The 137,883-nt window shown below is 42.0% G+C and overlaps 1 protein-coding gene across 10 annotated transcripts; it reads right to left on the bottom strand.

Moving 5' to 3' along the window:
• Positions 1 to 30,384: 30,384 nt before the first annotated feature.
• Positions 30,385 to 134,003, bottom strand: add3a (adducin 3 (gamma) a). 10 transcript variants are annotated; one of them, XM_034598656.1, is made up of 17 exons: positions 133,841 to 133,918; positions 116,477 to 116,514; positions 67,504 to 67,741; positions 55,092 to 55,230; positions 54,211 to 54,362; positions 53,394 to 53,474; positions 48,178 to 48,327; positions 47,477 to 47,620; positions 46,571 to 46,669; positions 45,114 to 45,290; positions 42,784 to 43,041; positions 41,620 to 41,724; positions 41,349 to 41,435; positions 40,306 to 40,329; positions 39,489 to 39,612; positions 36,133 to 36,225; positions 30,385 to 33,405 (listed from the first exon to the last, which is right to left on the bottom strand). In XM_034598656.1, the coding sequence occupies exons 3-17, from the start codon at positions 67,696 to 67,698 to the stop codon at positions 33,155 to 33,157; spliced, it is 2,079 nt and encodes a 692-aa protein (XP_034454547.1). In that variant the 5' UTR covers positions 67,699 to 67,741; positions 116,477 to 116,514; positions 133,841 to 133,918; the 3' UTR covers positions 30,385 to 33,154. The 10 variants fall into 10 exon arrangements, with proteins under 10 accessions (XP_034454547.1, XP_034454557.1, XP_034454577.1 ...); XM_034598666.1 differs by lacking the exon at positions 116,477 to 116,514 and having other exon boundaries at positions 133,841 to 133,920; XM_034598686.1 differs by lacking the exon at positions 40,306 to 40,329 and having other exon boundaries at positions 133,841 to 133,917.
• Between the last annotated feature and the right edge of the window lie 3,880 nt (positions 134,004 to 137,883).

Genomic DNA, 137,883 nt, shown 5'->3' with positions numbered 1-137,883 from the left:
CAGGGCGTCACAAGCCCAACAGGTCACAAGTCACAGTTGGACCTGTCAGGTCACGTGCAGCAAAGAGAGAGAATAGAGGAATGCTGGAAAGCAGGAGGGAGTCATGTGTCCCAGTGGGGATCTGTGGTCCCAGTGTGAAGGTAAAGATTTAAGAGGGACTATATAGCTTAGGGGTATGGATGTCCTACAGACACATTTTTTCGGGCCTCCCCCCTACACAGACAGGTCAAATCATTCCTCTTCACGCTATCATTCCGATTGAAGGCAGCCTCGTGCTCTTTTAATTAAAAGGCAAAACCGGAGTCAAAGCAACGAGGTAGGATTAGTCATGAAGCCACACCACCAGAGGAGAAACAGGGAGAGAGGTCAAACATGTTCAGTGAGATGAGTTCATTTTTCCAAGCCTCGGGGGCAAACCACAACAACCACCATCTCATCTGTGGGTTAAAAGAGGGGAAAGCAGCTAAATGGCAAAACAAATGCTAATGTATGCTAAATGAAATGGAGTGCAACAATGTTAGTCCATTACCTGTAATGGCCTTTGATCATCAATTAAAAATGGCCTGCAATTGATTCAATAATGAAATCATTCTTTATGGAATAATTTAGTCTGTAAATGTGATGTCTTCAAATTGCTTTTTTTCTCCGACCAATTGTCTAAAACCCAGAAATCTGTAATCAAAATAGAGAAAAGCAGTAAATTACATTGGATAAGTTCACACCAGGGAATATTTGGTGTTTTTACGCATGTTACATGGATGGTAATTCAACAGAATATCTCAACATCTATGGGATGTTTTGCTGTCAAAGTTCGTACTGATGTCAAAGTTCGTTCCTTTGACCTTTCATTTAACACCAAACAGTCAAACAGACGCCAGTGTTGATGTGCTGTAAACAAAAACACGTCATTTCCGCAGCCGAATAGTACGTTATGTCCCTCCTCCTGCATCCTCTACCGAGATGCCACCACTTGCCTGAAGGCTCTGAACATTTTCCTGTTGTTGCGAACACGTCTGACCGGGACAATCTTCTGCTATGTTCTTCATATGTGAAATGTCCAGACACAATTTTCTGAACATTTCCAGAGTTGATTTCTGGAAATGACTAAAGTCTTGTCAAAAACTATATTAAAGTCTTTTGTTAGTCATCTGATCATTTCAGTACTAGTAAAAGTTATTCTGGAGAGTTTATATGAAGAACAGTAGAACAATTTCAAAGCCGTTGATGCTACTTACAATTATACAATGATAATGTGATGCTTACGACAATGTGCGCCCACAACTCTGTTTTCAGAGGATTTAAAAAACACTCAGAGGCATATTGAACATTCATATAATAGAATTTTGCCCGGGAGAAATTGCACACTTTGGTTTACAGGAACTGTTTTGCATCATTCTTGAGTCAACACCATCTATTCAGCCTCTGTGGATTTAGGCCATATTACAGTACCCAGCAAAATGAAAGTCAAATCTTCTGAAGGCGGTAACGTTGGGATGGAAGACGCATCGACAATAAAAACACTCAGCTATAATGGGGTCTCTGTCGTCCGTTATGGCTTCCTCTGAAAACTCATTGACATTTTCGTAAATGCCACCGATTTACATCATTCTCGGAGGACCACTTTAGCTGTTGGTGTTCATGGGTAATTAGACAACATCCACCATGTAAAACTCTGCAACACAGGCAGGAAGAGCTGGTGGAAGGGATAGAAACAAAGTGGAAATGAGTGATATGAGGAGGAGGAAAGAGAGGAAGAGGCATGGAAGGATGGTTGGAGAATATCTTTACGATAAACACGACCAGCTCTCCAAAGCGAAACCCTTTGTCCTGGCAGCGGGCGTAGAGAACGAAGAGTGGCCATTCATGCTGCTGACCTTTTTACAGCCTTGTATTTCTGTCTGTTTAGCTTTCCAAAACACCAGAAGCACCCTCCTGCTTCCCATTCACACAAGTGGCCTTTTGACCTCAGCCTACACTATGTCCACGAGGTGAATGAGTTTGAGTATGAACTTTATTTATGACCAAGGAAATTACAGTTAAAACACAGCAACAGGAGCATTTCTAAAATACGAAAATACGGTAAGCACATCACATTAAATGATGCATATCAAAGTACATTAGTTATTTCCCAAGTGAGGAGATAGAGAACGTGAGCATCAGCTGAAGGGTCGCACCATCCTAAATCAACCTCTGTCTTTTGTTTTGGCCCCTGTCAACTGATGTGGTTAACTAGGCCTCTGAAAGAGACCCTCATCCTAAACCTTTATGTCCTCTTCTCATCAGCCACAATAGGTATTTGTTCTCCATGGGAGGTCAGGCCTGATCACACAAACACTGAATACGTGTCCTGCCTGCTGTTTTCTCTCCAGCAGATCAATTACTGTAATTGTTGGCTTACATGTGAACCAGCCATGGTGGCACACACTTGACACACACACACTTGACACACACACACTCTCACACACAGACACACACACACTCACACACACACACACACACACACACACCCACACACACACACACACACACACACACTAATGCACACACTAATGCACACACAAACACACCTACACAAATCTGCAAATCCCAGGTTGAATTGACCCAGCTACACAATGAAAAGCTACCACTGTTTTTCAGTTGAATCTTATTTACAAAACTCGCTGTGCAAACTGTCGGCGAGCTAGCACAGGTGTCTGTGCGTAATCGCTGCCTGCTCAAAACACCGTCCATCAGATAGAGGGAATACTAGCTCCAGGGAAATGACTGGGTGGGGGTGACAAAGCATTTTTTCATGGGAGCCTCTTCCACTGACCTCATGTTGACACCACCAGGCTATGCTACTGTCAGTGCGCTTATTTTCCCAAGGGTCTCCAGGCTGTGTGGTGGTCTGCTTTGTCAGGACTTTCTAGCCAAGATACTAATCTGTCTTCCATCAAGATTGCAGTCAGGCTTTTCTTTTGTTTGGCTCAAACCGTGCGGCCACTGGGGAAAGGCTTCCTGGGTATTATCCCCATTCCAGGATATTCTCAGCCCTTCCTTGTGATACAGTATCAAAACAACACATTACACAGCTGCACCCCACCCTCTTCCTTAAATCAGTGCTGCTGATTCGGCTGCTACTGCACCTCTCAATCTCAATTCTCACTTCCTGTCTCAACACTCTCCCAGGTGCATATTTTCATCATTTCTTTCTACAAAATTTCACTTCAGTATCCTGGGGTGAGAAGAGACACCCGCACCACTCACAGCACCCACTCGCTCGCAAGCATGCTGATGAAACGACAGGGTGGATGAAACATAAACCTGTTAGACGACAGACTGGTGTCGCCCCTCCCCAGGCGATTGGCCTTTGGCTCTTGGTGACCATTGTTTGCCTCTGTTCCCAGGCACTGACATCTGGTGACAATAGCCAGCGCGGGAAAAAGGAAAGCGAGCGCACACATGCACAAATTCATACATACAAACACATAGGCATACATTTGCAGCCTTAGAGAAACAAACAAACTTGGGTGCACACAGATCCAAAACATGTACACATATGTCCACACATTTTGCACACAGAAGTTAACTCAAAGGCAAGAGCAAAACCTAAAATGAACACAAACAAACACACTCACATTTGCAGATTACACGCACTGCCCGAGGCATGGGAGGGGCGAGATACAGAGTGACTGAGGGTGACACGTACACAAACATGTACACAAACACACACAGGGGTAGAACGAGAGCCTTACAAAGTGATGTACACATAAGTCAGATGTTTAGATGCTTATTAAGAGTTTAGAGGATCACGCAAAATCAGCACACAGAAATACGCAGAGTCATGCATGTTAAAGGGGAAAGTTAGACAAAATAGGCAGAGAAGAGGAATCACATATTCAGCTCGGCCCTTTCTCTCTTCTCAGTGGCTCCAGCGTCAACACACCAGTCAGAACATTGTTTGCTTCAGGTGCCGTGCAAACTTGTCATTTATCCACGGGGGCCTCAGACTGCTGTCTCTATACGTCTTCGCAGCACCACACTCCCAACAAAAAACATCAAAACAAACCCCTAGCAGCCACCCAACTCTACCACTATGTCTCTGATGTGGGGAGCTGCCAAATTAGCTAGGGGGGCCTTGAGGCAATGTGTCTCGTTTGCAAATTAAAGAGGAGAGCAAAGGCAGACCCCAGAGAGAGAGACAGGGTGTGCACAGGACAGGGAGAAAGAAAGACAATGACAAGAGGTAGAGAGGTTACAGGTTCAAAGAACCAATGACCTGCATAGGCGGGGAGCTGTAATGGGAGTTGTGTAGACAAATACAACAAGAAAGAGACGTGACCTCATCCCTCTCGATTGTTTAGCCTGATCAGACCAGGAAGTGCCACAATGACATTCAATTTCACATTCTTACAGCATACAGGGTCCTGGAAACGTATCGATATTGTGACAACAAGCTCCTGGTCATTGTTCATTTGAGAAAATGTATTTGCATCATCTGCTCCTGACTCACATAAACCACTGTATCTCTTCATGGAGCTGCTCATACTTCAGCAGAGTAAGCCTATATTACTTTGAATGATGTGACACAGCCACTATCATACCCTCCTCCACTATCGCACACTTGGATTCTGTCCGACTGTGTGTGCGGCGCTCAACCCCAAATCTATTCAGTCCATCTGAAGAAGTAAATCTTTAAAACACCAACATGTACTTTCATTTGTTTTTTCAAAGGCCAGATATTTTTCAGCTAATGTTACTCAAATAGAAATAGAGCGTTTGTTGGGTACTACTTTCAGCTGTGGATCAATACACAATTTGGTGCCCTAGCAAGTGGGATTGGATCTTAATGAATTAAGGTGCATGTACATGGAACACGTTACCCAGTGCAATGATATGTCAAATATAGTTTTTGGAGACATGGCACAGAGGAAATCAAATGTGTCAGGCTTCAGCTGTACTCATCATTTTTAATATGAATTGATAATAATTGATGAGAAAACTAAAGAATGTCACCTGACTTATCCTTAAAGTATTGCAGATTTTTTTCTCCCTGATGAAACCATAATGCCATAAATAGCGTTGGAGTGGCTTTTGGACAGTAAATACTCATGCAGGTTTGGCATGACCTGCAGGAAAAATAGTTCTATGTCTTTGTTCTGAAGTCGATTTGTTGGAAGACTGTCTGAAAAATGTCTGTCAGCCAGAAATGTGAGAAGTTTCAAGTATAACCTGCTGGCTGTGGTTGCATGGTCATTAGTTTGTATGTTAAAACACAGCATGAGTATATTTCTTTGTTCTCCCTTTTCAAATGAAAGAATTGAGCATGGCCAACACTAACACACAAACCACAAGCACGGCTTTCATCCTCAGCTGACACACACACACACACACACACACACACACACACACACACACACACACACACACACACACACACACACATACACACACACGTACACACGTACACACGTACACACAAATGCAGACAGTTACAGACACTCCTGCTCTTATTTTCTTGTAGCTGTAGACAAGATGCCTCAGACCCTGGAGACACCACAGCACGATGACTGTGTGCATCCAGAGAGGCTGATGGACAGGTGTGAAGAGGAGCCAGAGGAGATGAAGAAAGCAACAAGGAAATGGAGGAGAGGAGAAGACAGGGGAGGAGATGCTGTGGGAATCCTCCCGCTGTTGTTTTCACGCTGGCTTCCTGTTGTCACTGCTCCCATTTCCTGTCCCAGAGGAACTCTGCTCGCACATCCCATAATTCTCCTCTTAGCTTGTGTTTATCTCGCAGCCTTGTCTTGTAAACACATTTTTTATTTTGGGGAGTGACTACCTGTGGTACTTCAGTCTGAATTCATGTGTAGAAACTAGACGATTCTCAGTTTCTTTGTCAGGAAACTGTGTCCTGGAGAAGTAAACACGGACCACTCGATACATACGGACAAATTGAAGTGCAAACCTGAAAAATGAGTGTATAAACAGGATGACAGTGACTTCATCCATAGGGCACGAGGGGTCATGAATGGTTTGCTGGGTATAGAAATGGTGCGAGTCATATGAAGTGATCTTCACAGTCACCAGATCTCAACCCATTTAATCACTTATGGATGATTTTGGACCGATTCGTTTGAAAGCATCTCCACTACCATCATCATGACACCAAATGGAAATGAAAATCTTTAAGAAGGATTCATTGTGGAATCAATGCAAGGGTGCAATGTAGCTGCTCTGGTGGCATGCGGTTGCCCAACACCTTACTTAGGCCTTGATCAGCCCTGGTATTAACATTGGTCCTGAATGTGTCTCCTATGACCAGGTGTGATGGGATGTCACTTCCCAGCTCTATATGCAAATAAACATGCCTGTAAGATTACAATGAAACAAGATGTTACCCATTTGTAAACAATAGAAAATCAGCATGTAGTAGTCAGTGTTAATATTGGGGCTCTGGGAAACACTGAGGTGAAGTGTAAAAATACTTGGGTTCATTGGGAAATTGTGGTGGATCAGATGATGTCAGTTGAGTAGGCCGCTATTATGTGGTCTGGACCACCGTCAAATGTGGTCTGAGTGATCAGATCTTAGACCCGGTACACATCTGGTATTAACATGTGGTTTTTGTGATCCTATCACAAGTGGACAGCTCTAAGTACAGGTGTGAACGAACTCAGATCAGATAGTGATCCGATCACACCAGACCACATTCAGAGGTGGTCTGGTGTGATCGGATCTACTCAGCTGATGTCCTATGACCAACAGTTTCACTATAAACTGAACCTATTTTCACTCTTATCTGTGCCCGTACACTGATTTGTTTGTGACCATCACCAAAATATCAACACTGACCACGACATCATGAGATTCATCCAGCGCCTCCTGACTCCTATCGCATGCCGACATACAGACACACACAAACATTGTCATCTGACACATCTGTAAACTCAGGCTGGGTCAAAACAACATAATTAGGTCTCAAGTAACACAAATGAAATACGTGTTAAATTGCATCTAATTGAAGGAAGTGAGATCCGATCTGACACGTACTTAGTGCTGACCACTTGTGATCGGATCTCTCAAGACGGAATTTAATACCATGGGTCTGAACAGGGTTAAAAAAGCGTCCTTATTGCATCTTGGGTTTGTTAACACATGCTTAGAGCTGACCACTTGTGATTGAATCACTTAGGACAAATATTACTACCAGGTCTGAATAGAGTCTATGTTGTTTTTTCCTTTATTTCCCTGCTGTCTGGCAGGCTAATTCCTTTCATGTTTACTGGTCAAATGGCCACATCATTCAGATGACTGATCTGATGAGATCAACACACATTCCCCCTTCCATTGTATCTTCACCACAAAAACCTGCCTCTCTCTCTTTGTTTTTCTTTTTAATTTTCCCAGTCACTTCTCTCTTCTGCACTCCACCTTCCTCTACCAGACTGTCTGCATATCTCCTACTCCTCCCCTCCTCCTCCTCTCTGTGGTTTTCTGTCTGTTTACTGTGGCAGGGAGGGAAGCAGACCGGCTGGGGATTCGCCTGCTAGAGGAGCAGTAACCTTTCTTTGGGTCCTTGCTGATTTCATTATTTTCATTATTGGGCGACTTCCACCATGGCAATCCCATTAGTATAAGACGGGGCCCAGTAGGGTAGGGCGCGCTGTCTGTGGGAGGGGGTCGAGAGTGTATGTGTGTGTGTACGTGAGTTCATGGCGTGGGTGTCCCGCAGGATAAGAGACTAAACTTAAGGCTTATGGCTGCATTTACCCGGATTGTCAGGGGGTCTAAATTCTTAATGTCTCAGTTGTGATATTTGCCTCCATGTTCAACTTTAACAGCTGGAAAAATAGGGTTTTCACACTGATTGGTTAATAGGGTTCTAAGATGCAAAAGAACGATTAGGAAATCTAAATAAAACAAAAATAATTAAACATGAAGCCACTGCAGTATATGCAGGTGTTACATATGACTAGATTTCAAGCTTTATTTGTCCTTGAGCAAATACAACTTCACTCCAGCTGTGATGCCTGTCAACACATTGATGTTCCAGCCCATGAGTTCCCACTAGTACTACAATAGTTTCAACTCAAGCAAAGATGTCATCATTCTGGGGTTTGTTTGCATTGTAACAGGCCTTGTCTACACTACTGTGGATATTCTTTGAACAGATTTTTTCCCGTCTATTGAAAAACATATCTCCCTCCACCTTGACCTTCATTTTACAAAATAGCTCTGCTCAGACTAGAACCCAAAAACTACTACAAAGTGCTCAAACAAACAAGTTGGTGGCGATAATGTCTATCCCAACAATCCTTCAAATATCAGCAAAGAATATTGTGAGTTTGCTCGAGCTTATTCTCTTTTGGTGGTGTGGTCCAAGTAACATTGGATGGGGCATATGTGTGTTAATGCCGGTAATGTGGTGCAGTAATGCTACATTTAGCTGCACACTTGTAACTAGACCTTGCTAACCAGATGTAGAGAAACTGGTACATAGTTTCACAACAACAATTGTTTCTTGCGCATGCTAGTTACACAAAGCAAGACTGGGCATGCGCGAAGTATAGCTCTGACGACATTGTTTCCCAAATGCTCAGTGTTACATGTACAAACAAATATGTTCATGAGAGGCCTAAATGCAGACAGAAAAAAATTGTTTTGCAAAATATCCGCACTTGTGTGGATAGGGCCTGAGTGCTAACTTGACCCTGAAAACACAACAGAGTTTCTTTCTGTCACCTTTCAGCTCCTCTGTGCGTCAGCTGAAACCCTTTTAGAGCTGTGAGGATCAGGTTTGCTTTCAAGTATGAGACACTGCAGGCGGCTTCAGTGGCTGAAGTATAACTTGATGTTTGCAGAGGCTTGGATTACAGCACGGACACTGGTACATCCTCTATATAAGCTGTCCATCTGCGTCAAAGCATCTCTATGTGGTGAACAAAAAGGAGCAGAAAAGGAGATGTCAGAAACATGCACAGACGGTTCATATATACTAATATCCCGGTAAGAAGCATTTTAGTAAAGTGGATAAGACTGGTCTTAATGTATGTAACCAGGTGTCAAGTCTAATCCAGTTAACACAGATGAACTTTCACCTGGAGACATACGATTACGTGTATGTTCCTTGTTTTCGTGCTCAGGAAGTCCTGTTCATTTAATTACATCTTTTCCGATAGATTCTCCTGTTGGTTCATGTTCCTCTTCTATTTCTCAGAGCTGTGTTTTCGTATGATAACTGCAGTGCTCTAAATGAATCTAGCAGCTAGCCGTTTATTATTATTTTCATGCTAATACCTCACTTAGCTATCATTTACAGCCACATCCCTTCGCTCACTTGCATCTCTGATGAGGCTCAGAGGGAGCAGAGGAGTGTAGCTGCCAATGAATCATCATGAAACTGAGGGGGTGTGACCCTCTGTGGCCTCCTTATAACATCATCATTTGGAGCCGTACTCCATGTGCGCTCACCATTTAAATGCCCCATTTAACATCCTTTCTGTGTGTGTGTGTGTGTGTGTGTGTGTGTGTGTGTGTGTGTGTGTGTGTGTAGGAGGGCAGCAGGAGTGGGTGAATAGCTGAGGGGCCTCGTTTCTACCTAAGGGAGTGCAGACACATACAGACATATGTATATACATACATTCAAACAGACAAGAAACATCCACATACTACTGGCCATACTACTACAAATGCATACACACACAGCCACACCACCCTATAATGGCCTTTGGCACAAACAAACCCATGTCCCCTAAACACATGACTGGAGCTGCTTAATCCTTATAAATCTAATACTTCAATGGTGCTGTCAGCAAAATAAATGACTTTCGTGCCACGACTTTGGAATTACAGGATGCCTGGGTCACGCAAGTGATGACCACAGGAATGTACAGTGTTTTTGTTGACGAGATTGTGATCAATAGAACACATATCTAACCCCCTTCCTATGGCCTATCCATCACTGTTACTTGTTTTGCTATTTTGAACCAGTTAGAACCTTTTCTTCTAAAGGAAATTAGTGTGCCTATTGTGAAATCTCCACTTTGTCTCACAGATTTTTTCCTCCTTCACCCTTTAAAGATGTTTTCCAGACTGTTGGACCAAACATTCTAATAAGTATGAAAATGGTCTTGCACTGGCAAATTCTAGCATGAATTAGTACAACCACTCATCAGTTGTCTGCAATTTCCAAACTCCAAACAATTTCAATATAATTACAATCACTTTTGACAATTACCACTGAATCTAAATTTAACAATTTGAACAATCTTTGTGAGGTACTGACTCCAGGGATTCCAACAGTCTTATGGATTTAGATATCTCACAGCTGTATTCAACACCGTAGTATCCTCATTGCTCACCTGGATCATTGAGGGTAGGCTACTGCTGTGGAATGGATTTGGTCTTACTTGTCTAACAGATGTATTTTCTGTCAGTCTTGGCGACCTTGAACCCTCATATGCACCTCTCCAACCCTGAGTCCCTCAGGGCTCTGTTCTCGCACCAATCCTATTTTCATTTACACACGCTCCCCATATGGTCCAGTCTTAAAAAATATTGCATTTTGTTCCACTGTTTTGAAGATGACGTACCTGCCTTTGAAACAGAAAGATGCACATTCTTTAAAATCATTGTTGGACCTTCTCAAGTACAACAAAGATGTGATGGCCTTATTCTTTCTTTAAACTTTAATGAGAATAAACTATAGTCCTTATATTTGGACCCAGTTTTGCCTGTGATATCAATCATGAGGAACTATGTGCTCTTGAACCATGTCTAGAACCCTGTGAAAAATAATCTGGATAGGACGAGGGACAGTGATTTCATATTGGACAAACAGATAAATTCAGCCTTTTCCAGATGAGGATCTAAGTTCAAATCCCTTTATTGTTTAATGATTTTAAAAAGGTTTTACAGGATTTTATCAGGTCTTGACTTGACTGCTGTTATGCCCTTTATATCGTTGTTAACCAGGCCTCCAGTCTAGCAGTTGTCCAAAATGCAATGCTGCTACTCATCTTCTAACAGGAACACAGTACTGAGAATATATTTCCCCCTAAATGACCTCCCCTTACCGGCTCCCTGAACGATTTAGGATTGATTGTTTGATTGTATTGTTTGCCTACAATCATTAAATGGGCCAGCCCCAACCTATATCTCTGACCTTTAGAACCACGTGTCCCAGCACGGCCACTCAGGTCTGCTGACCAGTTTTTTTAAGTTTGTTTTTAAATGTCTTTATTACAACAAATGACCCGACTCAACTTCCAATATAATATTTGAAAAATGTTCAAATAGGATTGAAAAGCTGAGGGGTGGTTGCACGCAGATGAAAGCTTAATGGAGGGTTGAGACTGCAACGCGCTGTTTATTATCCTCTTGGTAACCATGATGATAAAGATCAGGTGTCACCACTACACACACACACACAAACACACACACCCACTCTTGGACACTATATTCATGAGGATTTCTGACTTTAAACTTAGTCGTAAACATAAATCCTAAATGCAGATAAACTGCTGAAGAGGTGAGTCATAGCAATAACCAGAATCATGTCTCTTCACACAAAATTGCACGCTGAAGACTTAAATAACCAATAGATCCTCACAACGGTGGAAAAACCAGCTCACCATTGCTAGGTGACTCAACCTGTTTTTTCTAAACGAACAAACAATTGAAAGTCTACAGTGCAGTTAAGGGTTGCTCTTCAAAAGCTGAATGTGACTCAGGAAAAACAATGTTTATTATTGCGTGTTGTACAGTCCTTGGATTTGGTATAATGAAGCAACACTAACCAATCCAATACATGAACAAAGTCAACTAATTACACCTCAGTCCAATTAAAAATGCACATTGCTATAGCGCGACTGTTGAAGCAGGGAAATGACTAATTGTGTTCGTCGGTTGGTGACGTCAAGTCTAGGTCATGTCAAAGCCTCTCCTCTGTGTGAACCACCACGTTCCGCACACAGAGACAAAGAGCACATTTGATGTGCAGAAGTGAATGAAGGAAATGCCATCCGCTGCAATACCTATTTTATTGCAGTTATACTAATGCTTGATATATTTGCAAAACAAAATCACTGATGTGAAAGTTCTGTCATAAACTAAATCGTAGCATATCCTTGTGCATTCATATACGGTGTAAGGCAAAGAAGAAGAAGAAACGCAAACACAATGGTTCCCCAAGAGCAATGCTGTTGGCTTGCTTCTTTGCTGTGACAGAGCGTTTGTGAAGGTTGTTCCTTAGTTTCCATGAGAATGACTCGTCTTCTCCCTTCACGAGCCATCTGTGGATCTGTACATCTCCTTCAATAATGACATTAATGAGGGCGCTTAGAGATGTCTGTAGAGACAGACTCTTGGCTTCAGCTCAATTCATCCACCAAGTCCAAAAAAAAATGGGAGATGTGCGACCTGCCGAAACGACGCTGCTCGCAAGGACAAATATGACGCGCATAAACTAGGCTTAATGGAGCCAATGAATGAGCCACTAAAATGGCTGCAGCCAGTCTCATGTATTGAGATGAGAGCCCTTACATACTATATTCATTAGTTCTTTACTAATTAAAATATGTACTTTTTTGTGTTCTGGTGTAAAGTAAATTAACTTGCATTTTGTAAAACACTGTGCCACTGCTTTCAGCACACCAAGTTCTTAACATTTGTTGTAATAGCCATAAGTTAGATCAACTCAACAGCAGTTTTTACATAAAAATACAAGATGGACTTCATCAATAAGGTAGTGTGTTGGGGCCTCCAGTGAGGCAGAGGCCTGGCCAAACAATAGGAGCCAAAGAGAAAGAGTGGTAGTGAGGGTCCTCCAGCCTCTACGACCAAAACTAGGTCTTCTATTCACTGAGCTGTTCTCCACAGACAATGGGACTGACTGAGTGAGTGAGTCAGCACGTTGAAATTGACAATGGCAAGTATACACGTGTACTTCGCTTTTTTTTCTGGATCTACATAAGCTATATACACACTCATGCACACAAACACAGATAGAAGAAGCCCCTATAGCCGCGCCTTGCAACCCGGTCACGGCTTCTCCGCAGTCTAAATATGTCTCCCTATTGAACATCTGTGCTTTATCCAAAGTGAAAGGCTCTCCTTTATTAATCTCACACTCTCATAGCTTGTGAATGGGGATTTGATGTGTCTTGTTCGTCCCTCTGGTCATGAACCCTGCTCTGTGATATTTTACTCCCAGGGAGATTGTGGAAGTGGAATGGTCCTTTATTTTCCAATTTCCATGGCTGATTACGTGTCAGATGTGACTTTCTTCACTCTTTTATCCATTTGGATTCTCACCGCACATTAAAATGAGTTATGAGTCTTTTCTGTTTTTCCTTTGCATCATGTTAGATATTCAAATGTGCAAATCTTAACCCACTGTTTAGTGAAAATGACTTTGGTGTGAAGTTATTTCTCTGTTGAATAATTCATACATAATCTTTCAGAAGGGGGGTGCCTGGTTTTTATTTCCCCAAAAAGTCTGGGCAGAAACAATGAGCTATGGGAACAAATTTGGCGAGTCAATCGGCAACTCCCATGCAAACACAGCCGGTCATTGTGTGGTAGTGAGATGGGACAAGAGACGGAGGAGTAGAAAGAAGAGGGAAAAGTTGATATTTCATACTGAATAGGTGAGAGGAGGAGCAGAGCAGAACTAAGGCACCTGTCTCAATAGGAATCATTTTTCTTTCTTTCTTTCTTTCTTTCTTTCTTTCTTTCTTCCTCAAGATGGAGAAAGATTGGGGGAAACAAGTACTTATAGGGGTGAGGTCTCTTCAAGCTTGAAGAAAATCTTTAATTCTGTCCCTCTCTTGCAGGGTTTCCTTCGTGTGTGTGTGTGGGTGTGTGTTTGTGTGTGTAGGGGTGCGTAGAAAAGAAACGAGGTGGCTATATCCCCCTCCTTAGACAAAGGGCGCAGATGGCTAGCCCTCCTCAGCTTTGGGGTGGGGCGGTGTGGGCAGACGCCTGCGACGGAGCGCCGTGCCCTCCCATGGAGTTCATTTCAGTTCCCCACTGAAAGAGACGGCAGACAGGGGGGGCCCTGCTTATAACAAGACAGACTTCGAAACCCCCTTCAACACCCCGAAGCACCCTCACCACTGGCCCGTGACCCTTGCTCCTCACCAGGTCACATACACAGTTACGAAGGTGGGAGGAATGCCAAAGCAGAGGAGGGAGAGAGTCAGACAGAGACACAGCCGAGTAATACAAACTGGACAGTTTAAGAAGAAACAGGAACACATTTTACTGTACTGTAAGAGAGATGAGAGCCTGACAGAAGGAGTAAAACATACTATATGTTTCAAGTTATTTAACGTGGCAACATTAGGTGAAACGTAAATTTAGCTGCAAACTTTGACAATGTAGTTCCACTTCAATGTAAATGTATGTATGTAAGTATTAGGCATTAAACTTCAATGCAAAAATGCTTTCAATTCTGAAATAACCGGATTGGAACAGTTGAGTCAATTTTTCTCAGCTTAGTATAGTTCACATACGAGATAAATAGCAAAGCTAAAAGAAGCTAAATAGCAAGTGTCCATATTACAAGTGTGTTATTTGGAAGGAACAGTTTGAGGTTTTTGCTTGTTTTCTTGCCAATAGCTAAAGGAGCGTGGTGTTGTTAGCTTAGCTTAGCTGCACTGCAATAGTTTCCTCAAAAAATACTCTTTTGTATTGTATTAAATAAAATCGAGTGAGCTTTATAGGTGATTTATTTCTTCTTTTACCTTTACACTGAGTCTAGCTAGCTACAGTATTTAATACTAGTCTTTATACTCAGCTAAGCTAACTCCCTGCTGGCTCTCGCTTCATTTACAAAGTGATATTCTTCTAACTAACTCTCGGCAAATATCAAAAATTAGGGATTTTTATTATTGCCAAATAATTTTATGTGTCAAGGTTAAAAACTCAACCATATTGACGATCAGACCACAAACATACAGCCTCAACACAGGGCAACATAAGGTGACAGAGACAGAGAAGCTGTTTTCAGACAGAAACTCCAGAAAATAGGGTCCAGACATTTTCACATATGAAGAATGCAGCAGGAGATAGTCCAGGTCAGACATGTTCACAACAACAGGAAAATATCTGGAAAATTCAGGCGATGGTGGAAGCGAAAGCCGGAAGCAGGACATACAACGTATAAATTCTGTTTTGCGGAAACCACAGTGTTTTTGTTTCAAAACCAGCCTCATCTCTTCGAACCAAGCGCTCTCAGATCTCATTGTCTTTCCGAGTTGACATCCTTGTCAACATCTTCTGCGTGAAGAGATATTTGTATTATTTTGGCTTTTTTCCCCCCAGTTTTGAATCCGTTGAATGTTAGAAACATCATCAACAGTTGCTGGCTGTGATATTTTCCTGCTGTATTCTCACATGGGCTCAATTGGAAATTTTACTAGGGGTACCTAGAAAAGAAAAAGTTCTGGAAAATATCTGGAACAACCGACTCGGACATTTGCATGTCCAGACTTCAGTTTATGTCCGGAAGAAACTAGAGACTGTAAAGAAAGACACATCAGGGAGAAAACAGGGAGGACAATGATGAGAAGACTGACACTGACCCAGAATTATCAGTCCCCTCCACCTATCTGAAATACTTTTTAAAATCTTTTGAGGAGTTTGTTTGCTAGTGTGTTATGTTCATGTCCCAACCCTCCCTAACTTCTGTTCTGACAGTGTAACCTTCTTCGGATAGCTCATTCTTGTTTCAGAAGATCTCTCAGCTCCACGGCGACAACATGATCTTACTGTTCCAACTTGCCTGATTAGCGGTGAGCCAATCCCGTGCATGTTTAGCCGACGCCAAAACAAGTCAGCACACCCTGTCGACTTTCTCTAAGCGGAGTTTGATTAAGGGCAGCATTCGGCCAGGGATAATCTGCAGGTGATTATCTGTGGTAGACAGGGAAGAGGAGCCGGGATGCACATTCATAATTCCTATGTAATACACAGCACTTAGTCCCTTTGACCCAATGACCCATATCCTGTCTTGTAGAAGGGGGAGCCTATATTGTGATACTGAAAGGCTTACAATGGCTTATCTGGAGGGACCTCAGGCACAGTGAGGCGCTTGTCAACCCACTCCTGATCCAGGGGGATTTGACCACAATGTGTGCATTATAATGGGCAGTGGGATGTATGTAGGCACTAGCAGCTGCCCCATACACTGTACAGAAAGTATTGCTGGGTGTGTGTGTGTGTTAATGGAGGAAGAAGGGAGGGGGGGTGTTTTCAAGTAAAGACGGAAAAGACAGGAGAATATTGTTTGCCATGTTGAAGGGGCAAGTGTGATATTTATTGTGTTAGCGTGTGCCTATGTGGGCATCAGTGTGTGTGTGTGTGTGTGTGTGTGTGTGTGTGTGTGTGTGTGTGTGTGTGTGTGTGTGTGTGTGTGTTGTACAAACCAATTCCTGCTGGGGTGAGAAGAGGACATGCACATACATATTAAACATTTATGAATATGTACACCCAGATGAAGATTGTTTGCAATTCTGAGTATGTAGTATTCAGTGTGTGTGGCGTGTGTGTGTGTGTGTGTGTGTGTGTGTGTGTGTGTGTGTGGGTTGGTGTGAGTATGTGTTGGGTTTGAGAGAGATAAAGGACAGATTGTTGTCAAGGCTGTGAGCATGAAAACACTGTGTGTAACTGGAATGAGGGAGATGAAGTGAGTAAGAAAAGGTTTTGTGTTACTGTCGCACAGTAAATGTGAGTGTGTGTGTGTGTGTGTGTGTGTGTGTGTGTGTAGAGTCCCAGAGTGTAGCGTTACAGTGCATAGGGGTGGAGCCCTTGTTAGTATCTCGTGAATGGAGGTCAGTGTGACTCCTGGATAGCAGGGATGAGAAAGGAAAACATGACAGATAGAGGATTAATCAACAACTTCTCCTCGTCTCTCTCTCTCTCTTTCCCTCTGCCTTTCCACTTCTCTTCTCCTTTGGCCAGTTTGACTCCCTCCTCCCTTCATCCCCTGTCTCAGTCATGTTCAAAGCAGGGGAAATGCCCTGTAACCCAATTACTGTGTAGCTACCACATATGACTGTGTGTAACTTTACAAACGTAAAGCAGAAAATTGCTTTCCACCTCTTCAACACAATCTGTAAGTGAAAGAGACCAAACACTATTCAGATAATAGAGAGACTGTGGTTCAGGGTGTAAAGAGATAAAATGTAGCCACCACAGGGTCAGGATATTCTTTTTTTTTTTTTTTTAAACTCTGTTCAAACAAATCTTGACTACAACTTTCGGGTCAGTCAACACAGACGTAATCGACTCTTTCCGGCCCCTGCAGTGACCCTGCATGTTTGACGCTGGTGTGAACGGGTCAACAACTGAACTGACCCATGACCCTGCTTCACACCTGTGTTTGATGTGGGTCACAAGCTGCTCAGCCCTGGGATGACTGGGCAAACAGACATAGGTTGGATGCTTGTGCAGAATCCCAGTTCAGACGCGACGTGTTTTTGGGTGAAAGTGGTGTTAGTCTCATCAGCCAAGTAGGATGATTTCCCCTGTGGGGAGCATGAAATTGGGCAAATTCTGCAACCAAATGTGATTATTATATTTTACCCCTGTTTTTATATAATCCACAATAGATGTTACCTATATTATTCTTATAATATGTTAATATTACATTAATACATGGTCCACTTTTTGCTTAAACTAAATTTTTGTCACACAAAAAATACGACCTTTATATCTTATAGTCATTGGGACGTCGGCCTGTATATTTATTCATATATTTCTTATGTCATGAGTCTCTCCACATCAGCCAGAGATACGTGTATATAATATACATGCAAATGTAGCAGGGAGGAAAATTGAAGGCAGTAATATTCATTTTTGTTCGGCTTTCAAAAGAGAGATCCACAATTTTAAAAGTGAGAATTGCGAAACACGTTTTTGTAAATTATTATTATCTGTATTTTCATTGGATGGCTGTCAACCTCTTTGATTTAAAAGTGCATTTTTCTTTTCAGGAAAATGCTAAAGCCTATTTTTCATTGTGGCGTCTCTGCTCTGATCCCATCTCTTCTATTGCTCTGTTACGATGCCACTCACATGCAAGCAGCAGCTCAATTTCCTCAAAAGCACCAAGATAGCCCCGGCAGAAAGTTTATCCTGATCCATACTCTCCCCCCCCTCTCTGCCGTCTTCTAGCTCTTCTCCGCCTCTCACATCTCTCCTCTGTGTGCTACACCTTCACTCCTCTGTGCCCTTCATCCCCTCCATCCACCTCTCCCTCTTTTTTTCTTCCTTTTCTCACCTCAGCACTGAGATAGAGAGAAAGAGAGAGAGAGAGAGAGAGAGAGAGGGGGGGGGGGGGGCACTAGTGTTGCCCTCCAAATCTCTGCTGGCAGACTATCTAGAGAGAGAGAGAGAGAGAGAGAGAGAGAGAGAGAGAGAGAGAGAGAGAGGAGGAGAGGCAGACAGGAAGAAATAGACTTCAGCCACCCCCCTCCCCTCACCATCCCCCACTGTTGCTACTGTTGTCGTCCCCTTCAAATGTCTGCAGGCGGGCTATAGAGAGCCAGAGAGAGAGACAGCGAGAGAAGGTGGAGGTTTGGGAGTCTTCGCAACAGGGGGATAGTTCTCAGGACGGCAGGAAATAACCCATGTTGTTTTTTTTTTTTGGGTAATCCTTTTTTAATATCAGGTTTTGAGACCGTGGGGGTGGGAGAGGATAAGAAGGCAGGAGTGGGGAGAGAGACAAAAGAGGGATCCAGGCCAGACAAAACGATTGGCGGCTCCCAGGGGGACGATATGGTGTCTGTGTGTACATAACACACATCTCAAGTGTTGGAAATGAATAGCATTATGGGATTCACACAGTATGTCTTTGCTGCTCAGTAATATAACTGCAATGAATAACAACAATGACCTTTTAAGTTTTTCTCTTTTGATTATTTTTTTTCCTTTTACATCCACAAAGCTCTTTTTCCAAAAAGACAAATAAATTATTGAATGACATACAGACGACTACGTCGTCCACATAATTCAGAGTGATACTCAATGCAACGGCTTTAAAGTTGCTTTCCTCGTTTGACAATAATATTTGAGACATAATTTTGCCATATTATTTTTGGTATTTCACAATTTAACTAAGGCACAAAAGTTTGACTTTGCATCAATCAATGGTTTATATCACTAATAAAACCATTATGTATTATTTCAAAGGTGTCACATAGAATTATCACTTGTGTCCCCATCCACCTTGTTCATATACCCGCACAGTAGACAACTGTTTTCAGCAAAAAAGCTGAGGCAGCTGTCGCCTTTCTGGTCAGAATCATAAGGCAGATAAACTTATTATCAGCTGACTGGTCTAAAGATTTTAACTTTTGTAGCTAAAGATCCTAATAATTTTAGTTCAAATAGAAAATAGTGACCAAAACAGAGTTATACTAAGATAAAAGTACTAAATACTTGAAACATGACATGACTTTAAATGAATGCTGTTGTTGCTCTGTCCCTGCTGGATGGTTAAATAGGGAGACTAAAGAGGGAACTTGCCAAAGCATCTTTGTAATACGACAATATGTCAAAGTGTCTTCAGCTTCGGGATTCCTCTTCCTCCAAGTGACTTAATATGTCTTAAAACAAGCAAAAAGCTATGAAATGAATCTGTATGAAAAACAAATATAAACAAACCGATGAGAATTTTAAAATTCACTCATCAGTAACTGTTCTGCTTTTGATGAGCTTATGAACATTCACTGTATCTGCTAAAGAGCAAGATATTGACCCGACCAAACGGAAGTTAAAAGGAGGATGAACATTTGGACCTGTGACCAGAGAAATGTCTCCAAATGGATGCTACTGTTGCTCCATGTCTGCTAGATGTGTAAACAGGCAGCTGTTTGCTCTCACTTTTGCCTGAATAACTTAACATGAAGTGGTGAAACATGATATAATAATCATATAAATACTTTGTAGATTCTGCTGGACTGTCATTTAAGATACGTGTTCAACATTTGACTCAAATATTTAAACTGAGTTTCCTGTATGAAAGGAAACGTCCGTACTGTCATACTGTTCAGTACTGCAGCAGCTAAATCATATTTATCACAGTGTTTATGCTATAATGACAAATGTTGTACTCATCAGTGTTCTCCGTATTAACTCGGGTGAATGTACGCCCTTACAGACACAAAAAAGTAATGATCTCATGATGTTAAGAAGCTTAACTACCTCACATTTCTTTTAACATTTAAATCTCATAAGTGCAGACCATGATCCAATAACCACTTAACCTTATATATCCCTTATATCCCCACTAATCTTGGCTGAAGTGGTCTCAGGTACTTTGTACCATTCAATTCAATTAATTCTAAAACTTCATTATCTGCTGGCTTTTTTTCCAACTCTCATTTCTACTAGTTGTTCCTTAGTTGTGTTATGTTTGTTTCCCTGTGAACAAGACTTCTCATTCTCAATGAGACGACCGATTTAAATAAAGCTTAAAATAAGGAACATGTTGTGTTTGCAGCTTGTTGTGCTCCCACAACAGGCTTCAAACTAGGGAAGACTCTTTGAATACACTTTATTCCACTTCCAAAAAGTCGAGACCTTCCTTCAAAGGCACACTTCTCTTTATACTTAGGGCCAGGTCAGTGCAGGCTCACACTGATAAGGGAGAGAAGGACCTGCCTTCTTTCTCAGTCATTAATCAGTGTCACTTAGGGAAATCTAAGTCTCCCATTAGCGTTCCATTGTAGAGATAGTGGCTGACACAAAAGAGGAGGATCATCCCACAAGACAAGGCTCACAGTAGCCTGGTTGTACCTTATTGACCCCCTTTATGGCAGATGCACCCCTTTCGTAAAGGAGTTAGGCATCTGTCTTGGCTGTCTTCCTCTCCTCCCCCACCGCCTTTCTTATACAGGGTGTGGTGGATAGAGAGAAAGGAACAAAAAAAAAGGAGGGAAAGAGGCAAAAAGGAAACGATACAGTGTCTCTATTAAGTCATTGTCAGTAAACATGTACATCACCCTCTTTTCAGGATGCCTCGTGACCCGAGCATTTAGCACAGCAGTGGTATATACACACACTCACCACATATGTGCGCAGTATTTGTCCAGCAGCAGTCGGACAATTGCTGAAATTCCTGGTGGTCAGGGAAGAGGAGCGGTTCACTCAGCTCAGTGCAACATACGTCCCATGACATAAAGCCTGTGAGCCGAGTTAGTTTGAAAAATCTGCAATGGAACAACAAAGTGCAGTGATGACGTTTTTTGCATTATGTGACGTTTCCAGCTTTCCTTAAGTTACATTTTACTTCGGATCAGATGTAAAAGTCCTGGTTTAAGAGGTAGTACAGAGAGTAACAGTGATGTTAAGATTCATTTTCTCAATCGACGTTTCAGGAAGTCCTCATAGAAAGAGCTTCAAGTCTGGAAAAAGGTCGACTCGCTACGAGATAATCGTGAACCTTTGATTCAGAGCAAAAAAAACGACTTCAAAACAGAAAAATGACTGTATACATAACTATTTCAATAGTGAAGCAATAAACCATTGTGAATTATCCTTTTCCAATGACTTCCAGTGCGGTACTTCTTGTTGTTAATATGTTGAATACGTGTTGCATATATTGTAGTTTGTCTCCTTTATGTGTGTAAACAATTGTAACAATGAATGATTCTGATCGCAGCCAATCGTAGCCATGTTCGCGATTGTGGTTAACATTTCCATGGTATCAGCAATCCACCAATCAGAGACACTATTACACCTGAGGATTGTGGGCAGTGTAGTACAAACAATGTAAAATAAATAAAATATTATAAAACAGTTTTTGTTTAAAACGCAGTTGATATCATAAAGACTTGTAGTTTCTACAGGAGCATATAATATTGTTTCATGATCTTATATCTTGTGGTGAGTTCATGGCTGATAATCAAAATCTCTATTCAGAAAATGAATGGTATTTTTCCTTCCATCACTGTTGAGCTCTTTTAGAGGCATTACGGCATCAATATCTGGTATATTACATCTAAATACTTCTAGTCTGAGTCTCGATCTATAGTCTAGATGACTTACAGTAAACCTGAGCATCTTGACTTTCTGTCATTTCTATAGATTTTACAAATTTTAAATCCATTTTAAAAACTTGTATGCTATGTGCTGCCATTATTAAATAATAACAATGAACCATCTGATCCCCCCATCCTGTCTTTGTGAAGGTATTCTATTCTATCGATTTGTATTTTAATGTTTGTAGCCTGGTGTCCCCTCTATATAGAGAGATAATTACAAAACATAATTAGGGAAAAAATAGCGACCATGAAGTCAAACAATGGTCCGATTTAATGAAAATTCTATACGGATTATAAATTTAACATGCTGATATCCAACCATAGCTGTGGAGGGATGTTAAAAATTAAATCTAGCTAATCCTAAATGAACACAAGTTGAATTATTTCTGTGTTTAATTCCAGTCAAGTACATTTCATCTTAATCACACTCATTTTAGACGAGATTAGTCCTGTTAATTCACTCCAGTCCAATCCAGTGCAACGACTCAGTTCAGTTTCACCGAGTGGAGTCATCCCCAGGGCATCAAATCCTGCTCAATTTAGTCCACCATAGCATAACCTACTTCAGTCCAGCCCAACAGTCTGACCAAGTTAAGCCTTGTTCTTTTCGCCAGTTCACGCCTGTCTTCTTAACCTTCGTGACTGAACAGTGTAACGCTGTGCATCGGACCCAGCTCGGATCAGCACACTTCAGCCTCTTCTCTGTCTCTTCCTTCCTGGATCCCTGGTTTCTGGTGATAAGGAGGTTAAAGGGCGGTGTGTGGGGGGAAGACTGTAGATCATAGTGATGGGCCATAGTTCTTCCTTTTTCTGCTGAGGATGCACATAAAAACACTACCATCATCCACTTTGTGAAACTACATTGATCCCTACAACAGTTTACAGCGATATTAACAGATAATCAGGTCAGGTTGATTTAGGTGACATGATCCGGTGTACTAAACATAAGAACATAATGTCACTTACACACAATATATAGAGCTAATCCATTCTATTGTAAGAAAGCTTTTAATCAATGAAAAAAAAAATTCATATACTGTTATGTATATTAAAATGTACACATATATACAGTCTACACTAGTACTATGCTGAATTCTTGACAAGTGAAAAGGGAAATTGGATGCTATTGATCTCCAATGGAGGATTAGATTTCCAATAGCAAAGGGATACATGTCTCATTGTACAGTGGGAGGAGCATATGAGAGAGTGGCCTATATATAACCCATAGCAGGGAGTCAATAGCCAGGGAAACAAATAACTCTGTGGCCGAAGGCAATCTATGCCACTAGTTCCTCTCAGCAGTTGCAGCATTTGTCACATGGATCTCTTAATTGTAAGAGTGCAAATCAGGTTCCCATCTGTTCACAGAGCTGAAGTCAGTGGGATCTCCTGTGTGGTTTTTGTTTAAGGCCACTTCATGGCCATCACTGTTGATTATAGCTCCTTTTTGTGAGCTAACTGGATAATATCATGAACATACTTTATATTCCCAATGCTTTATAGCACTGTTAAATTGTTGCTCTGTTACATGTACTGGATTTATGTTTTTCTATGTTGTAAACCTGTCTACTTTGAGCACCAACAGTATTTCACGTTTTCATGTTTTTCTGTCCAGTTGGTTTCTGCCATTTCCCCCCTAATTGGTAGAGCCTATATACTGTGGGTGTTGTATGCTGTAGACACTGCACCAGGTTCTGAAAAATAAGTTATAAAGTTGTACAAAATGTGACTATGATTTTCAACTAAATATGATACACGGTCTTATTTTATCAGCTCAAAAGCTGTGTATAAGTTAAAACACATATATAATCCGAATCCAAACATGTATGTCACCATTCTCCGGGACATATACTGTTCACATTCATTGTCGATAACTTATTTTCACATGTGTCCTGCAAGTAGTATCAGTGACTGGCCTTAATTCTGGGTAAATGTAGGTGTACAGTGGTGGATCTTTCTAAATCAGGGGCTATAAAGGGGCCACAGCTCACACAGTGGGGCTAGTTATATGTCCAACATCCATCCACATTTCCTGATTCAGTAAGGTGCATATTTAAGTCATCTCTTGTTTACTGTTAGGTCTGTAGCTTTGATTAAAAAGACTACTGACAGGACAGGGCACTTCAGGGGCCAATCAGATTTCAGCTGGGGCCAGTGCCCCCTGGCCCCAACCCTTGATCCGCCCCTGGTATGTAATGCACAATAATATTGTTTATGAAACTAAATCATATCAGAAAGTCAGAAATATAGCGATGTTTGTGAAAAGTTAGGCTTGTAGACAACTTACTGACAGTAAACAAGTCAGTCAGCTCAATACAAAATGAATCAGTTCTATTTTGCCCATTGTGTTGCTCAGGCTGAATGCAGAGTCTGACTTTCACAGACCACTGACGAATAAATCACAAACTTCCATCTCTAACCATCAGACCATGGTTGAGGGCTCCATTGTGTCCCCTGCCCTTGAATGTCTATGCTTAAAAAATGGCACTGGGCTCCATACTGGGAGAGGAATGATAAAACACTGAGATAATGCTGCTCAGCGCACTTCCCTGTCTTGGTTTCCACAAACAACATCTATTATCTCTGTCCAACAGCCTTCAAGGAATTAAAGATTAAAGGGCAATAAGTGAGATCCTTACTGCCCCATAGCACCAAATGAACTCCATACATCTTCAAGGATTTGATAAAGCAGTTGATCAATAACTGTGACTCCACAAAATAATCTAACACACACACACACAGACACACACACTGACTTGCACTTTCTCCTCCTCCTCCTCACTGATGGAGCACAGAGTTATGAGGAGACCATTATGTTCTCAGGCCAACAAAGCCAATAACAGCTGCATTAAAATCCCAGTGTAATGCATTCTATTATCTGTTGCCCCATCACAAAACGCTGCTGCTGGAGTTTTAATTAGTTATCTATCCCGTCTCTGCTGTGTAAATTTGACTTCATTAGTTCTGTTGCTTACAGGACACTGGGACCTTTTACAGCGTGTGTAGAGTGTAGAGTGTGATGCAGAAGGAGGTGATTTGAGATCATACATACACTTAGCATTATGTCAGTTTAACTCTGTGATGGGTCAGCAGCTGGGTAGATTGCATATATATATATATATATGGCTAGCACATCTCAAGAACTGTTCATCTTATCGTCTTCTCATAAGAAGAAGAATTTGGTATGATTTGGACATGTGATACATTTAACACTAAGTTTTGAATAAACAGGCGAGCAGCGCAACTTCTGTAGCAGCAGCATCGTGAGTGACAGAGACAACCACATTCACAACAAGGGGTGTGTTCATGGCAAAGGCGACAGATTCCGTAGATCAGATTCTGTGAGTCAAGCATAATGGCACTTTGAATAAACAGGTGAACAGCTCTTTGAGCAGCAGCGGCTTCCGGGTTCCGCAGACTGAGTCCTGCAGCCGGTCTTTACTTGCTGCAGGTCACTTTCTCAGTGTCAGAAATAAAGCACCAAGCAGCGTTACCACAGGAACAAGCAAACAGCCCATTCCAAACAGACAGGTTTAGAATTGACACTGTACAGGTTGCAATAATGAGTGGAAACAGAGGAGAAGGTAAACAACTAACTAATTCACCAGCTGTAGCCTGTTTGTTCAGTTTTTCAGACACATGTACTAAGGTGATAAACTGACGACTTTTAATTTATTCGTTGGCATTTGAGGTCGGGCCTTTACTCGTCACCCATCATGCTCTCTCTCACACAGGAGGCAGTTTGGATTAACAACATGTACCAGCACAAGCTTGTGTGCGTGGGTGTGTGTGGGTGTGTGTGTGTGTGGGTGGTCCCATGGGGTGTGCGTTTGGGCTCAGACCTAACTGACCCCTTATGTTGTTTATCAGTCCCTAATTCAGCCCAGTGGCATCTGGGCATCACTGCAGTCTCTGGGAGCTGTGAAGCACAGTAGCGGGGTGTCTAGCCGGCTGTGTTCGGGTGGGGCACGGACATATGCATGTGTGTGTATGTGTGTGTCTGTGTTTACAGGGGTTGTCCCCACCCCAAAATGGCCTATCATGATTTTCCCCACTCCCCTAACAGAGCATCCATCTGGACACAAGTAGGCTCATTGTTTTGACACTCACAGTGTGGTGCTGTCTGGAGATCACCTCCATAATTGTGCTGAACATGATGCAATGGGACGGATGTGTGTATAATGTATGAGTGTATGTATCTGCGTCGCTTTGTGGTCAATTTGAAGTGTTTCAATCAATCAAGTTGTAATAAACCTTGTGTTTTTGACTAAGGTGAACGATGAACCTCATTTGTTTTGGTGTATCAACAGAAATGAGGTGATACCAATGCGAAGGCCCTGCTCACCATTCCTACAGTCCCAGCGGAGGACCAGAGGGGACCGGGCCTTTTCGGTCGGGGTCCCCACTCTGTGGAACAATCTCCCAGAGGAGACCCGTCTGACAAACAGACAAACTCCTTCTCCTCTTTCACATCTCTTTTAAAGACACATTTTTGTCCTTTCTCTGATCATTTTATGATGTTTTGTTTGATCTTGTTTTTACAATTTTCTCATTTGCAACATTTTTATTTCTGTATGTGTGCTCTAATGCGCAGTGATCTTCTCATTGCTTTTAATTGTTTCCAATTGTTTGCTTTAAAAAAAAGTTTCCTCTTGAGGTAGCACCTTGTAACTGTGGTTTGAAAGGTGCTTATATAAAAAGGATTTATACAATTATTATTATTAATATTAGGCTTAATTATTGTACATGTTCCATTTTTCTTAAATTCTTCTTGTCTGCTAAAACAGAAGAGTATTACATGATGAGCAGACCCAAACTTAATCTGAAGTATTTCTTTTACTTTTCAGAATTTGAACAAAAGGAAAATCTGTGATTTTTTTTTCATACAATCTGCTAGACAATACTCATTAAAGATAACAAAGATTGTTCATGCAACTGATCCCTCGGTTATTTGCATGGTCCGCACCGCACCAATAAATTTGATCTTAAAGTCCCAATGAAATAATATAAATGAAGTTAGTGTCTTTAACTTCTGCGCATTTTCCAATGAAACGGTTAATTTGGGTGATATACAGTTACAAGAGGGATTTAAATCGAATCCATTCCTATTGCAGGACCACTAACAACGAACAGAGTTTACTTACAGATTCATTCTTTTTTTAATTTCACTGTGTCTTAGATGGTAGCTGCACACAACTGTCCCACACGTGCAGAAGAGAGTGGAGATGTGTCACCATTATGAGTTTTACAAGCAATATCTCGTTTTGTTTCAAATCTGCAGAGGTGTAGTCAGAATTCCACGGCTGTAGATTCCGGGCAGACCTGAATGATGACAGAAGAAGCAGTTTCATATCCTGTGTAGTCATTTGTGTTTTAATATACTACAGTTAAACAATGAACAACAAGTCCAACTACCTCAGAATCATCATCTGTAGCAAAGGTTTCTGGAGCCAGTTGGAGGCTTCCTCACTTCACCAGAAGTCATGACAACCACAAAAAGCACTGAGTCACAGGATCGCTCATGGGCTTTTATTGTTTATATATCAGGAACGTTGCCAAATAAAGTACTGTATCACATTCACTGACGCCAGGACAGGATTACAACGCTGTAAATACTTTATATGGAAGCTTCCCCTAGCGATGTGTAAAACTTAAATGATCCTAGACACAGACAGAGGAACAGTCCAGTTTTCATTCTCTCCACACAGCAACACAACCCCCTCTCATTGGGCCTCAGTCAAATGGAAGATGATGGTGATTGATTGATTTTTGCTGTAGTTATCATTCTCCTTCGACCACCACAGGGATGTCAGAAGTTTCCTTTAGCTAAAATGACATTTAGATTCTTTTCTCTACAACTATTCAAACATTCCTTCAAATCTCAAACTAAATCATCGGTGTATAAATTCTTGAATTTTCCCCAGAGAGTACATGTTGCCAATAGCGACTAAACAAATAGACCAAAGCAAGAAAAGAAAAGCATCATCACTGTTAAAGTGTCTCATCTCATCTAAAAAGTGAATCATAATGATCTAGACAGCGGACGTATTTATCAGTAATATCTGCAGCAGCGTAGCATCACAAAGATATTGTTGAGGCTACATCAAAAGGGGAAGAAAGGGAGCAAGAAAATAATTAGAACCATTAGTTCGTGGTCAAAACGTAAAGATTCCCTCAACTGGCAGATAGTGACATCTTACATGGAGGTTAGCACACTCTGTTCTGATGTGTGTTTTGCATATTTTGTTATGTATCTTCGGATATAAATGCAGTCAAGGCACGTTGGCTGCTCTCCTGCACACAAAGGTTGCCTGGATACTCTACTGTACAGTCCACGCTCACTGTGCAACACAGATGCCATGTTGTGTCGAGCCGTGTTCTACTTTTAACAACACAAGACACAGATGTGGCGGCAAATATGTTTGTCCCGTTGATTTAAGAGTGAAGACGATCCTTTGGCGGTGAAGTGAGCAGATGCAGTCACAACCAAACTAAGTAAAAACTAGAACACAACCATTCTTTGTAGCAGCTATCCCAACCTGTCTTGGTTTTTACCCGTTAAAAGGGAACTCCACCAATTTATTCAAGTCTCTTTACAGATTGTTTAAGTGTAAAACACAAGTCGTGCAAAGTATTCTGTGGCTTCTGTGCGAAACCTGATAAGTGTCCTCATGAGGCCACTTAATGTCACTGTGGGTGTGGAAACAGGAAGAGATGAGTTAACCAGTAACCTGCTTCTCATCTCTGCTCCAGGCTACATCGGCCTCTGACACAACCGATTCTCTGACTGAACTATCTGCTGCTGAGATGCATTGTGGGTAATGGAGGCCACAAGAGGACTGTATTGAATAAAGCTGACTTCAAACAGAACTTGTGAGCTTGGAGTTGTGATACACATGGTGTGCCACAGTCAACACAATGCAGGAGATGCAATAACAAAAGAGAGAAAAGATGAGTCAGGAATATCCACATTTCCCTCACGTTTTTGAAAAACTATACAATGCAAAATGTTCCTGTCTATCAACATAAAAGCAATTTTCTGTTTGTTTGTAATTTAAAAAATTGTCATCTTTCCGTATTTGAAGATATTTTGTCACTTAAATTTTGCTCCTAAAATCAAGAATCTCAAAAATCCTATTTCAAGTAATTTGATGGTTTAATTTAGCACCCACTTACTTCAGTGGCAGCCAAATTAAATGACATAATATGAATTTATCATCCAATGAAAATGAACTTCCTCTTCGGCCCCTGCCATTTCTGAAAATGTTTGCAAACACATTCCAGCTTGTGAGCCATTTGAAATCTGAGAGATCCAAAGTTATAAATACCACAAGAGAAGGAGGGTTCATGTGGACACGGTTAACACGACCCAATTTACGGGCATTAAAAAGAAAACTCTGGTTTGTGTCATTTTGTTAAATGGTGCAGTGCTATGATAAATTGGTGGAGTACACGTTTAAGATAAACTAGCTGTTGACATCCCACATGTCATCTATGAATTGTGAGCAGAGTATTTTTCTCTTGACAGATTGTTTGACTTTTTTAAGAGGCAACACTTATACAGTAACAAGCAACAGTTAGAGAACAGTTAGAACAATACAAATAATTTGGGGGAGCAGAATTTTGTTTTTTTCTTGTTTCCTGTGAGTCATTATTTCACAGGACACTTGTGGAACTCTGGAAACCGGCTTAACCACGAGTTCACATGTAAACAAAATGACAAACTGTATTTATAGCGTGTGAATAACAAAATACATCTTTTTTTTAAGATATTGAGGAGAAACACTGTCGTCATGTGTGTATTTTCGAAATGAAAATGCAAACAAAGATCTTCTCCTCTATGTCTCTATATTCCACAGACCAAACCCTCCCTTGTTATGGCCTTAAAAGGTACAATTTGCTCAAACAGAGCGATGCATAACTTTTGTGTCAAAGGAGTCATTGTGCTCCCTCTCCACTTGACATTTCTGTCCAGTGCTTCCACATTTCCTGTGCTTTCTCATTTGCATTCACGCCCTCTGTGTCACAGCTTCCTGATTGAACTATTCACACATACAGTACACTCACTATTATCTTTCATCGTCACGAAAAAAAGACAAAAAAAAAAGGCACCAGTCACTGTTTTTCCTGCTCAGTCAAAACTAAAGTACTGTAGCATAGGTTCTTCTATATGAAACTGTTCCACAATACTGGGAAATTATCAGCAGCATAAAGCTCTTTGCATTTAAATGCTCAAGTCATGATCATGGTATAAAGTGAAATGAGTGTGTATGAATTATCCGGAACTGAAAGACAACTTGAAGAATGACGTGGATTGTCATGCACAAACATGAAAAAAAAATGAGCTTCCGTTTCTTAAAATACAGTTTTATTTGTGAATGTACACTGATTAGCAATACATCTAAAAGCAACTCCATTAGATAACCATGTATATAGGATTTTTCACAGGTCACAAAGTAGCTTGGCTCATTCTGGCATGCCAAAGCAAAACTCGATCTTTTCTTTTTTTCTTTTCTTTTTTTTAAACATAACAAAAAAGGTGTAAGTTAGTAAAGCAAGGTGCAAACAGCTGGAAACAAGAGGAGAAAACAAAAAGGATGCAATGCACATTCAGTTCATCCGGGAGCAACGTATGCTCATAAAATGGCTGATTAAAAAAAAAGCCATGTGCTCTTTGCAAACTAAAAGAGGAGAAAGAAAGCGTACTGCGATACAAATGGAGGATGAAAAAAACATTTTCAGGAGAGATGGTATGAAAGAAAAAAAAAAAAGAGACAAGTCTGCGTGATGAAAACATGGTGCGTTAGTGTCAGGTTGTCTTTACCCCCCCGCCCCGTCTCACATGCGCACACACACACACACACACACCAACACACGCAGACGTATGCACTTTCATTTCCAAACCCACACCTCCCTTCTCCGTCACTCACTTGTGTGACCTCAGCTCTCCGCCTGGAGCCGAAAGCCTCTAACATGGCTAAAGATGTGTCCCCAAACCCTCCCTCCCTCCCTCCCTCCAAATCCAATACTTCACATTGCTAACTGGGATATTGGTATATCTGGTTAAACTCCGGGGGGGGGGGGGGGATGTGTGGCAACCCATCACACTTTGGCTTTTGCAGAGTTCAACTGTGGGTCATCTGACGGTTACACCACAATCGTGTTTGCTGGGGAAATTACACGAGGGGAGGCTTTAGAAACTGAAATGACGACCGGGCTTGCAGAGTGATAAAAAAAAAAAGAATAAAATAACTGTCCATACGACCTCCCTCAAATGGTTCCAGTACCAGTAGGAAGTAACTGACAAAATTCAGCGAGGAAGCGTAGCTACTGTGAATGTAGCTACTGAGATTAGGAGGTTTTTGGGGGAGGAAGCCTGAGAGGTGTCGATGCAGTCACTGGGGTGATTTAATATAAGTCTTATGAGGGTCCTTGACGGCTGCGCAGGCAGACGAGAATCGCAACCCTTGTCTCATCATTAAAAACAATTTTTATGGAGGAAAATAATTACAATATGGCTTTAAAAACAAACACACAAACACACCAAAAACAATTATGTCACCGCTCCACACTCCAAGATTCTCATAACAGCAAACGACTGCGGATAGTTCAATGCAGTATTTCAATGCTACACTTCCTGTTTTCTGTTGACTTGAGACGTGATGATCACTTCTCATGTGCGACACCAATGAACGATTTTTCTTTCTGTCTTCATGCGACTCACTTTCTGGGCCCCGGACTATTTTGTATTTCTCCCAACACCATGCCTTGCTTTGCTACTTTTACCAAATACTTCACAATCTCCTTCAATGGTGAAACCACCTGCAACTAAAATGTGTTATATACCACGAGAAAAGTGCAGCACAATAAAATAAAAAATATATAGTTAAAAATCTATAGCCAACATATCCAGTTTTCATGTTATATAGTAAATTTGTGTACTCTGAAGACTAAAATATAATTTGAGCAATCAGGCATCACTACAGAACATAGTCAGCCGTAGAAATTCAGCTCTCGCAAAAGAGAAAACATGCGTAACGTCCGTATTCTCTGTAAAAGCTTAGAAACGAGTACAAAACATAGTCGACTAATACCAAATTTGTTTCAATAAAAAAGTTTAAATTTCATGAGATGACAAACTAGACACGGACAGTGACGCTTTGCTAAAATGAGATCGTTTTTTTTCCATTCTTTCATTTAGTTTGGCAAAAAACACTGAGATGAAGAAAAAGACATGAAAATGCTACATAAATATATTTAATATGTCGGCAGCTCTCATGAGATAACGTGGACTTGGCTGTGACGGACCACCAGCCTTCATCCTGACCCTCTAGTCCAGTTTGTTAACCCGATAACTCGTCTAACACAATCGGCCGCGGAGAAGGTTTGTATCGGATGCCTGCGCCGAAAAGAAGCCTGAAGAGTGTGAAGCGACGCGGAGAGAGAAACGTCCCTCACAGCAAAGGAATCAACACAAACTCATTCCAGTGTGACCTCAAATTTCATGTGGCCTCTCGGTTCCCAATGTGTCAGGTGACCAGAATGTGAGCAGAAAAACGAAACCTGAAAAGACCCGGAAGTCTCGACAGATTAAATTATAAACAAGAGGTTTTAGTTTCGACTTGTGCAGTTTTACAACATTCAGGTTGCAATCCAATCATTTCATAAAATTGGATTTTGAAGCAAGAAATACGCTCTGTGGTTTCAAGTTCGGATTTTCAGACTCAGGGAGACGACTCAGGAGGAGCCAGATAACTCAGGATCTAAATGGCCTCAAATGGCACTTGCTGGCTTCTGTGGAGCCCTGTTACAGAACTGCATGGGTGATCAGGTGTGTGGACACCAGACACCTACCCACTGCAGTTTGAAGATGTGGACCCCCACACCCATCCCAAACTCCACAAACATACTTTTGTTGTTACAAACCAATTCTTTTTTTTCTGTAATCCTTTCTTTTGCCATTTGCACATAAAACCTTTTGTTAAAAAAATCTAATAAAATTAAAAACATAAAAGGACATTAAACACAGAGACAAAATAAAAACACAGACGCTTTAACAGAAACGGTGACTGCCGCCCCTCACTCTTCTGCACAGAAGGGATTTCCCCGCCCGCCTAATCTCAGGCCTCTGTCTTCTCCTTCTTTTTGTTCTTCTTCAGGAAGGAAGGGGTGCGGAACTTCTTCTTCTTCTTGGTGTTGGGGGACTTGGAGGGCGAGCTCTCGGGAGACAGCGCCTCCTCGATCTTCTCGCCGGAGCGCACCGTTATTTCCACGCTCTCCACGCTGGTGGTCAGCTGGCTGACGCGCTTGGACAGCTCCTCGTCCACGTCCCTGTGGTTGTCTTTGCCGTTCATCAGGCCCCCGTGGTTGTCTGAGGGAGGAGCACGACACAGGTTAGGTGAGGGCGAGAGGCAAGAAAACGGCTGATCCCTTCATTCTGCAAACCACACCCTGTTAACTGACAGCAAGCACAATCATACGAGAATCTTCTGACTGACTGATTAACAAGATCAAAAGGGCTGATCACTTATTACTGTGGAAAACAGCGAGACATTACAGTCTGGAGCTTACAGGACACAAATCAAGAGCATTTTCTAATCAAATAGTTTAATAAATTCAGAATTTTGTTGGTTTTTATCATAGAAGTGGTTTTAATTTAAAGGAGAGATGTACTTTTACAATAAATGAACGTGTAAATGGACAGTGGAAGCGTACACGGTTTTAAAATGTTTGACGGTGCCTAAGGCTTGGCATGTGTGTTGTTAAGGACCCAAGGAAGTGCAGTGTTGAACTTTGTGCGATTGTGCCGTGCAAAACTTTTAATCATTAATATCATTGAGAGAATGTAACGTAACTGCGCGTTCATGACAACAGGAACTTTTCACTGAACTTTGAAAAACAGGTGAACAGCAGCGGTGGTGCAGCTTCAGGGCTCTGTGGACCGAGTCCTGCAGCTGGTCTTTACTCGCTGCAGGTCACTTTTACAGTTTCAGAAAGAAAAGCTGCAACCAGCATCACCACAGGCCAAACAAACCATTCCAAACCGACAGGTTGAGAACAAGCACAGGACTAGTTTTTCATAAAATCCTATACCACTTAAAAATGCATTAAACTTAAAGAATGTTACAACATTCAAATATCTAACAAATCATTTCTGTAAACTTCTTAATATTTACACTCCTAGTAAATCCTTAACATATATTGGGTTCATGTCTTGTGTCAACACCTGTAAGACTGTTTTTAATAGAGCAGAGCATTACAAGCTTCAGCAGAGCAATACAATTTGGATTTACTGCAGGACCATTGCATTGGGCTCTATTAAATCCTACAAGTGTTGAAGTGGTTGAATGTCTCCCAGCCTCCTGATGTGAGGCCCCTCTGTCCCTGTCACACTAATTCTATTCGAAATGCGTTTTCAGCTTCCGCTCACACGGAGACGTGCAGTCCCCGTGCTCTACATATTTCGTAACATGCCTGCGTAAAGGCCCCAGTGACCTAATAGCCCAGAGCCTGTCCTCCTTTCACCTCAAATAGGCTTTGAACAGTGGACTACACCCACACTGCCTTAACGGCTCCTCACGAAACAGGCTGACTGGTGGGGCATCCTTTTCTCTGGGTTGCGAATGGGAGTAACATGGGGAATGCAGGCGTCGTGTTACTACACTGAAACTCAAAGCTGCTGACGACTTCGTGGCTTGTTTTCATCTCAGCACCAAAAAGGAAAAAAAAGAAAAAGAAGCGAAGCAAAAATAAAGAAAAGAAAAAAAAAGAAGCCTTTTACAATAATTGACCTGGATTCAAACACAACGACTCACTGACCTCACAGCGGCGGTGTCATGAAAATATGGGTCCCCAGAGCCAGTGTGCTGTCCTGGGTTAATTGATCCTCATTGTGTGGTTTTTTGCGTGTTTGTGCTGGAGGGAAGCTGACGGGAAGTCAATCCCATAGTGTCATAGTTATTTACAACCTGCACTGGGGCCGCTGTGATCTCTGTCTTTCTTGGAGGATCGTATGTCAGACACACAAATTTCTGTGTAATAGATGAAAGTTCTAGTCTATGTTTTTAGATATATGTTCTTCCAGAGTCATAGTTTGATATATTAGGGAAAACATTTTTCAATTAGCGATGTGTTTAGCACCTTGATTTCATCTGTTATGTGATATTTAAATCCTATTGATGTCTATGATGTTTCACATTTTATTGCTTTTTGTATTTTCTGATTATTCCTAGATTTTGTATATATTTATATATATTCTTTCATATGTTTGGCTTGTTTAGCACTTTAGTCAAATGTGGTTGTTTTAAACAAGTAAATAAACTTTGAATTGACTTTTTTTGGTTTCTTGGCGAGAGCTGGGAGAGAAGATCGATCCCATTTTCATGTCTGAGCCTCAGGTGTAGAACTGGAGCCAGGAGGGACTTAGCTTAGCTTAGCATTAAGACTGGAAAACTGCTGTTTGTCATTAAAAAGTTGGAACATGTGTCTGACATTGGAACGACAAATTGATGTTTTGACATCCTGGTTTGTGTATAGCCTGATTTTGAATGCTCTCTGAGTTGCCTGACTCATTAAGGACTTAGACTGACATGTCCGAAATTTGACCCATATGATCAAGGCAGATCGAATCTCCCTTGTTAGCATTGTTGGGGAAACAAACTTCAACTTCTTCTTTGACAAAAAACACCAGCCTGAAACTGGTCCGGAGGAGGTGACGTCAATGTGCTGTGTGAGTGGCTAGATTGTGTCAGACGATCTGAGTGTAGTCTGAGCTCATCAACATTTCTACAGTCCCCCTGGGCGGACGGGTTTTCATCATCAACAACAGAAATGTGAAAAAAGGACAAAGGAGGTATTAATAGTGGAGACGGGGCACTGTTCTCTGAATTTTTTGTCATGACAAATCATTAATGCAGAACAAACCTATAGCGCAGATCAGTGTGTAGCGTAGTGCATTAGGTTCTGAGCTTTTAGTTCATTTCATTCAGTTAAACGTACACTTCTCATGCACACACGTCAGATCTTAAAGACAAACACAACATGACAGTGAGGATCATTCTGACAAGTGTCTCTCAGTCTCTCTGTGAGTGAGCGATACCTTCTTTAGCCGGAGTGCTTTGCGGGGACTTGGTGAGAGACAGAGACTGAGAGAGAGTGGAGCCGTCGTCGGAGGTTAGCTCGTGCTCGCCATCTGCGGGGGGTGGGAGGGTGGGGGGGTTGAGGGAAGGTGCAGGGGATTGAAGCGGAGGGACGACAGCACGGGTGAGTGGGACGAGAGGTTGGGGAGGGGTGGTGGTGGTTATGGAAGGATTTGGGATGATGGGTCAGAGGGGGGTGAGGGAGTGGGTGGGAGGGGGGGGGGGGGGGGGGGGGGGGGGGGGGTTGAGAGATTAGTGGTAACACACATGTTAGAATCAGGCCATGCACAGCTGCTTTTCCACAAAATGTTCCCAAATCCCTCTGATGACGGTCAGGGCCTCTGAGGGCCATCACTCGTCTGTGTGCTGCAACATTTTGTTGAGCTGTAATAACCCGGAGATGGGACAGATGTCCTGAAAAGTAACTTAAGCACCGTAGGTTCGATCCCCTGAGCAGCAAATATATCCTTGTGCTACATGCTAACACACATGTAAAACATTTAACAATTTATTGGCTTTTGGTGATAGAGTTTTAAAATAATACTGAATCAAGACTAAAGAATAACTTGAGACAAAAATGCAAAAATCATCACTGTCACATAAAGAAGATTAAAACTGATCAAAAGCGAGTGCTGGGCAGTATTTACGCATATCAACTTTTAGTGGAATGGTGTCATTGTGACATTCTAAACCACATTATGTTGTCCACATTGCTATTTCTAAATGTTTTTGAGTAGTTTGTCGATTTTATCTTTAATCCAAAGGGACAACACTTAATCTAAGTACAGTAGGAGACCTTGTAAGTGCTAAATCTGTTCCACATGACAAAGTGTGGTAGATAAGATAAAGAAGCGCACCACAAAGTCTGAATACACATCATGATGCCATGACTGTTATCAGATGGTCTTCTCATAAAATTGTCATTGAGATAATCAATATTATCATGAGGCTGTGGCAATTCCAATTTTGTTAATGCCCTCCTTCTCCTTTCTCTATGTAAGATGAGTATTCTTTATTATTTTTTTCCTTCCTGTCACAATTTTTTCATCTTCAAGAGAACCATCACATTGTGGTTCCTGAGGAAAAACTCATTGAGCATCTCTAGCTTATTAAAAACCAGTTTGCAGCAACTTTAAAACAACATTTGTAAGTGCAGTGAATGTTATAGACCAGTCCAGCGTTAGCAGCTCCATTAGTTAAACACTGAACAGTGTGAGTGAATGGCATTCCCATTTCACTTTGACAAATTCATGAGCACATTCAGGGTTACACATCGGTTCCACACTGGCTGAGATGTCACAAGTCACAACTCCTTCATGGAGTGTGTGTCGCACACGATTACATAAGATTCTGTGCTGTCAATGTCTTTAAATGTTGTGGACATAAAAAGTGTGCACGTAAAAAGACGTGGCATTCAAAATTATGAGATTTTAGAGAATTTAATTTACAGTTGTGCTTTTTAAGGTGTAGAGTTGGAAACATTACTCAACCCAATACACACAACTATTTAACACCGTGCGCATGTGTGTGTGTGTGTGTGTGTGTGTGTTTGTATGTGTAGCCCAGGCATCTATCAGGCCATTCCAGACGGTCTCCAGCTTGCATCCAGATTGGTCACCGGGGATTCATGGGGCTGTGGGGACATCAGTGTCATAGCAACGGGCTGCGCTCATGTGGCGGGTGTTAAGACCTGCGGTCTGCTCGATCTGCCATCTTAGTCATACCGGCCTCTGACTCACACACATTTACACTTTGCACCGTGTTTCACAAACATTTGGACGGTTCCATAAAAATGCATGAACACGTGTGCATGCTGATGTATATATATCAGTGTGTGTGTGTGTGTGTACGTACGTACACACACACAATGATATCTATACAAATACACACATTAATCTGGTTGAGCGTGGCAGCAGCTCTGCACAATGAGGACTGGTGGGTAACCCCATTTACTATCTGTTCTATTGATTTTTCCCTTGTCTCTCTGAAAGGCAGTGGGACAGAGGGCTAATATGATTAGCAGTGACTGAGTGTGTGTGTGTGTGTGTGTGTGTGTGTGTGTGTGTGTGTGTGTGTGTGTGTGTGTGTGTGTGTGTGTGTATACACAACGTTAACGCAGCAGATGAAGGCATCGGTAGAGCCCGTGGGGACAAACCCTTGTGTTAAAAGGTATGTGTGTGTGTGTGTGTGATACACCAGGCAGTGTGTGAGTATGGGACTGTCCACTGGGACTGCTGCTAAGGCAACTGTGCTATAGACCCTGGATTATATGGATGTTTTTTAAAAACAAAACTGCTGACAGAGAGAACACAGCAAACTGGGGATGTGCAGTAATAAATCTGCAAGTCATGGTTTGAGGAGGTGGTGGCACAGATGTGTGAATATAGAATACCTTTTTTTTAAAATCCTGATTTAGTTTAAGTTCATTTCGAAATCTGCTCTGGCCATTTTAGCTGACTTTCCCTTAACAGGCTTCTGTAGGACACTGCAAATATCTGCCTGTTAGGGTTGTGTCTTTTCTCACAGTTAAAAGTCTAGTGGTGCACACCAGGAAGTGTATTGAGTCTCATCAGTATTCAATTTGACTAATAAGATATCCATTAGTGAGGGGTTGCGATGCACATATTGTAGAATAGGAACTGAAATGTCTACATATTTAAATTAAATTATGATTTTAAAGATGACAGTCATAACAATCAGCTTTCTAATTTGACATCTATTTAAACAGCAAAAATATAACTATTATTAATAACTATAAATCTAAAACCCAATATATTAAACTATGTAAAACTGCACTAAAATTGCTTTCTGCTGACATACACACAGATAAAGTATTGGCTGGTTACAGTGGCCCTGCTGATGCATCAGTTGTGCTCTAATACAAACTGCCAAGACTGAAAGTACACATTTTATTTGAAGATCTGCTACTCAATCAAATCTAGTGACACAATTCATCCTGATGGCTCAAGTTCATCTCATGTGTGCTTCAAATTGAGCCTTACAGATTGATTATTGATCCGATATTAAGCCTGGTCAATAGTTTGTTGTGAAATGAAGAGTCAGATTGATAGGGCTGCTTGTTGCTGACACAGAGGGATATGTTTTTGGCACAGAGTCCAGGTCATTGAGTGTGACACTGTGTGTGTTTGTGTGAGCATGTGCAGTCCATATGTCTCTTGCTGTATTTGCAGGTGGAACATGAATGAATTCATGATGCCCACACACCCATGAACGTTCATGCAGTTATGGACTGGTTGGTATGCCTTTGCATGTCAGTTTAAGTGTGTGTGCTTTTCTGTACGTGTGTGTGTCGTACCACTGAGTCCCAGTTGCCCTCGCTCGGCTTTTTTGCGGGACTCGTCTTGGTCCTTCTCCAACAGCTCACTGAAGGGGTTTGGAGGCAGGGGAGCCATCTGCTCCTCCTCTGTGGGCACGTATGGCTGGGGAGGAGACAGGGAGAAGGGTAAGCATGGGATCACACACACCCGCACGCAAGCAAGCACGCACGCAAGCATGCACACACTAACAATAAGTAAAATACACAACCTTAAAAACCACACACACACACACACACACACACACACACACACACACACACACACACACACACACACACACACACACACACACACACACACACACACACACACACACACACACACACACACCATTACAGGCTTCTCATATAAAGATAAAACATGGGTGTTGACCACATCACACAGAACTCATGTAATCACCCGCTCTGCACTGAGTTTTTTCATCCCATTACTGCAGACCCAGACATCTTTACAACAGACACATGAAGACAATCGTAGCCACAACACAAGTCACACACATGCAAACGAAACACGCACTCTATTGCAACATGTCAGCTCAGGCTTTCGAGTAACAATATGTCCTAAAAACCGCAATTGCCCAACACACATGGGAACAAAAAAGAAGTGCAAATTCATCTTAAGCAAAAACAACACTTGTACAAATCAATTGAAATCGGTGTCAGTCTAAATAACACGACTCACACATGCAGTAATTTAACTGTGAGCAGGCAAACAGTGTCAAATAATTACAAGAGAGAGTGAAATGAAAATGTCACAGCAAACATGAACAATTACAAAACTCTTGCAGATATTTACCAGAATGTTAATCTGCACCAGATCCTTCAGGACAAGATACCAACCACAAAACCATCAACATCAACATGAGAACATTTGACTTTATTCTATCTATTATTTACCCTACGTGTTATTTTCTTTTGATATGTGGAGCCAAGTAGTTGCTACTATCAGCATAAGTGAGTCCCTTCGTCTTTGCATAATGTGCTCACTTGACTCCCCCTAGTGGTCAGGAGGTGTCATTATACTGGCAGTGCTATCTGGTGAGTTCCTGAAGTACCTGAGCACAATGATGTAACCTCTGTTTTCACTTGTTTGACTGATTACATCTCTTCTCATGACTGTAGCAGCTCTTGTATGACTCTTTCTTGACCTGGGAAAACCGTTATGATTCTTATCTCGAACCTCAGGTCATTTCCAGCACAACTCTACCAAAATGCAGCCTGAGCAGATTTTCAATCATCAGTTAACACATCTAGGTTACTGCTCAGTATGGAAGTAAATAGGAACATCTGTTATTATTGCTTCAGCGCAGCAGGACAGCTGTTAATCCTGCATAAACCACTGCATGTCCATAAACTGACATACTGATGTTTCTATAAAAAGCTGGTACATCAATATGAAGTAAAAGTCTCTGACTCTGCTCATTAACAAAAAAAATACAGGAAAGCAATTTAAAAAATAAATTTAAAACGGGTAAAAATGCATAAAAAACTCTGGATGAAAATCTGATTTTTGTAGTTTCTCAGTTTATTTGAAAATCCAGAAGTGACAGATCAATATTATAATCAGCAGCTCTTTTGCGTTTTCGTCAAACTTCTGTCATCAAATAAAACATTGTTAAAAGCAGCCTCTAATGTCACTGCTAGTTTCCCTTTCTACTTATGTAAATGACCAATAGCAGACATTAGATAATTTGTGGCAAAACCACAGTTAAGTTGAAAGTCAATCTAAAACCAACAGGCTTTGGTATCAGACACTCACGATTTTAGAAATTAAGTTATAAGGGTGGAGATTGTTAGGATTGTTCCCTTAATACATAACCTCACAAAGCTCATCCTCACCTGTCGTGGTGCGTCGACAGGGATTCCTGCGAGGTGTTGAGAGCGTGGACCTGACGTCATCACATCAAACCGGTTCTGCTCTCTGATCTGCAGCAGGACAAAACACACCAGGATGTTACCGGGAAGCAGGAAGCACCACAAGTGACTGGGAATCATTAAAACTGTGGTCACAGAAAAAAAAATTGAGCGATCAACCATTTTAAATGTTAAATGGCAGCTAACTACAACTGTACGTGTAAAATGTCATCGAGAGGAAAGAGTTAAAACTCACTTTGTTCCTCTTCTGCAGAACCTCAGTGGGGTCTGTGTTGAGAGGGACAAACTGATTGGGGTCCTCGATCCTGATCGGGGTTCCTGTCTCCTCCGCCTTCATCCACTGTAAAAGGTCAAAACAGGTCAGAACAGGTCAGATCAGAACATACAAACTGCAACCAAGCACTTGCATAAACACTCTATAATAACTATTGTATATAACCTAATTTATATAGCCCTTTTAATTACAACAGTCTGGCAACTGGATATAACATATCTATTCTGTAATCTGTCTAGTCAACATATTCTTATCATGGAGAGTTTCTCAAATGAAAGAGGCAATTAAGATGAATTATGTGAATTGTAGTAGTCACTGTCACTACTGATGAAAGATATGGACTTTTCGTCCATATCTTTCATCATATTTTGCTTTGATTTTGATATTTAGTTTTAAATATATCTCACGTGAGCTTGCTAACATTGTAGAAGTGTAAAAATATATTAATAAAGCCTCCTTTTAAAGTCTGATTCATTGTTGTGCAGCAAGCTGACTGCTTCAAAGGTGACACCAATCAGTGCAACTGATTCACTGTAGGTCTCTGTTCCGCCAGTAGGTGGCGATCTAGTATCAAGTTTAAAACACTGGGGAGATGACAAGTGTCAAAACTCAGGTCTGTGAATTAGACTGAAATGAATGATCTTTCAGTCCATGACTTGCTCTTTGCAGTTTCATGTTTAGACTTATTACACCAATTCACATGTAAACACACAAAAACACATGCAGTCTATGAAAAACACAGGAACAACTGTCACGTCCTCCTATATTTTCAAAACTTGTTTTGGTGGAACATTTGCACGAGGGGAGGCGACCACTGTAAACAGTACAAGACATATGTTGATTTTCCACATGTAGGTTGCGAACATGGAGGTCGTTGTTTCCCGTTGTGAGGGGAATTTTGAGTACGGGCAGGAAGCAGAAGTGGAGGAGAGCCCCGCCTGAGATACGCACCGATGACAGGATTATACCCACAGTGTACATCTGATGAGTCAGACAAGCTTAACCCTGTTTTTACCTTAAAAACATATGTTTTATGTTACAGGCACTTGCTCTTTGTCCCCATAAGGTGAGTGTGTAAGCAGATTTATGTCCCCACAAAACACCTTAACACCACAAACAGCTCACCGTGGTTGTCCGGCTATTGTAGCGTTCATCGCCGCCCTCCACGTTGACCTTGGTGTAGCTGTTCGGCGAGTTGAGCCAGCGCGTCTTCTCCCTCTGCTGCCGCTGCTGCAAAAACTTGTAGGGCAGGCGCGTGGCACTGCAGTCCTCATCCTCCTCGAACAAAAACGCGGTGACAGTGGCGGGGATCTCCACATCGCTCTTGTGCCTCGGCTTCTCCCGGACGATGGGGTGTCTGTAGGTGTAACCGGTCCGGTAGCCCTATGGCAGGAAACAAGATCAATCCTTCAGTGGGTTTTCTTTGTTCTGAAATGATTTGGTCTGTTTGGGTTCACCACGAGCAACGACAAGGGAACAAAACCGCAAGGCCTCAGAGGAAGCTAATTCATTTATTTGTACATGGTGTATGTTTATGTAGACCCCCCGCTCTATTCCAGCTTCTACACACTGCTGCAGCACAACAGAAATGAGCTCTTATTATTCTGTGACGTTTCCTTCCTGAAACGCTGGCCGAGCTGCCAGTTTCACAGTTAGTAAATGGAAAAGAAAGACAGAAACAGCACTGTGACCGCAGGGTTTCTGGCAGCGCAGTGAACAGAGTCACAGTGTCATTTCCTGTCTGACCCTTTTCTCTGATGCAATTCTCCCTCCATCCCCCTTCTCCCCCTTTTATCCTCATTGTCCCTTTTTCTCTTCTCTTCTCTGTCTGTCGCCATCCTCTCACATGGTCCCACTGGTTTTCAGATGTTTTTCCACACTGGGCTGACAGCTAAGATCCGTTCTTTTCTCTTTGGTCCTCTTCCTCTTCGTCTCAGCTGCATGGTCAAAACTGACCTTTATTCATCAGTTTTTATCTGGAAACAGTCAACTGAGGCGGCCTAATCCTTTCCTGCAAAAATCCTGATATTCAGAGATTTATACACAATCACAGCTGGAAGCTTGCTGCACATCCTTGCGGCACTATTCTGGTTGTTAAAGGAGATTTCAGTTTGTGGATCCTTTTTTTTCCTCCCACGTCTTTCTCATCACTGTATCCGGGTTTTGTGAAACTGAGAGCTTATCTGAGGCAAATGTTGTGTTTATGAAGTGTGTGAGAAGAGTGGGATGGTTGGAAAGGTCCGGAGACACAGAGGCGAGCTGTTCTGAGGCTTGACGGGCTGATTTGTCGAGAAGGGGAAGAGCAAAGAGAGAAGGAAGAGAGGGAAATAGGCAGACGAATGAAGTGCGGTGTGAAAGAGGTGACACTGGCCATGAAACGCAGCCTCCAAGGAGTAACACAGATGCTCTTTGTGGTGACACACTTTTTATGCCTCATTCCAGCATCTCTTCAAAATTCCTTTCCCTTTTCCTTCATCCCCAAATTACTAATTGTGTCTTTTAAAATTAACTTTTTAATTTCCTTGGATTTTTACCTCCACCAAGGAGATTTGGTTTTGTCTCGGATTGTTTGTTTGTCTTTCTGTCTGTTCCTTTGCAGGATTACCCAAAAACTTCTGGATGGATTACCAGGAAACTTGGTGGAAGGATGCGCTATGAGGCAGAGAAGAACTTATAAAATTTTGATGCGGATCAAGGAATTCTGTTTCACTTTCTTTAACATTTCATGGTAGGGCATTTTCAACATTTTTGAGGATTTCTCAAAAAATGATTCATGAATCGCGATGAAAAAACATCTGACATGTTTAGGAGACTGATATTTATGAGTGTGTCCAATTTGGTGCGGATTTAAATGTAAATCTGGATCTAGTGAAGAAATGTGGTTTCATAAGGGAACTGTTGGTCCTTGGCGGATGTATGCGCTCTAGTGAATTGCCTTCTAGACTTTTGAGGCATCTTAGCTTTCTGTAGAAGGAATTCTAATCTAATTTTGTTCATTTACGGAGGCCAGTGCTTCTGAGTAGATACCATGAGCAGTGTGACTTCATTCTTAACAAAGAAATGGAAACAGACAGAACTGTAGAGCTGACCACAGAGGATTTCATCAAATGTAACATGTCTCTATTGTATTTTATCAACCAGCGACAAAGTAAAATCAAACAGATATTCAGTTATGTGAAAATGGCCCAATGACTGATGTATAGAAAAAAACTTCACTTAAACACAATGATTGAGGAACTAAAAGAAATCTTCAGAGTAGCCTTAACTTTATGTAATTCTTTTGTACAAAAACAAGACACAGTAGCGAAATTAAAAGTTCAGGTTAAATGTGTATATAATCTGTAATTATCCAGTGAGCCTTAGGCCTTAAGATACACAGTATATTTATGTATTTTCCTAACGATGCATTTGTGCAAAACGGACAGAAAGTCTCACGCTGACGTCTGTGGACTCACCAGGTTATCCAGCATCCTCATCAGAGACTCGAACTCCAGCTCCCCGGCCTTCCACTTGATCTGGCTGGCCATGTTGATGTGACCTGCTGTGGCAATGTTGGCCGTTCGCGATTTGTACTTCTCCCGGTCCAGCACGATCAGGTTGTCCACGCTGCCGGCACACGAGATGGCCTTCACCTAAACCCACACAGTAAGGAGGATGGGACAGAGCATGTGAACCTCTGATGGAGACTGGTGACATATGTAGCATGAATTAAATAAAAAAGTAATTTTTTTTTAGGAATAGCCAAGCCTATTTGGTATCAGATCATCCACCTCTATGAACAACACAAAGGGACAAACCGCCATGCACACACAAGAAAGATGTAATTTTGCACAATGGAAATGAGACCCCCCCCCCCCCCCCCCCCCCCCCCCCCAATCTGAACCCACCACAGCATCAAGGAATATACAGTTCATGGCATGCAACACCCATGGTTGGGGGATTTATTTATAGAAATTAAGCTGGGCTTTGCAGGATGGATTAATGTTTTCCTTTGCTTGACCGTCTGTGGACAGTCAATCAGGAGATTTGGTTTTGCCTGTTACAGCTGAGTGAGGGGAGGGGGGGCAGCACAACAATATCCCTAAAACCCAACACATCTACAAGTGAACACAAAGACGCACAAGAATCCGACGCAGAGGGATCTAAAGCTAACTTTAAGAGTTTATGCGTCTATGGAGGCCGCCATGTTTCTTGTAGTAGCCCAGACTGGACAAACTAAACACCCTTTGTGTTTTTCTGAAAACTGAAGGTTACCACAGGTTCTCTTTCATGTTTGGAAGGGGCGGATGAGGCGAGGGGTACTCAGCTGCAACATGACACTTCACCACTTTATGTCACTAAATTCTACACACTGCAACTTTAATACTAACAAATAATTAATTCGGAATAATTAACCGGTCTCATTTTTATTTCTCCCCCCTGATCCAGGCCTCTTGAAATGCCCTCCATCATCAGGAGTAAATGATAGAACAGCATCCTTCTCTTCTCTAAATGTTGCTTTGGATCGTCAACAACAACATCAGCTTCTTACTCCCCTCTCCAGCCTCCTAATAGCCTGTTTATAAGACTGTGTTTAGCCAACATTTTCTACATGACAAGAGATTATGACTATTGGAGCATTGTTAAAAAAAAAAAAAGTGTGACAGCGGCTGTGGGGTGATTTTTCAATTTTGGAGGGCAAGCTGCCACCCTGCCAGTCTAATTCATGTGTAGGGGAAACTGAGAGGTGCTGGAATGTGCTTGGTGCCCAAAAACAGCAGCATGCAGTTAGCTTCTGTGTGTGTGTGTGTGTGTGTGTGTGTGTGTGTGTGTGTGTGTGTGTGTGTGTGTGTGTGTGTGTGTGTGTGTGTGTGTGTGTGTGTGTGTGTGTGTGTGTGTGTGTGTGTGTGTCTGTGTGTGTGTGTGTGTGTACCTGGATTTCACAGGCATACTGGACATTGTAGATGACCTGAAAGGCCTCTTCAACGGTTTCCCCAAGCGCAACCGCGCCATGATTCCTCAGCACCAACACCTGCAACACACACACAGAAACAGTGATATACATGCAACAGCAGATCAAACTGAATTGTGAGACGTCCATCTGCCAAACCTGAGTTTAATGTGACTGAACAACTTTGCCCCAAGCCTTTTAATTTATTAGTAACCAAAACAACTGTTCTGTTCTATCCACACGGGCTGGGCGACTGGATGACGGAGGCAGGACCTGGCAACAGGCCGGTGATGGAAATTCCCTTCAATTCCCTGAATTCTTGCCAATCAAAATCGCTGAATAATCATTGATTATTTTAAAAGAAGCCAAACGCTGAGACACTCGCCCAGTGAAGCACAGGCAGGGACAAAACATAAGGAGGTAACATTTCAACAGGACGTGCTGGTTTGACTGTCTTCCTACTGTTGCCTTCCAAATACACCACAACCTGATAAGATCATTACTCTTATTCTTGACTGCAAGGACAAGATAAAAAAAAAAACTTTCCTTGATTATTTTTAAAACTACGAGCCCATAGTTTTTAAATTTTCTGAAATGTTCACTCCTTCTCATAATTTTTCCTGCAGTGAGAGTGAGTGTAAGGTTTTAGTATAAATTAAAGAAATGACATAAGTTGTTAATAGAAGTTTTTAGGTACTGGAGGTTTTAGAGGTACTGATATGCAGACCTTGTTACATTAAAGCTAGGGTTGGTAATCCTTGAAAAGCTAGCAAGAGCAGGCTACACTTTGAAAAAAATGCAACCAATCTTCTGCTCCTTTTAGAATGATAAACAGGGCGACTTTCCTCAGAGTTAGAAAAAAACGGTAATTTTTCTAGGTTTTCCTACCTTTGTTGTCGGCCCCAGGGCCTTCTGCAGGTCTCGGCGCTCCTCCGGGTCGTCCAGGCTGCCCTGGTAGTTGTAGTACGCGATGTCACCCAGGAGCAATGCCTCCTGGGAAATGGGCAGGATTCCACACTTCATAGATGAAACCTAAATGATCAGAAAAGTGAGGAAAAAGGGAAAAGAGACATCGGAGGGTTTAGAGGCTTTGTAGCTGTTTCAATCCTCCAGGTTTGTAGCCCTGCATTTTCAGGGGGTGGATCAGTGGGTGGATCCAGGAAATGTTTCACTTTCCTTCATATTGTGGTAGGACATTGTTCAACATGTATGTGAAATTCTCAAGATATAATGCAGAGGTTGGTCATATGAATAGTGCTAATATCTATGAACTGGTGAAAATTGGAGCCTATATGGACATTGATCCAGATGTATCTTATCTCAACACATGACGAAGTGGCCAATCAGTCTTAGCAGCGGTAAGGCACCCGTCGAGTATCCTTCTAGTTCAGTAATATGATTTCACAAATCTAATTTCTACATTTCCTGAAGTGAAATGCAGTGTCTGATCTGGGAATCTACGAAAGCTGATTCCGTGTAAAAAAAAAAAAAAAAAAATTAAAGCCCTTTATATAAACAGGTTGGATTGAACTGTCATTTGCTTACAGTGCAGGTCTAAAAAAATAATTCCTAGTGTTAAGTGAACTTACTGCAGCCGTGGCAGGAGTGTGCACATGTATGATGCAGCGTATGTCTGGACGCATTGAGTAGATGGCGGCGTGGGGGCTGAACCCTGCAGGGTCGACCCTCAGGTTGGTGGAGCCCTGCTCGATCACATTCCCGATGATGTTGACCTTCACCTGGGGAAACAACGAGAGGAGATGGAGTCAGTTCTGAGGATTTCTGGAGCTGGTGGATGTAAATCTCCGAACAGTTTTTACCCAAAACTCTTTCGTATTTTGCAATCACGTATAAGCTTTACGAGATTAATGCAGTTTTACAACAGCATAATTCAGAGGGCTCTCGTGAGAGGGCAGGAGGAGGAATATCACGAGAATGAAAGAGCGCACAGGGAGACATACTGAAAAACTAACCAGGCCCATATCAGTCTCATCAAATGCGCCCAGGCAATAAAGGACGTCCAGAGACTGACACATAAGATCCAACTCCTCAGACACAAACAAAGAGATGATAACCTCCAACATTAACTCAGAAAACATGAATACAATTTAGAACCAGTGCACGTTAAGACGCAAATCACATTATCAAACATTCCTCTCCTCTGTCTGCTACTCTACTGGAGATGAACATAATGCTGTTAGAGACATGGACATGTCGTCCTCTGCTATGAGTACTTCATTACCAGCCAGTTATTAGATTACATGACAGGAGAGAGGGAGGGGGAAATGGAGGTCAAGACCTGGAGGGAAGAGAGTCGGATATCCAGGGAGAATGAAGACAGAGGACTGGACAAAGAGACTGAGGCATAAAACCCGGAGGAAGAGCAATAACAAAACCCAGTGCAGATGTCAGTCCTTGCAGAAAAAAACAAATAACTAACAGAAAGTCCATCTTGGCCTGCAGACCTCGTACAACATTTACGTCACTGTAACCACATGTTCTGTGATATGAACCAGAACCTACGAGCTCGCATTTCTCTTTCATAATATAAAGTACAAGTCTGTGCTATCGCAACAGGAAGAGGCATCCATCATGAAGTCGGAGGCTAATAAAATACACCCATTACAGCTGCAGCCTGGAAAATATGAAATTAGACCCTACTTTTTTTTACTTAGAGCATTTCTTCTGCACTCTGCTCCTTTGAGACAAGTTTTGTGTTCCAGAAATAACTCTTAAAGTAGAAGATGTACCCGAGTGTGTGCACCCCGATTCCCTCACCAGCCTGCATCCCATGAAACTAGTGCATCAGCTCCACCAGAAATATCTTGCAAGATGAAAAATTCAATTTAAGTAAAATATGGAGAAATGGCATTTCTGGGAAGATCTTAAAATATAAAGTGCCTTTGTCTGAATGCTGCTTAATAATAGTCATTAGTCTGCATATGAATTAGCATATACACAAACGTTATTTAAACTCAAGAATAATAATTAACACTAATTAAAACCACATGATTAATTAATCTATATCTGTTTTTTAAACAATAAATTAACGTTCAGTTATAAACTATTAATAACCCAGGAGTAGTGCTTTTAACAGCCATATGGATGTGTGGATGAATGACTGTATATTGATCTTTAACCAACCAGAGGGAAGTGAATGGCACCAGCCGAGCGTAATTAAACGCTGCCATCTTTGTCAAAGCCAGCGGTCAGACGATCGAACATCGATTGGGTTACATCACATGTCTAATACAGTATCAGTTCACCCTTTCACGTCCTTCAAAATGCTGCTGCCTCACCCCACAGCACCCTGTCAGTCACACAGCCCTACATCTGAGAGGCCCATCTGACATATTAAATATATATTAAAAAACCATGTCAAGACATGCGTCCGAGAGAATCTGCAATGTGACTTGGTTTGATGTAGTTGAGTTAGTGATAAGAAATCTCTAAGAAAAAAAAGGCCCGGCATAGAGAGAGAGGGCCTGATGAAGTAACCGAAACTTGGAACATGAAATACCTGAATTCTTTAAGGATAATTTAAAGATTCACTTCTGATGCAAACTCACGCTCTGTCATTACTCAGATAATGTTTAAAGCCAAAGTCCGATGTCAAACTGAACTAAAACTAAGTTCAAACTACAAAATTCCCCAAAACCGAATTTCCCTGTGAACTCAAATGACCCCACCTCACCTCAGAGCTCAAACAGAGACAGAGAGAGGGAGAGGCAGATGGAAACTGACCAAAGACAACTGCACTCGGGCCCTCCTCAGATCCTCCAGAGCCTCCACCCAGCTGACCCCGGCACGACCTCCAACACTCTTTATTCTGGACGGCTTCCTGTTAATCAATGTGTGTCCAAACACTTGAGCTACGAGCCATGTGACTGAAGAGGTCGCTGGAGATAAGAGAGAAACAGCAGCGACGGACTGGCTTCCCGATACAAACAAACTAAAACACAGTCAGAGAGTTCTGACAGATCTACGCAGACAACGTCGTTTTGTTCTGTCTGCCAGCAGTTACTGTGTTTGTGGTGATCGCACTTATACAGACAACCACAGCAAAGATGGACGCGGCCCAGACGCACAAACTATAAATACTCCTAAATAATGTTGCTTTAAGATTCTAAACCTGAGCGCAAATCTTGCTGTCATCTACTGTATAATTTACTCCAACAAGGAGATTATGTTTCATTGCCGTGTATGTCAGTCAGCAGGGTTACTCAAAAACAACTGAACCCATTTCCATTAAACTTAGTGGAAGGGTGGAGGTTGATCCGAGGAAAGAAACCGTTAATTTTTAGAGCGGATTCTTATAAACGGGCAGATTCTGAATTTTTGTTCTATCTTTAACATGGCATGTAGGGTGTTAGCCTTGTTTGAGGTAAGCTCACTGAGAACCCTTCTAGTTCGTACTTTAAGAGGCTGTTTGCAAAAATGTTTGATTTTGAGTAATTAAACTCGGACTATATTTGTTTGTAGTATTTAGGACATTTAAGGCTCTAGATGAGTAATTCTTTCAGACACTAAGACACATGAAAGAGTTCAGTAAAAATTCTTCTGAACTGGTCAATTTACTCTACGTACTCAACGAAGCAACACAAGCTCTGGACAGGAAAATCAGTCATGTTACAAACATGCTAATGTTAGGTTGACCATTGAGCCAATGTGCCAAAACATTTTTTTCCACAATAGTAAATACTGTTGGACAACTTAAGTCATTTTAGATACAGCTACAATAATCTGGTGGTGAAAATTTGCTATCTAGCAGCTACTGGCATATACTTTGGTCTGTGCTTTTGAGACAGATTGTTATACACATTATTGCTTTATTTTATTTGGAAGATAGAAATATAACATTTATCTTTACTACGCCCAAATTAGGTTTGATTCTGTAGCTTAATTTCATTCTTAATAGAAGCGTAGCTCGGCAATGAATCTGATTCACTTTTACGAGGCTTTGCTGTCAGGCACCTGCAGAAGTTACCTGCTGAACTTCAGCCGAGTTTCTTTCAATATCTCGTTCCTGCCAACAACTCTGGAAGGTCAAACAGTAAAATGTGTCTGTCAGCAGCACGGCTACTACATCCACTGTCAGCCAACACCTGCAGCAACACTACACAGGTGTGTGTGTGTGTACTGTACAGATATCTTTGTGAGGACCACTTTGAGCCTGCAACCTACAGATCGAGGATATTTTGGCCGGTCCTCACTTTCTAACCCACTTTTAATGGGCTGTTTAATGAGAGTTAAGACTTGGTTTTAGGGTTAGAATTAGAGGTTAGGGAATCCATTATGCTAATGAGTGTCCTCACTAAGATAGATGTACAAACATGTGTGTTAGTATGTAAGCACAGGTGTTGCAGATTAGGTAGAACAAAGCAAACAGAACAGAAATGAGAAGAAAGACTAAAGATATGATCTAAGTAGCTTTTATGTAAACTTTAGCAATGTCACAAATCATAAAAGGGGAATTATGCGGAAGTTATGTGGCTTAGTTGGGTGGATACAAATAAAAACGCCTTTTAACTATCAAAGAAACCACATCTGCAAGTAACACAGGGAACATTCAAAGAATGTTATTACTACAGGGCAAGTTAAATTGAATCTTTTAGTGTCCTGTCATGCTTTCTTTATTTCTGATTACATGGATTATATTAATCAAATAGATTATTTTAAAAGAACTATTCACCTGCCTGGTCATTGCAAGCATATGCCATTATTAAATCAGGTTATTTAGTATGTCTATCCTATGTCTTATGTATTGCTTATATATTTTTTCTATTAACATCCACATAAGGGTATTAAACCTTGTTTTAACACTGGGATTTTTGTCATTTCACCTTTTTGAACTCATTGGAATAAGCAGAGATGGAAACCAGGGAGAGAAAGTAGAGCGAGAGCCAGATAAAGAGACAAACGGACAAACAGATGGAAACAGGAACTGAATTAGAGGGAGTTCAAATGCATGGCAGGAGGAAATGAGGTTGTCAACAGATTATTACACACGTTGTTACACATCTATCAGCACGGCATGCCCAGCGCTGTGACGACATATGCACTCTCCGAACCTAAGCTGGAGACCAACAGCCTGACCCACCCACAACATTTGCTCTCGTCAGACTAATGTCAATATGAGACCAGTCAGTGACACTGAACATAACAAACACATAAACAGTGGGATGCAGAGAGGAGGCGGGAGAGATGGAGGGAGTTTTTCTTTTGTGCCTAAAACCAAAACACTGATCTGTGCTGTATCTACTATCTGCCTCCTTTATACAATTCAAGGAAGATATTTGAAGGAAGTAAATGGCTGATTAAGCAAAGTGGAAAAGCATTAGCATTGTCTACTGAAGGCCAAAACTTGAATATGCTAAGTGCTCTCTGCAGACATCATGCACAGTCAAGGATATTTACAACCTATTTCATTTGATTCAGTTTAACCACGCGATCACTGGACTATATTAATCTCGGACTATGAAGAAAATCAGTTTCTAAATAATCCTGTGCTTTGGGTTCAGTTCCTGTGCTACACCACACTTACATAAACACGTCAGTCTTATCTTTCTTTTACATAAAGAAATTCATCCCCCAACTCAGAATCTTTCACTCATGCAAATCTAAATAAATAAAATCAACTTCACGTCAATTATCATCTCTTTACCCAGGTAGGTTAAATGATCTCACTTTATGTGCTTATGTTTCTGTTGCACTTCTGAAGTAAAATTATATTTTCTAAGGCTGGGTATATAACTAAATATAAACAGTATGTTGGCAATGGTCCACAGGTGCTCATTTTTCTTACCAGGTTTGATGCAGATGCCTCAGCGAATGACAGACCTCTCGGGATGATAAGGATGTGGTCTTGCTCTTTACTGACTCGGGCCTTAGAGAGAGAGAGGAAAAAATTGAAATCACATTTTTGTCTTGAGACTCAAGAATAATGTTTTCTCACACAGTGACTGTGTTTACATGAACACCAATATTCCGACTACTGAACTTATTTTGAATTAGACATTATTTCGATTATGGTGCTTACGTGAGTTGCTGATAGAAAATTCCATTCATATTCCTGTTAACATGTTACAGAGCATAGTCTGATCCCAACTTATTGTTAACACTCGAACCCAGGGCATGTGTCGTTAAGCAGTTCTTCCCCCATCGTGTGTTGATGTCGCCACAAAACAGTGAAGATTCTAATGGGACGTTAGAATGCGATTGAAACATATACATGTCTACATAATGCGACTGATTAGAATACTTCTCATATCTGAATTGGATTTTTGTTTATTCTGAGTATGACCTTATTCCTGTTGAGGTAATCAGAAAATCCTGTTTACATGGCAGTATCTTATTCAGACTATTGTCTTAATATTAGAACATTGTAGTCCGTGGAAACATGTCTAATGTCTTCAATGCTGGAGATACTGTTTATTGTAACTATATCAGTCAAAAGCAAATAACACGGTAAGTCTAACATGGAAATACAAGAAAAATCTGTGATAAAATCTCATTAAATCAATCATATACTCATCTATTCAGACTGTTTTCATAAATCACAACTGTCCACACTTTAATTCTTTCTCTTCTAATCCTCTGCGGTTCCTCCTGTGTTGACTTACTGTGATATAAGAGTTGGCGAAGTGTGCCCAGCTGAACAGGTCCACCAGTCTGTAGAGGCTGGCCAGTTTACAGCGCGTCAGCCTCTCGCCTTTCACCATCGTGGTGGATTCCACTCCGTACATGTCGTTGATGGGAGTGACCATCCCCAGACCTGGAGGAAAAAAAGACAGGAATGAATAGAGTTACAAAAGAGAATTAAAAAAAAAGGTTTCCAGTGTTTTCTAATTGGGTGGCTTTAAAACAATATCATCGGCTTTGTGTTAGTGTAGACACTTTTATAGTTGCACATTACATTTTCCACGAGTAATGTTTTAAACTACAGAGGGACTCAGGACTGCCACAGAACCAGTGTACAACATCTGGATTTCGATTTAACAATTTCCTGTATCTGACACATCTGGCTCCATATCAAACATTTTACTAATTTACACACTGACATGTTTCTAACAACACTCCTTCCTTTGAAAGTGAGTTTACTGCCACGCCTCCTCAGACTCACTCATTACAGTGGTATTTTAGAGGAAGAGCTGAGCTGAACTATTCTATTGCCTTTGACATGTACTTCAGCATTAGTTGTGCATTCCAGCCCTGTGATTGGAAGCAGACTTCACATATGGACTCCTGGATAGAACTCACAAAGGATCAAAACTTCGAGAAAAATGCACGGCTCTTCCGGAGTCTGGGGTTGGGTTGTCTTTTGGTATTCATGCCTTTAAGCGCACAAATCTCGTGTTTGCATATCTTCTCTGTTCAAATAGTGATGCTTTTGTTTTCCAGTGCAGCTCAAAGCGGCGGCACCCTGGGCGAGGGTGGTGCGTTCCTACTAAATGTCAGTGCCCGGTTGCCCCGGGTAGCGGGATGCAGCACTGTGTGCACTCACTGAGGGAGGAGGTGTTGAAACCAGCCACTGAGCTGGCCATGAAGAAGTCTGCGATCTGTCTGAGGGCGAGCAGGCCGGAGGGGTTGTTCCCCTTCCTCTGCTGCTCCTGGATCAGACTCTCCAACTCCTCCTTGAAGGCCTGGAATAAAAGAGAGGAGAGAAAGAGTTGAGAGAAAATAATACTCGATGCAATGAGTCAGAAACTAGAAATATAAGTCTCTGATTTTCCTAAATCAAGAAGTGCGAGGTTTTCATGTTCTCTGTGTGTCTGCACAGGTTTTCTCACAGTTCTCCAGCTTCTTCCAACAGTCTAAAGACATGCAGATTAATTGACGACTCTAGATTGCTTGTAGGTGTAAATGTGAGCGTGGATGGTTGTTTGTCTCTAGCCCTGTTAACGTCCGTCCTGAGAGGTCTGATCACAAGAGGACAGCACAAAGTGTTAAATTAAAATGCATCCTGAATGTGACTCCCGTGATGACTCGTGATCGGATCTCACTTCCCCGCTTCATATGCAAATAATCAAGTATGTCCTTTGTGTTCACTAAGTCCAAATGATGTTGTTTTTACCCAGTCTGAGTTTACAGATGTTTGTGCGTGTGTGTGTTGGCGCGAGTGAGAGATGGAGAGAAAGAAAGCGAGCTGAGTCATGGGGGCTTAATGAATAAATGTGCACAGCTATGAAGGAAGAATTTAACCAATATAAAAAAGGTATCCATCGTTATGTGGGTATCAGTGTATATATTGGGGCTGTGATTCCAAACAAATACACATATCAGAGGCAAAAAAATACAGCCAACTAGGATTGCCTTCAGCGCCCCCCCACTCACAGGAAAAGCAGTACAGATAATGGGTGGGATGGATTTCCATTAATGCAGGTGGAAAAGCTTTCTTTTTCACATCAAAATGCATTTGGATTAATATTTGTTTTGATTTTAAATCTCAAGCTCAATGAACAATGTCATGGGACCAGTATCTGTGTGCTATAAAATCAAGCCTTTACTTTGAGTAACAAGATACCATGCTTCAATCAAGCATTGTGTTGCTTAAAGTGTTAAATATCATTCACTTAACTTTAAAAATGAAGCTTCAGGTATGTCAACTTTCTTGGGTTGTAATCAAACTTCAAATGAAAAAAATATGGTGAGACACATAAGAGCAGAGAGCTGTAGAGAGCAGGGGGTTAGTGGGGACAGCGATGACAGAGTGAAAAGATGTGGGAACATGTAGAGAGACGGGATGAGTGCGAATAAAGAGGAAGAATGAGGAGGACATGTTAATCACAGATTACACACGCTCCTCTGGTGTCGGTGTGACTCGTCCTAACAGGGCACTAGATGAAGCTGGATCGCGGTAGGCTCGCTGCACAAGAAGCTGAGTCAGGACTGGCTGTCTGACGAGCTCACAGCCTGCCCTGTGATTGGCTACTGGAAGTGACTGGGAGAGAGTGCGGATAATCCTGTCCATGTCCAGACTACAGTCATCAGCTGAATCCACAGACACAATAATACAGTATGTGCTGACACGCTCTTATGCAAGACCAGATACACTCACCCAGCTGGATGCATTATGTCATGTCAAGCACTGTATGATTTGAAGCTTTCACTTTCCCTTCAAAGAAAATGTTCACGATCAGGTCGCAGCTCATAAACTAAATGTTCAAACAGCAATCCCAGGCTGTGCAACTAGTGCAGACATGTTATATACTCACCCAGCTGCAGCAGGTAACAGCAGACCAGGTTACACTGTGTGTCTGTAGCTCCTGATAATCTCAGGGGGCACACTCACCTCTCTCTGCCGGCTAATGCAATTAAAGCTGTGACCAGTGCAGAGGATTTCAACACGCAGACCCAAACAGAGACACATACTGTGCATGTATATACTGTGTACGCTGCATGTATGCACACAAGCCACATTTCGAAAGCGGGAGATGTTCTCATTACAGCAAGAGAAAGCATATTAAACTGTCAAACATTTTAAAGTAATTATATACAGGATCATATTAGGCCTTTATCTGAAAGTAGCCTCTTTTCCACTGGTCACAAAACCCAATAACATCTGGCTGCATTGTTTGCAATGGGGAATGGACGCAATCAGCATCCAGTCCTAAATTGAATTACTCTGCAGTAGACACAGGATTTAATCAGCTCCAATCGGAAGTGATGGAAACGTGACACCAAGGTGAACTTGCGAATTTGGCAAAATAGGTGAGAGCGCCTCAGTTTTTGGTGCCCTTGTGATGTCAAACTGGGAAAAAAAACAGAGAGGCAAACTCCCCTACTGGCAATGGGAAAGGCATCAATCGCCTATCATTAGTGGATTTACCAGCTGTTAAAAAACCTGCATATATCAGCTTCTTTTGGTGTAAAGTGACATTGATGGGACATGATGAAGAGAAAGAAAAGTCCACAGCCCGATTCGAAGCTGGGACATAATGATTTGTTATTGGAATCTTTAGCCCTAAACCACGGGAGCACCTCAACTTGCGACTTGTGAACAATCAGATCATTGAAAGAGCCCTATTAATACAAATCTCAGTGAACACCCATGAAGTTCTTAAATACAGTATGTTCATTAAGTTTCAAGGTAAAGCTGGAGTTTTTTCAGCTGAGTCGATATCTGACCACCTGTGGGGCGCTAGATAATTCAGTGTTGAGTGGCTACGTACTGAGGAGTCTGCAGCGGCTGCAGGTTCAGTTTGAACACGGCCCTTCACCGTACGTCTTCCCTGCTCTCTCTTCCCTTACATGCCTGATTTCTGTCATCATTGAAACTCATAGTGCCCAAAAATATCATTCATATCATCATCACACATTCCATGTTGCATGTTTATATTCTCTGACTTATAACCTGCTCTTCTGACATTTGTATTTTTGGTCTGCATTCATGACTCAGACTTCTCTTTGTCTCAAGCAACGTTGACTCGATCTTTCCAGTTTAATGACGTCTTCACCATCTGGTCAAACTTTCTGTCTTCTAGCACCAACAAATTCAGAACAGCGAGAGAGTGAAAACAGGCCATGACATTGTTTCCATGTGATGACTCCTCGAACAGGGCGACATCAAATATTCATACATTTACATCATCTCAGTGCTTATGCACCAGTCAACACATTCCCAATAGAGCTGTGTCTGCACAAACACATCTCTGACACATAACTGCCTCTTGTCTTTGCCCTTAATGTTCCCTCAAGCCTCCCAAGGGACGGTCCATTAGTGTTGACCGAATGGCGTGGGGGGCCTTTGGTTTTATGCCCACGTGGGGGTGTTTTGTTAAAACTGGAGCAACCAGTAACTCCACCCCCTGTGTCAGGACACATGCAGTCCTGCGGGGCTGCTGGTTCTGAACCCCGGCCAGACTTTCCTTTATCCCTAATGGCCATTTTCCTCTGGAAACCGGCCTGTTGCGGATGTCTGACAGTGGAGGTCAGGGTTCTTGTGCCGTCACCCTGACATTGGACCCACTCTATCAAACTGTGACACTGACTTGACTGAAACATTTGCACATATGAGGTCCCAGCAGTTTCTATAGAATCAGGCCCTCTACACATCACATGCAGCACACAACTGTAGATCATCTGTGTGAGACACCGACTGGCTGGCGAGACTAGAGGAGGCAATATAGAAACGCCATAAATACACCCCACACGCTCGCTCCAATTCTCTGGACAATGACCGCCTTTATTCACACATTGGTTCAATCAAACGTTATCAGTATCAGACACTCCTTTAGGCTGCTGTCCACACACTGGACTGTGGTGTTTTGGAATGAAACCTATTAAAAAGCACATGAGCACAACACACACACACCCACACCCACACAGAGAGAGAACAGCAGGCATCTGCTCTACAGTATGTGTGTGTGTTCCCAACAGATTATGACAGCAGGGATTTGATTCCCATCATCGAAAAAGATTAATCCTGGGACCTAAAGTGGATCGTATCATTAATATTTAGACGAAACCCTGCACATCTGCAGCAGTGAAAACAACATCACATGTCAAGTTTGTTTTTTAGCTGCTGCGGGGGCGTGCCTTCTTGTCTTTTCAAAATCACAGTCCCACTGCAACAGAGACAGGAAGTCTGGTAATACAAAAAAAAAAGGACATTACATTGTTACAGCTCAATTACCTCTGGTATGAAAAACACAAATGTCTTCTACTCTGCCAGATTATAATGACTGACAACCAGGTAGAGCAGGTCTATCCACTTAGCGCTGGTAAAAAATGATTGTTCAATCAGAGAAATGAGGAAATATTTCCATGGCTGCTCTGAAATGACAAAAGCTAATCTTTTAAAATGAAACTGCGGCGGTCTTGAGGGTATTAAGTCGACCTGCGGACTGGAGCTTGTCCAACTACTCAGTGGAGAAGTCCAAGCCTGAGACTGGAGAGAGAATAGAGACGTGGCTATGCACAGTAATACAATTTTACCATGAGAAATCTAACACTGATCATTCTGAGGCACAACACAGTCCGACAGAAAGGTTTCAGACGTTCTTCATCTTAAATCTAGGTTCTTGTGGGGGATCATTGAATTTCGTGTTTCCTCCACTGGGCAATCGGAGTGATCTGACAAGCTCCAGGATTCACGTGTCACTTCAGGACATTTAATCAGGGCCGATGTGACCTGATACAAGTGTTTCATCGCCACTTCAATGGTTGGTGCATGGTGAACAAAAAGACTTGTTCACATGCATCTTATAGTTCACTCGATTCTCTCTCTGAGGGACAATAGAAAGTTTCCTCCACCCTCTTACTCTAACAGGAAGTTTCTAGTCTTCCAAGAGCTTGTGTCATCATCGCACTTCCAGAGAAGTTTCCTTTTGTTGCGATTCCCTTGTTTCTGCTGCAGTTATTGTTGCACATTCAGGTGACGCTCGCACTGCTGCACGTCATCCTGTGGGAAAGGAAGGCAGGACTTTTCATATCTTGGTTGGGCCAAGGACGATTCTACACATTCGTTCGTTTTGCCTGATCAGAAGAATTGTGTGTCACTCCCAGTTTCATCATTGCATCACAAACTCACTAGTATGATGTCAACTGTCTCATTACAGCAGATTTCAGTTAAGTACGCGGTTATAAATGCGGTTATTGTTTTTGTCTTATGTGCACATGTGTTTTGGTGTCATTACCTCCAACAGGTTAGGATTTTTTCTCAGTCCTACAAAATGTTAAACTCTGTCCACCTGGTAGCACATGGTGACCTGCATCATTAGGTCGTCTTAGTGATGAATTCCATTCACCTCTACAGGTCAACTAAAAGAAATGAATTGAATACAACCTCTTCAAACGTACCCTGTCAGAAAAGACTGAAACATACACAGAACAGTAGATAAACGATAAAAGGCAAATACACACTCATGTTATCCTAAAAGAAAAAGAAACACGCCAGGTGAGGCCTGTAATTTCAGCCTCCCCACAGTTATGTCATCACAATGCTTTTCTTTCAAGCAGCCCACGTGACAGTGCTACAAAGAAGCCGGGTGCCTGTCTGCAGGCCTCCTAGTGCTATTGACCCCCACCCACCGAACCTCAGAGGGTGCTACAGTAAAATTGGTCCCCTGCCCCGACTGCAATGTCTCCCTACCCTGCATAAACTCCCTGCCTTGTTTCTTGAGATATGCGCTGGTTCGCCGTGACAGAACAGATTGAACCAAAAGATCATTTACAACGGTAGCTTTCTTTAAAAGTGATAAGAAAGTGTATCTGTATCTCCTGTGGTTTGGTCACGTCATGGTCGATACTGATCCGACATTTTAGACCGGCAAATATTGCAAATATTTTCATGCACCAGTTTCAACAAGAAATCATTCATTACATTTATTTTTCTTAGTGACTAAAATACTTTCGTCTCTGGTTGAAGTATAAAATACAAGATCCCAGGAGTCACAAGTGTTGAATAGGCCCGAGATCCAGGGAAAGAAACAATAAGGTGCTCTGTGTTTGGATGAAATAATGATTTTAGTTTATTCCTCAAGCATGTAGGCAAATTAGCAGACCACTAAAGAGCACCTGTCAGATCAGCTGGAGTCATGCAGCACTCCCCCCCCCTCTGTAAAGCATTTATGTCTTTGGAGACAGATGGAGAATAGTTTAAAGCTTATAACCTCCGCACAAAGGCCATTCCTCTGACTCCTGGCCTCTCCTCTTGAGGTGAAGTGGACCTCGGTAACATTTCACTGTGTTACCCTCTAACCCTGAGAGCACTGCCGGTGGTTTTGCTAAATTCAGCTCCCAAGATATGTCGTGAAATGCCAAAGTAAAACAGAGACATATCTCTGAGAGGAAAGAGGGTGGTATTAAAGAGCCTCTGGAGTGAGTTCAGCCTTCTTTTAAAAAGAAAAAAAGGAAAACATAGCAGAGAGCAGCCCTGACATTTACCCGACACGACAGAGTCCTCGACAGAAGCCGCCACTGCACCATAAATTATCCACTGGTGATTTCTGGCAACTGAGAGGGAAGAGGAGACCCGGAGGCCTTGAGTGCAAATGAGGCTGAGCAAATGTACCACTTGGTATCGGTAAATCATTTCAGTGGATGATGAACAAAATGTGTCACATGCTGGAGAAGGAACGGAGAAGTGCAGGAGACTGAGCATGTGGAAGTGAAACAGAAATTAAATTTCATCTGATTGAATCTCGAGCCTCAGAGAGTTTTTGACCTTTTGACCCTTTGGGGCAAATAGAGACACGACAACCCAGAAGCCAGAACTCATACAGTTATCAGGCAGGCAGAAAATTTCCAGGTGAGACTCTAACAACAACAGGATAATATCAGTAGCATGCACCAAACAGGACATGACATATTAATTCCGCTATGGAAATCAATTTTTTTTTATTCCAGCTCAACGCCGCCGTTGGCCCAATCTCCACAAGCTCTCGAATCTCGTCAACTGTCCAAGTTGACATCTTCGTCTGCATCACCTACATGTATGCAAGCTCTTTTTCATCCTGAGATATTTGTATTATATTTAATAATAATTTGTATAGATGTACAGTTTTACATCAGCTAAAGAGAGACAGAGAGTGAGAGAGTGGGGCTTGAACGCAGAATTAAAACAGTAACAAATTAATATCACGATTTAAAAACCGTGTCATCATGAGACTTGGCTTTTCAGCCGAGAGCTGAATCCAAGCTCGGTCTCTAGAAGAAAGTGCAAAGAAAAGCAGCTCACACATCACCTGAAGGCAAATTTCAGTCCTCGCATGTCATACAAAAGACTCGTTATGATCGCTGACTTAAAAATGACCCTGACTCCTCCTCCTTTGTCATGTGAATTAAAGTACAGCAAGTTAATGTTCTGTATTTTTTTAAAGGAACCATACATTATATTTCTTTTTACAAACATGACAATTTCCCTCTACAAGTGTTTAATGGTCACTAACTGCATCCACAATCTTGAGGATTTTGTTGGTATAATTTCTATAAAAAAGATGTGATCATTACCTTGTGCTAGATAGAGCGACTGTGCCGAACATGTATTTATTATGTTTTATGTGAGCTGGGACTCTGTCCGTGCAGCCTCGCAGGACGAAAAGACTTAAGGGCTTCAACCTTGAGCTGTAGCCTTTGACTTTCAAAGGTAAACACAGCTGCATGAATGAGGCGAGTGGATGAAGTCAGCTCAGTTGATTCAGTCCCGCCTGCTCTATATTGGTCCGACTTTAAATACAACCTGCCATCTGAGCGCTGGAAACCATGTAATCTGGAGCCGCCGCTAGTCCCATAACACTGGAATCAAAACAAACGGAGGGGGGGAGGGGGCGAGAGAGAGAGAGAGAGAGAGAGAGAGAGAGAGGCACATGTGTGGACGTCCAGCTGTTGACATGCATGTTGTTTGTGTTGTGTGCGGTTGAACGCGGTTGAACTCGGTACAGCGACAGAAAATAGAAACGATAGGAGAGAAAGAAAGAGAAAGAAAGAGAAAGAGACGGGGTGGATCGAGCGCACGTGTCCTGCTCAGCTGGTGACGCTTGTTATTGTTGTTGTCGTAGTTGAATGTGAGTAAACCGACTGTCCTGATGAGAGGGCTGCAAAAAAATCTGCGGCACGCGGGGAGCCACCTGTTCCTGCTGACAGAGCCGCTTGGCCCACGTTCAAAACCACATCAAGCTTCATAATAAACGTGACAGCAAGTGAGACTCGGGCAGCGTCTTTCAGCGGCCGACTGTCCTGATGCGAGAATTTGACATCTTATCAAATTCATCAAAATTTGTGCAGCTAACGTCGACAAGCAGCTGCCTACACATCAGGCAGACACAGCTCAACCATACATGGATTTGGTGTTGATTCCAATGTTTCTTTTCGCTCTGTTTGGTCCCAGTTTGTCAGGCAGATCATGTCCAGTGGGTTTTTGGAGGTTTTTACCTCCGCCAATGAGATTCTGGTTTTGCCCCTTTGGTTGCTTTGTTTCTTTGTCAGCAGGATTACAAAAAAACTACAGAACAGATTTCCATTAAACTTGGTGGAAGGATGGGACATGGGCCAAGCAAGAACCCGTTACATTTTGGCGTGGATCTGGAGAAAGGGGCGGATCCAGGAATATTTTAATCACTTTCTTTAACATTGCAAGATAGGGCGGTTTTTGACATTTCACAGATTTCCCTGAAATTAATTCATGGATATTGATGAAGAAAAAACTAATATGTTTAGGGGGCTGATGAGTGAGCAAAATGTGGTGAAGATCCAAGTGAAGATGTAGATCTAGCCTGGATGCACTCTACTGAGATCTATTTGTTTCTGACAACAGCTGCCTTATGTGTCTTGAAAATAAGCTGTTGAGACCCGTGACACTGGACCCAAATTGCAGGTCTCGAAACCATCGAACGAGCTGAAAGACGCTAAATCATTTAGTGGAGCCGCGGGGGAACCTGAGTGAGGCTGAACAGTCAGACAGCTCCCTCTCTCTCTCTCCCACTGACTGCCTCTGCTTCTTTTCAACATGAACTGCAGCTGATAAGGACAAACTGCAGCCAGCTGTGTCAGACACACCGCAGAACAAACCAGTGATGGTCGGGTCCAGACGCTCCAACGGGGGCCCAGCAGTGCACTGCAGTCGACATAGAGCAGAGCCCTTTAATGTGCTCATTCATTTGCTCACCCCGAACTGCACTTGTGGTACTTAATCACACACAAACACACAAGGACACACACACATACACACAGAGGATCAAGTGGAAACCTGCATCAGCAGCACCAAGCTCCTGCCCCTCCAGACATCTGGTGCAAAAACGTTGTGTGCCAAGGAAACCACACTGGGCATGTGCAGAATGTGGATCACATTTAAAGCTAAAAAAAGAAACCACAGCGCCGCCACTAACAAATACCACACAGACGCACACAGACACACACACACACGATTCCAGACTTGTATTACTGTACTTGTGAGGAACATTTCATTCATGACATTCATTGCTGCAGCAGCACCTGACCTTATCCGTTACCCAACTGTACCACAAATATTAGAGCTGTAACGATTCTCCAAATCCACGGTTCAGTTTGGACCTTAGTTTTTGAGCCATGGTTTCGTTCATACCTCGATTTTATTTTAAGGGGGTGAATAGTGGGTGCGTAAGAAAAAGCGCGGGGCGGGGTGGGGTGGGTGATGTGTGGGTTTTATTAAAACACCATCATTTGGAACAGTGAAGACAACAACATAAAGCTGCTTTCAGACATGCACTGGACTCTGCAGATCCTCCGTATTTTCTCCTCGGGGGGCGCATGAGAGAACGCAAATGTCAGAGTGAGACGCTCCACAGTTCCTACAGACTTTATACGCCTGACCTCCTTGTATAAAGTCCGTAGAAATCCAGGAGAAGTCGATGTGAGAACACAGCAGGGGATCCCCCGCAGGATTTACCGCGACTGGGTGGGGGTTGTTTGATGACGCTTTCTAACACACGACACAAAAATTAAAACACAAAAAGAAAACAAATATCTCCCGGTAAAAAAGCGGTGACACACACGTAGAGCTGACAACGGTGTCGGGGTGCTGTAAACATGATGACGTGATCTACGCAGTGGAGTTAATACGTCACTTCCTGCCTCTGTCTGCTGCACTGAATGCTCTCGCTGTTGGATTTGATGCTGTTGTGAACACGTTTGTGCAGAGAACCTCCCGCTGTGTTGTGCATGTGTGAAAGGCAAACTACATGTAGCCAATTCTCCAGATTTTACCTGGAGGTCATGTCTGAAAACGGCTTACGACTACACAAAAAAATACATAAACAAAAATAACCTAAAAATAATCCTTTCCATGCTTTTTAAAGGTAAAACAGACGATCCTCTCCGACCTCCCCACTCATTGTTCTGAAGCTACTAGTCACTTCTTTGTGTTGCTTCAGATTACGCGTGGCTGTGATTGGATTGGAGTGTGAATGTACACAAACGCACACACGCAACAGGCTGCACATGCTGCTGTGGCAGCGTGTGGGATTGGGCAGGGAGATGTTTGGCGGTTCCGTCTTTGTCTGTTGCGAACCGAAACTGTGGTCGTTTGGACTGCGATTTTGGTTTCGGTTCGAGAATCATTCAAGCCCTAATAAATGTCACTGCTGACTCTAAAACCATCAAAGTGTTTTTGTCACTTCAACGTAAATCAACCTGAAAATGCATACGGACAAATACAGACAGAGACACACGCTGTATCTAGAAACGTAAGATACCATTGTTAACAGTGAGAAGCACTCCCTCAGTCAAGAGACCAGCCCTGTGCCAACAGTGCAGAGTAAATACTAAGTAAGTGGAGTGGGAGGGCTTGTTGTAAAATATCCACACATGGTGACGCAACTGCTCAGAGGACACAAGCAAGAAAACAGCAAGACAGGAAAGAGCTGTGTTGACATTACGTACGCCATGACTTTGTCTCGGACTATGATTACCACAGTTGCACAGTTTTGTGCTGACTGCCAGATCAGGATGAAATGCATTTAGGTGGTAGCTGGAAACAAATTGATCCAGAAGTAAAACATCTATAGGGTACATGATGAGTTTTTTTTTTAAGTCTGATATTGTCGTGTACAGTCTGATGTTCAAGTGTTGCTTTAGCTCGGCCTCTCTCTGAGCTTCTCCCGGTTATAATCACAACCTTTGCACTACATTCGGATCCTTGCAGAAGTTGCAGCCATCAACAAACCTACAGGACACAATATCCCCTTGTTTTGTACAATACCTCAAGTGCCTAAACAGTAAGTATGTGTCGCCCCAGCGGACCTGTAACTGTACCTTCAAAACTTCTATCAGGCTTGGCTAGCGAAGCAACAGTAATTCTCAAGAATTCAGACCTCCGGGCAAAGAAAATCAAACAACAACAGTACTTGTGTTGGCTGAAATTTGCCCCATGCTCGCAGAGTTATTTACTTCAGCAAAACCTGACTGAGCATGGGAACCGCTGGCCTGGAGGGCACTCGGAGAGCACCGGCAGTACGCCTGAGCCAGGGCGCGGCAGCTGGTGGTTATATCAGGATGTTAGCGGGGGGCTGACTACTGAGTTTCTGTGGCTAGTGTCACAACATCAACACAAACACACAAGCACGTGTGATGCACTCACTGCTGTGGCTTTTTTAGAAATCACTTGATTGGCGAATAATAACTGTCAGAAAGAGAAAACGGGAAGTGATTTCACAAATTGTTTGTCGGTAAGGTGAAAAGTTCTCCATCAGGTCTTGTGTAATCTTGATAGTGTTCCTCTTAAACTTCTTTTGCAAAAGTATCAGGCACTTTTGAATAATTAATCAGTTAATCCTGCTCAGAACTGTGGGAATCTAGTGCCAACTCCAGCATGTATTCAGTGACAGTTGTGGAACACCCAGGCTAAGATGCCAGGTCTATCACAGGGACAAAGAATTATAAACAGACACATTTAAGCCATTAAACCCACTAACACTTGCTAAACTTCTGACAGCAATGGGAATAGCTTCAATCTGCATTCACTTCCAGGTCAAATGACTAATCAGCAAACACAGGTTTTAATTGGCTCCGGCTCCTATCAGCAAAGATGGAAACAAGACGTCCGGGTGAACGCGTTAATTTGGCAAAACAACGAGGTTAGGGAGCACCTCAGTTGTCGGTGCTTTCATGACGTCGAACATGACGCCCAAGAGGAAAAAAACAGAGACGCAAACTTCTCTACTGCAATGTACCACAACAGCAAAGGGAGAGGAGTTAATCGCCTTTTTAGCTGGTTTACCCACTTTAAAAAAACCTAATTAACCACAAAATGTATCTGTGATCAACATTCTGTAAGGAGAACCATCTTTGATCAGTCCCATCAAACTCTCAGGACCATTGACCGTATAAAGAGCTGGACGACACAACAGCTCAACAAAGGTAATCAGTGTACAACTCTGTATACAGGTCTAAATGAATATTCTCTGGCCTGTGCATAGTCTCTTTTCTGTCTTTTCACTTACGGGGCTCTGTAGTATCTGTGTGACACGTTTCTTCTGCTCCAGAACGTTGAAGTCCTGCCGCAGGTCGGGCGACATGTTCCTGGCCCTGATGTATTCGGGATCATTGACGTTGACCCGGTCAAAGTAGCGCTCCTTGGTCCCTCCGCCAGGCGGAGGAGGAGTGGTCACCACCCCCTGATGGCTGTCCGCACTCATGCCTGCTTCACCTCGCTCACTCACTCAATGGCTCTGACTCTACCTGAGGAGAAAGAAAGCAGGGAGGTGTACATGTTAGAACATCAATCATTTCATTTGAAAGAGGAAAAAGGTTGGTATCGACCATTTAAAAAAAACTTGTGCTCAGATGTTTCCCAGCACAAGGAGTGTTGAGAACAACACAGAACGGCATGGACAAGGATTCAAACTTACAGCTAATAAAGCAGCGACCAAGATGCAAAACAGATTTGCTTGTAGAGGCAAAATGCTAAATGCTATTTCTGCCTTATTTCAACTTAAGTATCTTCACTGACGAACACATCCCCCAAAAAAAGATTTGGTCACTGGTTGTAACAAAAGTAAAGAAGGCCTGCATTTGTAGTCTACTGACAAATAAGGAAAAGGATATTAGTTTCATTAGTGGACATGATGGAGGTGCTGTGCTTTGGTTTGATTTGCTTTTGGTTTACAGTTTGGCTCCATATGCACATTGCGTCACTCTGTATACACCCACAACTGCACACAGGCATTAGCCAGGTCACTGTGACACACCTCCCAACAAAGTGGAGGAGAATGACAGGAGGTTTTGTTTGGAACATGCAGGCCTTGACTGGTGAGCTGGTTTACTCCCACTGTTCATTCTCAGGTCAGCTGGCAGAGCAACAAGCATTTCCCCGGACGCAGATTGTTACAGTAAAATCAAGGATCGTGACCGACCCTCTGAACGCCTTGTTGTCCTGCCAAGGGACACAGCCAATAAATAAAGGAAGGAAATACATAAAGTTGATTATGTTTTTTGAAAGACTCGGGAGGGAAAAAAAGAAACGTGAGGCTAAATAAATTTAAGAGGAATCTGACAATGAAGCACACACGAACAACACAAACTGGGAAACACTATTTTTCTTTTCAGGGGATAAAGACCATAACAACCTCCGCCAGGAAAGGTTCTGTTTTCATCTGCAAACAAACACATGATACAAGCACTTCTCCTCCTATGTGAAGAAACACAGATTGATTCACAGGGGGAGAAAGACAGAACATATAAAAATGTATTTTTCAGGATTCTTTGCAGTGCGGCTAAAGTTGTGGTAGTGGACCATAAGCTGGTGATGTATTAGGGAGAGGCGGGACTTATGGGATCTCCACCAGATGGTGTCTCTTAGAGGAATGAGAGAGAGAGAGAGAGAGAGAGAGAGAGAGAGAGAGAGAGAGAGAGATCATTTAAGAAAAAGGGATCCCCGTGGCTTTCAGTAGTCATATGACAGGAGGCGGCTTGAAAAATGTTGGGGTTACTCCGCCAGAATCGGCCCCTTCTCTCCTTTTAACCTTCACTGCTGTTTACTTGGTGTGGTGGGAAACAGGGGGCGGGAGCGGTGATTCGGTTTGACACATGCTGCTAAGCTACTCATTCAGGTCAAATGGCACTCAGAAAGATGGCGGAGATTAGTGGAGCGACACACCGATAAGTGAATAGAGGAGACATCCTCAGACCAAACAAACAGACAGTTTAAAGAAATCCTTCTTAGTGGGTGAACCCGGGCATGAGGAATTTTGGTTTTTTTTCTGTTCACGTGTTCCTGTGGAATAAAACCACTTTGTTGAGACTTGATATGTACAGTATTGCTACAGTAGTAAATATGTAAAAAACAACATTCAACACTTACTATTACAAATGGCTCATTTTTTTAATATAGAGTCAAACATTCAGACCTTAGTTTTACTCATATATACGACCACTGTTGCTTCCTCGGGTGTTTAGTGCCTTGCTCAGAGTTCAGTGGTAGTTCAGTGTATTCATCGATCACTTTTCACAACTATATTTTCCCCATTTCCAGTGGGAATTTGAACTGCCGACCCTCCTGCAACCCCTCTTTGTGTTTGTATTCTTAAGATGTTGCAAGACACAGAAATAGTTACAAATTTGATAAGAAATGCAACCCTATGTAAAACGTATTTTAAAATGCAAAAGTATTCATTCAAACTACCAGCGCTTTGTCTATGGTGTTATCTGGAAACAGGAAGCCTCTCCTTCTCGACCTGATCCCTCTACTAAAGCTGTGATTTATATTGTGGAAATGAATAAAAGCCGCATGAAAAAACCTCTTTAATTGAAGGCAGCTGGGCAGCAAAGAGTTATGTAACCTGATATTGACTCCGTCCTCCTGCGCCTCTGTGCTATTCTGCTTTGTTTTTTTTCTCGACCATAGTCACTGTAATTGGAAGTTGTATCGAGATAAACTGAGGGCAGAATGCATTATTCAAAAAGAAGGCAGACATGTGGCTGCACTAACTCGATGATCCGGGGCCAGAATCTTTAAAGTAAATGAAAGTTGGAGCATCAAATCTAAAATGCATCTAAGAATGTGCGACTGACAGTTTGAGCTCGTGCCTGAAATTTTGTGTATGAGTGGAATTCTGCATGGCCAGCTGTAGCCTCACCAAAATACAGTAACACCCCCCCGCCCGCACCAAACCCAGCCTCTCAGTTCACCGCCCAATCACTGCTCTGTCACAAGACACACAACTCTAGCAGTCCCCAGCATGAGCCCCCCCCCTCTGTCTCTGTCAATAGATCATTGTCCCCGTCCTGAAACCTCCTGGCCTGGTCTCATCCAGAGGGGTCGACGGTTGGGAGGTATGAGAGGGTGAGGGGGGGTGTGGGTTGGTAGTTGTGTGGGTGTGTGTTTGTGTGCATGTCAGAGAGCACACGACTAATCTGAGTAAGAATGGAATCCAATCCTCATATTACAGTATCAATGTTTACAATTCAATTTTCATGCGTGATGGCAGATGTGTGCTTGTGATTCGTTTAAAACACTTCTTGAATGAAACAAATAAAAAATCCACAACAACTCCAGAAGTTTGAGTTCAGCGGCCAAACCCGGAAACTTGCAACACCACTGCCCTGTAGAGATGTGGCATTGGAGGACTGTGCTGTGCTGTGATTGATTTAAGAGCCGTTATTCTGTGGCAGATAGACGAGGAGGGCTGTGTTTTAGCGAGACTGCAACCGCAGCCCGAGGCAAGGTGACCGTGACCTTTCACCCTGTGACCTTTACTGACCCTCCCTCCCTACCTCCCTCCCTCCCTCCACCTCACCCGTGTTTGGCAGCTCTGCAGATATAAGCCGCCTTCATGTGTGGGGAGGCTGTCCATGAACACTTTCTCAACTATAAACAGTTATTTAAAGAGCGTCATAAAACCAATCACTGCTGTAAACCAAAGAGCGCTAACGTGTTTTTGGTTACTAGGAGTAACTGAGGAATAGTGTGAGTCACGGACACTAAACCTCCATCGAGTCTGGACTTAAACTCCAGGCAAAAACAGGCCGTTACTGCATGAGTGGTACAGATTTATAAAATACAGCGTAGGATTCCTAATGTTTTATATATTTTAATTATTGGTGAATCTGTCAAATGCTTTCTCAAGTAATTCAAACTATAGATAATTCATTATTTGGTCTACAAAATGTCAGAAAATAGAGATTCCATTTGCTAAAGCCCAATGTGATATCTTCAACCTACAGATCAATAGTCTTAAATATTTAATTCACTGTCACATAAAATTAAGAAAGGCAGCACAGCTCACAATTAAGATGCTAGAAAGAGAAAAAGGTTAAAGATTTTTGTTTGAAAAAGAAACTAAATAATCAACAATTGAAAAAGATGTTAATTTAATTTCTGTAAATCAATCAATTGATTAATAAACTCATGAACTGAGCCCTACAATATACAAAAAATGATTTTTTAAATATAAATATGCACTATCAAGTACTTGTAATTGTGTAGTGACATAAACATGCGTGTTTTAGAAATTTAGGTAAAAAAATCAGTGAAGCAACACTGCTGCTTTCTAGTCTCTCACATTTCACGCGTTAGTTTCCCTCCTTCATCTCCGTTCTGTGTGTTTTATCCCAGAGACTGAGAGTGATCCCCCATAGGGCCTCAGTCGTCCTCTGACATTTGGAGCTGGATTAGAGCCAGCGACTCAGGCAGCACACAACTCTCTATCTTCCTCTGATGACAGGCGGCTAATCTGGAAGCCAATCACTGTTAATTTGTCAGCCGCTGCATCTCTCTGTGCGGTGCCGTCTTTCTGGCTTCCTACATCTCTCTCCGACTCGCCCTTTCTGACATTGTTTGTCACTGTTCTTTCAATTGCATGCAGTAGATTACATATTAACTTAGTGGAAAGGTACAACAAACACAGTTTATCAACAGGCAGCAGACACCAACACTCAGCCACACGGTCAACCCTCATACCGTCATCTGGCCTGGGGGCAGCTTCAAAGCATGCATGCTTGACTCTCCACGAGCTGCCACCACTAAAAATAGGCAAACAGCCTTTTGGGTTGTGTTTCAACCCGACGGCAACAATACCAGGAAAGAATCTGTATATGTGCTAATTATATCCATACACACAGTAAATGGCAGAGTGAGCACACGCGCACAAAACCACACACTGGGACCTGCGGTGTTAACCCTGTGAGAGCAACTCGCACATGCAGACACACACACAAACAGAGGAGCAGGTGTGTACGTGTCTAAACACGACTGCATGATAGACCTAGCAGTGAAACTGGAGCCACATGCTCAGCAGCCTACAGATCATCCAGCGGCTTTACTATGAGATGAGGAAGACTTCTCCTCCTGCGCCCTAACAACGTGCCGGCTCCGCAGCCCGTGTTTTGTCTGATTGACACATGGAAACATCTGACTGTAGTTTGCGGTGTTTCTTTATTGTGCAACTCTTTTGTCAGTAGCAGCAGCTGCTTCTTATGCAGGTTAGAGGACACACAAAAAATCTTATCTGGATTTTCTTTTTTGCAGACAATCACCCAAAGGAATGTCTTGTATCTCCACATGCCTTCAGTGCCCAGTGTTGCACACATCAGAGTTAATAGCCAGAGCTAATCTTCTCTGGTGCTCACACTCACTGCACTGTTACTGCCAAGCGTGTTTATAGTGCAGGAGTGTGTACTCGCCTGTGTGAGTGCCCAGGCGGCTGCACTAACTTGGAATTCCCCTAAAACTACAAGTCAATTTTATGGATGGCAATCTGTAGGCAACATATAATAAACCGAAATGAATGGGATTAAAATACTAGAAGGTCTGAGAACCGGAGGGATCAAATTCCCAAACAACATTCCAAATGTCCAACCAGGTAATGACACAAGAGAACAAGAGAATAAGCCCGAGCCCAACCAACCTTGTGTTTCCTCCTCGGTCAGTGAATGGGAGAGCACAGGCAGTGGTAGTAGGCGGCTGAGGCAAAACACATGTCTCTATTTCCCTCTGCTGCTCGCCGTCTGCGCTCAAAATTCCAACACTGAGTCCCAGAGAGAAGACGAGAGAGTCAAAGAGAAAGAGCGGGACAGAAAGTGAGAGGCAGGCAGCGATCACAGGGAACCAGTCGGTCCACTTGTCCCTCCAGGTTGTTCCAGCAGAGAGCAGATTCGCTCGGATTCCTGCCGGCCCCTCTCCACGTCTGTACCGGTGTTCATCAGTGAGAGAAGAATCAACAGCTGTGAGTGTATATGTGAGGGGATGTGTGTGTGTGTGTGCGTTCAGAGAATGAGGGTGTGTGTTTGTGTGGTAAAGAAGCTAAAGGGACCACGTGATGCAGGCTTAATCCCCCGCCCACTGGCTAGAAGCACACACACACACACACGCACACGCACACACAGAATGATTCATGCAAACACACATGCACACACACACTCACACAGGCTGCTGGACCAATCAGAGCTCCGGCTCACACACACTAATCACCCCTCCTCCTCCTCCCTGCCTACTCCCGCTCTCTTTCTCTCTCGCTCTGTCTGGTCTACTCGTCTTTTTTTCCTCATCTCTCTTTTTCCTCTGATCCATTCACTTTCTGCTCTCTCTCCCACATTCCACAACCCTCTCTTTTTCTTCTCTTTATGCCTTTCTTTCACACACCCCTCGCCACCCCCTCCGGGGCGACTGTACTAAAGGTCAGTGTTTAGGAGTTTGTCTCACTTATGAGCCGCACAACCTGCCCACACAGCCACTCCGGCTGCTGTGGATCAACGTAACCTGTCGCTGCGTTGAACTGAAACACCAGATGCCATAAAAAGTCAGGAGGACCCTGTCGGAACGACTTTAAAATGGAAACGTCACAATTTAATGATCCCAGGTCACATCCCAGGTCAGAGGTCGGGGTCGGTCCCCAGAACAGCTGCTGGCAGTGTCTTGCCTGGAGGAGAATTCAGTTTGTTTTTGTTTAAACTGCATCCGTAAACTACAATAGTGAATTATTACCCAGCCCAACTGACTATAGGACTAATCCAAGACATGCTGCCACATGCTGTAAAGTAGACCTTTGATTCTTTTACCGGCCCAAAAGCAACTGCAGAGAGATTTTTGTCGAAACGGAGTGAAAACAGAAACCTTGGTCTTTTGAGGACAGGATGGACAGTGAAGACAAGGTCCTTTGACGATTATCTGAACCCAGCCCGCGGAGACCAACCTGAGCCACAGACCAAGGAACCACCGCAGTAACACCACATATTTTCTCTTGTAAAATTAAGCTGCACAATGTCAAACACCTGTCAGCCAAGCCTGAAGTGACACTGCTTGATTTTCACTGCATCATACTTCACCTGGATTGTTCTGCAAATTTACATGTGGATCTCATTCACTTACCTAAGCTGCTTTGAGACATGCACTAACTCTGGATGTTTTCCTGAGATTTTCTGGAGGGGCTGCATGTGAGAATGCAAATGTCCCAAGTCAGTTGACATCAAGACATTTTCCAGCCCCCCCCCCCCCAAGTCAAGTTTATTTAAAAATACCCACGTGAGAATAGAGCAGAAAAATTTCACAGCCGACAAGTGTGTGTGTTGATGCCGTTTCTAAAGCCTGACGGACGCAAAACTGGAGAAATACAAATATGTAAAGATGAAAAAGTAGTTTCATACACGTAGTACACGCCGACAATGACACCAACTTAGAAAGAGGACAAGATTCGAGAGGTTTTGGCGATAAGGGCAGACACTAAAATAATCAAACAAGTTGCAGGGACTGCAGAGACTTGTCAGACACAGGGTCTGCCCAGGCCAAACCCCTTATCTGAACACTCTGGAAATGTTGCAGTGGTTGTAAAAATGTCTGACCCCGACTATCAGCATTCTTAGTTTATGAAAGGCAAACTCTGAAAAATGTCCAGAGTTCATGTCTGAAAACGGCTTACGTCATAGTCATTTATATTACACTTGATTTAAGCCTGAGAACAAGCTGCACATAGGTTGGATGTATATAGGTTTGAAGTCAGCTACAATTGGTTCTACTTTTATAAGAATAATTTAATAAAAACTCCTAAATATAAAAATAAAGGTACTCTCTTCATGCAGCAGTCAGTGCTGGAATGTGACCTGCTTTCTCTCTTAACGACGTTACTTATTAACTTTGAACTGTCTTTTAAATCTGTGTCACAATATTACTTTGGCACTGAACTTATATTGTAAAATATAACTTTTTAATTTATCTAAGAGGAGCCGCAGATTTTCGTGCCAAAGGATTTTGCCTCCGAGCTCCCAGGTAATGAACCTGTTGGTGTTTACTGTCAGCACCTGATAGCTTAGATAATAAGGAGCTTTCATTTAGGCTCCCGCAAGAGAAACTGTAAAAACACTGCGACGCCAGACGCCTTCGGATGATCTGTGCTGATGCTGAACTTCGGCCAACATTAAACTTTAGCCCTGCACTGGTTTGAGAAATCAGACTCTGAATTTTCTCCTTCCGCTTCTACGACTGTGCAAAGGCAGATTTCATGCAAAAACACAAGGTGGTGAGAGTTTTGGCAGGCAAGTGGGGAACATAAATGTGCTGATTGTACGTCACGATGGATTAAATTGGTGGTGAGAGAATGATTAAGCAAAGATTAATGGCCGCACACAGCATGAATTCATGTTTAGGTGTGTGTGTGTGTGTGTGTGTGTGTGTGTGTGTGTGTGTGTGTGTGTGTGTGTGTGTGTGTGTGTGTGTGTGTATGTATCTGAGCCAACGGTGAAAATGAGAGGGACTGAGTTACTGACAGTTAACAGCTCAGAGGTGAATCTGCACAACTTTGCAAAACCTTAGGTGCAGATTACAATACTAAAGTTTTTAATGGTTTAAACAAAATAAAATAAGAAATTTATTGTGTTTTTAAAACTCTTTTTTCAGGATAATAAATGTACTTAAACTCTAAGGACACAAACCCTCTACCCTCACAGACTTAATTGACTTCAGTTGATAAGTGATTGAGTGTGACAGGCAGCAAAAGCTTGAAGTGGTATGAATAGGACTGGGACAGCACACTGCGCCATGTTACATAAGTTTGGGGCTTTTTATTGTAAGTTGTTTACTTTCTTCACAGCCAAGTTGCTCGAGGGACTGACTGCCTGATATCACCATGTTCCTGGTTCAAGTCTTACAGAGAGGACGGGAGGTTATCTAAAAAAAATGTGCTTACTCTTTTTGGATAATCATTATGCAAAGATAGAAAAAAAAGTAGTAACACCAACTTTGACTATGACTTTTGGGTAAGTCCCATTGGCAAAGTCTGCAAAATGCAGACTTATAAAGTGTGTTTAAGGTGCTCAGAAAGTCTGCGTGGGAACCCTGTTGCAATTTACGACTGGAACGCACCTCAAAGCCTGGGAGTCCTTGAGAGTTGACAGTGGGACTGAGCCTATTTCACTATAAAGATACTAAATGTTATTTACTGTTGTTTGCTGTGTAAATGTCTTGTTCAGTGTCTTCACCAGAATGCAATGGCAGATCACATACATCAATGAAGAGACCTTTTCAAGAAAGAGTCATGTGCTGTATCACCCACTCATTCACTATACTGCACAGTATAGCGATAACTATATAGAGCACTACATAGTGAGCTCATCGGGAAAAGAAAAAATGCTTTTGAATGCTACTCGATGCATTTTCTCTGAGCCAGTAATGACGACCTTGTTGCAGGATTGTGACATAGAACAAAAAGGATAAGGTATAAAACATGTTGAATGGTCATCTTTAAATGTAGAAACAAACGTTGTGCTGTGATGTGCTGCTCTGCTTCCATTTACATTGAAACGACAGGTCCTGCCTCCCTCGCTCCTCTCGTCTCTCTGCCACGAGCACAATGCATGATGGTATACATTGCTCAGTTAGCGACCATCGGTTGTACACTACTTTTCATGATGCATTGTGGGTAACAATGAGTGCACTATATAGGGTATAAACTTCACTAAACATTCTGACAGCACTACAAAATGGTAAACTCATCTAGATAGTGATTAGTGAGTGATTTGGGAAACAGCCCCTGTCACACTAACACACAAACCCATGGTGATATACATTTCGCAGACATGATCTGGGAGCTGCTGGCGACGATTCCTCTAAGTGGTATCAGATGCATGTGGAGGAAATAAGTGGAGTGATCGCTCAGGGGGCTGCAGCTGGTTTGTTCCAACAAACAGGAACTACCATCCTGCTGTCGCCACATGACTTACTGTCTTCACCCACAAACTGAGCCCTCTGCACAAATTCAGAATAATAGGAAATGCTTGCACTCTATGAAATTTCATTACAAGCAAAAGCTTATAGAGCACACTCCTGTATGAAGTAGCTGGAGGGGGCTGTTACCGATTGAGCATGGTCTGCAGTATAATGTCTTAAAGAGAATATTATTCCTCACCAGTGCTCCAGATATGCAGAGACTGGTGGTGAGCACTGTGGAACAGAAATACACACGCGATGGAGTCTGCAGATTTTCAGTGCCACCTAATGCTGACGGAGCAGATCTTGCTCATTAGTTTCTCAAGATGCAGATACGCCGTTGCAGTGTCAATTGATTTCGATCAAATCTGCCAATTACACTGTAGGACACGGACAACTTTGTGCATCACTACACTTTACACAATACAGTGGAATGCAGCTTACAAAGTTTTTATCAGTATTTTTTCTTTTTTATTTGGTTATACCTAATGTGTGGTAATAAACATTGAAACTGGTCATGTTATTGTTACTTAAACAGCAACAGGGAACACATTTCTAAATGCTGCAATATTTTATATGTTTTAAACTATTTTCACTCTTGCAATGGACTGAGGTAATTTAATATATTTATCATGTTGGAAAACTGTAATCGGTTTCTGTTAACATAAAACATATATCTGTTCAAATTAATGACAAAATGTAAACATACTTTTAGAGATTTCTGGGAAAATCACATCCGACAAAAACAGCTAATGTTTATTTTAAGAAGTTGTTTTGCTCCTTCAATGTGCCCGTTTAATATGTTCCAGACTTAGTTATACATTGATGTTGGTTCATAACTCAGCACTTTATGTCAAACTCCTGGACACACTCAAACAAACCTGCATAGTACTGAATGCACAGACTACAGCCACAGGTTATATGTGTTAATTTATCAAAAAAAGTGCATCTCTTGTGATTTGGATTTTACACTCTGCCATAATGTAATGTCAATAATATTTCAATTGTTTGTTTGAAAGCGGTTACAAGCTGTCTAAGCACAGGGAGGGCTAAAGCACAGGGAACCCATCGAACTGAGACATTTGGTCTCAGGACAGTGTCCAGGCAGCTGCGTCTCACTGGTTGATAACAGCAGGCTTGTCTCTTAACAACAGGTAATCATGAGCCTGTGGAAACCTAAATTACTGTTATTGCTCTAAGTTGACTTATGTGACATATAAGAGACAAAGATAGACTAAACCCAGACAGACGAGTGCGTGCTTGATACTCTACTGTCTCCATGCAACCGTTATTGAGTCTGATGATTGATAAGTCCTTTGCACACCACAGTGCTCTTAAGTAAGCCCATATTTCTGTGGAAGTCAGCCCCTCCTTGACCCCGATGATAAGCTGCGGACAAAAGAAAAAACCCAAAAGAGAGGAAGACCTGAGCGTCAGCTGGGCTGAACGTACGCTGGTATCCATTTACTGCCAAAGCCCTGCTATCAGCGTTCTGTCAGCGTTTCCCACCAAGCGGCGAGCGGTAACAGGAGAAGAGCGAGGGGGCACGTTCACTGATGCTAACTGTTCAGGAATGTTCAAACACTTGAGCTCAATAATGGGAATTCTGAGCTTTCTCCCCAAGTACAGAAATTCGAGAGAAAAAAACTGACCGACAAGCGTGGGGACCCCACAGTGGGAAATGGACAGATGTGGTAATTCTTAAGAAAATAAAACTTGTTCGGTTAATGGCTGTGAGGCAGAACCTTCGACATCTAAGAAGTATTTTTTTTTCACTAAGTTGTTTTGACTAGTCTTACTTCAAACACCATTTTCCCGCATGACGCAGAGTTCAAGTTGATCCCTGGAGGATGGTATAAAGTCACATCCTGGCCTCAAAAATAACCCTGTGAAACAGCTTGTCAATTTATACATAACATCCTCGACATCATGAGTCGAACCTGCAGGAGACATTTAGGATAGAGCGACTTCAACTGGTTTTCACCAATGGTTCCAGACAGTCATGGCCCCAGTCCATGAAGTGTCCCAGTCGTCAAAGACAGTGAGCAAGCAATCAGGAGCTGAAAACTAATCTGATTACTTTTCATCTAAAGGATATGAATAATTTCCATCATTGGGTGATGCTTATTTTAACCTATAACAATAAAACCAGTAAAGACATGACAATGCCAACATACAGCATGTGGCTCTGACTTTAACAGCATGTCTTCATTGAAAGACCACGTGTCATTGCTCTCACCACTTTAAAAGAACAGATATGCTCCTATTTTACTTAATACAGCCCACACAGGCTGTCTGACAGCTTGTGTGTAACCGCAACTAGCAGCATATTTTTAAGCTTCAAACCTTTTTTGACACATGCTACAGTGATCATGTATTGGTCTATATGGGTGATCCAAGATCTGTCCAAAGGCTGTACAATTTCGAAGGCTCCTTCAAATGCAAAAACAAATATGTCCATCCATTCCTGAGCAATGAAGGGTCCAGCAGGTAGCTCCACCTTGGGCCACCCTAACCCAGGATTAATCGAGAACTGTTGATGGTGTTAACCAGCTAGCTATGCGGGTGACTGAGCATAAGTACGTGCAGCCACTCAAAGTAGATAATGATGCAGTGGTAAGAGTGGGACGAGCTGTTGATGTAAATAGGAAATCCTCCATCGATCAGACTCTAGCTTTTTCGGATGCCACATCTTGGTAGACGGTTTTCGTGTTAATGAGTAACAGAGAAATAGAGGAAAAGCAAACAATAAGGTTCACAGGTTCTTGTTGAGTTCTAGTTATCAGCCTTTATGACTGCCATTGTAGTGGGTGTTGCGATGCGGGAAGATCAGGCCATCATCATTTTTTAACCCTGCAGGGGCTGAAAAAGATATCCCATCACCTGGTGTACAGATGCAAACACACACATACGTGCACACACCCACTGAGTATAGCACTGTCACTCCACAGTTTATCCGGCTCTTAACAGCCTGTCTAGTTTTACGCTTGTATGGGAGTGATCCTAAGTATCCACTAATCCGTGTTTGAGAGCAAATGTTTAACGCATTGAGACGCGTTCAGATTCACTTCCTGGAACGCTCACCGGGAAAAATGCTGTCACTGTCTGAGCAGCCGTCTTACTTAGCAAACACACACACCATTAAAGGGAGGTACTCGAGTGTGACCAGGGGAAGTCTGACTCAAGCCTCAGGTAGAGAGATAACAAAAAAAATCCAGCAAGTAACAGCGTCCTTGATGTGTGTGCGCGCATTTGTGTGTTTTCACTGAGTTGTTGTTAATACTTCATTTCCTCCTGATGGAGCAGATGAAACGAGGCATGGCGAGGACAATGGGAAGTCACCGCCCACCAGTTACCTGGGTCAAGTGTGCTATTCCAGGTCAAGTTGAACAACGGCTGACGACCACTTCTGTGACAAATTGCTTAGGAGACACAGAGTTTCCCTGCAGGAAATTTAGAACATAAACAGGAACTTTTCCCTCATCTCCAAGTGCTCATAATTAAAACTATGACAAAACAGCTAATAATAATGATTTCATCTTTAATTTTTTTTAAGTGACGTTATGATGCTCGTATTTTCTATCTTGTTAAAAAAAAAGGTCATCAAATAGATTGAGACAGTTAAAATTTTCAGTAAGTTGAATTATTTTGTTTCCTGTCAAAACTGTACTGTGAAAGAATCAATGAAGTTCAATAATTTGATTCATAATGTTGGCAAAGCGTGTAAGTACAAGTTCATTCAGGCGCTCAACAATGCATTTATCTGTGCTGTATATTGTATGTGGAGGCCCTGGACTCTTTCTAAGCGCCATCACTCCCACAGCATATCAGATAACCTCATACACACTTGCATGCACCTTTCCCACTCCCTGTTCACAATAGAAAACCACACACACACCTTGAGTCAACACAACAAGAGGACAAAAGTGGATAATAGCATCACCCCCTCTGGATGTAAAAACTGGTTTTTATACATTTATTTTCAGTCAGATTTCCTGTTGATACTTTGATAGTTTGAGTTTAACTTTATAACAATTTTATATTAGTATGAAAAACAGAAAGGAGAACACAAAAAAGAGAGATATTTCCAGAGGTAGCTCTCCTACATTTCCTTTAGTCCTTGGTTGACTTTCTGTTGTCAGATTTTGAAGGAGCCATTGGGACCAAATTGAACACATCAACATGTCAAAAGACATTTCCTGTGACCGTTCAGCCCAGAATGACCAGACACATTGGAGCCAAAACTGTAAATGAGTGTGGCACATTTGGCGTTTGATCGAATGAGAACCAAGTCTATCACAAATTCCACACAGTGCATGACTACTCACTGAAACAAGGACATGAAAGCCAAAGTACTGCGATGCACACAAACCTTCACGAAACAAAAAAGTGCTTTGTAGCTCCACATCTAGGCCAATTCCTCTGAATCAAAGCCGTGAAGGGAAGAGATTGTCCACTTTTATCTGTTGCACTGAAAGTTACTGTTCGTGGAGCATGAAAGAACCCAGTCACCTTCAAGGGGAATATGTGTGCTTGCATGTGTCGCATGTGACGCTTCTTTCAGACAGGCACTGAAGTCCTGACATTTACCTGAAAATATCTGGAGGGGCTGTAGGAGAGAACTCAAATGTCCAAGCAGGTTGCTGCGGACATTAGGTTAGAACTGCTATACACTGTTGTTTGATTCCCACTAATAAGAAGTGGTTCTACGTTTTTCTGCAATAAACATATTACAATCGTCAGATGAGAACATTGAAAACATTCCGTTGTCCATACGCCAAATATAAAAAAATATATAGCTTGCAGCTGGTTAGCTTAGCTTTGGACTTTGTACTTAAACAAACTATACAAAAACTGTCACTGACCGTTTGCAGTAATGTCACCAGGACAAGGTAAATTATTATTTAACATTTAGGTTAATTGGGGCTGCTCAGTTAAGTCTTTCCGAAGGATCACACAATAAACCCATGTGAAATACAGGAATAAAGGCTGCCACTGACACACACACACACACACACACACACACACACACACACACACACACACACACACACACACACACACACACACACACACACACACACACACACACACACACACACAGTTGGCTGCTAATCACCCTGTAATTATAGCAGGCAATGACAGAGCCACAGACAGAGCTTAACAGGCTCCTGTTGCTTCAACCACGCAAACAAAAACAATCCATTTCCAAGTGTTGCAGCTGCAAACTGCTACCGTATGTCATCTCGTCCAGACACTGGGCTTTTCAGTCGGGCAGCAGTTAAACAGCAGAGCGCCCTAAGCGGCTCCATGGCTACACAACACAAGGTCGTTTTACAGACCTGTGCTGAATTAGCGTTGGGCTGAATTACTTGTCAAAGCTCTTATTGAGATCAATGCCTGATTGAGGGAGACGGAGAAAAACATGTTGATTCTTGCTGCCGTTACTAAGCCCCGATGGTTCCTGTTAACAAAAACCCTTCATGATACTAGTTTGAGATTCAAATCACTGCAGGTCTCTGTACACCAAGCCTCAGCTCCAGGTTCGGCCCTACTGGCCTCTGATGAACTGGATTCACATCAGCGGTATCACCATGCTAACTCTGTAAATACAATTTTTCACGCTGGTCAGCTTTAGACTTGCACGTCTTCTCCCTTGCAAACTTACATTAGGTTTGGATTATGCTTGATGAGAGCTACTTCAAGCTACGCGTTGTCTGAGCATGTTGGAAGCGTTTACAGTTGTTTCCAAACAGTCACAGTCTAAGGTGGAGTGATAGCTTTGGAAGGGAGATGTGATTTTTTTTTTTAAGTTTTTTTTTAAAAAGCCATGTATGACTAATTTATCAGATATGTTAAAGAAATCACTATTTAGCTTTCATGAACCAAAACTGCAGTTTCCCTTTGGTTGTAATAAAGTTTGTACAGAAGAAACTTTAACAACTTATATACAACTTTTTATATTTATAGCAGTAGCTCATACAGACTCTGCAGTAGAGCACAATAATCCACTGCTGTCCTGGATTTACACAAAATGGACAAGCTATTTTTTTAATGGTCGTCTCAGGGGCAAATACTTTGTCCCTATTCCAGTGACAGCTGATAGTCATATGGGAATGAAAAGTTTAATTTTGCATTTTGAGGAATAAATCAATATGAAGAATTATGAAGAATGATAAAAGAAACTTTGTCTTTAATGCCACAACAACTACTGCATTTTAAAGCAAGGGTGTTGCACCATAAAGCTCAGAGGCAAATTTCGCAGGAAAATGGTTTCTATAACAATCCCTCCATAACAATCTGAGCGTCTGTCTGCACCAGTGTGAACACACACTTTGCCTGAACTGACATGTGGGAACAAACAGGCAAATTACCCATCCAGCACAAGGGGATTTCTGTGCTACTCTGCTGGAGTTGATACATGTTGGTTGAAATCCCTGACTTGATGCAACAACCCTTCAGAAGGGACTGGCTAAAGAAATAACCAAGTCAGTTGTTATTCATTTTTTATTCATACAGATTTACTTAAATATTAAGATTTAGTTGGATTTTGAGTCAAACTTATAAAGCTGCATATAAATGGACCAGTGGTCATGTGAATCCATATGTAACTGATTTACTTTTCTGTGCTTTGAACAGTTATGCAACTGACAACAAACAAGACGACTGCAGCAGCAGCAGCAATGATCTATCATCTCAAGCATGCACTGAGGCAATGTCCCTGGATGTGGCCTTTTTGCAGTAACTATCGCCTTTTCATTGAAAGCCACAGTCACAAGGCAAATCAATAATTGGGCTTTTAATAACTGTGTACGTTTTTTGCTTTGGGGGAGAGTACTTCTTCGAGAAATCTCTGGGAAATGAAGCAGAAATTCCCCCGCTAAGAGAGAACGACATTCTTTATCTCACAGAAAAGATCTCTTAGCGCCGACTTGAATCTCCGCTGTAATAAATACACACAATAGCTGGGCTGTGCTCCACGTTTTCACACTATACGGGATTAGCAGCTGAGAAACGTCAAGTGTTTGACCCCGGGTGATGAGGTGGGAGTAGCAACAGTTTTGTAACAACATGAAACGCTGAAATACAGCACAAGCGCTATGTGAAGAGCTGTCAAGTTCAAGGGCTCTTGGTCAGTTCACTAACTTTCTTTCCATTTTTCGAGACATGAGACACAATTCCATTGAAATAAATCTAATTCTACATTTATACACTATAAGAAATCAAATTATGAAGCTGTCACACATTGTTCTTGTTGTCAAGTGGCGTTGTACTACTGCTGACTGGTGAAGGGGCGTCGGCTAGAGGGCTGGCGTGTGTTTGGGGACTATCCATTACACAATCCTGAGGAAGCAGACGGATTCGATATGTTGGGGTCTGTGTGTGGATGAGGTCATTATGCATGAGGAGAACTGTGGTCCTATCACACAAGCGCAAACACACACAGAGGAGCATGAGCACATTAACAGTCACACACTCACTGGTTTCTATGGCAACTCCAAACAAACAGTCCGAGCATGTGGTGACCCCACCCCGGGAGAAAAAAACAGCGAAACCAAGACACCGAGACAAAAACAGAAATAAAAGAACAGAAAAGGACATTAGGAGGATTCTGCAGCACCACATGCTTCATTTTATGCATGCTCATAGCTGAGACATTAAGTAAAAGATCACAAGCATCGAAAAAAAAATGTTACCATATGGAAGTGTTTACCCCTCCACATAAAGATCATGAACCTTTAGCTTAACCATGCATTCATATTATATCATTCTTAAAGATAAAAGCTCCACGGCTTAGACTTGCTTGTTCAGTCACTTGGAAAGACTTGATTTCACAAGAAGGCAGAGGAATTGTGAAATAACCTCATCCCCCGAGCATCTCATGGGCCTCTTTCAACACTCAGTTTAGAGCCTGAATACACAACGACCACACATCAACCAGTGCCCCCGCCAAAAAGGCCTTTTAAATCACCTTAGAGCTCCAGAAACCAAAAGAAACAAACCAACAATAGACGTGCAGCTTGTATCAAAGTCAGGGTCGATTATTGAGGCTTAGCAACTTCCAAGTTCAGTCGAGGCTGAAGACGCCCACATCCGCACATGAAAAGGACCCTGGCATTTAGATGTTTTGTTGGTTGAAGAAAAGTCTGAACGATTGGCATTTTCCCTTGTGTTTTGCAAGTCTATTCTGTCTAGGAAATTGATACTTTTAACAAATAGGTATTTAAGGAATTATGTTACTACTACTAAATATTGTATTCTTCCCATTTAGTTAAGTTCCTGCCAACAACTGTTGCTTACATTGATGAACTGTCTATTTTGTGATAGCACTAAATGGGCAAACTAGCATCTTAAGAGCCACTGAAACTCGACTAAATGCACTTGCGTAGTTAAAGGATGAAGCTGTGGATTCCTTGCCGTACTTATTGTCAACAAATCCTACAAAAAGACCAAAACCAACCATCTTTGAGTCTGTCTCATAATACTTTCTGACGTCTGTATTCCCCCTCTCATCCCCCAGACTACTGAAAATGTGCACAGTCTCTTTGATGGGTCATGAATAATGTACTGATATTATATAAGCTCTGCACCATAGTTTTGAGCAAACTTCACTCAAACAGGCATAAATGGTGCATCTGTTGGGGACTATTTTTCAGCCGTAGCTTAATCCACAATCGGCAGTCCATGGTATTCATGGTACTAGGATGGTGGGGCCTGTCATATTATCCATATTCAGTTCTGTGACATGTCAGAGAGTACAACAATGTGATTTGTACCGCTGATGTATTTTTAAAGTAGCACAACAGTCATAAGATTGATTCTTCCTCTTCTTGATGAAAAGAAGCCAAAAGAAAATTCAAATCCAAAAACAGCAGTGAAACCGATTATTGACCAATCAAAATGAAGATTTAGCTGATTAGTTAACGAAGCAAAAACTGGCTTAAGAATCTTAGACATTTAGGATATGAGGGGATAAAAATCATACAAAAGCAAAATACTGAGTTGTTTTCAAGTTCCAAGAGCTGCTCATTGGGCAAGACTTTCTGGACTAGAGCCAGCTGTGGATCAAATGGGTGGTCGCCAAAGACTGGAACTCATCCAGGGGTGCTTTGATGAGTTGTTGCTTTATTTGAAAGGACATCTCAGCATGTCTCTACCACAACAGGAAAGGAAACAAGCAGAGTTCTTCTCAGAGAGTTACTGAGTCACTGAGCTGTGCTTTGACCCCTGGTATCACATCTGACCGTTCAATGGCAGGCTGTCAGGACAGAGTGAAAAGAGAGCCGCCAGAGTGTGTGTGTGTGTGTCCGGGACTGCCGAGCACAAGCCTTGAGGGTTGTGACACAAATCCATACAAAGCAATCATCATGGAAAGGAAAGTGGCAGCAACCAATGATGTTGACATCCAGAAGGTCTGCCATCTAGCTGCATAGGCCCCTGGGGTTCTCTCTTTCCTTGTCAACTATTCACCCACTGACCATCGCTGTCAGGGAGAGTCCAACAAACATGACTGAATTTAAGTGAATCTAAACCACTGACCTTTTCTGAATGGGCCAAATGTGTTGCACTTGCTGTATTGTAGTTGTTACTACAGCCAACACAGTTTAATGACCTAACCTTAACTGCACTTAGAGCATGGAACAATGGAACACCACTACAGCTAAAGCAGGATTTCTAGCATGTATTAAGTACTCAGAAGAAAAGTCTTGTTAAACTGACTTCTAGCTTTGTAAGTCCACTCCCCAAAGTCATCTTGGAACACACATAGTCTGCATGAGGCCAGCACATAACAATTAGTAGTGACCTAAATGCCTTAAGCATTACCATTTTCATCAATGTCGGAATCAGGGTTCAAATGTTGTGTTTTAAATTATTATACATACATAACCACAATAACCCCAATAGCCCACAAAATAAGATTCTTCATTATGCATCAATATTATTATTACCAGCATGGGCACAGTCCTAAAAGTGATTATTGTGCAGAGGCACTTTGGGAAACCGGGACCTCAACATGTGTTCAGAAGTCCTGGTGCAATTTAGGCTCCATTTCACCCATTTGTGGTCTATGTAATGAATTCTATTCATCTGTTTTAATCGCTGTCTCCTTATCACTGTTATTTTCTGACTGTACAAATGTGTGTGAAGGAAGGACAAGCTTCCTGTCAGGATGTGGGGTCCAGCAGTGGGACAGTGGCATATCGCCAGAGGTCAGAACTTTTGTCTTAAATCTAGTGTGCCAAAGTTGTGTGTGCGTGTGCGTGTGCGTGTGCGTGCGTGCGTGCGATGGGTGCATTAAAGTGCAATCGCCCATGTCCTAAATTGCTCTGACCATTGGCTGATTATACTTTGGTTGTTTCATCAACTTTGGGAAATTCTTTGTTAACATCAAAGACATTTCAAACTCGTGCTCTATTTGTTTTTTTCATTCATGGACATAGAAACAGCAGAGCTCCAGATGAACCCGAACGAGGCCAATTATCACCATCTCTCCTGCAGGTCCCGAAATATAAAAGCTTCAAACGGTGGAAAGAGGTAACTGAGGAGGTTGCATTCTATTGTTAAAGGGATATGGTGCCATTAAAAGCCATGGGTAATTTAAGATGTCTGATCTGTCCGTGTCTTAGCCCGTTTTAAATTCTGCAAGAAGAAAGATTGCAGTTCAGATTGTAGATGGTGATAACATATTGAGCAACTCAGTGTCTGTGGCTGTCGGGTGTATGGGGAAAAATTGCAATGTTCCCGCTATCACATGTTGTCCAAAGCAGATTCATGCTTTCATTGGCACAATCGTACTTGTAAGCCATTGACAGAAGACAAATGAGCACAGCCAATGCTTTCCCATTTTAGAGGAATTGAATTGGAGACTGAATTGGGGTGCTAAACGTACCTCACATGCTTCCTCTAGGTAATAGATGCTATAAATTGGTACAATGTCAAGAGACCAAACTTCTTTCTTTATAATTCTGTAAATAAATTCATCTTCATTACCAGCTGTCCAGATGTGGATGAGTGATTTGTGTGAACATGTACATGTGCCAGCATGTCCAGCTGTTTCCTCACACATCCTTCACATTCACACTCACACACCAGATACAAACACTAACTACCATCCTTCCTGATCAGGAAGAGCTTAAAGGATATCCAAAGAGAAGCAGCGTATTATTGTGGCAACGTATTGTTCCTGACCAGCAGTGTGTCGTATGACTCACAGTCACCAATGAGACCTAGTGATGCAATCAGGAAGGACAACTTTGAGGCATGGCTGAACCAAGTGACAACTGCAACAGCTGAGTGCTGAATTAAATGTGCTCAAAACTTCTGTTCCTCATACAAGTTTCTAGGTGAAACTCCAAATTCCTCTTCAGTTTCATATGCAGTGATAGTCTAAGACAATTGATTTTGGAAGATTTTATATTGATGTAGCTTTGGGACATGTCTGCTCACCTCTAAACTGCCAGGGGGGGTTAAAAAAAACAACTGTTAACTCAAATCCAAGCTATCAAATCCCCCGTTGGACTTTAAGGCCCTAACCTTGAACTGCATAACAAGCTGGGTTTGAGTCTGGTGATGGATCTTTGTTGCATCATCTCTTCATCTTCAGTCATAATTTGATACCATGCATCAAATGTCGATGGAGCTTTGGTGTAGCATTCAGGAGCTTCACACTATTTTTCTTACAGAAGAAAAATACAGTTTGACAGTTTATTTTCATTTTCAGGCTACAGGACATGTTCCAGCTCTGAACTTGTACAAAGCACATCAGTGGTAACTCATGGTGTTCACCTGACTTGTCTCTGACACCTTCTAGCTCTTTAATCTACTTGGCATGTTGACAGGCGGATATTTAGATTCTCCAGTTGACCATCAAACATGTCGGGTCCCACAAAGCATCTAGTGACAGATATCTCAAAGCCACTGTAGAAAGGGAGGCCTTTAAAAAGGTAGAATAAGAGCAACGCAGGCAAAGAAAGGATTACACAACTGATGGAGGATCATAAAGCACTAGGGATTATCTTTTCAACTTTCAGGCTTAGAAGTCTGATCTTTTTCCCGCTGGGATAAAGATTACTCAGATGTTAATTCAAGAAAAACTCCTCCAGGCTAATGGTTACTAGGAACTTGTACAGCTTGTCCCTGTGCATCATTGTCAACTCAAATTGGCTCAGCTCAGTTGTCTGAGAATTTCTCATTTCTAAAACTGAGATGAATCAAGAGACAAACACATTTTATAGAGACAAAAGTCCACCTGGGTCAAACTTAGACTTGTGCAGTGGATTTACAATGAATACCACTGAAGGAACAGTTCAAATTTGCATATCACCAATGTTGGTAACATGTACCTGGGGTTTTAGTGTTAAGATAATCGTCTGCTCAGCGCTGACAGTGGAAGCAATCACTTCCTATGGTTAAAGGCCTAGCTACTTCAATGTACGATTTAAAGTACTGTGTGGTACTGTGACTTTAAGTACTGTGAATTAAAGATAACATACCCATACTTCCTCTGAATGGGCACATTTTAAACTAAGGTAGCTAAAAACTTCACCATCATGGTTCATCTTGGCTGGTTCTTACTGCCTCCCCTATATATATTCAATAACTGTTTCGCAGATCTATTTAGTCTGAACCTGGGGAATGATGGTTGGATTCACTGTTTCTGACAATTCACCCGTTGGATGAGACATTTCACACACTGATGCCTTTACAGTTCAAGCTGGAACTCTTGATACAAATATGTATAATCTTTTTCCTTGACCTCTTCAAGGAAAATCAAGGAAAAACCTTGAATGGAATGCCTTATCTCCTGGACTACACATTGACGAAAACCCTTTGACGGATTGATGATTCAAATATATTTACCAACTTCAGCACACGGGGATGATATTTCCAGCTTGTCTTTACGAACCCAAGATGAACCTTGGAGTGGAAATGTGTTCATATTTTTAAATATCCTCATGAAACCAGATGACAACCTCAGTAAACTTTTGGACATGTGTTTCCAAGTAATAGTTTTAATTTACAATACCCTGCTGTTATTTTAAACATCCCAGCTTCACGTCATTGGTATTAAGGAATGCAGCTGACCCAAGGCACTGATGTCATGTCTCATGTTGTGTCAGCTTTGCAGACATGCATTCTAATAACTTAAACTGGAATTGGACACTTGAATCTATGTCAAAGGCCACTACCTTTTGGGAGGGTACATTGACCCAGGAGGTAAATGTAAGGTCTCGTGTTAGGTCTCAATTAGCCACCAATTTGTTGGTGAGGCAGGTAAATGCCAGGGATCCCCCCCCAAGCGTCCACGTTGTAGTGTCACTTTCAATTAGAAATGATCAAACGCAGGGAAATGCAGAGAAAAAGAAAGAAAAAGGGGGAATAAGAGAGATGGAAATGGAGAATGACCTCACTGAAGGCCTGTTGCCGCAATCTCTGTCTCCTGGTTTACGATGAGGGGAGTATCAGTAACAAGAAAGATCACTTTGATACATTTTTCAGCTGCGCAAGGCGATACCACAACTATGCAGCATGAAATTCCACAACTCCCTTTTTTCTCCCTCAGGCTCTCCATCCTCCAAAGCTGACAGCACCATTTTCATCCCTCCTTCCCTTCCCCCTGAGGTGTCCTTACAATCTCCTCATCCATTATCTCTGGTTATTAGAGATGGATATGACAGAAAATTGGGGACAGAGTGGGAAGCACAACACAGCAGTTGGCCTGACTGTAGATAATCAAGCAACTATAACGTCAGATGGTAGATGGGGTCACTAGATACAAGGAAATGGAGACTTAAAATCTTTGAACTTGAGGCGGTGACAGAGGTATCTGATGGAACACTGTGAGGCCCCTTCCTCTGGCTACAGAGGTTGTCTTGGCAAACCCTCATACAGACCAGGCGGTTTGGTTTTTGTCAGCGACACACACACTCATACAGAAAAAAGTGTTCTCCCTGGGTTAACATCCCACACCAATATTCCATTAAAGTCGTACCTTCTGTTTAACCAATCAAATAAAAACGCCCACCATCTCAGCAAGACGTCCATGGGTCTGGTGTTCAAAAAGAAGCATGAAGGGATCTTTCCACATTTAAAATGAAGGCAAGGAGGAATTATGAGTAGTTGGTGGGCGATGTGCAGCATGCCTGTGAATTTCACATGGAGGAACTAACGTGAACGGCCAACAATGCTGGATGGCTTCAACAGTCTGATTGTCCAGTTAGTAGCGTCTGTGCGTCTTAAAAAATAATTCAATATCTTAGTTTACTGCAACAGTAACAAGCAAAATATTTTGAACACAATTAGAAAAGTTACAAATTTCATCATGTAACAAATTTTACAGTTGAAATTGTATTTCAAATGGTTGCGATCTCTGTGATTTTAAGGCTCTTTAAAGCCATAAGCACATTATCTTACGAGATGTCTTAAAAGTTTGCATAAACTGTGCTTTTCAGTTTGACAAACTGAAGCTTTCCTCATCTATCTACAGCTCTCTGTCCCTCTCTGCATCCCTCCCTCTCTCCATTCCTCTCTCGCCTCCAGCCTGTGTGTGAACCCATCCGTCTCTAATCCTCCTCTTGTACGGCTCACTGAAACCTCAACGTTCATTTTGCAACTCTTTGTTTGGCATCCAGTTGAGGTTGTCTAGTCTCTCTCCCTCCTCTCACTTATACTCTCCATTCACCCCCGCATCCTCCATTTCCGTCTTTCAACCACTTCCGCTCTCCCTCCATCCCCCCGGTCCCTCAATCCGTCTGTCCTCCGCCTCACTCGTTCCAACCCTCTCCCCTCATCTGTCTTTCATCTCCTTCCTCCGCGCTCACACACTGTCCACGCTCTTTTCTTACTGAGAGGACAGTGCGGCGTCCTGGCAGCTCTCCACCCTCACAGGCTGGGTGGAAAAATAAACAAGTGTCCACATGTTCTCAAGGAATTTTAATGACTTCCATAACTCGGGGTTCTTTACCTGCCAAACCCCAGGCAGTGTGAGGGAAGCAGCGGCCTCCAGACAAGTCAGTTTAGCAGCACGGATGACGAGCATTGGGAGACTGGGCCAAGTAACATCCTTTGAAGCGTTGAGCGGGATTCCAATGGGCTGGAGCGTTCTCATACAAGAAGCCATATAGACCAATTTATGATGTAAAAATGCAGAATTAAAGTTTCAACTAAAACACACATCTTACTGTTTAATAAAAAATAGAATGTAATATAAAAATACTTGCTATGATGGCAGCAATGTGCCAAATCAACAGTAACGTGCAGATGACCGATTTCTCTCTCATTCATGCAGAAACACTACTTTCGATAACGCCCCAGGGAAGAGGGGGGAATTAAATGCCCCCTTGTGTTGTCCTGGTACAGCATGCATTAGATGTGCCGTGTCATGATCAATTCACCCCTACGGAGGAGGACCACTGCAGGAGGGCCAAACCATGACAGTCTTTGTCCTCAGCTGAGCTATGTCACTGCACTAACTTGGTTTGCTATTTGACAGGAATCACAAAAGGAAGCACCATCTATAAAACTATGCTTAACATAGTAGTTCTGTAGCTGTGGTTTGCCTCACTCCTCCATTACAGCTCTTATTTTAATTGAACTATTTTCAGTTACGCTCTATACAAACAACTATAAGGGCTGTAGAACAACGCAGGTGAGCATGTTGGATTTGGGAAAGTTACAAACATTGTACCACGGAAAGGGGGTTTCAGACGCCAACTAGATGCACAGATGCCTTGACGTAGACTTCTATTGTGCTTCTGCTATTTCTACTTATTTATAAGGTTTCCAATGGCAAACCTCGAGAAGACTTTTATTGTGAAGCAGTAAGGGCTCTGATAACTGTTGAGTAAAGAACGACATGTGGCGGATATCACAACCATATGGAAAGCATAAAGCATAAGGGGATCTTTTCCGGTGCAGGACGGTGTGCGGTGTGTGTATAAGATATCCACACATGATTTGGTTGTGTGTGAGTAAGAGACACCACCAATGTGCACTGACTGAGGCGCTGGAGAGGCCGACCGGCTGTCAGGTGAGGAAACTCTTGTTGGGAGTGTATTTTAATAGGCCCATGACCCGTTGGCTGTCAGGTCATACTCCAGTGACCTGACCTGAGAGGAGACAAGGGGTTGATGGAGGCGTCTGTCTGGGGTTGAGGCAGGGCAATAAATCTGTGGACTAAGTCAGTCAGGCTACATATTGAAACCTTCTTAAAAGAGCGAGGAACAAAAGACGAACCAATGCATTCAGTAGCTAGTTAATTCCACAGTTTCTAACTTTTGATATGAATGGAATTATTACTCAACACACCAATCTTTTTAACATGGGGCTGCGTTACATCTGTGCAGTTTTCTCCGGCTTGACCTTCCCATCACCTTCATTAGCGCCCCATTACAACATTAGACATCTGCTATATTACACGTGTCAGAGGTGGGGAACCCGCTGGCAGGAGCGCTGTTTAGATTTCTGATCTCCGAAGTTATGCGGGACCAGCTGCAGAGGATATGGCAATATAAGGGGAAAACAACAGAGATTAATAACATCTACTACCGCTTACACACACTCCCAATTCAATCACTTATTTCTCCCTTCATTCACTGGTCTTTTCCCCACCCCTCTCAATCCGCACTTCCATCTACAGGGTTGTGACCCTCAGCCCATGAAATTGATACGTCATTCTGTGTTGCCAAAACTATTGAAACTCACACACTCACACAAATTCTGTTTTCTCTCCCCCTTTGGACCCCGTCCTCTGTCATGCATAAGGCATCTGGGATGTGTTCTCCAACTTCAAGCCCACAAGGGTTAGATCATTTTGGACTGTGGAACCACAGACCGCCCCCACCTTCCTTTCTTATACTTGTAGTCCTCAGGTACATGCTGTCTTTAAAACTCCCTCCCGCCACCACCCGCAGTGTTTCCAGAAAACCTGATAACAGAGTCTAAGATAAGTGAGTACAACGAGAGAACAAACTGATCATCTCCTGGCTCTAATCCAGACAGGAAGAAGAGGAAGCTTCTTTTACAGCTGAGATACGAGTTAAAGAATAACAGGATTCACAGTGAGCGGGAACCAACGGAAACTAAAAGAGGATAATGGTTTGAACTGAAACTTGGAGAGTACTTTGAATGACAAGTTGGATTCGATTCCCTCAATAGTGAATGGCGATTTATTTCTTTTAGCTATGCCCAGACTAGAAACAGCAGGTGCAACCGTTTGAAATATACCTAGAAGTAGTACAAACTATTTGAAAATGTCTCAAACAGACAAAAGACCAAATATACAGTAAAGCCATATCAAGCAGTTTAACCCATATCAAAATACAACACAATAAAGCCTGAACATTTAAGTTTGCAGTGAACAGTATGTTTACCAACCCCGCCCCCCATACTTCTTGTAACATCTAGTGGGACTTAACGCCAACACCACTGACTTAAACTGCACATTTTCTTTTTAATGACCTACAGGAAACTCTGTTTAAAAAGACTGTGGCACAGCCTCTGCTTTAGTAACTGTTTGGTTAAAGCCAAACATCAAACCACAGCTGGTTCCAGCTCTGAGATCTTCAGCTCCACTCTGATGCAATCCCCTTGATGGGAGGTGTGGGATGTCAAACTGAAGTCCCTACTCACTGAGGTCTACTCACATATCCACTTCTGGACGGGAGAAACCCCATCCTGACTTCATAAATTACTTCCAGGTTTTAGTTAAGGAAGGGGGAGGGAGGGAAGAAAGGAATGATAGATAAAAAAAGAGAAAGAGATTCAGGGGGAAATTGGATTGCTGTGTTCTCAGCCTCTTTGCCACCAGAGTCAATATTTGCAAGGACAGTCAATCTTTACCACTGAATGATGAAATCACAATTTTTGAACTTCTAATAACAAGGTTCTGTGCAGGGGTTTTGCAGCATTTCCCATGGATGAACTGTAAGCTTGCACCTGTGTGCTTCTAGCTGGTTTGCATGATTCTCAGTTATGCAGGAACTGACAAGGTCAGAGAAATTAAAGCATTATCCCCCATCCTCCCTTTTGAACCTGCCACACATCAGATCAGTTTCAAATCCCTGCAGACAAATTTGACATCTGGAACACACGGATAACTCTTCAAAAACATTCCTCTTCTTCTCTGAAATTCTCACTTTCTTAGCAAAGCTCAAAGTGCAAGTTTTTATTATTGAGAAATTAGCGCTTAATATGGCATTTTATAGCAACTGTGAAAGTCAATGGGGCCTTTACCATTGCAATAACAAACTCATAAAACACCTTAGTTCACTAAGCACTTCTACAAGAAAAACTAAAATGGCTTCAATTTGAATCACTTGCCGAGTAGATACTTATTTGAGGAAGATTGCGTCAGCATTAATAACTAATGCTAACAAACGTCTTTTTCCAGTTTTTGTACAAACAAAACCTTTCCCCCTAAATCCAGCTGATCTGGTGTGAGACACAAGATTATGTCTGTGACTCAGCAACAGTCTGATATTCTCAATGACAAGAAAAGGAGGGAAGCTGCATCCAAATAAATGTTGAATCATAGTTTTGGTTGAAATTCCCATTACTAGCTATATCTAGAGATTCATTTAGTATTTAAGGTCAAAGGTGAAATACAACTCTTAAGATTTATGGCCAATTGTAGTAAATACGTGTACAGTGATATTTACAGATGAAAAGTGACATGAGCCCAAAAGGAACTTCAGCATAATGGAAAGTAGAGGTTGGTCATAACTGCTGGGGGGAAATGTCCTGTTGCACCGCCTGAGTCATCTGGTGGTTTCTGTAAATACAGCTAACTATTTCATTTGGTGGAAACTTTAACTCATAGGCCGTTTCCAGACTTGACCTCTGGGTAAAATCCGGAAAATTGGCGATGGGGTTTACCCGCAGTCTGCCTTTCAGACATGTACAACACAGCGGGAGGTTTTCTGCACAGACGCGTTCACAACCATCAAATCATCCACATTATTCAGGCGAAGGGTGGAGCAGCCGGGTGGAGCAGCCGGGTGCAGCAGACAGAGGCAGGAAGCGACGCATCATCTAGCCACTGAAATACTGTCTTTTATTCAGATACAAATTTAAGAGAACATTTAAAGAATTGCTATTTGGTCCTGGTAGCCGATCAGAAACTAAAACTTATTACTTACCTACTATTAACACAAGTCCAACAGGTCATGAGAAACATGTAAGCAGATCCAGTCACTTGGTCAAGACAAGTTCAGCAAAGCTTTCCCATGAACTCTGACCTGGCCAGAGCCATCTATAAAAGTGTGGGGAGAAGTTGAAGCCAATACTGGTTTCACCCTACAAGCCTGAACCCACTGTGGTTGAAAGCAACTGGGCCCCCGGGATTAGAAGGGTGTGACCACTGTGGGTCACGAGCAGAACCACCAGACATTTCAATTGGTATTCAGCCAGTTAACCGATATTATCAACCAGAGGATTACACGATGGATATAGTTAGGACAGTTTCTCTTTCTAGCACAGATCCTGTCTCAACACCCTCTCAGATATCAATCCAACACTGACTGCAGATGCATGAGAGGTCCTCAGTAAATCAAACATCAATTCAGCATCCCAGCATCAGTCTCTTTTCAGAGGAGAAGTAACCGGCCTGTACCTTGTAGGAGAAGACAACAATGAGTCAATCAGTCTAGAACGTTGAAAGAAAACAGAAGATATTGCCCTGTCCATGGAAATATCAAACTTTTTAAGAACTCATTGCTTACTAAACAAAATTATCCCGACTGCAAAACGTCATCCACTTTAACACTGCAAGTTCAAAGTTTGCAAAGAAACCTGACCGTGGAGAGTTTGCGGCCCCATGTGTGCACCTGCATTAAATCTGTAATGTGTGCTGTCCTTTTGTCAAAACTCACGTTTAAGCCCCTCAGTGGGACCCGGCCCAAATACATTTGGTTTAACTTAAGAGTTGGACCACAGCGCTCCGTCAGACCCAAATCACAATGATGAAAGAGGAATGAAAAAAAGAGTCAGAGCTTTTATCAGCCAGTAACTGACGGCTATAATTTCTTCACTCTTTGGGCCAGTGTATGACGACAGAGTTTATTGAATGTGCATTTTTATGCAAACGATTTAGGACAAGTTTAGAAAACACACACACACACACACACAAACCACTTGGGGATGACTCTCTTGAAAGCAAAATTAAATGCAGCTGACTCGGACAGCTGGAAACCATGCTGAATGACATAATCGCAGGCAGGCTAGCCAAGCTATTTCACACACACACACACACACACACTCACAAACCCAGAGTACCATTACATAAAACAGTGATTTACAACACAAGTTAGCATGAGGAGCAACACCAATTTCTTGCATGATAAGACACACCCCTTCCTGTCTTTTTATAAACACACGCACGCACGCGCGCGCACACACACACACACGCACACACACACACACACACACACGTTTTGTCTGCTTGAGTATAAACAAGCAGAGCTGGCCAATGAGAGGTTTTCTAAACTGCAGTAAAGCAGGATCTCTGTTTGAAAGTTGCTGCACGGTCCATCATCCCTCCTAAAGTGGAAACATAAGGAGAAGAGTTGGAGAGGTGCTTAGGTCACTGGGGTTGATTGAGAAAGAGGGACCATACTTCACCATCGGAGCACTCTGTGTTCACCTCCTCAGACTCTGCATGTGGGGAAAACTAACTTCCTTTGGCTACTTCTAAAATGTTATCGAATTACACGTGCAAGTTCGAAGAGCGATAAGTCACATGTAACGCTGAGAAATCTATCTTCATTCGCCGATACAACGATGTATCTCAGACCTTGACCCCAAGAGCAGGCATGCAGTGTTGAATTCAGACAGATACAAACATCTCCTTGGGAGAGGAAATCAAGGCCAGCAGGGCTGCAAATCATTCGGCCTGAAGCAGCAATTTTCTCCAAGGAGCCGGCACACTGAGTCATTCCTGAAACAATGAGAAAACCTCAGAGAATGGCCAAAAGATGAAGACCAAACAAGGCTCTCTGCAAAAGACCCCGTTTTATTGCTTCTCTGCAAAATATCTCTCTGTTAAAGATCTCGGGACAAATATTTGCCATGAGCCATTTCAGGACCAAGGTCATCACCATGTCAACCAGCGCCATGGATACAGCGTACTCCACTACAGACAGAGTAACAACACAGAATGCTCTTTGGTTTCACATCTGCAAAGCAAGAGTAACACATAATGAAAGTACAGATGGTGCATTTCATTAACTCATCAGAATTGGTGAGCTATGCACAGTTTGATGGTGACAAGATCCAATATCCTCCAACATACAGCTGTAATGAGAAAACAAACTGAAGAGGAAAGTGCATCTTGGTAAAGACAAAAGAAAATCTACTGCCACAACACAGGAGGACAGATTTAAGGGGGTCACTGTCTTCAGGGGACAGCATCATGGACGCGGGTGTCACTGCAGTGAATCCATCAGCACAGAGAAAACAAACATGACAGCAAGTCAGGATCTATTCGCCTGTGGCTAGAAGGTTGTGTAGCTGATCTCATCAGTAGATAAAGTCAGATGACAGAGAGGGAGGCGACACCAAAACAACAATTGTTATATCATATTAGAGTTATTTCTATATGGACAAGAAACTGACCTTCTTAAGCTTTGTTTACTAATTACAACCCAGTGTACTGTTTTATTACTGCACCATAGGACTGCAAGTTCTGCTCGAAAACCAGATTCAGCTTTAACTCATATCTCCTTCCTATTACACTCCTAATCCAATGAGTAAAACGTTTGCTGTCAGAGAAACACTGAGTCATGTTGAGATTCATCTCTACAAAGAGATTTTACACGTGAATATGCAGAATCTACGGGCGAGGAACAAAGTTTTGAGGCTGGGAGCCTTCTGTTTACTGTTTCTAGTTTCTAGTGACCAATCACCTTTGACCAGGCTTGACCGGAATGCAGGTTATCTGCATTCATATAGAGATAGATGTTGAAAGAGATTAGCCAAAATGTCTCCATAGAGCTAAAACACCTACAAAGAGTATGGCTGTTTGTGTTTTCTGTGGTCAAACATTCAACCAACATTGGTTGGACTCGTCTGACTGTACACAGTGTAAGGCGGAGGACTGAGTTGCCCGTTGTCCCCAGAGCCTTATCCGTCCTCAGACAACAGCTGATGGGCTCCAAGATTGTGTTGAGATCGGAGCTGATTTGGCTGAAATGGTGTAAACTTCTTCTCTTGATCTTGTATCGAGGTTAAAGAAGTAAAAGAAAACCTTTGAGACATGGAACGCAAATCCTTCATTATGCAAAACCCCTCAAGCAACATAAAAACTAAATGAACTGTGAGCAGCAGAATCAGAACTATAGCAAACAGGTAACCCAACCACAGTTTCCTATCAGCATGTCATGAAAGGAGGCCTTCAATAGGAACACCCGGAAAACAACGGTCAGAAATAGAATCGTCTCCTTATCTCTGGTCAGTCATGAGTAAACAGACACCTATGAAAAGCCAGATCGACTAAAGTACCTGACGTATCCTCCTTTCCCTCAGGGGGTAAATAGTGGAACAGGAGTCACTGGACAGGGAAAAAACTAAAATACTTAACTCTTAATGCTCATTTTAAAACATGTGGAGAATTAAACACAGGTAGCACGTCACACATCACTGTGGCCCAGACGCATTAGATAAACCCAGCACCCCCCACCCCGCCGCAATACCCCACCCCCTACCCACTGAGCATGCTGACACTTGAGAGGGCGGCACCTCTCCTCTGCACACAGAGAGCCATCCCGGGCCCATTCACGGCTCCCAGCTCTATTCTTCTCCATGGTAAAAGAACCCTTGATCTGAAAGGAGGGAAAAGGGCCTCTGGTATTTCATTTAGCACGAAGCAACCAAAAGAAGAAAGTCTCCCATTCCCTATTGGCAGCGTAAAAGTTTCTCATTGGGCCTGAACATTTTGCACATACAGCAAATAAAAACCACCACAAAAAAAAAAACACAATCTATGCCTCAGCCTTGAAAACATGCATGAGATCCACACAGATTTGTGTACTTTTACTTAGTGCTGTCAGCTCCGGGGGAATGTGGCAGCTGCACAGAGGCAATGAAAGTAGTGAGATAACAGCCTGGATCGTGGAGAACACTGCATCCATTATATAAGTCTCACACACACACACACACACACGCACACGCACACACAAACACACACACACACACACACACACACAATAATCAACAATCAGCTATCATTATAAAAAAAGCTGCAGCACAAACCTGCTGAACCGACGATCCGAGTCAAACTGCTGCCTCTGAGTCGTCCTCTCCACCACACGGCTGAGATCCACCTGCACTGCAGCGAGTTCCTCTGCCCCTCTGTCCGTCTCCCTCACTCTAACACGCCTCTCTCACTGTAGCAGTGTGAAACTGTTGCTGCCCTCCTTCCTCCACGCTCCTCCTCTTTTCTCCCTCTTTCACTCACTAAATCAGGAGGAGCCGCTGTGCTTTATCAGTGCAGAACGAGGGCGAGGCAACACCGATAGAGAGCACAACTTATCTGCAGCAGGGAACGCAGACGACCAGCCCGCAGAGAGAGAGAGAGAGACAGAGAGAGAGAGGGAACTGTGAACTCACTGGCTGCGGATTGTGGTGGTGGAGGGGTTGAAGGGGGGAAGGGGGAGGGGTGAACCTAATTTAAATTCACACACACAGGGGTGAGATGACAGGGTCTTTTGCCCCCCCCGGGAGCTTCAGTGATATTATGTTAACAAAAAGCTTGACAAACAGCTTATTGATTGGCTCATCCTTCACAGCAAAGTGACAGATCGGGGTAGAAGAAAAAGTTAAAGTCTCCTCGATTGAAGCTTTCTGGATTTACTCCCTCCATCACTGTCTTTTACTTTATTTTCCTCCACCCAATCTCTCCCTAAACCCTTTCAGCCACCCCCCCTCCTCCTTTCGTTTGAGACCAAACTTTTAATTCTAATCCCAAATCTCCTACACTTAAAATTGTTGTTGCTAAATTTCACAAAGTCTTTGGCAAGGCATAAAAAACACCGCCACTTGATTTAACTGGGTCTGACAAGAGGGCTCGTCGGCTCCAGGGTCCCTCCCTCCCCACTTCACTTCCAAACGACATCCAGCACTTTCCCTGATAGCAGCTTGACAGTCTCCTCATACGAGACATTTCCATCCACTCAAGACTGTGGAGGGAGATTTACCCAAAACAAAGAAAGAAAGGAGGTGATGACATTTTAAAATGAGGGAATTAGCACAAAATATCAAGGTGCTGACTTTGGATTCATCAGTAAATTAGAAATTATCAATTATTGCAGCCCTACAAACAAGATGTAATGTGTTAACTAGTAAGGTTTATGTGCTGGTTCAAACTATATGATTTTTAGCCAAATTTCCCCCTCAATAACACGTGTTGGGACTCGCCAACAAAAGCTCCAGATCGAAGCAAAATCGGCCAAAATAAAAAGAGTTTTTTCCCATGTCTTTGATTAAAAGTCAAATAAATGGTAAAATGTTAAATATAACTAATTGGTGAACATATTAAGGACTACAAGGTTTTTTTAAGTGAGAATGTTTCAGTGCTGTCACATCGTCGTGATAACGTCAATTTGTTAACTGGGTTGAAATAAAAAGAGGCCAGAGGAATGACATTAAATTAGCATGTGAATGGCTCAGTCACTAACCAGGCTGTCCATGCAAAGTTCAACTGAGGAGCCATTTCCACAGCCTTCCCTTCATGACTTCTCAAGCCGTTTCAGACATGACCTGCAGGTAAAATCCGGAGAGAATTGGCTATGGAGTTTAACCAGAGTTTGCCTTTCACACATGCACAACGCAGCAGGAGATTCTCTGCACAGACGCTTTCAGCATCAAATCATCTACATTATTCAGGCTAAATGTGGAGCAGCCGAGTGCAGCAGGCCGAGGCAGGAAGTGACGTATTAACTCCGCTGCGGAGATCACGTGATTTTCTTAACAACACACAGACATCTTCGTCGTGTGTGACACAGGCTTTTTATTGTTAATTTTCTTTTCTTTTTTTCATTTTTGTGTTTGTCGCTTGTTAGAAGAGTCATCAACCCCCCACTCGCACATGGTGAATCCCCTGCTATGTTCACACACCCAATTTTCATGGATTTCTACAGACGTTAGGAGGCCAGGCAGAGAAAGTCGAAGAATGCGGAGAGTCTCACTCGGACATTTGCGTTTACACATTCAGTGCATGTCCGAAAGCAGCTTTATTGAAAGCCATGCCATCCCATTGAAGTGTTTTATGGACATTATTTCAGTAGCAGGTTTCAAGCAGCTTGTAAGAAGATTGAAACATTTTGCAAGAGGCCTCAGTTTTCTCAGAGGAATTAAAAAGGGGCATCGCCTGACATAACTTGTGTGTGCAATTTATGGTCAGTGAGGGCAACAAAAAAAATCTCAAATGAAATTTTAATTGCCACTTTCCTGAAAATCGTTTCCATGTGTAGGATTAAAGTTTGGATTTATTGCTGACCAGCAGAGAAACGAGGCTGACAACAATTACAGGAAGCAAAAATACATGGTAGTGCCCAAAAGCAAGTGAGCCAGCTGAGCCCAAATCAATTCAGAATCAATTATTCAAGCTCAGAGAGAGGGATTATGGGGAGACGCAGTTCAGCCAAACTACCGTCTCAACAGCTGTGGATTTCTAAAGCTGCTTTCAGACATGAACTGAACTCCAGAACACCTTTGGACACATTTGGAAATGTCCGACCATGAGCGCCTCCAGAGTTTCTGCGGAGTTTGTCTGGCCAGCGCTCTGGTAAAAACTCTGCAGAATGTCTGAAGGAGCCAGTGAGAACACAGCAGGAGATTCTCCGAAAACACAGAGCCACACACGTAGAAAACACTGACAACGATGTTAAGAGAGCATTTGGTAGTAAGGGGCCGACACCAAAGTTGATGTGCCTTAAACAAAAACACGTTATCTCCGCAGCGGAATCAATATGCTAGCTTGTGTCTGCCTTCTGTCCCTCACCTGAATCCTCTAGGGATTTCTGTGTTGTTGTGAACGTGGCTGAGCGGATAATCTCCTGCTGCGTTGTTCATGTGTGAAAGACAAACTCCAGAGGAAGACCGGACCCAATTCTGCTGACATCTCCCGAGGTCATGTCTTGAAACGGCTAAAGTGAATGGGATTCTTATCCCACTTAAATGCATGTAAATAATTTTATTGCTATTTTATGCACCCTTGTTACCTCGACTTGTTTATATTTTATACTTAAACTAATATAATATTATATAGTTGCTTATTATTTATATCTCCTTGGTAAATCTTTATAACAGGCACAATTTGATTTGAGGATGACACTTTCATAATTTTGTTGCGTTTCCACAATGTCAATAAAGTTCTTGAATCGTGAATATTGCATTTGGGTATATATGATGAGAGGAAACTGTGAAGTTGATGCATGTTCAAAATGCACTGAAATAAAAAGCAGCCTCAGCATGGTCCGGAGTCATTTGTATCTGTCAGCTAACGGCCCGTGCTTCCAGAAAAATCACAAACCTGTGACCATTGAACATGGAGATTTACCCAAAACAAAGAAAGAAAGGAGGTGATGACATATTTTTTCAGCTTTTTTGCGATTTTAGAGTTACAGAATACGTACTACAAGAACACACGGGCAAACAATCTTTGGCTTCATTAGTAAATACAAATAATCAACTATTGCAGCCCCTACAAACAAGATGTAATGGCCCATGCTTGCAGAAAAACCACAAACCTTAGTAGTCCTCCTTCATGGAGCTCACTGTCATGATGCCACTTCAGATGCAAACACCGCACACCTGCATTCATTACACACATAGGAACCAGGACCTCATCCCTCCAGCTCCCGGCGACAGTTCATACCTGTCCCAGAATAAACCTCGACCCTCTGGCCTCCTGTGGCAGAGCTGGAGCTGGATGCCTGGGCTAACATTAGCACATATCTGAGTGAAATACGCAGGGGCCCGGCACTCACCATGGGTTAAAAAGGGATGCATGTCTAGATTATTTATGAGTGAGATTGCTAGTTGTAACTTTCTACAATGCCACCTTTAAGGAGAGAAAGATGGCGGAGTGCACTTTGTGAATGGTAAATGCTGTATGTATAGTGCATGTTAAAAAGCACTCACGCTGGTGGGTAATTATATGGTGTGTGTGGAGCAGAGTGAGTCTTAAAGTCAGTGTAGAGATGTAAATCTGCAGCTTGTTAATTCTGTGTGTACACATGAATCAACAAATCAGCAAGTGCTTGTGTGTCAGTCTCCTTCCACTAATAGATCCAGACATAATGTTGCTCATCTCAAAACCGTAGACTCAGCAACGAGTTTGCATGTATGATGTGACGGACACTGACACAAGCTGAGGCTGAATATCAGCAGCTGTAGATCTGACTTCAGCATCTCAATGCTTTTTAAAACATTTTAAAGAACAAGTCTTCCATCACATCCACACTAAGGCTACATAAAGCAAAACAAAAAATCAAAGCACAAACACATCATGTGACCATTCATGTGCACTGGGCATGTGTTTGCTAGTGTTAACAGGGAGCAGACTATCTACTCTGCAGTTGGTTGCTTGGTTACAGAAAACACAAACAAAAAAACAACAATGGTGAAAAATAAGATCGGGGATTTATTTTCTTGGACCAACTATGAGGTGGAGTTATTACTTTTACACCACAATTAGCAGGTATACACAGGATTTGTTTAAACACTGCTAAACCCGCAAAAGAGGTGATTAACTCCTTTTTCATTGTCACTTGAGTTCCCCTTTTTTTCCCCTGGTGCGTTTGTGACATTGAACATGAAGCACCTGAAACTGAGATTCTTTCTCACCCCATGTGTTGCATCTTACATGATATGAAAAAAGTAAAACAATAAATTCATAAATAAAAAATATTTCTGTTTCATGTTGTTCCCAAATGTAAAAAAACAATAGGTACATTAATGTTCATGGCTCTTTATATGCAGCTTATATGACATGTTAATATGCCTGTCATCATTTTGCAGCGGGAAAGGTGCAGCGTCAAGACAACCAAAATAGAGAAGAGGAAAGTAGTACATTCACCCGGGTGTCGTGTTTCCATCACTGCTGATCTAAGCCGGAGGCGATAAAAACCTGTGTTTACAGCAAAGTCATTAGACCTGAGAGTGCATGTTGAATGTATCCATTCCCACTGCAGACAAACGCCGGGTGTTAGTGGCAGTTAGTGAGTTTTTTGATAAGTGGAAAAGGGGCTTTTGTTTCCTCAGAGTTCAAAATAAAACATCTCCATTTTAGGTGCTCAAAAAGTCTGGAGTCGTGTGGACAGCGGGTGTAAACAGGGATGCATTTTAAAACTAAATGCAGTGGTGTGGATATTAACCACAAAACAACAACAGACATTCTTCTCTCTCCTCTCATGTTTGACCAAGTGTCATCAGAGCAAACGTTTGGTGAAGGAGGGGACGGAGGGGGACAGTTACCGTGCTGCGTCAGAGAGGGTTAAACATCCACTGCGACATGAAAATATGAAGCCGGTAACGTGTGACGTGTTATACTGACATTTACAATGAGAGATCTCAAAGAGAGTTAGAGGCAACAGAAAGTTGGCATCTTAACACTAATTCCACAAAACAGCTGACGGTGCCGAAGCAGACACACAATTTCCCCTGTCAACACTGAATTCAGAGATGCAAGAGCAGCGTTTTATTAAGTATTTACTCTGCAGAGTGTTTTTGACCCTGACTATTTTGACCAAGTTCATGCTGACACTGTATCCATTTTAATTGTCAGTTGTCTCCTCTCAAGCCACAAAAAATGCTCTTCTCCCTGTTCCATGTGACAAAAATGCAGCTTTCCTTAACCAAAAACAACCAAATACACAACGAGGGGCATACAAAAAACCCACACAATACCCACACAACTGGAGCATCAACAATAAAACAACAATACAAAAGCTGTCTTTTAATTTGCCTGCATATATCATCATGAAAAAGAACATACTGTGCCTAAAAACAGATTGAGTTCTCTGCTGTGGCTCCAACCCTCTGCATGCAGAGTAAATAAGCCCATTCTACCCCCTGCAAAGAGCAGAAGACGTAGCTGCTGACGCGAGCTCAAATCCCCTGAAAACCCCAGAGGAAGAGCTGGGATTCACCTGCAGAAGCCTGCAGTGACCTGTTGGTCTGGGGCCAGCATTGAGAGAGATGTAGCTATGTGGAGTAGAGAGAAGTTAAGGCCTGTATCACAGTGCGTTTGTTTGGAAATCTGAACAATGTGTTGTCATATTGTTGATAAAACACAATGGTGGAAGGATTTGTGGCAGCTAGAGTAGTCTGTGTGTTTGTGCGTGTTGGAATACTCCCAAACATGTGTTCCAGAATCCAGAAAACTAAATTCAGTCGGAACAGCAGCTTTGAAATTCGGCCCAAATGTTCACACAAGTTGCCGAGTTGCAGAAGTCATCACACACTAATTAACCTAGTTTACAATCAGCTCTAAAGAGTAGTGTTTAATGTACATGTGTCAAATGTTATACTATAGGTGTATTTCTCATAGTCCCAACACAGTTATTAAGCCACTAGAGTTTCATGATTGTCATGCACACATTTTAAATGATTTATATGGTTATGTCAAACCTGATCCTTTTTCTTTGCTCTTCATTGCTACGCAAATATTTTGAAAACTGTCCAGGTGTTGATTGAATGTTATAAACATATAATTACATCAGATTTTGTTGACAGGGTCCGTGTTTTTTTAACACTTCGATGTTGGAAAACTCACTTCACAACTCTGGAGATTGGACCCTCCGAGGAGCCTGTGATACGTTGACAGCATTTACTGAACAAGCGTGAGCAAATGTCATAAGTGAACCTGACAAATGGCCTTGTTTTTCCATTGTTTGTTCCCTGATTTCAGTCGACTTGTGTCCTGGGGCGACACCCCCCCCCACACCCCACCCCGCCAAGAGTCAAGGGGGTGTCGCGACTCAGAGCCTACGTGTGGGGGGTGGTGGGGGTGGTCTTTAATTCCCCTTGTTGACTGTAACACCATGTGACACGAGATAAACATAGTGTTTCAGCTAATGAGTCCGTGTCTGGAGCAAGGTCAGGAGGTGCCCATTATGGTCAAGATGCACACTGGGACAGGGACTGAGAGCATGTTTCCAGGGTTACCTTAAATTGAATAATCTAACTGCGAGAACGGTGACAAGGGCATGTTGTTTAAAAGTGACATTAGATCAGCTGAACACGTATCAACCATCCGCACAGAAAAACAAGACGGCAGCTTCTGTGATAATTGAATCGGGGGTTAGCGAGAACAAAAAGTCATCTACTTTCGACAGTTCCGAAAAAATACGAACATCCAGCCTAATCTCCCAGTGCGTTCCAGAGGGAGCAGTTAAAACATGAAGTAAATCTTAAACATATCCGAGAGGGTGGGGGTGCGAGAGCCGTGAGAGCACCTCTTCCACAGACGGCCCGGGCTCGGAGCCCGCCTGACTCCAGTGGAGACGCGGAGCGAGAGACCCAGACAAACACAGTTCGCTGCCAAGCATCGTTACTTACAACACCCACTGCACTCCAGCGCACATTTCCACTGCTGGCTGCCAGACCCAGTGACGGTGACATTACATAAAAACAATCTGCTAAAAAAAATAACAGAAAATCTCTCCCACAGAGAAAATCTATTTAATGTGGGATGTGCTATCGGAAACAAAAGGGTACGGACATTTTTGGAGTGTTTTTATGCGTCGGGACAGAATGACTAAAGAGTGTAAATATTTTGATATCACTGTGCGGCTCCATTTTGAATAATCCTGTGTAATGCAGGCTGTCAGGCCCCTCTAAATTTTCAGTTTTTGGACGAAGCAGAGAGTCAAAGAGTTATGATGTTTGTATTGTGGACTTTTATGGCGACTATGATGACACTAATGAAATTATAAATGGAGACCCTCTGAGCAGAACTGAGCCACAATGGAGATAAATAATTTGCTCGGGTTTGGGATTCCTAGAGTTCCAGGTGTGTGAATCATTTATCATCATTTATCAAATGAAAACATAAGATGATAAAAACAAGTAGAGCCAGATTGATTTACTCTGGAATGAGTTTTTCACAGATATATCGGTTTTGGTGTTTGTTTGCCGATAGGAAAACTTATTTTACAGAAATGCAAGAAAGGTCTGTTGGGTAATGTTTACAATTCACATTAAAAAGTGTATTTTCTTTATTAAAGGCCTAAGTATTTGGTTGGATTCGTGTGTTTTTTATTAGGAGTTATTTATCATTAAGTTTATGGATAAACTGTAAAATATCAAGCTTTAGTATCATCCTTATCAATTGGGCTCTAACTCATATATGAGCAAAGTGAACCAGCTTTTTTTTCCTGATGCAGGCAACAAGCAACTTGTATTATATCCACAGATGACACTAATGTTGTTAGTGCTACTGTTTCAGCCCACAGAGGCCTTGAATGACACTCATCTAAAATCATGAGAAGAGCAAACGAAAAAAACATAATTTTTTTCAGGTGGGCGTTTTCCTTTAAGACTGACCTGACGAGTGTCAGGTCACGTCACACTTGAGTTGCAGAGCACTGAGCTGTAACGCTCCTCCTCATCTCCTCGTCCTCCCTCAACTGCAACTGCATTTTCTCTTCTGGTGTCATGAGGAGGCTCAAATGAATCAGCCTATTGAGCCGGGCAGAACTGTGCACTGGCTTTGACAGTGCCAAAGTGTGCGGGTCCGTGCATGTGAGTGAGAGAGCAACAGGGCATGTGTGTGTGTGTGTGTGTGTGTGTGTTTCAGTCCAACTTTCCCAGCCTCCCAGAACACAAAGCTGTCCTTTGTGGCCTCTCAGCACTACAAAGCCCCACAGGCCACCAGAGCTGAAAGTGAAAAGTGTGTGAGCTGTTGAGTGAGTTGAGTCTTTGGTGTCTATATGTCATGTGCACTTGACTAAATATGTAAAAGTAAAGAAAGGGAAGAAAATCTAAGAGATCATCTGCATGAGTGCAGTCTCTTCACATACTGTACATGTGTGTATTGTGTACGTGGTCAACCTGTGGCCACAGACAGCACCCACTCTGCAGTTGGCTGGGATGCACCAAACCATTAAAAGACACATCGTGTGGCTCAGAACCAGGTTCGAGCACAAACTCCACCACAAAAGCCTGGCACACAGACATACGGCCATATCGCTAAAGATATACGATCTCACCGACTAGATCAGAGCGCTCGCTTCCATCCTGACACAACTATAAACAAAGTGCAGCAACTCATATTAGATACGGCCGCAAAACACAAACCAAATACACGACATCTGCAATCAGTCTTAGACACACACAAACACAAACACACACACACACACACACACACACATATATAAACAAAACCCAACCTCCAGCTGTTGATGAGTCACAGATGAGACGGCTGTTATTAATCAGGGACACACCCACACTGATTATAATAAAAACTGTTTTATAACTACAAATAAGTAGATGACAGATGTTGGAAAGACCCTTTTTGATTAATGTGTGTGTGCACGTGTGTGTGTGTGTGTGTGTGTGTGTGTGTGTGTGTGTGTGTGTGTGTGCATTTCCAGGTCTGCAGACAGAGAGAGTGGGAACCTTTCCATAATCATCTCTGTCTAACCACACTGTTTTGTTTTTTTATACCGACTGAACCAAATATCTCAATTAAAACAGCTACGCCAGTTTTGTTCCGTCAAGATGTGAACACTGACATCAATAGATTTGACACAACCGACAGGATTAACAGGAACAAACTTGTAATTAACTCAACCCATGTCATGCTGCAGGGTTCGGCTGGACGTCCACGGTGGATGTGCACGGGAGTGTCTATGATTTACAACAAAGACTCTCCCTGGAAGTCGGAGAACTGCAGGCCTTTTATTGTTTCCACCCTTTATACGATCCATCTCTACGGGTGGACGCCTGCAGGACTTTTTATGTTTCAATAACTGTATCCTCCACCAGCTGCTCATCTCTGCAGTTAAACGTTTTCTAATTCAAAGCCTTTGTCGTGCAGGGTCGTCTCTAAGCTGGAGCCAGTTTGCACGTCATCACGTTGACTTGTGTTTGACAAAGACAAATACCAGTCAGACTCAGAGATGAATGGCCGTTACTGTATAAACATGGTGTGCAGCCATCTTTCAAGTTTTGGATGACACTCCCTTTCAAATGTATCCAAAAGAAACATATCTACACAAACGATTAAAAATGTCCAAAAAACCAGAAGAAAGCCAACTGCTCTGTGGCTTTCCATGGAGAAGGATGAAACATTCAAATGGACAGAGAGTGGCTGCAGACTAAAAGTCATCAAAGTGCGATAGAGGGTCATTAAGTATCAGTTATGCTCAGGCTACTCTCTGTCTGGAATTAAATAGGGTTTACAGAAAAGGAGGTATTGATTTTCTTATGTCTCTGCATCAAAATATCATGTGCTAAAAACAACAACCACTGAAAATGTATTTTTAATGGTGGTATATAATAGCTCTTCAATCATGTTAGGTCCATATTGTCTGTATCTGTGCATTTGTGGACTTTGTATTTTTATTTCAGTTCTTATACATTTACAGTAATAAAAAATGCTGACTGAAGAGGACGGTAACTATTCTCCACTCTATGTTAAGTGCACTGAGATTATGTCTGTTGTGATTTGGTGCAATTGAATTGAATTTAATTGAAATATTAATAATTTCCCCCATCCTCGTTTCTGGTGAATGTCAAAAGCTCCACTATTGTGTGCTACCCTGTCTCAGAAAAATTACGCTTGTGTACAAATACACGTCATGAAATTGCAACTGCATTATGTTTTCTATTATAATAAAGACGATATGTTGTTAAAGTTCAAAATACTTTGATAAAGAAGAAAATGTCCACAGACAATGTATTTGTTTTCCTCCCAAAATATCAAATGTTGTAGTATAAAAGTTTTTCATGGTTATGTTTAGGCACTCCCGGTACATGGTGAAGGTTAGGGTAAGAGTGTGGTCTTGTTTAATACAAAAGAATTTTCACAGTGACTTCAAGCACAATGCATAGAGCACGACTTTCCCCTTTAACCACAGTCCTTTTGTTACATCAATCCAACCACAGATTGTAATCTGGATGCAAACCCCGGGCTCTAGTGTGAAAATTGTGTTTTGCATCGACTCCCAAACCTTCCTGAAAACCACACAACCATTATCAAATGTAGCATTTTGTTCACGGAAAGAAAATCCTTATCCTGCCAGCGACTACAATGCCACCACAATGTAAACTAACTGGAAAAATAGTTAAATAGAAAATGAATGTCATTTTGAAGTGACATGTGTGTTTATACAGAGGCTGATCTGTGGGCAGCCGACGTGTGGTTTGCATTAGCAGTGAGATAAGAGCAACTGTGATGTCATCCAGATGAAAGGAGCAGAGACGGCAGACAGTGAGTCAGTGCCGAGTCAGTGCCGAGTCTACGATCACAGAGTCGATTAACTGCACCAAGTATCGAACATAGAGAAGCTGATGGCCGCCTGGGGGTTTGAAAAGCTGCGTTTTGACAGGGAGGAGACTGGTGGCAGGTCTGAGTCTCCAGACCAGCTGCAGAATCATCATAAAAAGAAATGGACCAGTCGGAAAACTTGTTCAGGTAAATTATGCAGGTTCTCAGAGGGTGGTGATATAAAAAGAGGATGGATTGATCATGTCAACATTTTAAAATCATTAAGATATTCTTCTATTGTTGTGTACAAGAATATAAAGAGCTGAACAAGAGACTATGAAGAAAATCTCTTTTGTAGTCTGCTGTTATTTCCTGCCAGACTGAGGTGGACAGTAAACACATTGCATTTAATTATAAACTGCCAGAATAACAAGCAGAATTTAGAAAATCCCCCTAAAATATGTGTCACTCCTTTTATTAACTTCAAAGTACAATTCTTCAGCCACTAGGGCTTTCTCGAGAAAATAAAATAAAATCTAGATTGATGACATCCTGAAGCAGCGTGGGATCATGGGAGTTTTTGTCTTCACCACCATTGCCATTGAAAATCTACCTGACGTGACTCAGGCGTAAATGATGTTGATGTCATGTATTTAAGTTTTATATAGGTTGCATAGCAAACGGAAATAAATAATATTGTTCCAATAAGAGTGACCAATAAAAAATAGAGTGGAAGGAAAAAACAGCCGAACCAGCCTGGCTAACTGGCGTCAGTGGGTTTTTCCTTCGAGAGCCGTCACTTGTTCCAGAGGTTCTAGTAGAGACGAGCACAGCAGCGGCTAAAGCGGATAAGATGCAATTAAAAGTCGACCAAAAGGAAATGTACTGTTACCTTTAATAAAACTGTGGAGTTTGAGCATTGTTGAAAACATTTGGGATGATGTAAGTACACAAGTCAACTAAATATGTTACATTGGTCTAGTATAGGTCTTTTTAAACATTCAAATCAAATTTTAAGTAAATTCTATAAAAACTCAATATAATGACATTTCAACAAGGTGCGTGACATCAGGACCAGGCTCCTTATAGCCTTGCTGGGCAAAGGAAATATAAAAGAGAAAGCAGGAGGAGAATAGACAATGAACAGTAATGGAAAGTAACAGTGAGCGGAGAATACAGAAGAAAGAAAGAAAAAAAAAAGAAAATGACCAATGGAAAGTTTTGACCTGAGCTTTCTGACTCCGGTAAATGGTTTTGCAGTCATATGTGCTTTATACCTCTGTTCTCCTCTTTTGTATTTCTGGCTACTTCTCAACTTTTCTTTCAGATCTCCTCATGCAGACACCATCAAAACCCTCAGGAACACCTACTCTACTTTCCTCCCTCGGCTTCTGTCTTTGTTATCTGGTTTCATGGACACACTTCATGAGATGCCAAGTGTTTCACTTTTTCACCCTCAACAACTCTCACCGACTTAAATCACATGAGACTGGTTTACAGGAATAGTTATCTTGCTGGACAGAAAGAGAAAGTAAAGTGACTTGTTATGTTTTGAGATTTTTAAAAACTATGTTGTTGTATTAGCAATATATGAAATGACTGTGTGATGGGAAGGAGTCACTTCTAGAGACAAACCTACAGAATGATCACCTGTTCCCCTCAGCTCTATAGAATAGATTTTTGCCTTTTGTGGCTCAAGTTTAGTGTTTGGTTCAGTCTCACCAGTTTTATTGGGAATGTGAGAATACAAATGTCTGAATCAATTGTTCTGGACAATTTTTTTTTTACTTTTCCTGCCAGGCCCCAAGTAAAATATCCAGAAAATGTCCAAGTGAGCCCATGTGAGAATACAGCTGGAAAATGTCTGGAAAATCACAGCAACAGAGAGGACTTATTGATTATGTTTCTAGCACATGACGTATGTGAAACTGAAAGAATATGAATATCTCAAGATGAAACCGAGCTACAATACACGTAGAAGACACAGACGAAGATGTCAACCTGTTTCCCAAATGTCCAGTACCACATTTTCCGGAGTTAATGTCCGAAAACAGCTTGTGTTTCAATATAACTATTAAATCTCCACACACATCAAAAGGCCTAATATGACTAATTCATTTCAATAGTGTGTATAAGTGCTGAACTCCTGCTACCAGCACAAACTAAATAACAGAAAGCACCATGAAACTCATTAAGGGATTTACATCAACAGCTGTTAATCCACTTTCTATTATGGTGTAATATATAAATGGAGCATTAGGAGCTTATCCAGATGTCTTTGCCGTCGTTTGCACTCTAAATGGCAAACACATCCAAACAAAGCTGACAGCTCAAGTGGGAATCCTGTGGCAGATTTTCAAACAAGCTTAGACTGAGTTTAAAAAAATCTAAACGTACCCTTTACGACAATTTTTGATTTACTACATACATAAACAATTACGATATACAATATCAAAAAACACAAAGTTCAAATTGTTGATCAGGGCAGATGTTGAGTGCATAAGAATAAATGGAGCCAATATTTAGGAGTTTTTGGTCCTCGATGACAGATGAAAAGACGCAGCTATTTATATGGTTAGGCCGTTGTGATATTAAAGGGATAGTTCACTGAAAAATGAAAATTCCCTCATTATCTACTCAACACTATAAAAAGTCCACCACCGGAATTAGCGATGCACCCCCCGAGCGTGCCCTTGGGCGAGAGTGTGTGCGGTTTTCCGGTGTGTCCATGAGAACGAGGAGGATATCAGAGGACATTTAGGCTTAATCCATGGTGTAAATGAAGCCGTTCCGAGCCGAATATGAATGTCGGGGCTTGCAGACACTTGGATGACACCAAACGAACAGTATGGAGGCATGTTATCTTTTTTTTCCATTTTTTATTACGTCTGAAGAAGGGGTCACCTTGGCTGCAACTCTGTTTACCCCTGATACTCCTAAAGTGTACACTTCAACCACCCCTCCATCGGCATAGTGGTGAGTAAATAATGAGTGAATTTCCATTTTTCAGTGAACTATCCCTTTAAAGACTAATTAAGTCAGAAATTCCTAATAATGCTGCAGCAGTTTCATTGTTCAACATACTGGTCTAGGTAGAAAGCACAATATTATCAACCAGCCAAAGCTGCAGTAATAAAGCAGCTAAACCTGGTTAATGTTCGAATGGTCCCATGCAGTGATGAAGAACCCAGATATGAGAACGACTGTCGCCCAGCTCAGACTGCAGCAGGACTCCGAGAGGTATTTGACACATTATGAGACACGTCAGCGAGCACAGCTGCAATGTTTCCCCTGCATGACCTCACGAGCTCTGGACCTGGGAGATTTGCCAAACTGGGACTGAGCGGATGAGAGAGATGCACTGAAAGTATCTGACTGAGAGCGAGGGAGAGTGGGAGGGAAAGATAAGACCTGGGAGAGGAGGCAGATAAAAAGTAACAGAGATGGAAAAGAGAGGATGGATCGACAGAGACGACCTCCCTCAATGTGCATTCTTGCCCCTTACAACACATTTCACGTTTCTAAAGATCCAAAGAAAAACACTGCAAAGATACTTTACTTGACATCTGAGTATGCATCCTACTGACGGATGAGAACTAAAATCAAACTCTAAAATGCACTTAAAGGAGAATAGAAAAGCTCAAAATGGTGTTGTGCCCTGCCGTCTGGAGACGTTCACTCTCTTCAAGATGTTTTTAGTGCTTTTTGGTTATGATGGTCATCAAGAAAGATGAAGAAGAAACAAGGTTCCACCAGGTATCTTTAAATGAGTTTTGGATTGTGAATATAAACAGAAGCAGAAAACTGACTTCTTACAATGTATATGCAAGGCAGACACTACAAACAGCAATCCAAGGAATCAAATGTATCTTGGAAATTAAATATCTGTACCATTTGTCAGACCTGTCACACAATATGTCTGTTGACCATAGAAATCAAGCTTAATTTGCAATTTACTTTGATATTTAAAAAGTAAAAAACTCCTTGACAGCTAAAAGTGAACATACTCACACGGCCGAGACACAAAATATAAAACACAACAAGAATAGACAGTCAAGCAGTGACGTATTAAAGAGGGGAAAAGAAAGAAGAAATCAGAACCACACCCTGAGAATTGGCAAACTCACAAATCCATGACTGTTACATAGAGCAGAAACTGCTGCAGCAAATTAGATTATCTCCGTTTAGTTTGTATAGGTTTTCAAAGTAATGTGCAAGAAAGAAGAGGAGATCCATTTATCAAAAAGAGGAAATAACGTCTGGCAGCTGTGGCCCGTTCAGCAAAAAGCTGTTCACATGCACCAGAGCTGGAACAATTGACTTAAAGCAAGGCTGAAAACAGTAATGTGTGACTACAAAGACTTGGAAGGTGTCGAAAGTGATAGTCCCAATTTTCTGGGTAGAAGAAAGGTGACTTGTGGTTGTTTTTTTCTCCATTAAAATGAATAGGAAAGTGGTCTCAGACCTTTCTACAGACGGACAAACAGATGGACATATAGATTGAGTGCTGTCACTCTGTCTTATAGAGTATAAAATACATATCATATATACAATACAGTAGAAAGTCTGGCCAGAGGCTGTTTGTAAGCGTAGCACTGACCATGTACATTTTGAGTCCTTGAAAAAAACCATAAGGAGTGTGGAGGTGGAGGCGATCGCTTGGCAGCCCAAAACTTTCCACTTCAGTCAACACTACATTGCAGATTTTTTTTCATTTTCATTCCCATCTACTATGAGTGTTACGGCATAAATAATACTCCAGACAGAAATATGCTACTGATGCAATGAGCAGGTGTTTCAAAAGCTTGAGCAAGAGCTGAAATGGTGCGTGTTGATGCAAAAGTCTTACCTCCCGAGGGACTGTTTGAGTTAATGATGTCTCGACAACTAGGACAAAAACAGACACAAACATGTTGTTACTTTCTGCATCCAAGTCTTCTTAGGCCTGCAGCAGCTAACCAGGACAGCTCTCTGCCATATTAAGTGTCTGAGGTGAAGAAATCTGTCACAATTAGAAGCACACATGAAGTTGGTTCAAATAATTTTTTTTAACCAATTGTGTGTTATTTGAAGTTCGTAATACCACAGTCGAAAGCACAAGTTAGGCAAAGTGAGTGAAGTCAAAAGCTGAAATCAAAGCTCCCAGAATAAAGTCTACTTTACATCCTGAAGGATGAAGTCTATTCATTATCCTTGAAGACGCTGTATGCTCTCTGTAATTCAACATATTTCACATACTGAAAAATCAAATCAAAAAGATGAGACTCAACTTTACACCTGTAATCTTTCTTTTTCAGCCTCAAAAGTAAACAACCACATAGATTGTTTTGGTATAACTGAGGCAGGCGTACCAGGCCTTCCACACAATGGTATAAATAATACAGCCACATAAAGCATACCAGCGACAATTGTGACAGTCATTCTTTAATCATGGTAATAATAAACATGCGTTTAATATCATGGAATGGTCACAACTTAATTAGTTATAGGACCAAAAACTATTTGGTAAAGAGCATGGTTTATTTTCAAGTACTTCCTTAACGTCAGAGGAACTTAGGGTTGTGGAATGGTCATGGACAAAGGAAACAAAATGGGAAATGAACAGCGTTCCATTCACCCCATCCTTCTGCAAATGGATTAATAGGTCACATGATTTACTACATCACCTGAATTCCGCCTTTACTCCCATCGTAATTACGAGTCCCTTGAGGTTGCTTCACAATAAAATGTAACCGTAACTGTGGGTCGTTATAAGATGACCTTTGGGGTCTGTTTCATTTACAGGATTAGGGTTAGGACAGGCTTTTTTTCAATGAGGTGCCTGACATGGATTTATGTTACTTTTACATCTTTTTTTGTGTACGCAGCCCAAATTACAAACCAGCTGCCCTATTTTGAGATACAGCAGACCTTGGAACTTACCAGCTTCCTTACAAAATGAAATGTTAAATGCCCGTCTACATTTGTTATGAACCAATTTTTCAGGGAGAAAACCTCAAGTGGTGCATGTGTTTTCATTATGATGTCCCTACGGTCCCCATAATACAGGAGCCTCTGCCATCTCTGGATGTGGTTCAATTACTACCTAGTACGTGTGTGTGTGTGTGTATTCGCACTGGTGAATTCTCTTGAGGCTTCTACGTGTGTGTTCTTGGTCACAGCGGTCTGCAGTTTCAACTACTGAGATTGAGCTGTGCCTCCGTACTGTACTAGTGGCTACACAGAGCAGCAGGCGATCTGCCCTTGACAGCCATAGATGTCATCTGCACAAACACCAACTGTGTCAACACCAGGGAGCACAGCTCACTGTAGGAGAACATGAGGGCTATTGATAGCATGTGATGTGTGTTATTGCTGAGGGTGCTACGCCTGCATTCCATTGTTATTGGCTACTGAGAATTTTGAGATTGGCCCAGAATAGCACGTCAAAATATTCCAAATTTACCTCTAAAACAATTATTGAACAATATGTTGAGAGAACAACCTCCGCAACCATGAACGTGAGGGTTCGGTTATGCCTTGTCAGAACCGGTTTGTAAGAGATGTCAACCTAGTCTGAAAATACCGGACTCGTTGGTTTGTAATTAGTAGAAAGGTAAAAAGCTGATATGTTACATAACAGCGGGTACAATTGGAAGCGTTCTGCCTCTTGGAGTTGTGCGAGAGGTTGTAGAACACCTGAATTGTGAAAAACCCCAGATACAGCCGTTGTGGAAACACGTTTCTGTCCGGGTTGACTGAATAAAAAGGAAATTAAATCTACCTGCTGAATCTGCCGGGAATGTTTTTTTAGTGGAGAAAGAGAAATGAATTTCCCTTCAGTTCTCTGGTGTGCGATGACAATGAGAATTGTGAGAAGCTTGTTGACAGAAAGTCTGCATTCTTTCACAGCTCAGACCTGTCTAGCCATATAAAAAGCAGTAAGAAGCCTGCAGATCACTCAGCTCATCTGTGAAGGCCTGGCAGAGAAATCCAGCGGTTAATTTTAGTGACAACATTCTACTCAAATCTCAGCTTTAGGTTTCTATCTCAGGAGTGTTGCCCATTTCCTACCGAGAGAACGGTCTTTCATTTTGAGAGCATTATGTCTTTACTTCACGTACAGATTTTGGAAATGCTTTCTCTCAAATCCTGGCCCTCTCTATCAAATAGCCCCTGCTCAGGTGAAAACTCACTCTGCCCCTACTGAAAACTGTTTCCACTCAGATACTGTTGCTGCACAAATGTCTGGTGCTTCAGGTCGAGTCTGTGTGATCGCGAAACCTCTTCTCTCCGATTTCTGCTTTTGCTCTAGGACTTCAGTGACATGATGTGTACTTTCTACACTTTTACCCTTTCATGTGGTAACTGTTAAACCAGCTTCAGTGGATCGCTTGAGTGCTACTGCTGCAGTCAGATCGTGGAATGAAGAAATGATGCCCTTTTAATGGAAGACTATACTTTTGAATAAAGAAAGGAAATAAACCCTATTTGAGAAAGGGTTTCTGGTTTCCTGTAACCATTACAGTATCAAAACTGTGCCTTGATCAAGTGTAAATGGAGCCTTGATTTTAGATGCGTTTCAACTTGTAGCTTGTGGCTGAGGATCAGGAGGTATTGGACGGTCCAATTATCAAATGGTTCGATGATTCAGTCCTTACCTCTCCCTGCCCTACAAGTCTCCTTGTACCGTGGATCACAGCATGTTTTAACTGGGACAAAGGTCTATGTCGAGTGCTAACTTTTTGTGTATTTAGAGTCATCATGTGAATTTTGGGCTGTTTGAAATGTCCCAACCCTCCACACATCTTGGGGTCAACCGGCATTATAAAGTAACATCAATCTCTAGTCAGTGAACTACTAAGAACCACAACCAGGGCAGTGTCATTAACCCAGTGATCATTTTTACTTTGAGCGAGATGCAGAGAGACAAGGAAAACCAGCACAGTTACATAACAACCCTTTTTGCTGACCGCTGCAGTGGCCTCGGTAAATTGACTCAGTGGATGTGACTTCTCCAGTCACATAACACGTCCCCCCTTAGCCTCATCACGTTAGCCTTGCCAGGGGAGGTGAGGTCACTTTCAATGAACAGGCAGCACCTCAAGGTCTTTGACTTTTGGCTTGATGTGTAACCTTATAAAACAAAAGCCCGAGGACAAAATAAGAGTTGACTATGCTTATTTTGCCACAGTTACAAAACAATCCCGACATTTCATTACTGTGATTCTATCAAACAGGTTAAGTGAGACAACGTGAGAGCTGCAGGGTCCAGTCCTGTCATTCTCCTATGGTGGGGTGTTTGGAGATTCACTTAACTCAGAGTTTTTAAGTGGATAATAGCTGGTCCTTTCAGTGCTGCTGAGCTGATTTGTGCCTTTGGAACTGAATTAGAAGAAGTCAGTTATTTGAGATGGCCGAGACACGGGGGAAGGCAGAGATAGGAAGGCCAAGTTAACATGAGAGGTCAAACTGTAAGCAGAGACCCAAAATAAATGAGTCGAGCCTGAAGAACACGCTGGCATGTGTTAGAATCTGTTTTACATCAGCGTCAGAGCAGATGGCAGACTGTGCTCATTGAGCTGGAAACATCTGCAGATGACATTTTGTAAAATGTTGGTCAGGTGTGAAAATTAACCTATTTATCCAAATAATCACACATGGAACCAGTAGCATCGCACTCACAGAAGTGACAGAACCCTGTGTTTAATATATGTTTAAATATTCCGCTTTTGCTTCAGTTTGATGTTAACAGAAAACTGATCTGGAGAAGACTTGATGCAAAATATTCTCTAATTTAATCAGTTTCAATTTGAAGAGATAATTTGTTTAGTATTCAATCATAATTATCTCTTCCTGAGTTGAGTTGTGGCATTTGAGTTTATTACAATGAACTGCGTGTCGTGTCAAATTCATTCAAACTTGATTTTTGGGGAAAGTGACAGCCCTAATCCCTTACACAAAAACAAAATTAGCAGTGTACACTTCATATTACAAACAATCTCATTTAACAAGGGGAATCCCACCCATTAAAACCCACACAAAGCCATTTACAGCACTACAACTTTTATCCAGATATTTTTCCACAGTGTAACCATTGGGTGTCCTGTTTAACAGCTTAGGAGCATTTGTGCTGTGTATGTGAACTTGTGGTGATATGTTCGCAAACGTGAATCAAAAGCAAAAACTGTAAATATAGAAACCTCTAATGATAAAGAAACTCATCAGACACCAATAGTCTCCTCCTAAATTCATTCTTCTTAAAATGATCACACATTTCTACACTAGATTTTGGTGGTAGGGGAATATCCTGGCCGCATACGCACTCACAAACCCCCGCACACACACACACAGACCCTTTCCCTCTCCAGACCAGATGTGATAATCCTATTTGATTGATTAAGTGGAAAACAACAGTTTGTAGAGAAACAGTGACACATAGGCTGCAGAGAAACACTGGGATTTGTGGGGAGAAAGATGACACTGCAATCAAAGAGTCACAAGTTAGACTTCGGTAAGTCCTAATGTTGTGTTGGAATAAATCTTGTGGAGAGTGGGTCTGGACAACATCCATCGAGCCATCCAACCCTTAGCTGCACTGCATAATCTTTGAGGGTCACAGGGGCTGGAGCCAGTCCCAGCTGAGACAGTGCGAGAGGCAGGGTACACCCGTGACAGGTCGCGAAAGCGATCTCCGTCCACACAAGTGTTTTACCTCTGTATCAGAACTAAACTCCATACTAACACACCTGAAAACGCATATCATGAATATACACTGCGTTTGCATGCCACAGTACTTTCTCTGCCTGACCTCCTGGTATAAAGTCTGTAGAAATCCAGGAGAATTAAATTTGTGAACACAGCAGAAGATCCCCTGCTGGATTCACCACAAGTAAGTGGGGGGCTTGATGACGCTTCTAACACACAAAAGACGCAAAAAGAAAAAGAAGACAAATATCCCTCTATGCTTACATTCAAATTTAGAGTTACCAATCAACCTAACCTGCAGGTCTGCAGGACTTGGGGAGAACAAGTAAACTCCAAACAGAAAGGCCAAACCCTTTTGTAAGAGTTTACAGCTTTATTTGATCACCTATTTATAGACATTCATAACACAAGACAAGCACTCAACAGTCAAGAAAGATATTAATTGTTCTTTTGAGATGACTCACTTTCCCTCAGGTTGATCTGTGTTCATTTCTGGCAGCACGCCGCTCTGTAGAAAGCCTTTCTGAACATATCAACCGACAGCTGAATTAACAGGGCCGCTGAAGGATGAGTTCAGGCAGAGTACATGACATAACTAGCCTAGATAAAACACTCACTTTTGTTTTCATTACTAATAACAACTTTAAAAATGTGATACACTATTAATCCCAACAGGCACACTCCTCTTTGGGGAGGTTATCGGTCAGGCTGAGCCGTACAGCAGCGTCTCTGGAGCTGTGGAGCTGAGTCAGAGTCTTGTGAAGACACAAGGTGTTTAACAATGGGATATTAGCCAAATACTGTAGTATTTGGCAAAATCCAACTATGCTGCCAAAATGGTTGGAAAGAAAAATATAATATCTACTACATACACAACTATTCCAACTATGACACTTTTTAATCTTTCTCATTAAAATTCCCTGAATTAAGATATGTCAGAGAAAAAGAGAAAGTAAGATAATACTTATACTGTTTGAATGGATTTTGGTCAATCCAAACAACTGAAAAAGGCTAACGTGAGACTAATGTTTCTTTAAATGTGGACCATTGTTTTCCAACCCACAAACTGGCAGGTCTGACCAGCATTTGGTGCTTATGGCAAAGTTTCTCTCTGAGAATACAGTTTAAATTCAATCTCGGGAATCATAAAGTATGAATGAGGAGAATTGCTTGCTGACAAATCACAGTTAACGATTCTCATGTATCTTTTAAAGAAATAATAAGTAACTATCATGTAAATCTGTGGCTAGAATAACCAGGCATATCTGCACACACACATACACTTAGCTTGTCATTTCTTCCAAAGCATTAGGTTGGACTATTTTTCCCTAAAACCGACATCATCCCTAAAAGTTTAACCAAACATGAACCATATTTAAACCTAACAATCACAACCACTATTGTAACTGCAGCACGGAACCTAACCTTTGCCAAGCAATAACATAGCATTAACCTTGTCAAAAAATATGACCTTACTCAATTTATGGGATAGTTAGTTAGAAAGTGATTGATGATAATCAATTTCAGATGAGCTTCATATACAGAAGACACGATCGTTGTATCAGTCTTCTCATGAGAAAAGCCCAATTCATGCTTCTGCTTCCCTACGCAGAGCCCTATGCCGTACCCTGACGTGCACCTCCCCAAAAATGTAACAACGCGTCGCGGTGACCAGACCGCAAGAGCTGTGATTGGTCTGATTGGTAGAATTCCATTTCTGACAGACTCGCCACCATTTTTGAATTGAGTCGAAGGAACGAACACGGACAACGTCTTTTGTTTCTTGGTTGTATTTCCTTAAGAAAAAGTAATTGCTCTTAAACATCTATCAGCGTCCAACACGTTGCGCTTAGTAGCGATCGCCATTGTTCTGAAGTAAACAGAGATGCCAGAGAATTTGTAAATAGGCGAACCAGAAACCAGAAGAAACTCAACACCATCATAGAAACTCTTCGGCAGTGTAATTGCTGCGCAACTCACACACACCTACACACAACCGTGAATGCTCGGCCCTGTGCGTAGGCTACGTGCATATCTACGGCGTAGCTTCGACACAGAAGCATTAATTGGGTTTAACCCTCAGAGAGAAAATAAATAAGTGTATTTTCTTAAACTTCTAACAATCCCTTTCAAGATAACAACCCCCCCCCCCGACACACACACACACACGCCTGTGAAGCTCACATGTAGTTGTGATTTCCCTTTGTGGGCTGGTTGGGAAATCCTTCAGTCCACATATTTATCACTATAATGTAAGTCTATTAATCGAGAGCTACACTTTTGCTCTGCCAATGAAAATAGTTATAAGATGTTCAAAATCAATGAAAAAGAGATAGCTGCATGTGAAGAGATAGGTTATAAAGTGATACCACAAATAGGGGTGGGCAATCTGATGAGTTTCAAGACGTCCACAATCTAACTTTCAAGCAAGACCAAAGAGAGTGTGTTATTTTCTCCTCTTGTTGTCATGTCCCAAACCAATGACATCATCTTTAGGACACGCCATCGCACGCCCTTTCCCAACAAGATGACTGACATCACTTGTCCGAGTCGTAAACAATTGTTCTTGAAGCACCGCATTGTGTCATTGGCGCATAAAGGCCACAGAAACATGCTCAGTTGCCATATCACATGACCTTGTGCTACATGCTGTGTTTGTCTAACTTCCCACTCAGAGTGAATCAGTGACCGTCCTGGAGGGACAGAACAACAGATGGGGTTCTATCCAGTGATTTCCTCTGCTGAGTTAAAGGAAATACGGCCGTCCCATACTTCCCATCCTGCGACATGAGTCCGAGACGTGTGGCACGACACTACACACACATCTGACACGGTATCTCTCCCTGGCTCCGACCAGATACATCCTCAGTGGAAACTCAGTGAGTGCCTGCATGTAGGCGTCCATTCAAGAGGGGGAACTGATAAGGTGGAGAGTGTATTTGTCTTGAGAATCTATTTATTGGCTTGAAGGAAAAACTAAATGTCCATTTAATGAAGTATAGAAGCAGCTAATGTCAGAGGTTTAGTATGGGAACATGAGTTATAAAATGATATGTCCCTCTCTGAAATGTATAAGAAATGGGAAACCCCCACTGTGACTAAAATTCAGTTGAAGTGAATGAACTCACGTCTGTCAAATCAGCCTGATATTCACACTCACATCTACCTTTTACCCACATCTACCCAGAATAACTTATTTTGACTCAGTATAAATAAACCATCATCACATCAGATCTTTCTCCCTCTATGCCTCAAGACTTACATAAGACCTTGTGACCCTAACCCTAAAGCTATGACGAATCAAATGAGCTGATTGGTAGAATAAGTTTGGATTTCTCACAGGACTCAAATATTTTAGGGTGAGGCTTTCCTTTAAAGGCGGGGTTGTTTTGCCGTGTGACAGTAATAGATATTCCTCATATCATACAGGTTTACTCTGGTGCCTTCTTGTATGCATCGTGTGCTGAGTGGTATTTCTGGATGCATAGATGAGAGGTCATATTTGTAACTCAATAACAGCATAAAAGGACAACAAGACTATTTCAGATCCAGCAGGACGAAGACGTAAACAAACTGGGGATTAGCTTGATGTTGGCCCAGTGGCTCTAATGTCCCCACACACATAGCTCCCTCTCCCCCACCATTTACCCATGTACTGTAGCTTTAAATACATCCTGTTACCATGACCAGTCACCATGCTAAAAACACACACACACACACACACACACACACGTTATAGACACGTAACACACGACTGACTGAAAAGTGATCGCTGGGAAGCACAAGATCAAAAACACCACAGTCCAATCTACTCCAATTGTCGCTGATGTAAACAGCTGCACTGGTTTATGAAAAGACATTCAGCATTATATCACATCTTGTCATATCCTTCCACACCATATATCTAAGTAAAGCTTGGTCAATCAATATGAAACCATAACTCAGAACAAGAAATAACCACCAAAACACAATCACACACAGCAGTGCTGACTCAGCGTTTTATCTGAGCCGAATCGAGGAGGAGAGTGGATGTTTACTTCACAAGTTGACCCAGTTAGAGACGAGACAACAGAGGAGCACAGCACAGTACATTCCCACATTAACACCAGGACACAGTCAGCGAGCCTCAGGGCGGCCAACTGTGATTTGTTAGTGGGTGTGTGATGTGACAATGCCACGGCGTGTCTTTGTGTGTGTGTGTGTGTGTGTGTGTGTGTGTGTGTGTGTGTGTGTGTGTGTGTGTGTGTGTCCACAAACAGGAACCGAGGCATGGGTGTGCCTGTTAAAACAGTGGCAGATGATGTGGTAGATGCAAGTGTTTGGTCAGTGAGGCAATAAAGTGCGTTTCCTGGGGACACAAGGCCAACAATAGCTCATATATGCACATATACACAAACACACACACATTTTCATTTACTGGATTCAATTGTAAGTTACACTTGATCACTGTGTAAGTAAAATTGTATGTGTATGCAAGTAGAATTGCAACGATGAGTCCGTCAAAATAAAATGAATCTGCTCCTATTATTTTCAAAGTATTGTTTTAAAGCAAATATGCCAAACCTTTCATGATTCCAAGTTTTTAAATGAGACAATTTTTCTTGGTTTTACATTGTAGTAAATTAAAGATATTTGGGATTTGAACTCTTTCTCAAACAAAATGAGACATTTAATCACATCATCTTGCTTCTGGTCGGTATTCTACACTTCTAATTTCATTTTCTGATGTTTTACAAACCTAATAATTGAAAATGATCATTAGTTAGAGACCTAAATCTAAGTAGACTTGATATTTTGATGATAATGTTTCATCCTCTCCAGTACATCCACAACACTCTGTCATAGAGCAGGACAATAAACCTTATCTATTGAATTATAGACAGTGTGAATCTAATCTACAATTACTCACGGTTAAATGACTGCTGCCACCATATGAAAGGTGAGTTAATAAAGGAAATGCATCCACGGATGTGGAATAATGTGACAATTAATATTACTGAGGTCAAATCGTCATACATTTGTGTCTTATTATTCAGACCTTTTTTCTATACTACACATTCAGTGACCTCAAACACCTCAGTAGGTATTTGATATACAAACAATAAAACATCTACATTCAAATACAGAAGTTAAAACTGTTGCAAAATGAGAGAAATGCCAAAATAACCCCGCTGGTGGTTGACCTACCAAGAAAGTAATCGGTGCAAAACGTTGGTTCTTCCACATTTAATTGTCATCACCCAGAATGCTTTTCACTAGCCCAGTACGGCCACCATCATGTTGTGTCCATAGTTGGTGAAGTCAAACTCCAGTGTGTGCGTCTCCCTTTAGAAAACGCACAACGCAAACCAGCATGAAGATTACACAGAAGGTCGGTTACAGACTGATGTATATCTTTCTAAACAATAACAAAACAAAGGTTGCCCTCAGTGAAAGTCACTCAGAGGGAACAAAGCTCAGCGTCAGAGCTGAATGTCACAGCAGGATTCAGAGCCCAACCGTGAGGTTTAATGTGTTTGTGTGTGCATGTACGGAAGAGTTACGTTTTTAAGTAGGACTTTTATAGCAGGGTGATAAAACAGCAGAGCAATAGTGAGGAAAGGAGAGAATGTATTCAGCTGCGGTGCCCACGAGAGCTCGAGCACTCATGCACGTACTGCGCACACGCACACACACACACACACACACACCTCCATGAATTCAGAGGACATTGCATTGCCTTACATTAATTTCCTAGAGACTTAGAGTAAGAGTGCATAAAAGTAACTTTGCTCCAACTACAGATTAAACTGTGCGGAAATTTTATATCACAATTATTATCACTGTTATCTGTATTCTCACAAGATTGTTAAAATGCGTTGAAAATGTGCTGAAACACAAACTAAGGCAAGTTTGCTAAGTTTGATATTTAAGTCATATTTATAATCATCAAAAATAATAACCATATAACACCTTATCAAACATTGAAGAATGAAGGCTTTGGCTTGCTAAAGCTTTGATTTTGAAAAATGAAAACCCATATTGCTGGTTTATATAAACACAACCGTAAACATGTAAATCATATGTACTTACTAGCAGTTGCTAGATGGGGAATGAAACCGGTAACTGTTTCATCTCTAACCTTAAAACACGTCTTCTCCTTCTGGGGACTTGCTTTTTGCATTTGATTTTACAAATCCCCATAATGTGACGGCCTAAACAGATTTAGGTCCCCACAACATGAGTAATACCTGGACCACACGCACACGCGCACACACACACACACACACTATAAACTTTCCATCACGTTCAGGAATAGTGGCAGTGTGTCCTTTGCAGATCCCCAAACAGCAAGGGGATCAACACTTATAATAAAGGAATCCATAGAATCTGCTCACATGGCCACACACACACACACACACACACACACACACACACACACACACACACACACACACACACACACACACACACACACACACACACACACACACACACACACACACACACACACACACACCTATAATTGAACCATACATGAACACACTGTTCAAGAAAAATGATTCACACACACTGACTAATGAATACAATCCCCAATGGTATTTGCACTTTGACAGGGAATATTCAAAATGACAGTCTGTTAATTGAACAGATGAGGTGACCTGGAAGATTTCTAATATAATCTCCATATTAATGCAGACCCTCGGGGCAGAGTGTCGGGAAGCCCCCTCTCCCTCCTCCTTCATTCACAAACAGTGGCTGCACACTCGCTCTCATGACTGGCAAGCAGCCCAGGCAGAAGAGCATTCCAAATCAGTGCCATTCTCCGGTCACAATGGCAGCATTTCATCAGTCAGTCAACAGTAAGATCCACAATTAACTTTGATGACTGAACAGGGATTTAAAGCTTCATGTATCTAGTGCATTTAGGATCTAACTATCTAATGTTAAAAGACGAGATCATTTGTCGTCTCACATGACAGAATTTCCATATCAACTTCATAAACTCGAACCGATTCTGTCTCATCATTCATGAACGCTCCACAAGATTAAAAGGTCTAATTGTCTGGTGGAGTCGACGTTCCCCTGCGCTGAACTTTCATGATCTCTAACGTTTAACTCTCAGAGCGACACTTTAATAAGGTGACGACCGCGGGGATCAAAAGAGCCGCTGTCTGCCTCAAAAGCTCATTTGGCCCAAAACTTGGCACCTCTCCTCCTCCCATGGTCAGAGGCTGACCCCGTTGCCATGGTTACACCACTCTTAATATCTATGCAAACGCCGTCTCGCTGCATGGGGAAGACCCACTGCTGGACGGGGCTGATGCTGCGCCAGGGACTGCCCCCTCATGCACAAACACAGAAAGGCCTGTGTAAACACAAACATGTTATGAGCTCAAACAGACACACATGCACATATCAACACACATGCAAAGTGATGGCATATGGACACACATATGGATGGCTGGACAGTCAGCTGTGCTTCATGTGGGGCCGGATGCTTTCAGTAATACATCCACCCACAAGTGTATTATAAAGTTATTCTAACCCCACCCCGCTGGGGCGTCTGGCTCTGACAAGCAAACAACTGTGGAATCTAAACACTCAGCCCACACATGTATCACATCCAACAGCAGCATGACTGTGGATGCACAATAGACACTTCAGTTTCATCTGACTCCATCAGTCAGAGCATACAAAAATGAAACGCTGAAGTTGGAGATCAGCCGCACAGCTCAATGGCACGTCGTCAGAATGTGGAGGTAAACCCGAACTGGATAGAGCCAAACAAACAGAGCACATAAATTTAAATAGGAGGAACCATGTAAAAGTTAAAATCTTAATTCGGTGCTTGGTGTTGAGTTCAAACTTGGTCAATTGTAATCTGCACTGTTGTCCTGATCAGGCCGTTATTACAGTGTTGAACCTTTAACAGAACGGTCATTCAAAAATCAAGGAAGCTACTGTAGCTAATTTGCCATGTAATTGTGCGGTGTATTTCAATTTGAACTCCTCTGTTGGAGAATAAAACTTATATAATAGAATTTTTTTTTAAAAGGTTAAGGACTGGAGTTGATGATGCATAAACTCTAAAAAGACATTGCTCCATTACCACCCCTGCTAACAAGCGTGTTACCCGACAGCTACAAAGCAGTTAAGAAACTTAACAGAGAGCTTTAAGTTATTGAAATGATGTACAATACCTAAAAGATCCCTACACTACCAGAAGGAGTAAAAAGCTCAGTTCAAAAAAATTAACTGAAGCTCATAAGATGGACGACACATCTCCACTTCCAGCCCAAATATCCCTGATACCAACCAGAGTCAGTCTAGTAGCGCAAGCCACCAGGGGGTGATCAAGACATTTTAGCTTCACTTTTAGGGAGCCGTCATGTTGCCCATCTTTTATATACCTTTCATGATTGGGACTGACTAACACCAGCATGATCCCGTCTGGGTAGCATTTTGGCAAAAAAGCCAGCTAGCCCTTTGAGACTCTACATCAACAAGCTACCACAACTAAATATTTATACAGCACAGTGATTCATTTTGCCGCAATGTGTGACCATGCCTTAGCTCCTAGCAAATTGCCTTAACTTTGCCATCAGATACCTAGACCTCAAGTCTATAGTCAGAAAGCTTTTTTTCTTTTTTCAGCTCAATGGGCGTATCAAAAAACAGGAGCAGGATTTTATTTCATTTGCTTCTGTTTCACTACCTGGAAAAACATCCAACTTGAATCGTTTGTCTTTCTAATTTCCTCAAGGCAAACTTGAATTTCAAGATTACTTTTAAGTTGACATTTTGAGAGACATGCTTACTTGGTTTCTCGTCCCGAGTTAAATGAGAAGATTGATGTCACACTCCTCTCTGTAAATGTGAAGCTACAGAAAGCAGCCAGCTAGTTTGACCGGCCTGACTTTCGACAAGGGTAATAAAATCTAAATTCTGGCAGTGGCTTCAGGCATGAGAGTGGAATTAGTCTTCTGATCATTCTCAACTCTCAATAGGAGAGCCAGTGTCCAACTGGATCATATAGTTGCATAATAGCACGGTAAATAAAATGTTTATCCTGTTATGTTTTTCATCTGGTGTCGTTGGGTGTAACAGACATGTACACACAAGCTGATGAGTACGGTCCTGTTCAACTCAACAGGCCCTCGGTCCTGTCTGACCAAACCCAGAGCTACATGCTGAAGCACACTAAATAAATGACAGATGAGGCCAAAGCCCAGAGAGAGACGAGAAAATCCAGCATAATAAAATCAAGCCTGGTTGCGCGCAAACACACACGTCCTCCTCTAACAAAGGGAAAACATTGGAATCCAAGGCTCAATCAATCTGCCGTGTGCAGGGAGAGTGGAGCCACATGTTTTTGATAAGTCCTCTAGCAGAGCAGGGTGAGGTAATGATGAAGTCATCTCTGTCCTCTGGACAGGTTCAACTTCACTGGGCTGTGTGTTGAATGGCTTCAGGCTCACCAACACACACACACACACACACACACACACACACACACACACACACACACACACACACACACACACACACACACACACACACACACACACACACACACACACACACACACACACACACACACACACACACTTCAATATGCGTTTTGTGTGCTATGCAATAAAAAGTTATTGTAAGAAACATCTTACTTTACTTTTTGTATCAAGACCAGAAATTAAGGAGCTACAAGTTGTGAGCTGCCTTTAACTCACTTGCAACAGAAGAAGCTTCTCTATCATTACAAAAAAAAAAGTTCCTCAAATGTTGTTAAGAACCTTCCCAGGCAATCACGTCCTACTATGGACACGCCTCATTAACAGTCCATGCAGACAGAACCACTCAACGGGTCACTGCATCTCCGTTATGAGACCGTCAATCTATTCCCTGACCATAAAGGACAATGTACTTCCTGTGTCTTGGCACCCATCTTAATATTGACTGGGCTCAATCGTGCCTTGGGTCGTAATTATGAAACCATTCGTTAGGGGAGAGAAAATAGAAGAGAGAGAACTGCTCGGAGAGACAGACTGAGTTGAAACAACAGATTAGCATCTGCTCAGCCCTATATCTAAATGTTATTCTGTGAGCCATGTAAAGGTCAAAACTATAAGCCTATTACAAATGCAATATAGTCATGGAGTATACATTCAGCTTGGATGGCCACAGGATTCTGATGTACATGTTGTTCTAAATAAATACAAATATCCAAGTAACACAAATAACCCCACAGTGTATATGTTAATCTGCCCGTCCCAGGGGCAGACACCCAGGGAACCAAGCACAGCTCCACTAAGTCTGCTTACAGTGTTCATTTGGGGTCTTTTCATACATGTTTGGATTGTTAAAGGTATTTTTTCAGTTTTACTGGCTCTGTCAGAAATTGACTGCTCCTCTGTGTCTCTATCGTTCACACTGCACACTGCCAACCAAATTGAGCCAAACTGGGTTCCCCACCATCTCCTCCAGCTCTCCATATATCGTCTAAATTTACAAATTCTGTTGTGTTTGTAAGTGTGTGTGTAAGTGTGTGTGTGTGTGTGTGCGCGCGCGCGCTCTGTTACCTTTCCCTCAAGTTCCAGGACTATCATACAGAAGCTACGCAATTTTTAAATAGTAATCAACCGCTTACAGTGATTAATTTCGGCCCTGGACAAATATGATCAATATAAGCCATTTCCACTGTACTAGAATTTTGTCAGGAGGCGACATAATTCGTGCAAATGTTGAGCATTCTGGTGTCAAATGACATCACGAATCAAGTATCGCCCGGAGTATCGCCCGGACTACTGACGAGGCGTTTCAGGAACTTCAGGAGCAGTGTTTTCTGTGGCTGAGAGGAGCTGCTTATTACTGCAGATGTTAGACATTTGCAGACCTTTTACTTACACAAAAACCTTATATTGCACACGAGAGGATATAAACTGAAAAAGGCAAGGCAGGGCACAGAGCACAAGCTTTTTAAGGGCAATCCAAAGGGCCTGTCATGTGCATTTTCAAGCTCTACTACAATGTCTACCAGAGTTCTGACCTGCAGAACCTGAAGGAAAGAAAAGAAAAAAAGGGAACATTTCAGAGACTGGCAGGAAGTGAGAAGTGTAACGCAGCTGTAGTCCATTTAACAGTAAAGTTTTATTCAGGACAGAGCTATTTACACACACTGTTGCATGTGAACCACCACTGAGGAAGAATCACTGCAACTGAATAAACCAGCTAACAACACTTAAACCAGTTATTAGCAGGGGAAGGAGTCATTCAGCAAAAAGAATGGAAATGTAGTTTCGCTCCAGCTTTCCTCCTTGATCTAGCTCAAGCTTTACTGCAGAGTGAAGTTATTATAATCCCAGTGATTATATTAACTGCTGCTTACTTCACTGTTTTATGTTGACATCCACGTGTAAGCAGCATCAGCTTACACTCCACAATACAAATAATTAAAATCACTTATTATATATATAATTTGTCACTTGGACACTTTTGCCAAAGAAAGAATTAACCTGCATCGCAACCTGCATTTTCAGGCTATAGTACATAAAAGATAAACCCTCAACTAAAATCCTTTTCTATCATTTTCAACTCATGTTTTTAAAAGCCTCTTTGGGTTAGACCTGGAGATCTTCTATAAAATTATGAATCACATTAAATTGTGTGAGAAACTCCATGAGTAAAACAACACAATAAAGTCAAACACATTAATCACCTTACTAAAACTGTGTGCTTTTTCTCCACAGGTCATGAGATCAGCACTAAAACCTGCAGCAATACATACACAGAAAAAAAATGTATTTTGAATTTACTACATATTATTATGTCAAGCAGTTGCACAAAGTAAAATCTAAATCAAGATATATATGCTTTAGGCTTTGTGTTCATATTTTTTAAGTTAACTGTATTAATCCTTTTTCCAGTAACTTGCACAACCCATTGTGGGAATAATAAAGGATTATCTTATCTTATCTTATTTGTAGGGTTCAGTGACACATTAAAAATCAGTTAAATAAGACAGATTGAGAATCCATTTCATTCAGAGTAGCCAGAATATGTGACCAATGTGATCAGCTGCTGCACCTGCTCTACAATAAGTGAACTTGAACTTTGACCTCCTGCAAAGAGAACTAACCCCTATAGCATATTAAAGAGAAAAAAACAATATATATATATAATTAAAACAAAATGAATGAAAGTAAATATGCTGCTGTAGCCTACACCTACAGTACTATTTAAGTTGTAAATGACCCAATATGATTAAATATGAGAGCAACAGTGTTTGTCTGATATGTTTGTTGTCCACATGTCGTTACTAACTGTCGTTATCAGGACATCTTAGTGAAATCCCATCAGTTTGGATGTGTGGCAGAGTTTCTGGTCACATGGCCACAACACGTCTCATCACATTTACCGCGTGAAGCACGGGAGAGCCCGTCCTCTGCAGACCATGCTGCGCAACGACCTCAGGGCAACACACCGACGAGATGTGTCTGTGGAACAACAACAACCACAGGCTGTGACATATAAAGACAAAGATAGATACCTGGAGTGAGGATGATCCGAGTGAGCCGCTGAATGGCCTGCAGACACACAGGTGTCCCCGGACCTTGTCTGTCCCTCTGAACTCAATGGTTCCGGTGTGTCCGGACACTTTCGCTGATGCACACACGCTGCTGATGGTGCTCACTCGCCCCCTGCAGGCTGGCTCAGCAGCGCACATGCTGTGTAGATCTACTAGGGAGGGGGAGACTGGCTCACAATGTGGCAGGAAATGCGATCCCGCTCACTGAAACTAGAGGCTCACCATTTTGCAAATCCCTCGCTGCTTCAAGCTGAGCACACGTGACTCAGGCTGGTTGCACGTGATGTGTTTTATTTATGATTGTCCTAATTCTGAGAGAAGGACTACACATGATCCACCGGGTTCACCTCACATAGCTCATAGTATGTTTCACAGTACAGGTTTTACATCTAACAATCAACATGCAGCCTACATGTAGAATAAAGTACTTTATTCAACATGCAGCCTACATGTAGAATAAAGTACTTTACGTGGCTCGTGCCTGCAAGGTGTCCTTTATATTATTCACAAAACAATGGACACAAGAATATCAAAAAGAGATGTTACGTCCAAACAGGCCACAACCTAAGTAGTACAGGTCACTGCTTAGTATAATCTATAGGTGGTTTATTGTCATGGCAAGTGTAACACGCTACTGTAGATTTGTGCACAGACATAATCGGTTCAGGCTCAGTGTAAGGGTAGTATGTATAGAAATGTCAAATATGACTTGTGCATATGTGCTGCTCTGCCTCCATCTGGTGCCCCTAAAGGTGCTTGTGTAATATGCGTCATATCCACACCATCCCTCCACAAGCTTAAAGGTGCAGCGGCCCTTTAATGATGCTTATTGCTTTAATTGTGTTGTGCAAAATGTTTATCTTCATTGAATAATTTTATTCTGGCAATTTCCTTGTTCTTCTGTCTAAACTGGAACTGTGTTAAGATGTGTGTATCAGGTTTTACAGAAATACATTTGGGGCTTGGGCTTTAGTGTACTTGATCGAAAATACAGTCTGTATGAAAAGCATTCATTATTAATACTGAATAATAGGACGTAGTACTGTACAGTGCTCGTCTGGAATGAACAGGGCAAAAGAGTGAAAACAAAGTCAACTACAAGTGCAACAAACATTACAGTTGCATTTTTTCAGCATCCTACACTTTGCTCAGCTGAGGAAAGTTTGCAAGAAAATAAAGTACAAGGATGAAATTGTAGGTCTGGGCCTGATCACTGGAAAAGCACTGCCCCCACCCCAGTGGCAGAAGCAGCTACCTTGACAACAAATTGCCAGAACTTTAAAGTGAAGAGCAGACTCTAAAGCTGCCAGGAGGCCTGATCAGCAGAGTCTGCTGCATATGAATGAGATGCTGGGAGGAGAACAATTTAGTATGAGAGCATCTGGCTTGTTCCTGAGGCCTTCAATAAATCTGGCTTGCTAAGACATCTGAAATGACTTGTTTTGTTTTTTCCTGCATCCAAAGAGGATCCCAGCACCAAGACAAAGGATTATACATGTTGCCAGCTTATTTCTCGGGACACAACAGGTTGTATGGATTACATGTGGGCAGAGGGGCCCCAGGAAGTAAGTCAATAACACAATAATGAGGTGATATAGAGATCCACCCCCCCCAGTGGTGGAAAGGTCTGGAAATGATAGAGCAGGAGCTCCCTCTGTAGCTGATAAGGCAAACTGCAGACAACAGGAGTGATTCAAATGACTCCATGCTAAAATCTTCGTAAGTGACCAGTCATTGTTTTAACTCAGAATGGAATTAGTCGTTATTTTATCTAATAAAAGGCTGTGGACAACAGGAAAGTCTTCAGAGTTTATTTTAATGAACTATCATTTGTGGCGGACCTGCAGTTCTACGGGAGTTTAATCAAACAAATGTGGTGCATAGAAATTGAACAGTGCTTCTCCATGTTTAGTTTTGACCCTGGTGACAGAAGGCAGACCTGTCCGAGATGACCTGAGGATGGTTCACAACGTAGTGCATTTCGGTGCATTATAAACCAACAGCAGGATTCTGAAGTCAAAGGTCCATAGAATAATCTGCTGTACTCCCTGCTGTGAGTTAAAAAGATGATCAGGATGGTCCAAAACAGTTCTCAGTTAATTAGGAAATTCATTTTATGTGAGTGATCCCACAGAAGGTGGTTTACATGGCTTCTACTCAAACCAAAGCCCTACCTCTCAGTGAGCCCATCACATGACAGGTATCCAGCAATTTGTATCATTGTGATACAACAACACACACACACATGCACACAAAGTACAAGTCACATTCTATATGCAGTACGTTTTCTATCACACACTGTTTAAGGGTAATCTAGGGTTCAGTATCTGGCCCAAAGACCCTTGTAATGCAAGGACTGGGAATTTTAACCTGTTAACCTTTAATTCAAGATACATGGCAATACAGTGATTGGTTTCAATCAAGGCAACACATCAGATTTTGAAAGGTTTTCCGTTAGGTCTTCCAGTAAGTGTTTATATTTTCCAAGATATTTTATAAAATCTTTGAATTGTAAGACACTCAAGCTAACCCTGTGTAATGAGGAGTCCCCCTCATTGAGAAAACAGTCTACTATATAATGTCTCTGCTCTGTTTCTACTGGTCCCAATCTTTAGCAGTCACCACCTATTGTCTGCATGTGTATGTGTGTAAATGGTAAACTTGTGTGCACTTACACGGTCACATCATGATTCCAGCTCCTGCCGCAATCAGATCTAAAGGAGCCAAGTGAAGCACCTGACCCACTTCACTGGTCCTCCAATATGTGTAAATAGCTGCGTGGCCTACAACAAATAGCTCACAATGATGGGCCATTGGGCTGCTATTCTTGGAATAAGTTACTATTTTTAGTCACAAGGACAGTTGAGGGATACTCTATGAATAGAAAGAGGTTTAAACAGGGTCGAAAAGGGAGAAAGTAAATGGATCTCGGAAGCATAAGGATTTTCTAAGAGCCACAGCATGCAGCTGAAACATGAAACTATGAGGCTACATGGTTCATTCTGGTCACCTTATTCCTATTTGATAGCACCAAGGACACCCATATGTACACAAAATTATTGGCTGCTGTTTTTCTATGACCTCCACCAAGGAGGTTATGTTTTCTTTGCTGTTTGTCTGTTAGGTTGTTTTTCTGTTAGCAGGACTATGCTAAAACTAGGCAGGCATTTAGCAGAGCGCATACCTCAGAGCACAGTCCCCTTGAATTCAATCAAGCAGCAACAAATTGCATCAAGATCTTTGAATAATTCCCTGGGAAATTAGAGACAATGTCAAACAAAATCCTATATCTCACAATGTTAAAGAAGGTGAAAAATAATTCCCGCTCCACTTCTAAATTTAATGGGTCATATCACATCCTTTCACCAAGTATCATAAAATCGGGTGAGTTGTTTTTGCGTGATCCTGTTGACGGACAAACAAGCAGACAAACAGCAATGAAAACGTAACCACCTTTACGGAGGTAACTGCTGAACCGAGTGTCATGAAACTTGGTGAAAGGGTGGGGTATAGGCCAATGAAGATCAGTTCACTCTTGCAGCAGATTCGTTTAAAGGGGCTGATCCAGGAATGTTATTTCACAATTTCTTAAGTATCGAAGGGTAGGGCGCTTTTTAAATATTTAATAACATTTAATGGACATTTCTCAATAAATAATGTAAAGATCTTTATGCGGAAAAAAGAGGATTGATATCTATGAATGACTGTTCATCCTTGGTGGAGAAATGCGTTTTGCTGAGTGCCGTTGTAGTTTTGAATAGGTTTATCTATTTATAATATTTTTATATTTATGTCATGTTTTCTATGAATATATTTTATTGTGATTTTATGTTTGAGTCTAGATTTCCACTGTTTATTGTTTTGTGATTTGTGTTAAGTGCACACCAAAAATGGGATAGTAAATAGGATAAAAATCATTAGCATTTAAAGGAACAGGCACTCAAAACAGGTCACTCTGTGGAGGGCTGTTTTATACAGGGTAAAAAGGGTGCTGTTTTAAATGA

The sequence above is a fragment of the Hippoglossus hippoglossus genome, chromosome 1, assembly GCF_009819705.1.
Source record: "Hippoglossus hippoglossus isolate fHipHip1 chromosome 1, fHipHip1.pri, whole genome shotgun sequence".
Lineage (NCBI taxonomy): Eukaryota > Metazoa > Chordata > Actinopteri > Pleuronectiformes > Pleuronectidae > Hippoglossus > Hippoglossus hippoglossus.
Note: the sequence above shows the minus strand (reverse complement) of the source record. Positions and strands in the feature narration are given on the sequence as shown.

What these genes read in the sequence shown, in the direction of transcription:
- add3a (XM_034598666.1), bottom strand. Translation starts at nt 67,698, where the DNA reads ATGAGTGCGGACAGCCATCAGGGGGTGGTGACCACTCCTCCTCCGCCT. An exon ending in CCCTGGGGCCGACAACAAAG is followed by an intron (nt 46,670 to 47,476) that starts GTAGGAAAACCT and finishes TGTGTGTTGCAG; the next exon opens with GTGTTGGTGCTGAGGAATCA. An exon ending in TTCTGCAGAAGAGGAACAAA is followed by an intron (nt 41,436 to 41,619) that starts GTGAGTTTTAAC and finishes GTCCTGCTGCAG; the next exon opens with ATCAGAGAGCAGAACCGGTT.